At 41.7% G+C, this 106,149-nt stretch overlaps 2 protein-coding genes across 2 annotated transcripts; both read left to right on the top strand.

The window, feature by feature from the left end:
- Positions 1-38,270: 38,270 nt before the first annotated feature.
- tfpia (tissue factor pathway inhibitor a) lies at positions 38,271-74,654 on the top strand. Its single transcript, XM_070975621.1, has 7 exons — positions 38,271-38,437; positions 59,860-60,060; positions 69,276-69,452; positions 70,391-70,468; positions 71,378-71,437; positions 73,582-73,770; positions 73,890-74,654. Exons 1-7 carry the CDS (start codon positions 38,350-38,352, stop codon positions 73,955-73,957), a joined length of 861 nt encoding a protein of 286 aa, XP_070831722.1. The 5' UTR covers positions 38,271-38,349; the 3' UTR covers positions 73,958-74,654.
- A 2,445-nt stretch (positions 74,655-77,099) lies between these two features.
- Positions 77,100-102,704, top strand: LOC139340040 (calcitonin gene-related peptide type 1 receptor). Its single transcript, XM_070975620.1, has 13 exons — positions 77,100-77,271; positions 92,422-92,529; positions 93,227-93,380; positions 93,477-93,587; positions 94,190-94,302; positions 94,895-94,986; positions 95,073-95,199; positions 95,455-95,608; positions 95,952-96,012; positions 96,385-96,451; positions 97,224-97,442; positions 98,066-98,107; positions 98,747-102,704. Exons 2-13 carry the CDS (start codon positions 92,455-92,457, stop codon positions 98,966-98,968), a joined length of 1,437 nt encoding a protein of 478 aa, XP_070831721.1. The 5' UTR covers positions 77,100-77,271; positions 92,422-92,454; the 3' UTR covers positions 98,969-102,704.
- The last annotated feature ends 3,445 nt before the right edge of the window (positions 102,705-106,149 follow it).

The raw sequence follows: 106,149 nt of genomic DNA, 5'->3' as shown, positions 1-106,149 counted from the left end.
TGTGTGTGTGCGCGCGCGCGTGTGTGTCTGTGTGTGTGTGTGTGTGTGTGTGTGTGTGTGTGTGTGTGTGTGTGTGTGTGTGTGTGTGATTATTTCATTTGTAACACACTAAATTAGGAAGGACTTTTGAATGAGGCTTTAGTAATGAGGGTTTTTATTCTGAGAAAGGATAAACAAACCAATCACTGTTACGTATTTACAGTAAACACACAGAATGATTAAAACCTTGTTCTTCTTATTCATTTCGATGATCAAAGGGAAACAGTAATCAATAGTTCATTGTAGAGATTGGCGCATTTGCGAAGGCCAAACATTCTTACGAGGGCAGAAAGGTTAGAAAATTCTCCAGCATGATGTCAGTTAGTGGGCTTCTGTTGAGCTAATGGCAGATAGAAGGGCATTACATGTCAGGAGGTTAGCTGATGGTAACCGGCTGTGTTCAGACCGAGGTGAGCCCTCTATGAAAAGATGCAGCCCTCTCATCTGACAGGAGCTGGTCTGTTGGCTGGGTGCCAACGCAGGGGGCTCCAGCAAAACAGCACCTGGCAAAGTGTTAACCAGGCTGAGCCTCTGCTGCAGCACGGCATCATCTGGCAAGATGTGGGCCAATCAAATGTGCGCAAGGGCACAGTATTTTGCCGGTGTTCTGTTTCCAGCTTGTTTTGCTGTCCTCAAGAGGTCAAATGAATGAGAAAACTTTTTTCAAGTGACTAATTTTCATTTTTTAGATTTTTTTTAGGAAAATCTTAACTTAGAATCTGCAAGGCATCAAGCAAATACGACTTTAACAACTGTGAAAACTAAAACACACAAAAAGCCACACCAGTGCAGAAAATATAAAAACTGATGATGTTCAGGGATGCAGCTCCTTATTTACGCTGCGGTGGTAGTTTGCTGAGCTTCAAGGAGTAAATGACACCAGCCAATTCATCATGATGACCAAATATGTTGCAATGGGATAATGGAAATTGTTGATATAATAAAATCTTGTAAATTAAAGTTATGACATGCAAATTCTGTTTACTACAAGCATTCTCATGCATTAAAACCTTAAATGCATGCATTCATAAGAGAGGTAGATTAGAGAAGTGTGTGTGTGCATGTGTGTTTGCTCATCCATCTTAGGCAAAAATGTCAATTTTCCACAGGCGCATTTGTAAATTTGCTTATATTAGTGTCTGCTGACTGTTAAAGTGAGTAAATATCTGTGTCCGTGTGTTTGTGTTTTGGCTGGTTATACACCATATGCACACATGCATTATGTAAATGAATATGTATGTGTGCATGGGAGGCTGCTGTGAGCCTTAAATCTTTCTCTCAGTGGGCGATGACCAAACGTGTTCACCACACAGGATGGCATCCACAAGCACAGAACACATGCACGTGGAAATCCCATTAAAAATGGGTCAGCTGATAAGAGAGATGAGACCATAGCGCTTCGAGTGATTCCCAATTTCACACCTCAACATTCTTCTCCTTTCAGGGCAAAAGTTGGGGTGCAATTGGAAAGTGAGGAGAGCTGCATACGCAACACAGCAAATCCCATTTAGTCTGAAAACAAACAGCGTGCGCGGAAACTGAGACGACTGCAGAAATATCGCACTAAAATAAAATGCTAAGATTTACCTCCTACCTCCGAGCTGCTGTTTCAGGTCCCTAATCTGCTCAGTGGGAGAGGATTGCAGATGGTTTGTTCCTCCAACCTCATTGTTCACCACAAACTGTCCCAGCCACCCGATCATAGCCAAGGCACAGCGCTGTAGCCATAAATTGCTCTTTGTGGTGCTGTGGGTGATGCTGCCTGCTGTTTGGCTTGTGCTCTATGGAGGAGCTGTGTGCTGCCTTATCTGTGCTTTGAATGCTGGTGATTATTTACTATTTTAATTCCTTGGTTACAAAATTTCTAGGGCATACATGTTCCTCACCTTGGAAATCTGTGTTTCATTTTCCAAGCATCGCAGCTCTGTTCATGCAAAACCAGTTTGCATTCAAGCAGTCAGCATGGTGAACCTTTAATGCCACAAGGTAACTTCAGTAAGAAAAACCCCACAACAGGCTGGACATGACACTCATGTCTGACATATCACAGACTTGTAAAGCTGTTATTTTTCCAGCTAGCAGGCACAGAGCAACACCAGCATTTATTTGGAGTCTTGTTTCCACCCGATGAGTTTAGGTCCAATATTCACTCCCCTTCTTATCTCTATTTTGGTCTCCAGTATAACTCCTGTGCTGCTCCATGCTCCACGATGTTCACCAACTAATCGCTCTCTCTGTCTGTCTGCCTTTGCTGCTGGGCAGGTGGAGTAAAGTGGGTTTATCAGAGCTTTCTCTGTGGAAGCAGTGGCCTGCTGCTGCTGCTGCTGCTTGAAGAAACTCAGGCTGAGTGCTGCAAGACTGAACCTAAACGGTAAAGTTGCATGCATCAAAACCAAAGACACTAAAACACTTGCTTCACAAAAGTTATAATGATGCCATGTTTTCACTAAGGTGAATGTTCAGAGGGCATACGGCACATTTCTGACTAAAAATCAAAAACTTGCATGCTTTTTGGTTTTTTGCTGAGACGTTGCTGAAACAAGAAGCTTGATGCTTTAACGGCACTTTAATAATAACTCAAAAAACAAAAGTTTTTGAGGGGGATACCAAAACCTGTGCTGAAGATTTTCAGTCAAACACAGTAAACAGGTCTGCAGTGGAGAAGGAAAGGACATGCTCCTTTTTTGTTGTGAAACTCTTCTCTTTTAACTGCAGAGCAAATGATGAATGATGCTGCAAGAAAAATGAATTTGTCCACAGCCAAATCAGGAAGTACTGGCCAGGGGGAGCATGCTGTATTGATAAGGATGCCATGGTGAGAGGGGTCTTTAAAGGGTGAATTATGGCTCATCTGTGAGGAGTGAAATTGTTTTCCAGCACATTATTTGGAGTCTCTATTTGGAGACCCTCACTACCCAGGATGCACAGCTGGCAGTGCCAGTGCACACGCTGCTGCAGGCCAATAGGAATTCATTACTTAGCTTAGCCATTGATTTTCCTGCTGCCTAGAAAAAAATATGAACAGCTTTCAAGATAGATTGCCAGCATTCAGAGGGAACTTGAAGGACGTTTTATCATGACAATACTTTGTACTCGGAGTGCAAAGAGAGCTGGTTCTCTCAAACAATGGCGGCCTTAATATGCTGCAGTTATGATCTTAGTTCAAAAAAGCTAAAAGCATGTGATGAATATTTGTGCTTAGATTGCAACAAGTGCAATAAATATCATGATATTTCTTCAAATAAAAGAGTTCATATATCACGTGCTGTTCTGCCCTTGAAGAATCTATCCACATATAGCCAGAAGTGTGAAATTCCAAATACATTACATGTTAATCAGTCAAAACCCAGAGCTTACAGAATTCAGAGGAGCCATATCGTATCAGGGCTCCAGCAGGAGCTCATCTATTTTTATTGTGCTCTCTTTCTAAGTGAAAGGCAATGCAGTCCACATTAAAGCGCATTAACACTATCACGAGCAAGATTTTACAGCAGGATGCCAGCAGATTGGCTCATTAAGAGTAATCACACCGTATAAGACTTCATCAAAACAAAATTTGCACTCAGATCATTAAGATTCCCTCTGGAGGGCGGGAAAGTGCATAAAATCATAAAACAGATTTTCAGTGAACGCTTGGATCTGCTGGTCACCGCCGTTAGGTGTGCTCGATAGAATCAGCATAATAAAATCACATTACATTTCCCACCTGTCACCCAGTTTACGAAGTGTGATGAAGCAGCCAAAATGTTTATTTGATGCATATTAATTCAGGTCAATGAGGATGTGACGCACCAGCACTGTGTGTGTGTGCTGTAATCAATTTACTTGAGCACATTTAAGGCACTGTCAGCAGAAAGAGGAAGGCCACAGTGGAACATGGGAAATTTCCCGTGCCATGTTGAAATATAAGTGCTGGATGGAGAATAACTGATTGGGTGGCTACACGACATACTGGTCAGTCTCAGCTCGGTGATAGCGACAACTCCATGACAGCTCATCAGGCTGTTGGACAACCTACCCAAGCTGTTCATTGTGTGTGGGAATGGCCCGCAGCGACATCACACTGGCCAACAGAAAGTCAGCTTTCGGGGAAATGAAATGACAATAGAGAAGAATGCATCTAGAGATGTTTTTCAGCATATTTCCTCACTGAAGGCCTACGGCTCTGACAGTCAAAAATGGAAAAAGTGATAAACAAACCCAAATAAAAAGGAAAAACACTTATCACAGCTGTCATTCATTCTTTCAGAGTCCTGCTGGATTTGGCCCTCTGCTTACCCACTATTATGCCCTGAGTCCTAATGCATTTTGATTTTTTTTATCAGAAAGCAGAAGCTGAGGCTGGTCAGGTGCCCAAAGGGGAACGGTCGATTCCTGCCTGGTGCAGTAAGCTGCTAAGTGGAGGCTCTGTTGCAGTTACGGAGGTATATCACCATGGCTACCTAATTTTGCAGCTTCACTTAAGGGACCAACAAGGGCAATTTTCTGCGCTATCAACACTTCCTTCATTTTTCAATGTGCTTTGACCGCATCCTTTGGCCTAGGTGTCACAGAGCTGCAAAGACAGACCGAGAGAAAGAGCCCGAGAAAGACTGAGAGGCAGAAGGAGGTAAAGGAGAGGACAAAACAAATGTGTTGACCTGAAACAAAGACGCTAATGTCCAAAAGAATATGCAGGAATGTGGATCAGGGCTTTAATGAATCTTGGCAATCCACCAGCCGGGCATGTCCCCAGTGGAATGACCCACTAACACAACAAAAGAGTGGTGATTTGTCCGTTTCCTTCTCTCCAAAGCCAAGTGGTCCAGTGTGAACCCAGCGCTGAGGCCAACATGGTCCGGGTGAATGAAGCATTCAGGGTTTTAGCGTGGCCCAGCGAACGGCCCCTCTCCACGCCTCAAGTGAAAAGCACAGTGCTTATTATCGGTGTGCACGGCTGGAAACGATGCACAGTGCGAGCATTCTCTGCGAGGCCATGGCGGCCAGCTCCTCGTTAGGGGAGCGACGGAGAGCTGAGATGCATCTCATCGCTTTGCAGGACATGATTAATGTGATTCAAAACGCACATCCGATAATCCTTCTATCATCACACTGCATGATTAAATCAAAGAGTGCTCCTCAGCTCTATCAAATAAGACATTTTTGTTTAATTCTTTTACAATTCATTTTGAAAGATACATAATGTTTAATGATAATCGTGGTGATCAACAAATCCCAAGACCCAAACTCAGAATGAACTAACAAGCATTGTCTGTATATCCAAAGCCTGATACATCTTGACCTCCACTGAACTATTAAAAACACATCATTGACTACCTTTGCATGCACACTAATATGACACTCTAAGACATATGGGACATACAAGAAGCTGGTGAGCAAATGAAAGATGGAGGCTTTGCTAATCAGAGTATGCGCGGCTGCATGTAAACGGAAATATTAGTGGAATGTTAATATTCATCAGCCATGTAAACAGCCTGGCAGAATATAGTCTTTTTTGGAATAAGGGCAAAAACAGAATTTTTTGTGCATGCAAATGCAATCATCGGGCCGCACTGTTGTTTCTTCAATACCATGATAAAGCACACGCTGTAGTTTATTCTGAGTCAACCACACATACAGCCCTGCTGCTGTAAATACTCGCCACCGCTGAAAATAGTCCCCAACAAATGCAGTATTTACTCCTGTCTGAGTGACTGGTGCTGAGTGCTGCAGGCGAGCTCGGAAAGTCAGAAAGTACTGACAGACGGACGACCAAAAGGTCTTTCATGGCATTTGTACAAAAAAAAACCAAAAAAAAACAAAACAAAGAATAGCATATCACCGACCTTATCCTTTAAAGAGAGACTCTAAACTTTGGGTATTTGTTACTGCACTGTCCTTTTTACATTATTTCAATACAACAAAGAAAAAACGAGGGAGTCAATCATACGCCCAGATTTTTGCTGTATTGAGTGCAGAATCAGGATATATCCTGCAGTGGGTATATTCTGGTATATTGAGTGGGTATTTTTGCATTGTAACGAAATCCATCTAAACCCCTGGGCAATAGGAAACCCATGGGTAAATGCATCCATCCTCATATATATATATAAACAATACCTCCCTGCTGCCTGCTTGCAGAGCTGACTGATGCTTGCACGTAGTGCCAGAGCATCTGGTAAGATTTCCATGCCAAGTCTGTTCCTCCCCCCTCTTCAACGTGTGTCTCTATCTTGCCTTGGGCAGCAGGTATGTTGGCGCACTGTACTAAACATGGCAACTGTATGCTGTGACATCGTCTATTGTTGTCTCTTTGACAAGAGTGCATTGTATCCCGAGCTGACACGCAGGCATTGAAATTGCTGTCGGGAGCCACTTGGGGCACACCCTCGTTCCAAACAAATTCTTCAGAGGGAATAAGGTCTGCTTTGTTGTTCCTGGCAAGCTTGAAGACACTGCACTGTTTTTATTTGATTTATGATGAATAAATGTGAGACCTCAAAGACGTATGATGACAGGGCATGACGCTGCCATGCAAAAGCAAAGACAAGTACCTGCAAGTTGTTTGAATAGGCAGATATTCTGACTCAGGTTTGGGTTTAATATTGATCTACAGTGCAGCACAAAGCGAGGCTGAACTGGGACAAACAGCAGAGAAACTGGCCTGTATCAGGATTTAATAATTGAACTAAGTATCTCTGCTGTCTGCATCAAGAGTGCTGATGGTCTGTGCAGACGCACATTCACCCCTTCTGACACAACAACATCAGACCAAACACCAACCGGAGGCAGAGTGCGATGGTCCACCGTTGTGTGCTGCTTTACAGTGCGCTGATGGACTGAAAACCTGGCAGGATATGAGATTATAGCTTTCTAAATAATGAACTAAATCTGCAAAGGTTGCTACAAAAGTGCAGATGAAAGCTGGTGTTTTAAATTAATACATGGTTCTAATAAATGCTGCATCTGTACAACTGAATGTGGAAAAAGAATCAAAATTTCTAACTATGGTACTTCTCAGTGGTCAAAGAAGCCACTGCAGCAGACAGCAGAGCATAGCACCTCAAAAAAAGTCAAATAAAATGCAAAGGATGTCATAATCACGTAAACATTGTGCACCTGGTAGCTTCAGGTAAGTCAGTCCACTGAATTTTTCACCAGCAGGGTGAAAGTTCACAGATGAGACGTTCTCAGTCATCTTTGCTGTGCTTTGAATGGGATGAAAGCTATCGTTTGCAACCTTGAAATGAGCAAGGCTACAAAAAAAAAGATGTCAGACTAATGTGTTTCTGGTCCACGCAAGCTTAAAGGCTGCAGTCAACAGAGCCTGGCAGCAGAAGAGGAGCACTGTGCAATTCAAGGCACATATGAAACATAATATACCATTTAAATGTAAAGACAAAACAAAATGTGCATTAAATTTGGATCACTGGATTTACTGCAGATGCCCAGTGACCTCTCTGAGCTCCACACCCTGATTCATGCTCCTCTCTTACTTACAGCATCTGTTGCCCTGTGTTGGATTTATAGCATTTTTAGGTGCTAAACTGTTATACTGTGTCCATCTTCATGAAATGCAAGAGTGCACGGACTCCTCGGGACATTAATAATCTATGCTGTGTTCTGTCAGAGTCTCATTTGATGCTGTTACAGTGAGTGCAGGCTGCCAGTGGGCCAGTTATTGACGAGCCAGACTCCAGCCAAGCATCCTGCACAAGTCAGAACAGGACAGGCTGAGCTGCACTCACTGTAATGCGTACACAGAAAATGCAAAAAGGCTTATTGTAAAGAACTATTCAAGCTATTAGAAATGTTGAACATGCAGAAAAATAATATGTGGAATATCATCAGCCAACAAGAGTGGATAGATGAGAATATCAACACAACTCTCGTGTTTGTCGAGTGTTGGGAAAGTTAAAAAATTAATCAGCTGCTCATTTACTATTACTTATTGAGAAAGTAATTACATTATTTAGCAGCAAAAGTAATTAGTTACATTATTCATCGGGGTGCATTAGTGTCATTACTCTGTCCAGCTCCATCAAAAACCTTTAAACTCCAAAGTCTCCACACCCACGTGTCATCATCTCACATCATCTCATCTTCTAGTTTAACACATGCACAAGTAGAAAATGAGACCAGCAGCCGGCTACAGATTAGAGGTATTTACCTTGGCTAAGGTTAGTAGCTCAGAGCTCAGACCATGCAGATAAGACAGCTTTGAAGTTACCAACGTGCTCACTTGTCATCAGCAGTGGATGCTAACCGCCGGCAGCCTGTGCACCCAGCTAACACGTTCCACACTGCTCCCTAAAATCACAAATTGACATTTTACATCTGTGTTGTGAACGGAATAAACAAACAAGATACAGCATGTTAATTAGTGAGCTATAGATGTGCTGGTAGGCACCAACTCTGAACGGAGTTTGGCTAGCTGTTCCCCCTGCTTCCAGTCTGGATGTTAAACCAGGCTAATTGCCTCCATCTAACTCTCAAAGTGCATTAATTTACTCCCCAAAATATTGAACTGTGCCTCCAAATAATGTCCTTTAGCTATCCACGAGGACTCCTTTGGAATATCTTGTCATGAACAGCAGGCTTCAGTGTTTTATTGCAGGTGAATCCGGGACTGACCTCCTCCTGAAACACCCTCATCTGAGCTGTTATTCCCACATCTGTGTCAGAGGACCACAGCCTGAGTTTGAACTAAATACACACTCTGTTTCTCCACTGGGTGCAAAGATGCTCGGCTCAGTCCTCATTGAGACACATTAGTGTGAGTGACGCTCGGCTCTCAAGGCTATTTTGAACATGCCCGCCATGTCTGTATAATCCATCAGTTAGAAAACATTCACTGTGTCATAGCAGCCCATGCAAATTTGACCTTTTTTGTGAGTACTGTAATTGAGCAGATAGACATTTCATGTCCTTTATCTTGACCTTAATCTGTTATCACATTTGTCGTTTTTGAAGGTCAAATTGGGAGCAAAGGAGGGAGGGAAGAGAGAGGTAGAGCGAGGGGGAGACTTGTTTCACCAATTAAGCCTCAAATCATGCATCCCGCCTCGAGAATTAAGAGGAATGAGACTCCATCAAGGAAACGAATGAATAAGAATATCAATCAAACAGGAGCATTGAACCTTTTCGGCGAGCCTCCACATCGCTCCCCTCGTCTGATTGGTCGGGTGCATCAAGCTGTGTGTTGTCATTCATGTGCGAAGCTGCAGGGTGAGACAGAGCTGTGGAGACCGCAGGAGGTCTGTGTTTCATTTACATTAACTTCAATTTGACTTCATATTTTACTTTGCTTCTCTCTTTATTGCACTACAAGCTTTGATATCCTTCAGGATGTCTGTACTTGATCCTCACAACTTCTTCTTTATGTCCAGTAATTGTACGTTCCCATAAGGTGAACTAAACACGAGTCATACCACTCCCCCCTCAAAGGGTAAAGCTCATGGTTTGCTGCTGTAAATACTCTATAACACGTCATACATGTATGAATCCACGACTGAAAATAGACACCAACAAAATACTTTTAACCTTTAAAGCCATAATAAACAGCAGTTGAGATAAGGAAAATAGGAACAGGAAAATATTTAGAGTTGAAGAGAAGGCCACAATGTAGTTTCTGGGTATATTTTTCGTGTGATTTTTAACTTTTTGACTTAAATTGGGTCTTTCAGTCAGTTGCAAAAGGAAAATAAATCCAGTTTACTGCAGTAAAGGGGGAATATAAAATGTGCTGGCTGCATTTAGAGTGTCACTCGAGGCATCAACACTGTCAGGCTGTTACTGCTGAGCTACAGCTAGAGCTCGCACATTGCTCTTAATACTAAAGCAAATGAGAAAATACAGTCAAATATGACTCCGCAACAGTGAGAGAAATTCCCCGTGTTGGAGGAGCAAGCTACGAACATGTTCGATGCTAAAAAAAAAAACTAATTAGAGCCATCTGATATGCATTTGTTCTCAATTTCCTCTGCATTCAACCACCATCAGCACTGGTGACTGAAGATTTGATGACAAATCTCTTCTGGGCGCAAAGCGAATGTTTCCCAAGGTCAAAGCACTTGACAGTGTGCACTCGCATTGTCAATGGTTGAGGAGCCTGAGAGAAGCAATTTAGACTTAAGCAGACAGCTATCAGTTCTCTGCCTGCACGGTCTAAATTACCTCAGTGCTTGAAACAGAATGAAGCACGACGGAAACTGAAACACAGGTTTGGGCAGATGAGAGCGAGAGCGAGAGCTAGCAGGTGCTGCCGCCGCTTCCGTCCCTCGAGGGATTGTTAGCAGCGGCACGCAATAAGAACTGACCTGGGGTTTAACACTCAGCGGACCTTGTAAAGCTCACTGGAGCATGGTAGCATGTGGAGTGTATAGGGTATATAATTGGAAAAAGCTTAGACATACTGAAGTAGCAGCTCAAGCTGAGTGGTCAGGCTGGAAATTAAGGGGGTGCTCGGTGCAGATTGGCTGCTGTGGATTTATGTCCCCATCCGTTCCCAGGTTACTCAATAACAAGGAATTTGTCTTGCAGAAGGTGTATGGGTATGGAAAATGTAGGAAGCTAATAACCACTTTTTCAAATTAAATCTGACAAGCGCTTATCATTTTCCTTGAGGCTGAATCATCAGGTCGTCGCATGATTCAAGCGAATGGACGCGAACGATTGACAGCCACAGACACACCTTTGGCTTGTTTATGTGCTGATGCAGCTATTATGTTGCAGCAACACTGCAGCCATCATCAAACTTTGACAAACCCATAGCGAATCTTGCTGCAGCCACACTATAAGCCATAATTGACTTTGAATTTAAAAGCTAAAGCGAAACATTACAAACAGGCAATGCAATTAAAGATCTGTGTGGGGGTGTCAATAGCTCTTTTTTTTTAAGGGTCTCTCACTTGCAAATGCAGCCGTCAGTGCAGAAGTATCGATGAAGTCTGCGTTCAGACTTCAAGTAGTTTCACGACAAACTTCTCCTGGAAGCAGAGTTGGTTGAAAGCCTGGTGCCTCTCATCGAGACACTAGAGGGTATCTTCTGCGTCTTTACGAGACAGCAAAGAGCGTGAATGAGGAAGGTCTGTTTTACTACAATCGCATGCAAAGTGTGGATGCACTCTTGCAAATCAACAGCGCGCTTTCTATTATTTCAGCAGCGCGCTGACATCTGCACTCGCTCAGTTTCTGCTGAAGTGCACAGCTTGGCACTGTCAGCAGCAGTAAAGTTGTTGTCCCTGGTGGAGCGCTGAAGGGAATCTGGCTTTGTCGGCTTCCAGGTGCTCGTCAACTTACATGGGATTTCAAGGAGACTGGAGACATCAATCTAGACAAAGCAGGTTTTTTTTTTTTTTTTGACTGTTCGCTGTTGGCAGTGCTCTCATTCCTAGAGTGCAGAGGCAACCTTAGTCCCTGGAAGGCATATTTTAGATCAACAACGACTGACTACTTAGGTCTCTATTTTATCTCCCTGTTTTATTTCCTGGCTAATAAAAACACCCTGCTTCTCCCAAAGATGAGCTACCAGAAAAAAAGTGGATGATCCCCAGATTTGTGCCCAAGTCTCTGGAAACCAGCAGCGAGGTTCTCCCCTCTTTCCCACTCCCAAGAATGACCAATTAAATCAAAGTTCACCCTCAAAGTTACAGCGTTTGTTTTTCCACCTCAGAATTTAGCTTCAGGCTGAGCTATTTCAAGAGGAACACATTAAAGCTACACCAAACAAAAATTACTTTTCAGCCTTTAGAAAACTGCTGCTATGAGAAGACAGAGATGTTATGTGGGTGTCATCGTGGCCTGGGGGTTTTGCCCTGACCTTGTCATTGCAGGACTGCCAATTTGAGTCAAGCCAAAGATCTTTGTTGCATGTCATTCCCCCTCTGTCCCTCATTACATTAGATTGTATTTGTGTGGAGTTTTGGCTCTCACAGGCTGACTGCAGTCACTTGATTTGCTATAAAATGCATTGTATTTTTTTATATGTCTGAATAATTATTGGAAAATTTAAGGTCTGTTTTCCCACATTGGAACAAAGAACAGGAGTGTGCATGACATGACTTACTGGGAACCACAGCACACTGCACATCTGCCAGTGATGCTGCAAAAAAGATGAGGAGTGTGAGTGCTGAACAAGAGGACCTAAATGTCTTTGAACCACAAGTTTATGTTGCATTTAGCCGCTGGTAGAAAACCTTTGAGTGCATCCATGATGACTGAGCGTGAAGGGTCATGCTCTAAAATAATAAATAGTAATAACACAAGGTCCTCTCACTTTGTGTTTCTGTGGTTTTCAACTATCCCGCGGCCTTCTGCAGGAGATGGAGTTGCATCTCCTTTTCTCCTCCCTCCTCTTCATGTTGTGCTCTGTAAAGGAGGCTGAGACCAAAGTTTCCATAACAGCACCATGAGGAAGGTCAGGTGTTAGTGTCACGTGGTTTCATATGGCTTTCATTTTAGTAGAAGTTCATAAAAAACACAGGGCTTCATTAGGCTGGAAACCAAGCAAAACATGAGTTCACCATACAAAAACTACACATTCTGCTTTTTGTTTTATTTTTCATGTTCTTGTTCATCTTGTTTTTGATCCTTTTAGCTCGCAGCACTGCTTTTAATATCATTCATCTTTGCTACAATAATCTTGCGTTATTGCCTTGTATTATAATAACTTTAGTAAATAAGGTTAGCTCTTATTAATTTTCCCATTTACAGAGTTCAGACCTTTTTCACAGCTTTTTCACTTGTCATAGGAGGAAACTCACAGGTGTAACTAATGACATTAACGATGGCTCTAGTCCATTTAGGTGTGCCTGTAAGCAGTGACAGTGAGCCAGCACAGCAGGACACTTCAACGCTTAATCTGGAGCTCACACAATATTAACGTTATTAGTTACACCTTTTTGACAAGTCAAAATCTCCAAGTATGTACAAGTTCCAAAATTACAGCATTAAGCTGCCTAATGTCTATCCACAAAAACACTGCTTTTACAACAACGGCTTCGAGCTGTCAATTATCTTCGCACAAGTGAAAGACTCTCTGGCAGCTGGATCGCAGCAAAGCTGACGAGCTGCCGGCGTCGTCGCCAGGAGCCAGAATCAGAGTGACGGCAACCTGCGGGAAGAGTTGCCAGTCAACAGGTGAGACTCAGTCGAACAGCCAATCACGCGGTGCTGCCAGCCACACACACAAACACACAAAGACACAGTCCCAAGCAGGTGAGACAGGAACACAGTCCAACCAGCACAGGGCTATAAAGATGCAAAATAAAGATATCAGGCCTTTAACAACTATAAATTGGGCAAATAAATAAAAATAAAACCATCTTAAGTGTTATAAAGTCACAATGAAATAACTATAATTTCAAAAATGGATATTTTGCCCTGAAAAAAGTGCAGCCTGCACATCTTTCTGAATGGAGTCATACATATGGAACAGTAATTTCATGCATACAGATCGTGCTCTCTCCTCGGGGGACAGAATGAGTTCAGGGTAGTGCTGTACATATAGGAAATCAATACGAGTACAGACGCTGCCTCATGCTGATGCGTTAGAAAGGTCTTCATTTCCATCCTGTAAAAAAAAAACTGTGCAGTTCCTCATGTGCACCTTACATCTCATGATGCTGTATTGTATTGTCCACAGCTGAATATTTCTGTGTATTTCTAGATACAGCACAAGGCAGAAAAGAGATTAATATTTTAGATAATGATTAATTAACAAATAGCACCAATTGTGTCTGTTTTGTAATCAATTAAATCATGTAAAACAATGTGTTTTGTTGTAAATACTGGATGAACTTGCACTCATTTTTCCTGTTTGAAGGTCAACCAGTTGCATATCTGTGCTGCTCTTCATTTGCGTGATGCTGTGATGCAACCTTTCCTCACAGATGATTTCAAGAAACTTCACATGCGAGTGTGGCTTGGCCTCAGTTTGAAAGGCCAGAGCAAGCATGCCGTGACCTGGGAGATTTACATAATGGAGAGAAAGTCCTTTCAACAGTTGCCATCAACAATGATATGTATGGCAGGAAGCGAGTGTGTACTTGTTATTCAAAGGAAGAACACTATTGGACACAGATGTGAAACAGCCCTGCATCTGCCTGCCAAATCCAACACTCAGCATGACACTAAAAGCAACAAAGGGGTCTTATTTTATTTACACACTGTCATGTGGTGTTGCAACATGTTTGTGATATTACGAAGCACACAGCTCTGGATTTCCCCATTACAGTAATTCAAGGCTAATGTACTCATGACACAAAACAATGCAAAATCCACCAGTGAGAAAAGATTCAGAGCAAACTGTGCATCGGTTATTTAAGATCTCCTGGAATAACAAGAAGAAACAGAGGGAGCAAACTGCAGGCAAATGAAATTGAATTTCTGTCCAACTTTGATCAAATGTGCTTCTTTAAAGTATTCTGTGTGGGTTTGGATGAGATTATTAGCTCAAAAAAAGGTGAATATATATAGTGTTTTATGTCTGAGTGAGTTCAATCTAATTTACAAGTGGAGACAGTGTGTTTGTGTACCACAGCTGAAGGAATGCAAGATGCTGCGTGCTTTACATTACTGTGCTGACAAAAGGCAAGAAATCCTTTTAATCAAACATCTTTGCACTGGAAACACGTGCACATATTTACTGAAATATTAACAGAGAAAGACTTCGGCCATTAAGATTCCATTAGTGTGTGTCCTCATTAAATACAGGTCCAGGAAGACTTGAAATAGGAGAAGATGCTGGTTCCAAAAATAATAAAAAATATATATATATATTAACGATATCTGAGTGCTTTCAACAAAGAAATATGAAATATCAGCGACCTTGGATTGCCTGCGCTGAAAATGAACAAAACTTTAACTTTCAGTTTTGTTTACCGACCACTTTGTTTTATTTAACGTTTTATTAGGATGTACAGTAATATTATTGACTGGGTATTATTTCTGTTGCTGTCAAAATGTATTGATCATCAAGTCTGGTACAGTCTGGCCATCAGGAAATGAATATATGATAACTTTTTAAAGAGAACACCTCAGTGCAATTAATTAAATGCATGTGCCTCATCCCATAATTCTTATCTAATGAGAGCTTTTGGCTCATCGTGTCATCACTTATTTGGCATCAGACATGCGGCGGTACTATAGATCAGGTCTTTGTGTTCGTGTGTTAATCACATGCATTACCTCTGACGTTCCTGATCAGACTCTGATGGAAGCCATTACACCCGTTAGAGGAGCTCCTTCGGTCATTAGTTGGCTCATGGGTCATTTGCATTCAGACAGACACTTTTGATTGAATTGTAACAGGAGTAAAAAATATGACTCATCCCATCGTCACACTCCAATAGTTTCAGAAATAAAGTGACATTTGACGAGGGATGCCCCAATCAGGAGCTATTGATTCCCAATCGTCTGTGAGCCGTATCGACTGATACGTGGCTGATACCAATCTCTTTTTTTTCATAATGGCAGCTGTGTTGTACTGTGTAGTACTTTTTGTAGTATTGGAGGCCTGTTGTGGCTCGTTTTGATGGTTATGTAACCGCTGATCCTACGGTGACAAGTTTCTATACATTAGTCAACTATAACTGACCACACAATGAGATGTTTAAGAGTGGTTTCTTCATGTTATTCACCTCTAGCTGAAGAGTATTGGCAATACTGTGGAGGTAATGAGTGTGGCATTGAGCAATACAGGCAAATGAACGCACTGAGTTCGCTCTTCATCCTCACTCGCTTCACTGTGATTCACACTACTGAAGGATAAGTCTGGATTTATTTTGTTGCTTTGGCCATCAGTTCTCTCTCTTAAGCTCAGTATCCTTGGAAATGAAGTTGGTTGTTGTGAATTATGACCAATGCTGACGCTCAGCACCGGTGTGGGAAGTTGTGTGTCTTTATATGCAGTGAAGCAGAAAGTACACTCTTGTAAATGTTTGCCTTTTTTGTAAATGTTTGCCTTTTTACTGCAACCACAATCCTCTCTCAAACCTTAACACAGTGAGTGTTTTACTTACCTAACCATAACGCACCTTAACCAGAGTTTATTTTCCATAACTACAGTCTTACCCTGACCTCCAACAAACCATCGCTGACACACACAGATATTGTAGACGGTGTTTTTTTTTGTTTTTTTTTTTAAAAAGCTGAGCTAAGAGCAGAGAGTAATTAAATCAACTATATTTTCATGTTTCAGAGAAGCATTTGTGTTTTTGGCTTTTGTAATTTGCAGAGACACTGGGTGCATTACTGGTTAATGAGATTAAGCTCTGACCCCTTCTTGTATGTTCTTAGCATTCTGGCTAAGATGCAACTTTGCATGGGACACATTCATGTAACAATCAAAAGCAAATCCTTTACAAACAAAAGACAATGCCTGAAAATACGCTGCAGCTGTTGAGGACACAGTGCTTGCGCGCTGAACCCAGCGTGACAGTCCTTGGTAGGTGACATAGCATCGTGCTCCACAGAACAACATGTGCATGTATTCCTCAGAGAGCTATTAGGCTCTTTAAGTGGTCTAGGTTTAATGTGCTGTCAAACACATTAATTACACACAGCCCACAAAATGTTCCACTCCCTTTAGCCTCAGCATCTGGGTAGTAATGTCAGGATGTGAGAGGTGTTGGGAGGTTAACACAGAGGCACTGGCCCTGCATTAATCACTGAAAGGTCAGGCAGGGAAAGGCCACACAGACCAACGTATTCTGGCTGGACTTCAGGTGATCTGAATACCCATGAACTGGAGACACCCATCAATATCAAAATGCAATCAGTGCACAAACGGTTTAATTAATGCATAGCATAACATTGTTCATCCATCTGGTTTAATGATCTGCAGGTGTGCTTCATTATGTCTGAGGGTTTTATGTCGAAAGGAGACTCTCCTCAGCAAACACCATCAGTCATTCAAAGATGACTTTTTATGTCTTCTAATCAAGCGACCTCTTGTGTTCTGACCGCCTGACTAAATTGGTATCAATAACAAGGTGATCTTAAATTACTGCAGAGACTTTCAGCAGCAGCACCTCCATCATATGACACTCGTCAAAACACCCAAACTTATTGTTTTCATCACATTGCATCATCTTGTAATTCATAAAGCAGACAACTGTCAAGTTGTCAGGAAATATTATACTCTTCAATGTCTCACTGTCAATGCACATCAGCTCTCCAGAGACAACCCTGCCTCTTGTAAATTAAGTATTCACAATTAATTTGCAACAGCAAACACACTTAACAAGAATCGTCTGCAGATCATGTTAATTTCAAGGAAACTTTTTTAATGTATGATTCTGCTAAGTTGCACAATATTTATATGTTACGTATCTGTGAAACATTCACAGACTTTTCCCTACAAGATCTGCTCATAGCAATGCAATATCATTCATGCTGACTGAAGCGCGGTTAATATTTTTATGGAAGCTAAGAGACAAACAGATCTTGGTTAAATATTTAAAAAGTAAACGATGGCTTGAAGCATTTCAAGTGTTTTTGTTGGCTAAAACCAACCACAGCGGCACTTAGACATGAACCTTGGTCTCCAGTGTCAAAGTGCTATGCTTTGCACATTCACTCCCTTTGACTTGTGTGAGGTACAACAATGTGGTACACTCTCGGATGAAAAAAACATAGCCAGCTAACTTATACTGGCAGCCATTACATTTCCGAAACAACAAATGAAAACCGTTTAATAGTAACAATAATAATTGTAGACCTGGTTAGATTTTCCAAAGAAGCAAACATTTCATCACGCTCCTCATTTTTTTAACAAACAACTGCAAAATGTCAGTCGCTAACTAGCTAATTAAGCTAACGTTACAGATGTTTGAAGTTCCTTCAACAGCCTGTTGATACTGTGCTAAAAGACTGAGGCTAAAGCTTCATGTGCCTGGCAAAGAAGTCAGCATGCTCTCCAGGTTATGGAGAGCACCCCCCAAAATAATGCAGTTAGGCAGTGATATGCTAACACTTTCAATTAAAGCTTAAGGTTAGGATGTTACTAGCAAGCCTGTTAGCCAGACATGCTAATGTTTGCAGCTCATGTTAATGCAGATTAAAAATACCTCAATCCTTTCTTTATACCTCTGCTCTTGTGTTTTTGTTTTTGGAGAGGAAGACGCTGCCATTTAAACGCTTTAATATAAAGTAGGCTACCTCTCTCATTACAGCTCCATGCACACCAGGTCAGCATGGAGAGAAACCCAAGGCGTGACTGGCCAAGCCTCATTAGCTGCTATGACTGCAAAACCTCTGGTCGGGGTTATGAAAACACTGCTGCACATCAAGTAATGCAACACCATGGGACACAGTGTGCGTTGCACTTTCGGGAAGCGGTTGGGTTTGATGGTCAGGCACACAAAGCTGATTACTTCACAATGAGAGACTCTGGTTTGTGTCCCATCTCCGACCAGCAATCACAGATGCTTTCTTTAATCCTGGGCCTCATTACAGAAAAAAATAATCCAAACTGCTTGTCCTATCTTAATTTAAATTTTGGAGATAGGAAAAATCCCATCTTGCTATTGCAGAAGCAGTTTCTAAACTTCTATCCTATCTCAGATTTTATATCTGAATAAATCCTAACTAGAACTAGAAACTGGATTCTTCTTCAGCACTCATCCTGTAATGCCTGTGTCTATGTTTAGGATGTACACAAGACTGCCCGTATCCTTGATTACAATGTAATTTCAATGGCTGCTTCACTTTTCTTGTCACTGGCTAGCTTGCTATAATGGACAAGGAAAGACGGCCATTGTGCTAATCCATCTTTAACAGATCTAGAAAGAGCAGTCATTGGCACACAAGGTTAAAGTTTGTACTTTCAATCTATTTTCCTGGAAAAAACATCAATCAAACAGCTTTATGAAAATATATAAGACTGCTGAAAAATAACTAAAGGAAATGTTGGGTAAAGCCTTGGTATCTGGTTTATATCTACAAATATCCTGTGGCCAGGACCATCCTAAGCTCAGTATCAGTTTGAGAGGAAGTTTCTGTTTAAAGTTTAACCTAAAAGTGAAAGTACAAGGGAAAAAAACTGCTGTTAATTAGAGAAGCAAGATCATTGACAAAGGAAATGATTCCTCTGGGAAACAGAAGAGATTCGCTGTGTGATTAAATCTCTAAATAAGAAAACTAAAACTGCTTCTTCCCCCGAAAACTATCTTCACTCATGTGACTCCATCGAGCACCAAACCTGAGGTAGAGCACCGTGCAGTCTGCATGAAAAAACAGCTTATGAAACGCACCACATCCTCAGTATTGCATTATTATTTTAAATACCTCATGCAGTGTACTCACACACAATAGTACATTTCATAGGAATAAACACAAAAATCAACATCTCATACAGGAAATGTCTGTATTTAAGATTTAGCTGTTAACTGTTGAACAGAAAGTAGATATTTAACATGGATTTTTCTTCTTTGGCTGGAGCAACAGAAGTCAGTCTACACCAATTCAAATCAAAGGTCCTTTAGAAATTTCTAATCGCAGTTCTTACATATTTATTTCTCATCATTTCTTTTTTGCTCTTGTATCTGTAGAGCTCTTCCTTCCCCAGAGTGCAGGCTGCATGCATCCACATAGGCCTTTGCTCTCCACACTGTCTAATAAGGCTAAGTGCACCTTTATCTTAACATGTGTTTCACAAAACAAAACCCCCACCTGAATTCTCCCCACGTCTCTTTCACACTAAACTGATACAGGAAAGAGGCATCGCTAATCATTCTGGACAGATGATACTATCTCTCTAACTGCCTTCCTGTCTATTTGCGTGTCCTTTTTTTTTAAAGCCTGGATTTAAAATGGCCTCTGACTCTCAGGAAGACGGTAAACAGGAGGCTCAGATGTCAGATGAGACATCCCATTCAGGGAGATAAATGGTTTTCCGCTGCATGGAAGTTTTTCCTGTGCGTTCATATTATAGAATCTGTGATCGGCTCAAGAGCAAATCTTAGAACAAAGTGTGAGCTCAGAATCAGAAAAGAGGATTTCTCCCTGAGGTGACTCCCGTCTGTACTCGAGTCCTTTGCTTCTACTATTAGCTTTACAGCATCCAATAACTGCTGCCCTCTAGAGAAACTGTAATTTTCTTAGAGGTTATTTTTTGGTCTGGTGGGAAGGGCATCTCAAGAAAAGGGGTTTTTATCCTCTTCAAGCCATTTCCACTGCAGATCTCGTCTGCACAGAGATCGCACTGTTGAACACAGTGAGTGACGTCTAAAAACGATCACTTGGGCTGTTAATTGCTTGCCAGTAGTCTCCTATTTTTCCATCACACTATCTCACAAAACAAATGAAAGAATGTAAATACAGTTATACTGGGATATATAATTTACGCATGATACAATCTGATGATATACAATATAATCTACAACAGAACATGAAATCTCAGATTTAGGTTCAGACCTCATTGATGCCTGCAGGGAAATTGGTTTATTGCAGTACAACTTGCTCAATCCGCTGTTAGAAAAGGATGAAATACTTTAAAAGCTAAACAAAACACTAAGAAGCTTCAAAGTTACAAACTACAGTAAAGATAACATAACCAAAAAACTAATAATAATAGTAAAAATGTGCACATACAGATGTGTGCAACTTCATAAATGGATCATAGTAGTCAAAGAAAGCATTAGCGCTAATACAGTGTGTAATATGTATGAAGTGTGACTTTATCAGCATATAATGATAATTCCTAATAATGTACTGATTTAGTTAATGCAACTTGGACCTTAGTAAGCATTTGAAAATGGATAGATAGATTGCCTTTTAAACAGAATTAATTAATTTCTGTTGGTTTAAGTTTTTGGTAGAAATGACCTTTGCCTGTGACGTGATGTTGGCGTTCTTAGCTTGTGTAGCTAGCAGTGGTGACTCCAGAAAAAGGGATTAAACCGTGTTTCCTGCAGCTCAATCAAACTGTGTCGAGGCTAATTTCTTCTGTTTTCCCCTTGTTGGATTCTTTGGTCTGCAGCAACAGATTCTTTGAGGGAATCTTATTTTAATACAATATGATTTCATAAAAAGCACGTGACAGACTCATTTATTCAAGGTTGGTTCAAATTTGTCAACAGTTTTGGTCAAATCTGTTTAGATTCTGACAGGTTTGTGATCTGAATAGCATAGCCCTGAATTAGTGTTTGAATGTCAAAGATTGTAAACGTTTAGTTTGGAAAATGAATGATGAAGAGCTAAATCATCTTTTAATCTCAAAATTCTTTCATACAGTAGCAAAGTCTTATATTTTGAAATACAATTTACTGTTACAGTTGAAAGAATTATGTATACTGTTTGGAAACTGATGAAACTCCCTGTGATAAAGGTTAAATCCACGTGCAGTCTAGCAATGACCTTTTCACCATGCTACCATCCAACAGGGCATGTTGCCCACCTGTCAGTCGGCCCCAAAGCCAAAAAATGTATGCACTCTTGCTGCTTTTAGTCACACTGGGTGGCAGAACCCAGCAACTACATTTTTCAATTTGACTTATGGGAAAAACTCTTAAAAAACATAAATCGTGGGCAGGATTTTTAATGATGCAATCACAAGTTGGGAAAAAATGAAAGCCGGGAGACAGAACAAGCGCTATTTAAAAGCTCCATTTTCCACAGGCTGCCATGCAAAGAACATTTATAAACATAATCCTCATCTCCCTTCATGCTACTTAGTGCTGCTGATGTGTATGAGAGACAGGGCACTGAGAATCTCATTACATCCGCTGTCACTTCCCTCAGGTGTTGTGAGTAACGGCGTCTCACCCACTGACACTGCAGAATCCACTGCTGCCGATTAAAACCGCGCCGACTTGGAAATTGATTCCTCAAGTTTGAGGCCAATCTCGCTTTAATTGAGTTACAGGGTGGCGCATCAGTATCCTGCCTCATGGCGTCCGTGATTCATGAACTCGCCGACTTGTTGAAACTTTCCTCTCCTTCAGCCGAGAGGAGCAGAGAGGGATCACATCAAGGTGAGATGGTTAATAATGTGAGGATGCATTGTTGTGGTTCATATATTAAGAGCCTTCATTATTTTGATGAAAACAGTATTTGATGAAGTTGATGTGCTTGCAGGATTCTTGCAGTTGTTGTACCCACATGGTTGAATGCACTCATTGTAAGTCGATTTGGGTAAAACACATGCAATGCATTTGTTGTAATTTTTATACGATTAATTCACAGAAATAAGATATTGGCTGCATGCCTGTTAATTTGTGTGGGAAGGCAATTATTTCTTAGATAAAGCAAATATAGCTTGACAAATTGAGTTTCCTTGGATCACTTGAAATGTATGATTTTTGGGATTTGACGGTAACATTCAGATGAATTCATCACTTCAAATGAGCTGACTGTCTCTCTTACAGTCTCCTGCACACTGCTTCAGTACTTTGACAAATTCAGACGTCCATGTTGCTTGCTGTGCTGGCTGAGCTACAACTGGGTAAATGTACATTTTCAGTTCTGTCTATGATGGCCGCACTGCTCTGAATCTACAGCCCATTTGTGAGAAGGGAGAAGGAAAAGAGCAAGGACCAGTGCAAGGTCAACATGAAGAAAGATCAACTGACATTAAACTACATGTCAGGCAACAACACAGAACTCCACAAAGAAAGTCCCAAAGTGCTTCAGAGTCCAGAAAATGAAATGTTAACAACGACAAATCAAACATTCAGAAAGCTTTTAAGAGAAAGTAAAATGGCAAATCTTCACAGTGCATGCATAAATATTTGAGTGATATTTGGAAGCTGCTCTTTCCCCCTCAACCAGGTGTCAGCCTTGTTTTGTTTGCTCGCTTGCCGGAGAGCAGCTTGGCTGGGGGAGGCGATGGCAGAGCGGGGGGGGGGGGGGGGAGGGGGGCTTGGGTTAATCCTCTGTGCCACCGGGACAGAGCGAAGCCGGCGTGAGCCAGCTAACTGAAGGCCTGCTGCAGCTCGTCCTGGTTGCCAACCGCTGGCCCCATGAGCAGCATTTCAACTCTGTGCTCCAGCTCGTGCACAGCCGCCGACCTCAGGCGCCGGTCCCACCTGTGAGGCTGTGCGCGAGTAATGAGACAGAGATGGAGAGAATGAAAACTATGGCGTGTTGTGCATGCTCTCTTTGGGGATATCACTGTTAGACAGATGAAAAGAATTCCTTTGCAAATGGGCAACTGCTTCCACATTAAATGTGTTTGCACGAGCTGAGTGATGGAGAAAATATTTTTAAAAAATTCAAATGGAATGTTGCATCATGTTCTCAAGTTGCTGAGAAATGTGAATACATGTGATAATACAGGGAAACCCAGGCAGCTAATTAGCAGGAACAAAAAAAGCTTTGGCAAATGCCACAATTCAATCAACTTCACATTTGCAACGGCTCTTTGATGTTAATACTTGACGGGGCTGGTGTGCTCTCACGTCATCCTATCTGAAATGAAAGTGTGCCTCTTTCATTTTGAACGTGCATTGCTTAAAAGCCTAAATCTGTATGCAAATACAAACAAAGGGATCAGCCACATCCCGAGTGCATAGGAGGTGAAGCCAAAAGTCAAATACAGCTGAAGTGGATATTTTGCTGTCCTTCCTCTGTTCCTACCTTACCCGACTGATTTCACTGTGTGTGAGTTTTGAATAATTAAACAGTTGAAGAGGATGGTGGAGTTTGGAAACTGCAGTCTTTTAGTGTCACAGCATGAAAAAAATGCTTAAATAAATTGGTGCTCTCAAACAATATTTGCTTAAGTCAGACAATATTTATGTAGCTGGATCTCTGACTCTTCTATCAGTTAATCTTTAGACTCCTGGCACTTAGAGAGAAAGCGGGGAAAACAATGTTTTTAATAAGCATATAAATGATTTTATAGTGCGTAAATACATAAAGCAATTCACGATTAATATGTGAAACAATCATAAATGTGCTAAGAAGACAGACTATAATGTCATTTCACGCATCTCCATGCATTCAGTCTTCATAAAGTTTTATACCATCTATAAACAGGAGCCAAGGAGATGCCTCCACCAGCCTCCATCCTTCATCACAAGGTAAACAGCACTGACGCTCCCATTACACTCTGATGCCAAATACATTTATCTAGTGTCTTAAAAGTTTTTGTCTATCTCTTTATTTTTCTCAGTTTGGTGTAAAATTCACTCAGAAATAATTTCTCAATACAGTGTTTTTGTTATACTAAAGTAATCAAAAAATGTAACTATAAGAATAAAGTTCATTTATTTGAATGAATTCTAATAAATGTAGGATGCCAAGTACTGAGGTTTTATCCAGAGGTTTGTACATTTTTTTGCAGCTGATATTATTTTCTGATGAAAGTTGTTGTTGTAGAATCGTGCAGCCGTTGTCAAAGTCACCGTGTCTTCTTGTCCTTGATGGAAAAATACAATGTTCACCTTCAGGGCACACAGATGCCATCTACTTTTAAACTGGTCAAAGTTGTAAATGTGGGCATGTTCGCTCTTTCCGCCTGAACAGGACCACTCTGTCAAATATGTTAAGATCATCTCCCAGTGGTCACATCGCTTCCAACAAGGTCTGTGTGCCGGTCAGCAGGGGGGCTGCAGCCAGGAGGAGGACCCAAACACAGACAGCTGAGAAGACAGGATCAGCTCAGGGATTTAACGACAACTCGAAGGCACTGAATCAAGACAGGCAAGGCTCAAAACCAGGAAGGCAGTCTGGACAGACAAACTCCCCCTGTTAGCCGAGGGATCAGGCAGAGGGTGAAGCAGGTAGAGGTTACAGGTAACAGGGTTACAGGTAACAGGGTACAGGGTATCAGGGGCTGGTTTTTGTCTTGACAGGCTAACAAGTGGAATGCAGAACAGTCGAGCAGGTGAGCAGGGAGAGTCAGGTGACTGGACCCAGTGGAAAAGTCTGAGGGCATCTGGTGGATGGATGGGGAATGGCGAGTCCACAGAGTTTTTGGAAATGCAGGGAGCAGGGGTGAAGAGAGCTGAAGCAGACATTGTGACAAATGTAATAATTGTAAAATAGATGCAACATGTCAGCTTGCAACCGATTGGAGAAACCAATATTCTTCCCATAGCAACTGCATTGATGGGATTTTTTGAGCTGTTTGTCAAATGTGAGCAGAAACCCACTCTGACAAATTGCGATATTTAAACATTTTACCAAGTATTTTGAAAAGTATTGATATGCAGATGTAGTAAGTGAAAGGTGTGAGTGGGCGACATGGTGGCTCAGTGGAGGGCTGGGGTCTTTCTGTGGATGTTCATCTGCTGCTGTGGTTGCCTCCTAAAGACATGCAAGTTATCTGAACTGTTGGCTGAATTGTGGCATCGCCTGTACTGGACATCCATTAATGTTAGTATTTTTAACGCACATCAGATCTCTCATTTTGACTAGCTGATTACTGTTTCTTGAAAATGATCAAAGATTTCCAATGAATCAATAAGTCTGATATGACATGAACGCTTGCTTCATGCTTAAATACTATTTATCCCACGAGTGAGGCGCACTGCATTGATTATGAGAGATATTTTTATATTCTCGCTCGCGCTACTATCCCTTGCTAATGCTTCTTGATGAGGCTTGGCACACGCATTAAGGAAGTGCAACCTCAAAATAGATCTCACAGCAGCTGAACAGCTTTTCATCTAGTTGAAAGGGCAGAGGAGGGGGGACAGAGGGAGCTTAAACGAAGAGGGGGGAGATTTATTTATTTACCTCATTAGTCATGTTGTTGAAGCCTGTGACAGGTAACGACTGAGGCATCGAGCAGAGTATTGACAGCATGCATGGATGAAGTCCCGCCAGGGTCCTTTCAGAGCAGATACAAGGATGAGGATCGCAGCCCCAGACAGATCTTCATGATTCACATTGATAACTTAAGCATTTAATACCATATACTGCAAGCGTTACAAGGACTAAGCAAGCAGTAAGAATTCATACATCAAAGATTTTGCACTGCTAAATTATTTGCTAAGTATTTTTGTCATCCTGTCTCTGTTTACATCATGTCTGCTGTTGTCATTTCCCGAAACTGTCTCATCTCTTGAAAATGTTTGCTCCTCACACTTTGCGTGTTTATTTGTTTTGCGGCTCCCACTGGTATGAACTGTGCCCTGATTCAGTCAGCAGGGAGCCGCAGTTATTATTTGTAGCTTACCAAGAGATTACTCTGTGTAGCGGTGTCATATCAGACTATTGGATGTCATGTTTGATTTAATAAAAGATAGCCCTCACAGGCAAAGTCCACGCTACTGAACCAAGTCATGTGTCTTCCTGACTACTAGCATCCTCTCGAGAAAGGCATTATTTTTATATAACAAGCGCTGCATGTGGGTGCTCTCCATGCAACATGAGATTTTCTTTTTTCAGTACAGTCACAACAAGGCTTGAGAAAGAAATATGATGCTGTTTGATTGATTTGCTTTGTGTGCAGCACCTTTGTCATGACGTAACACAACAGAGAAGTATTGATGAAATGGAGCAATGTGACAGCTTCCAGATGCATTGAAATATCAGCTGTCTCTCCTGCTATCTGTATGTTGTGAAAAACACACTGAAGTTCATCGTTCAATGTCTTGAAATTGACAACTCAAAACTTAAATATAATACCTGCTACAACTGATAAAATACACTTTATTTTAACCAAGGTGCATTTATCAAAACTTTTATATTATTTTTTTTTTTTTTTTTAAAAAAGGTTGTGACAAGGTAAGGTAGTTGCCTTCCCACCCCAGACTGAGTTTTAAAATACTCAAAATGCAGCAAACATGCATACAAATGAACAGGAAACACAAACATGTGCAAAGATTGATGCGCTGCATTAATGATCGTAAAAGTCAATGACAGGCACCAGATAATTTATGGCTTCTTGGCTGATCCCATGTTTCAGCTTGAGTTTAAAATGATCCCAGTTATGATCCATTTTTCAGTTCTGCAGGTAAGGAGTTCTGCATTCTGCAGTCCCCGAACAGAAGAAAGCAGCTGTCCAAATGAAGATTTGCAGAAGTGCACCCTACAGCTCCCCAGGCACACTCTGTATTACTGAACCAGAAACACTGAGAGGCTTCACTGAGCAACCTCGAAGCCTGATTATTTAGGCATGTATGGATGCGCTCAGTATCGACTAATTTGATAAAATGATCAAAATTCAACCTAATATGGCTGTAGTGAAGGTTTGATTAAATGACTGTGTGTAATATGAAAGGCGTTGCATGTAGTGGAAAACCAACAGAGAATCATCCTCCAGTGCTGCAGCTCCCTCAGCCCTATGAAGCGCTTTAGCATCTTTTATCACATTATGTCACTGTTTCCAGCAGTAGCAGCAGCAGGCAAGCTCTGATAAACGCTAATACTCAAACACAGTACCTACCCTGCACCAAAGAGCAGGCAGAATCTGTTCCATCTCTTGAAGATGATCAATTTTGTCATGCCAAGCAATCCTCATAATTAATATTGTGAAAATTCCTCTGTAACATTTCCATAAAAGAGATAAAATTTGTGTTCATTCATTTGCAAAGAACTGTACTGAACAATTTCAGCAGTCTGATACTTAATCAGTCTTAATTCACATTATGTGTCATTGCTGAGCTCGTGTTATCTAAATGAAAGATGATTCGTGTACAGAAGAAACCTTTTACTGTTTTTGCTATCATCATTTTAGCACTCTGCACAACACCTTCTCTGAAAGGTAACTTTTTTTTTTCCAGGAGCACAGAATGATAATAGCATCTGTCATAGTGGGGGGTTGTGTCTTTGAGCTCAGTGGTTCTTCAGCAGTGGGAGAGATTTTGTGCTTCCTCAATTACTTTGCAACCCATACAGTAAGTGGGGAGTTTTGTCTGCACAGAATGTCCAATGGGAACATTTCAGCTGACATTTCAAGACACCTCTGGGTTTGGAGAGCTCTGAGTATGTGATGACAGCACTGTTTGTGGCTTACTGGTCCTAATTGGCAAGGTATGGTGCACGGTTTGCCAGAACCAGAGTTGCAGCTGTCACTGAAGCCATCAATAGTACAAATCTATGCTGTCATAGTAAAGTACTTTACCTAAAAGACTGCCACCAAAGGATATGGTATGCATAATAATATTGGACTTCTCATTTACAGTGTCAATCTATCCAGCAGATGGGTCACAGCCCATTTCATGCCCTAATTTGACCTAACTTGCTGGATCCATGCAGCCAAAGCTTCAATGGTCAAGGAGGAAATGATTAAAACAGGACTAGAGTTGGCTTTGTATTGCATAATGTGATTACATCACCTCAGAAGAAGCCTATTATTTGTGCAGCAGAGCAGAATAGCTTGCAATGGGAAATCACTGGCATTTGACAAAATATGTTGAGAGGTTGGTCTGTAATTTCAGCCTGTAATGTAATTATTTCAGCGTAGCCTTCTCAAAATGTCCCCTCTAACTGAGACAGACTGGTTAATGTTCCCTCTCAGGCATTCACGTGTGAACCAGCTGCATTCATCAATTTTGCCATTTCTGAGATGGTACAAGATTGATGTTGCACTTAAGGAGCTGCTAACAGGGAACTAAGTTCAGCCATCAGAAAAATCAAGGTTTTCGTTTCACTGCATATTCATTTTGACAGAAAATAAGAGTTCTCCTCAAAGAAACACATGTGAATGCATTTCCCAATACATCCTTTTGTGAGCTGTGGATTGAATTGGCAATATACTCCACGATACAGCGAACGAACAGCTGTTGCAGATGCCCACTTCAGGGAGACAATATCACCAAATCCTCTACAAACATAAAAGAAAGCTTAGTGATTTCTAAAGGCACAACCTGTTTTTACTGTTATTTAGCTACCAGATCCAATTAAACAATAATGGTGATAACTGGCTGGTGTCATCATTAAAATATACAGTAAATAAGAATATTATGTTTTTTAACATATAAAGCTTCATAATATTGAACTAATGTGAATGCATTGTAGCGTTAAAGAGTACTTTGCTCCTTTATGCCAGGATTGACTACTTACTTTCCTCTAAACTGGAATCTAATGAACAGCTAGCAAATGAAACCTCAGTCAAATCCCCCAGGGATGATTTGTGTACCAGCCCAGTGGATGTTAATAGAACTTCCACATATTCAACTCCGCTCCGTATGCTGTACCTCAGAGATAAGTTAAAATGCTCAACAGTATAAGGTTTTTCTGTAACCCCTAAAGCTAACAGCTTCACCTGGATGCCCACCTTGAATTAGATGCTCCTGTAACTCTGTGTGAACTCTATAAAGCCCCTGTTAATAGGAACAAAGGGAAGTCACAAGGTCTAGATGGTTTACTGCCTGAGATTTACTTGTCTTTTTGGTCCAAGTTGGGCCAAAGGATTCATCCTGCAGTGAAAAAAGGCTATTTCTCAACTCAAAATAACATAACTCTTGCCTTCCTGCCTCTAACAAAGAGCAACTGTCAGTTCAAACTACTGCCTCTTATCAATTTTGAACACGGATGGAAAGCTTTGCGCCAACATACGAGCTTCTCGACTGGAACCATTTATGACCTCTCTGGTACATGAGGCTTCATCAAAACTCGTAAAACCATATGTCACCTTCTCCATGTTTTGGAGACTTCAGATACTGCTGAAAAATCAAATTCTGTTCTTTGTCTGGAAGCAGAGAAGGCATTGACCTTCTTACTGTTCACAATACCAACCATCATATATTTCTGTATGTAGATGATATACTGCTCTTTAAACAGAACCTCTCTAAGTCTCTTCTTCACCTACAAATTTAGCTGGATCTCTGCATGCAAAATTAATAGGACTGCTTCAATTACAAGAAAGTGTTTGAGGAGGTAAACATTGATCTTGTGCAGTGGCTCTCTGCTCTTATTTCATTCTCATACTTCAGTTATTTAAATGAAAGATCTGTCTGGTCTATGGAAGCGGGACCTGTCATCTAATGACACCAGTCTCAATTGGTCACTAATGTGGCACAACACTCAACTATGTATTGTAAATGTATTGTGTTATAGTCTTCTTTAGTCTAGGTTGTCATTTTCTCAAAGAAAACCCATCACAATGAGACAAAAACAATTTACAACTGATGTTATAACACAGTTTGTCTCTTTCTTGGGTCTTTTTTTATTTTTGTCCTGTTCAGAACCTGCGGACAACTTCTCAGACTCCATTATACCATGATCCACTCAAAGTTGATGGGGCTTATGTTCATCCCTGGACAGCTCAGCGTGGGAAAGCTCTGTTTGTCTGACCCTCTCAAACCAAACCACAGTCGGTGACAAGCACATGTTTGGAAAGAGCAAAAACCAGGTTTCTTTTTGTAATTCACCAAAATTGTGCGCTTTGTGGTTGCAGAAAATTGTCAATAAACCTTCCAACCTGAAACCAGGGTTTTGTTTTGTATTGTTTTTTTGTAATGGGTAAAGAGAAACTTTGTTCATATGAGTAATCAGAACTCTAGAGGATTGTATTTTTCACATTAGCTAAGGGATTTCTTGTCTCTGTTGCAGTGTACTTCATGCTGCAGACCCATAATGATTTGTTGTCCACTTAACAGACCTGGAGTCAAAAGAAAATTAATTTTCTTTGTAGTCCATCGTAATGCACTTGTGGTTAATTATCAGTATTGTGAACAGAGTGCAAGCCAAGTCCAACTCAGTTGAAATAAATTTCATGATCCTGAAATGTTTTGCTTGATGTTTGATTTCAAGGCAGTGTGACGACGAGGCTTCTCAGTCGCTCAGCATAAAAACAGCAGCAGAAGCGTTTTTTTTCTTTCATGAGTAAATAACTGCAAGCAGAAAATATATGTGTGTGTGTGTGTGTGCGTGTGTGTGTGTCCATTCATTTTTGTCTGTGATCCAGCTTGCAATCTTATAACCGACTACGCTTTCGAATGAACAATTTCTTTAAAAGTGAGACTGCTGCGTCATCTGAAAACTCAGAATGAGCGTAAAATTTCCTGACTTTATGAGCCAGTAATAGAGCAAGCCTCATGTCAGATTTTCAATTTTCTACTTTTAGTTTTGCCTGTAACCACAATCAGATACGCATAACTTGGGACAGAACAAGGACTTTAATTGCAGAGCAAAGCCTTTGTACTCCTATTTCTGTATGAAGTAATTGTCTGAGCTGGAAATCCCCTTAGGCTCCTTTGTTTGACATTAGCCTAGTACTTAAATCCATTTTAATCAAGTTCTACTGGACTTTTCCTTTATGAAATCTAACCATGCTGAAAGAGGTATGTTTTAGCAACAAAGCAAAATTATCCCTTGAACTATAGATGCAACAACAGACGCTCATTGCAAAATGTGCACACAGACAAACGATTTATAGGAGCGATTTCCAACCAGGTGTAATTGTTCCACAAGGGAAAGCTCTGCATCTGCCACAAGGCATGAGGAAGATAGTGAAGTAGCCCAGCTAATTGATTTAAACAAAAAAAAAAAACACAAAACAACAACAACAACAAAAAAAAAAAAAAAAAGTACACATATTTGTGCATATACGAGGAAAACAACCCTCTAAATTGCTGTGATTGTGACCAGTATGCTATCAGGCTGACTGCACAGTGTGACTTCTTAGCACCTGGTGTTACAACTGAAAGTTACTGTAGACAGCAAACTATCAGAGCAGATTAAATAAGTAATAGATAAATAGTTTAAATAGTTAGCTTAAAGGAAACAGTAGTTAGCTAAAAGTAATGGATAAACAAAATTGAAGAAGCTAATGGATGAATACAACTATAGTTGTTATGGATAAACATAACTAGCTAAAAGTAGCTAATGGATGAACTAGTTGTAATTGATTAAAAATATCTAACAGTGATGGATAAACATAACAAGGTAAATTTGATTGCTAAACATAACTAGCTAAATGTAATGGACAAATGCTAGCAAAAAGTAGCTAATGGATAAAGATAACTAGCTATAAGTAGCTAATAGGTGAACAGAACTAGTTAGAATGGATAAAAGTAACTGGCTAAAAGTAATTAATGGATAAACATAATTAGCTAAATGAATAAATAGCTAACTGAATATCATAACTAGCCAAAAGTAGCTGATCCTGCTTCAAGAGGCACAACTGCAAACTTGACCAAACTGACTTAAACATGGACAATTTAATAGTGTAAAAACCCACTTTTGTGTGTCAGTTTTGGAACCCGCTAATTTAGAGAAAGGGCAATTTTTTGTTGGTGAATTACTTTACAATAAGCCTCTGCAACCTACTTCAACAGTGCTGCTTAACAAGAGGGTGGCTGCATTAATATGACAGTGAAACTTCATGGCAGTGAGGATGATGTTTGATTTCCTTTGTTTTCACTTGCATAACTTAATGCTAATTGCACAGAGGAAAAGAAAACCCAATTAAAATGCACTTATCCATAAATGCACTTTAATCCATTACGGTCCTAACTGGTGTCATTTAGCTCTGCAAGCAGCGACAGCTTTGTTCTGTATTCAGGACTGTGAAATATAATACTATCTGCTTCCTGATGCAAAATGACTCATCATCTTGTTGAGATGTAAATAAAGCATCTCATATATTTAACTGAGGATAATGAAACCTGGGTTCAGACGGTGCTCAGGGAGCAGCTGTATGAGGCTATAAATAGTAATGAAGAGCGTGATGTTGTGTTATTTCCTCTTAATGTCCACAACAGGGGCTTGTATTTCAGCCCCCAGGTGAGAAAGCTGTGTATCCCTCCGTGTCAAACATATCAGTGGGCTGCCCACAGTGAAAGAATGAACTGTTCGGACTTTTTGTAACACTGTGGTGGGTGATATAAATTGTTTGGACCGTAACTGAGGCACCATTTTACATCAAAGAGAGCTGCTTTTCACTGACCCCGGAGCCCCGAGAAGTTACAGAGATTACATTGAGACAAATAATGAAGTGCACCAGGTGGTTACAGAATCCAGCAGGGGATTTTCACATTAAAGCCAGCAGGTGTTGTAGCTGTGACTTATCCTCTGTACCATGATTTACAAGTGGTCACATATTTCAACCCACACTGCAAGCCTGTACTCAAGAACCAGCTCTCTCATCCAGCAAGACCATCCTTTGTCAAACTATGACTTCTACTGACTCATTAAATTAGCGACTGATCTGAAGGTTAATTCACTGTGGAGTATTATGTAAATTGTTGGCTGCTTTGTTTAGAAGGAGCACCAATTTGAAGTTGAACTTTTATAAATTGTGTGTTATTTGACAAATATTAACACAATAAAGGGCATGTAAAACCCTTGGCTCAAAACAACGAGCTTCATTACTAAAACATTCATTCTGAGTTGTCCCAAAAATGTCATTTGCCTATTTTTAAGCTTCTTTTCATTATAACTTGAGACATGTTTGGCTGAAGCTGAGGATTTCTAATGGAGCTAAAGGACTGCAAGTGTTATCTGAGCCAAACAGGGTATGACAGAATGAAGCAGTCTCGCACAGGGCTTAACCAAGTCTTTTGGGGAGAGCTGCAATAAGACACAGAACGATGGCTTTGAAGAGCTACAAAAAAAAAAAACTACAGACATTCAGCAACTGGGTGCTCTTCTGTTAGGAGTTACATGTATGAATGGAATTGGGACATAAGAAAATTTTTTTGTTTGTTCCTTAGTTGCAAAAACTTGCTTCCAACTCCAAACTTGCTTCCAACAGGCTTTTTAACTTTTTCACTAACTCACAAGCCCACATTAAACATTTAGTAGCCTGCTGATTCTCCACAAGGGTGAGCTGTTTGGTCATTGTCAGAGCAGTTTACATACTAATCTCCACCACCTGATGGAAATTAACATGACAGCAGCAACAGTTTAGACCTCCAGATGAACACATGCTGATGTCACCTCCTACAACATCAATCATTGTGGCTTGTAAGCTTTACTAACCAGGGAATGTCCACCTCTTCACAGATTGCTTATGACTCGAAAACAGCCGACCAAACAGTGACGTTCCCTCTTAGATAGTTTTAGATAGTCTTCAAGGGGCTTGATTGAGGTAGAAACTCACATTCCACAAGAAGAAATAACATACTTTTATGTGGGCGGAATATGTTTTTTTCTTGGTAATCATCTCAGGGCCCCTCAGATTTATCTTGTGTCCCCTTTGGGTGGTTCCCACCCTGGGAAAAACAGCCCTAAAGCTCATGAAAGTACTAGCTGCCACAGCTGTAATAGTTGAAACTCCTGCAGGCAATGGCTGTTACAGCTGCGGTGTGTTCTCTACGCCTGCTTCTTTATGTATATGTTTGTGGTTTTACAATTACCTGTCTGTTAGCTAAAATATGATACCAAAAACTTGCAATACTGTGTCACAAGAGTGAACAAGCAGTAAATATTTAATTTAAAAAAAAATTAGGTTGTTGCTGTAAAACATCAAATATAAGCTTCTGTAAGATAATTTATAATTTATTTCCTTTTCTGAACATCCTGCAGCCCTAAACGATCAATAGATATGTAAAAAAGGTGAATCATTTTCTTTTGCTCTCTGCATTTCTGACAGTTTCTTCCCTGTGAAGTCAAGACCCCCCTTCATCCCATGAAGATATGGGGGGTAAAGTCCTGGAAACCAGAGGACAGACAGTGACATCATTTCATCTGCTGCAAGCCACATGCTGTCAGGAGTCTTCTCCTCCAGCATTGTTTCAAGTGAGAAATATTCAGGTCATTATATCGTGGGAAAATTAGCACACAGGAAATTCCATCAGAGCTTTCCTGCAGATCTGACCATGTGACTTTTACTTTCTCTCACTCTAAGACTTTCCATGCAGAAGGTGGGGGATCGCAGAGGCACAGTTTCCCTGAAAAGCGTGAGTAATAGCACTCCACTGATTAGTCTCAGAGACAGGCACATTCTTGTCCACTGACATCCCACACATGTGCATAAATGTACAACCAGAGCATGCACACACTGACAAAGTGCCAAGGCTGCGGACTGGTGTCTTACAAGTACTGCACTGTCATTGTCAGCCTTCAAGGCTCATTTTTCTCCAAACAGGAACAAATCTGTCAGTGGGATGCAATAATTCAGGTTGCAGTTTCTCTTGCCATAGGAATCTTAAAAGGTAGTATTAGTATCCTGAAACAAGACAGAATTGCATCGACTGTACATTTATTTCAGTTTAAAATAAATTTCATGTTAATCCTTACTATGTATATTCATGCACCACTTAAATTAAATCTGTTTACCATGCATCTATATACTACACTTAAATACAATACAAGGAAAAAATAAAAAAAAATAGTAAAATGCATTTTAGGGGAAACATAACGGTCACTTGTTTCATATCAGACAGGATCATTTTAATATGCTTTTGTGTCGCATCTGCAAAATTACCGCTTTTCTCTGAGTGGTAAGCTGGCAACACAACATTGACATATAATAAATATACAATGTTGTTAGCAGCTAACGTGTTAGCATGCACTTGACACATGACACATCCAGCAGACAGGCACCAACATTAGCATCCATTTTGAACCATGCTTCTGTCCCACTGACAAAGTTAACTCCCTTCATAGCTCTGTTTTGGTCTCCACCAACTCCTGAAAAAAACATCTGGCTGTTTAGCAGCTAAATGCTCCAGCTGCTGAGCAGGTAGTGCACATGCGGACTGTTGGAGCTCATTTGTTGAAAAGTGTTGCCTGTTACCACTGGAAACAGGTTCGATCAGTCATAGTGAACTGAGCAGTAAAACTGTGTCATAAAACCAAAACTATGAGCTGAAAGATATTAAAAACTCCAGAGTGAGGGGACCTGCACAATCTTCTATGAGCAGCACCTTTCACATAACATGTAGACATTCAGTGTATTCTAATATAAAAATAATGATTCAGTCATGTAAATCAATAAAGATATCAGTTATATGATTTTTTAAACCAAGAACTCAGACTTGGGTTGCCAGTGTGGAAAGCAAATGTTTATTTTATCATTTTGAAATTCACACTTCCTCCTGCGCGAGCAATGAACTAAACCACTAAACCCAAATTGCTATTTGGAAATAGTTGCAAATGAGTGTAATTAATAAGAGATAGCTGCTAGTAGGAGCCGTATCTGCACTGTGCTTTAAAGCTATTTGAATACAGTAGGCTGGTCTGACAGTAAAGTTGTTCTTTTTAGTAAAAGCGCCGCTCTTTTCCTTCTCCATGCATCTCGGACGTGGGTGAAGCTTTGCCAGAAATCCCTACTCTGCCTCTGCAACACAGCAGGCAGCGCCTCAGAATGTGAAACCTTTATTATCGATGACACACTATTTCTCAATAAAGGCACTGCTCATTGGGCCATACGAAATGGAGTCATAGTTTACTCAGGGTGGGTTGATGTGATTTAGCTGACTCATACAGATAATAGCATCTCCAGGAGAATCACAGTCAGTTATATTAATGACATTCAGAAAGATCGTTATATTTCCAGACCTTCAGCTGCTAAATGAAGCTAGGCTGAGCATTTTCACTCTTTTCCTCCTCTGCATCACTCTCAGAAAGTTCCACACAGTCACTCCTGGGAGCTGACCAGTATGACCACTGTCCTCTGCTGCTGGCTGTTTATGAGGTTCATGAGAGCAGTTGGGGGTTTGGGAGGCACCTCAGCATCCCTTCAGGGAGAAGGAAACAAATATTAACTTTCCCTGCACAGATTTTCCCAGCTGTTCTGGGGAATTGGACCAGGACCTCGTCTGGAAAGAGAGCTTGTCTTGGCAACTGTGGCACCACCTGAGGACAGCAGAAAAAGTCTGAATGCGGCCTTCAATTCTGGAATAATGTCAAGTCACAACATCTTTGGCTTTCTTTTAATTTCTTTCACTTTCGTTTAATATCTTTCACTTTCTTTGACAGCAGCTGGAGTTAAAACCACTAAACAGGCAACAGGCCTTTAATCAAATCTATGAGTACCTCAACTCAAACAGAATCAACGATGACGTGAATGAAAGAAAATTAATGAAAGAACTTGTTTAGCAAAGTTTTTCACAACTTTCATTTTTAATTTAAAACTGCACTAGCCGAGGTTATAAACAGTGTGGCAAAAGTACATGAACACAACAGCCTGGACTGGAAACAGCTAGCCAGAGGGAACAAAGTCCACCTACTAGCATCTTTAAAGCTGACTAATTAGCATTCTCTATTGCATTTGTTTAATCCACAAAAATAGCGTAAACACAACTATTTGTCTTCTTACAGGGGTTATTTCTGCTATTTCTTAGCCAGGACCAGTGGCTTTCTGGAGTTTCTGCTGGTTGCTGGTTACAATATATGAGCCTGTGAGCTGCTGCATTGTTTGTGTGCAGTTTATCTTTCTATTATTAAGATGCATGTGTTTAAATCTAATGAATAAGCACTGTTGCAGCTGCAGGCTGTGTGGAGTCTCCGGTAAGCGAAGTGGCCCAGTTCACTGAGGCTTTACATCGTTGTCTTTGCTTTCTTCTTAATACCTGTCAAGTAAATTTCAATTAAATATCCCAAAGTCTCAGTTATTTCTCAGAGGGATTTACAATCTATACAGCAGACGACAACCACCTTTAGTCAGCGAAAGCCAGAGTTTTTGTTCTGGGTGACCCCCGACTGCGTATCAAATCTGCAGCCTTGGCAGTCGTGCAGCCATCCGTGTTTAACATTGTGTCTTATTGTACATAAATCCAGAGTGGTATTTAACACAGTGTAATGAATTCAGTCAAGTTCTGAAAATATGGGATACAAAGTGGCTGGCACTATAATTTCAGCACATATATGCCAGATTGAAGCTCAATTACAGCATGTGTCACTAGCAGAGGCCTGAAGGAGCTGAAAGGAGCCTCAAAATCTCTCTCGAGGCCATAACTCAGGTATGAGCTTCTTAAACGAAACAGGCAGCTGTGTGAGGGTAATGGGCTTCAGAAGAGAATTTCTCATCTCTGTGAGATGAACTGCTGTGGACTTAAGTGTTGGAGGGTTGAACGATGCGACCTGGAGCTCCTCTTGCTACAGTTCATCAGCTCCCAGCAGGAAGAGGCAGAGAGAGAGAGAGCCTGTGAGGGCAAAACAGCAGGATCAGGTTTTCTGCTGAAATGCCAAAGTCATGATGCCATGCTCCTTATATGGCAGAAATGATAAGAAATGGTAAGGTGACACAAAATAATGAGAACAATAGAGACAAAATCCCCAGTCATTCCTCGGAAAACGTTATGAGTTCATGGGAATATTTGATTTCCTTGCGTTGACGTGTCCCTCGGGAAATTATTGCCACTCTCAATTTTAAAAAGCCTGCAGACTGGCACGGTGTTATCAAACGGAAGTACGCACCCACCCACACACACACACACACACACACACACTGTGACACACACACTCACAACTTCAGCCCTTCAACTTGATGAAGTTTTCCTCGAAACTTTACATTCAGCTCGGATCAGCCCCCCGCTCAGCAGCATGGCCGTGTGCAACAAGTGGTGGATTTTGTGCGCCGTTTCGCTCTCCTGCGTCGCCCGCTTCGGCTCCTGTAGAAGACACAGAGAAGGTAAGATGACTGAAAAAAAATACTTGAGTGTGAAGAGTGTTATTTTAACCGCGTTCACGGCTCGTCTGGGCAGTTTTACGGACAGCAGAAGGGGACGTTTTGCTCCCGAAAGTTGTGCGTAAAATTGGAGCCGAGTCCGAAGTTAGGATCAACACTGTGATATCACCTAACTTCAGTTTGAGCTTTGCATGTGATGTGTTACCTTGTTGAAGGCTACGTGTTAAGATCGCTGTCATATTATTGTAACGTGTTGTTTTTGTTGTGATATTTGCGTCACAAATTTAAAGCGTAAACTCGTTTTCAAACAGAAAAGCGCGCCGGCGCCTCAGAGTGACTCGTTAAACTGTCTTACACTTATGAAATAACTAATCGGCTATAATATCTTGCTGTTTTCCTCAAGGAGTGATCGGTCACTCCACACTAATAATACACGATCCATAATGGAACCAACGCTTTTACTGAAATCATGCTTGACGCACGGCTGAGTTTGTTTTGTTGTGTTGGAGGCATTGTTAAGTCCGTGTTAGTGAGCTGGGGAGATGTGGCGTCAGGCAGGGCCAAAGTCCACACCGTCGGCAGCTCTCAGAGCGGCCACGACCCACACCTGAACCGCCTGGCACCTCCTCCTGTCCGGTCATGTCGCAACAGCAGCCTCGCAGGCGGTAATGAGGCTGCAGGGATTGGATGTCAGACACTCGGCCGGTTGAGAGAGGAGTGGAGGCAGGTGTGGTCCAAAGTGGAGGAGAAACTGTATTACTCCTCTTGCACTCCTCCATCCCTCAGAGGAGAACACTGAGCTGGCCACACTTCACTTCTGAAGGCTTGCAGTTGAAAGGTCACTCCGAATGTGTAGGTCAGATACTGAAAGTCAGCTCTGCCTTATCTCTCAGCGACATGCAGCCGCTTCAATGCATCATTTCCCGGCGTGGAAGAACATTTATACAGTCCATGAGCAGAATTTAAGCATGAAGGCTGAAAATCCTCTAATTGAAAGAGAATGTGACATTTTGTTCTCTTTTCTCTTACAATTCTTGAAAGCATTGTTCTTAAAATACTCACACTTTGTCACCACCATCAGAGCCTTTTCTTATATTTATGTAAAACCCCTTTGACTTATTACAGGTCATTTTCTAGGAGATTGCACATATAAGTTTGCATTGACATTATATTTTTAAAGGTTAAGTATTTCCAAAGCTCGGGTCGCCCCTCGGGCTTGGTTACATCGTGGTCGCCTTGGCCGGGGCTCGCTAAACCTTCTACTGGGCAAAAGTGAGCTCCCCTGGTTCTCCGGGTGTCATGTTGTGTTTAAGTACCCATCAGGTGCACTGCACACTGCAGACGACACATGGCAGCCTTGTAATATTTTATCTGGAGGCCCAGAAACAAACCACTACTCCTGCAATACTATCTATCATACTATTAATCAAAAGAGTAATTGCCACACTGTGAAGCTGGGACATGCAAGGTCAAAGGTATACTAATGATAATAGTGGTGTATTTCTAGAACACTTTTCAAGCAAGAAGCACAAAGTTAGAGAAATAATGAGGAAGGAGGTCAGCGATATCCTCCAGCCCCAGACATGTGAAGCCTCACATGTGATGAATCGTACTTTCAAATGACGTCTGAAAGAGACTGGGAGTCAGTGAAGATCAGGGTGGTGCAGTGCATGAGGAACACTTTGTTCTGGTCAGTTGTTTGTATTCTCAACAATGTTCAGACAACTAAATTAGGAATTTCAGTAACCATGCTGGAAAGATTTAAAAGCATGCGTAATTTTCTTCAAAGCGAAACATTTGATCTAATTTTGAAGTTATTCATCGGCTGGAAACACGCCTGGAGTAACTTCTTTATGTTTTGTGTCAGACTCAGGCCACCGTCCAGACACACCCACATTTTTGGGGGTTGACGTTATGTTAGGACCAAGAAGTGGCTTTATTTTGTTTGAAATACTTTCAGGGCCAGTGATCAGGACAAAGTGACATTTTAAAAAGTTACGGGATGTTCAGTCTTTCATTATCGTCATTTACACAGCTATGCAGTGAAGCCAGGTTGCCAATGTCAGCAGGTTTGGGATGGGAGTGCTATAAAAAGAAATGTAGTACTTCAGAGTGTGAACTTTGTGTTGAATATAAGCAGGAGTTTAAATCGGAGCAGTGCATGTTGCATGAAAAAAAAAAAGAAAAAATATCAGACAGGCTAGGTAACTTTTGGGTCACCAAAATCACCCAGGTTACTGTAAAATATAGTTAATATAAAGGTTTGAAGAGGAAGCAGAGCATCTGTGATCTTTTTGTTGACAACCATCTGGGAAAAAAGTGTTATATTTTTATTTAATAAGGAAAAAAAGTACAATTTAAGCCATTTTATCCATGTTGAAAGGAAGCGCATCCAACCTTTGCTCAACAGCGACCCCTCTGGCATCAACTGGTAATTTAAGCAGCAATTTCTATTTATGCATGAATGCATTTTATTACCAAAAAATTCATGATTTCTTCTTTCAAACGTTACACACTTTTGCTTTATATTAAAAAACCTAAACCTCTGATCAAGTTGCGATTCGTACCTGCTGGGTGACATTGTGTTGTCATTATTATATGAGACTGATGACAAATGATGCATGATGTTTGAACTCCACACCATGTTAACTTTGTCTTGAGCAAAACAAATAAATCCTAAATATCTGATAATGATTTAATGGAATATTTCTGTAATGCAGTTTCTTGTTACTTATCAGACAACACAGTGCACACAGATACAGAATAAGCAAATATTAGCTCCATTGAGAAGAGTCATTACTTATAATCTGAGATAAAAGTCAGATTTTGATTAGATCTCCTGAATTTTGAAGAATTTTTGATCGGTATGCTCATTTAACGTCCTCAAAATCTGATCACGACGAGATTAGTGTCAGCTTTGAAATAATGCTAATGGTGCAATGTTGCAAGAGCAAGCATCCCATTGTTTGCATAATACATTGTGTCTTATCTGAATATATTTGAATTCGAATTCGAGGATGAATATTTTCATGTCTTTTTTCCTTTTTTTCTTAATCAAGCATTTAATAGACTTTGCGTTTAAGAGTTTCCCACGAGCCATCAGCTGACATTTATCGATTGTTAACATTTGCAAACAACACACGTTTAGCATTCTAACCTCAAAGCACATGAGGGCAAATGTGCTGAGTGTTTAAATATTCTAAAACAAAAACTGAGCCTCCAGGCAGTATTAAAGGAACACATTACCATATGGCAATTATACTTTGCATCCATCAGAGAAATGAGAATACAACTCAGGTAGATGCAGAGAGGCAATCTGAGCTACTTACATTACAGCGGCCTTCAACAAGGTTTTGTTCATAGAGGAACATTAGCTTTTACTATTTGCATATCATTTAGGTGCTCTTGAGAGGTGAAACAATAAAGGACTCACTGAGCCCCTTCGCAGCTAAACATCAGTATCATTGGCACACACTCGTGGTGGCTTCACTAATCTTCTCACGGAGGCGTAAACATTGTGTCTCATTAATTTGTGGAGAAATTTAATTAGATGCTCACTTGCTGTTTGAAGTGGTCCTTTTATTAGGGAGCCTCAGGCCATAGACAGAGAGGAAACTGTGTAGCATGTGCCGTCTTAATTAGCGTTTGCAATAAGAAGTAGACTTCAGAAAAGTACTCACCTAAACTGTCAGTGAAAACTGTCCGAGTCCATTAGATGAATACACCTATAACTGGAAAGTGCCTTGCCAATTAGGTGTTATGTAATGTTTTCTGCACTCACCAGCAAGCAGGCCTTTATTTTTTGTAATGAGAAGAAGTCTGTTTTGTCTCACCATGAATCTCACCCGAGCAATTTCCCTGCAGCAAAAGCAGCGGTTGCTTCTGGGGGCGACTCCGGCATCTCGCTACAGACTATTAATGACTAAAAATCGCAGTTTTCTCCAAATGATGCACTTGACTGCTGTCTGTTCTGTATGTGCGCTAACAGGCAGTCATGACCACTTTCTGTTTGAGTTCAGCCTCTTTCCAGTTTTAATTTATAGTTTTACAGATTTGAGTTTTTGCTTGTCATGCCAACTCATTTCATTATCTCCAGTTTGTTTTTTTTATGGTGGACTACCACAATCGTTGGTGTCCTCAAGTAATCCATCCAAGTGTTTACATTTAATTAGAGATGTAGACATGAGACGTGGACACGAGTCGGAGGGGAGTTAGAAAATGAAGGCTTGCAGCTCGCCTTGGACTCCTCTGCTGTGAGGCTGGATGTGCTCGAGACTTCCTGAAGTTTCGACTTGAGACTTGAAGCAAAAAGCTGAGGAGTCTGGAAATGGTGACCCATAAATATTGAAAAATGCTCTGCTGTTCTTAGTTTTGCCTTTTGGAAACCTGCCAAACTGCCATCAATAATTAATGACATAACGGGATCTTTGTAACCTCACTCAAATTTGCAGTTGTTGCAGGTTACACAAAATAAAAGTCTAAATTCGGATTGGAGAATGGACAGTACTCTGTAGTACACTACACTGAAATACCTGGCTGTTTCAACATGAAAGATGAGTAACCATGCAACAGCCAGATGTACCGTAGAACAAACAAGTTCAGCTAACAGTGAACATAAACAGCTGTTTATTTTAAGCTAATGCTATTGAAATTGCTGTATGACATATTGATAGCCTGGAAAAAGTTTGTCTTAGAGAGTTAAGACTTGACTAAATAGTTGAGACTTGGTTTTTGTCAAGACTTGGACTTGAAGGCTCGAATGGAGCATGTCGCCTTGTGTTATGCACTGATGATCGAGCATGCCTTGTTTTTTGTGGTGATACTGCATGGATTCAATAGTAACCGGCAGGAAAAGGAGTTGCGTGAGTCACAATGACAGTAACAAATACAGTCTTTGCTTTAATAAAGCAGTTTTTGTCCCCTTTATTAACGGCCCTCAAAATGACTTTCCAGTCTTTCTCAGGTAAAGATCATTACTGCATTACGTGCCACCAAGAATCTCAATATGTGGTATTGTTTGAAATGGAAAAGCAGACTTGATTGAATCCCACTGGTGCGTCTGTCCTAGTACTGACATTCCCAACTCGCTCCCAATGCAGCATCAGTGTAGGTTACTGTAGGCAAAGGGTGCAATTACGCTGGAGGTGACGCCTCCAGCAAGTACAGTGTTAGTGTAGTTATCATGTGTTTGGTATCTCTGTCTTTGCCTCTGTCTCAGTAAATGACACTGTACAGCATATACTCCCATGCAGTCAATATATAGTACACGCACTGCTACTGTACATGAATACATAAGCTGAGTGGCAGTCTTGAACTCATGAAAGCACTTATGTTATGTAATCTAATTGACTGGGAATAACTTGTAGTACTGTTCAACTTCTACAACTATTGAGTGCAACAGAGCAGAATTCAAAAGTCCTTGCTGATTCATCTGCCGCAGAATATAAGATAAAGGACACCTTTGTGTAAAACCTGACAGCAGGAATGCTAGTTGACTGCGTTTTCTGGGCATGAGTGGGTGTAATGAGACAAATGCAGGAACACAAAGGAGAGACAATGTCTCCTGAGTTAGTCATTGAACTCCAAGCAATTTTCTGAACAATGCACAGTAAACAATAGACTGTAACACAACATTTCCACATGTGATTTATCATATGTGGAACACAGACCAAAAGACTTTGCCCCAGGGAAGTTGGTTCAGAGCATCAAACCTTTGAGTCACTGTTAATAAAAGGCTGGCTACGTCGCAGTGTGGTGAAGATATGTCTGCCTTGTGAGAAAATACCTGTCAACTCGAGGTTAACACAGCAGCACAGATGACAAATGCACTCGGAGGAGCATGAGCCACGGGTTAATGTGTGTGTCCTGTGCACCTCGCCTGTGGACATTGGCAAAGGACAATTGCTTGGCTCTATATTTAGAGAGAATACACCATCGCCTCAGCCATTTTCCCACTAACTTGAGAAGACGGTTACGTTAGCCTTTTCTTTCGCATTAACAGCAGCGTAGCCTCAGTCTGATGGCAGAAGACTCGTTTCCAGAACTGACAGCTGAGAAATCTGTGTGCCATCTTATTTACTGACTAGCAGGAGGAGATAGCACAGCCTCCAGGCAGTCAGCTGATAGTGAAATACCAGAACAAATGGATAAAAATGAGTTTTAGAATGTAATTTGAATGTTGGAGTCATGTGGTGGGTAGAAACTTTCATTTGTAGCAGCATTGAAATTTGGCTGTTTTGTAATCTGAGGTGTGTTTTACAGTTTAAAGTGGAAAGTTACACATGGCAGGTTTTCATAGAGACTCATGCTGTGTCTCCGAAACTCCTTCCCTGCTCACTGTTATCAGGTATTTCCCACATAAAACGCTCATTAGTTAGCTGTTAGGTGACATAACCTGATGTGAACATAATGTGATATGAACCTCGTGTCATCAGGACTGGACATAAAATGAATTTAACCAGAAACAGTTTTGATAAAAGATTAGTCTTTAACTGTCATTTAACAAATTTGGTGCTTTTCTTTGCTTTATCTCTCAGTCAACCTGCTGTGAACACTACATTTTTTGGACTGTGGAAGTAGGACACTATTAGCACACTCGGATTCATTTTCTGAAACTCTGAATTGGAAACACTCCACAAGTCAAAGGGGCAGTTTTATCCCGGCGTTAATGAAAACTCTATAAATAAAGGTCGAATTGTTTGGACTTGTTCAGTTATGACAGGACTTGAACAGATGATACATCTTGATACTCTGTTGATAATGTTTTAAACTACACTAACTGACCTGATGGGGGCGCTGCAGTTGAAGGATAATACATAGAAGCTGCTGTTCCACTGCTGCTGAAAAATGAGCTCATTTGGTGCCTTCATAACGTGGCTCATTTTGGTTTTAGTGATTTTGCTTAATTACTGGAGAAGGAAAAACAGACATAAGTGAGCCTTCTGTTCAAATGTCCCTTCATCTGTTTGCATGCACACGGTGTTGTATTTTGGGACATCATGTGAACAACAATGCTGCAGCTGGGAACACATGATTACTGTCTCTCTAGCTCACAGGAAGCTTTAATTTCTTGCACGTTGACACATTATTGGACACATATTTTAGATTTTGCACAGGAGGTGAATGACACCGAGGATACGAAGCAGGATGCTAATTGGAGATGGAGTGCTGCTCGACTCACGCCTCCATGACTCACTCACTTTGGTTTGTTTCAAAAGATAGCGCTATCTTCTCTGAGCCTGGAAAAGTTTTCACAGCAGAGTTCAACAGACGGATCAGGCTATGCTAGCGTTTCCTGTGTGAGTCGCACTGACAACAACTGTAAGTTTTATTTAAGGGACATAGTTTCAGGAAATGATGTGTCTTACAGGATATCGAACTTGTGGGAGATAACAATTATATAAGTCAGCTGGAAAAGTACATGTACAGATGCTAAAAATATAAATGGAACCCTTACATACTGATCATGTTCTATATCTACACTGCAAGTCAGCTTTGTCCTAGCCTGAAAATCCTGTTATAACCTATTATATATAACCTATTATAACAAGTGTCTGTACCAAATGTTGAGCCACAGATCTACTCAGAATGAGTTAACAACCTGTCTGATGTTCATAAATGGGTGATTAATCCTTAATTAGCGTTTCAGAGAGCAGGGAGAGTGTATTTTTTTAGGTTTTACACCACTCGTTTTCAAAGAAAAAACATCTACTACCACACAGTATTGTTCCTATCTACTTAACCCAAGACACAGAATCATAACTAATTTGAATATATTTTATAAAAAGTGGTAATAGAAAAAACATTTTGGGAACTGTGGGGTTTATTATATGACAGTTTATAACATTACAAACATCAAAGACTGTCCACGCTGCTGTATCATAAATAAATCCTTATTTAAGCTATTAACTATTAATTCAACTCACCTTTCACAAACAAAACAAACACGTATTTGCCAGTTGTAAACTAGTCTCTGCATTCAGAGCAGTGGCGGGAAAATGTGCAAATGTGGTGGGAATGCAGGCAGTTCAAGGTCCTCCATAAAGAATATACACTGACATGTACAGTTTCACTGTTTCAGGATTCCCTAAAACCACCATTTTCTGCTGGATCTGAAATCCATTTCAGTAGATACGGGTCAAATTTGACTGTGAAGTCAGTCCAATTTTAGGATAGCAGAATGACATGTAGGTCTTTTTTACTGCTTTTAAATGTGAAAAAGGCTCAAATTTAACCTGAACAGTATGTGATGGGTCAATGTGGCTCGAGATATTTTCAGGTGTTCGATTGCTTCTTAAATTTTCTACTATTATTTCGAATGTTGTGCAGCAACTAAGAAATTACAACCCAAATTTCAAGGTCAGCAAAAAGCTACGTGTAGTCGTGCTGACACAAAAATTCAGCTACCTGGTGTGCAGACTAATTGTAAGCTTTGCACTCAACCCCCCTAACTCGTGTCAGTAAAGTGTACCAAAGGTTTAAGGAATAAAAGAAAGAGGCGAACTAAGTCTGAACTTGTTGGAGGAGCACTCACAGAAAATGCGATGAAAGAGTGATCACCTCATCGTCACTCTGCCAGTTCAGACAAGGTGGGAGTGGACGACGGCTCCTTGTTTTGGACTGCTCGATGGTGGAGTTGAGATTTCTTCACTTTTGCACCTCAAAGCTGCTCACAGTCAGTGTACAGTATCTGCTGAAAGTGACTGCGTAAAGGAATGAAGTGTAATGTGAACAGTGGTTGAGGTTGAATTAGCATCAAGCTGCGTGTAGTTGGACGCTGTCAGGTTCAGTGCAGGTCCATCAATGTTGCACAACTCCTCTCTGGTACACCACGCTTTCCTCTCTCCATGTTTTCAGCTATCAAGCCTTCATCAGGGTGGGACTATGTCATACAAGACCTTTAAACACATAAACGTGACCAAGTCTCAACAAAGCCTAAGATAACAGGAAAAATGTCATGTCAACAAGCTTTTCCCTTCAAGGATTTCCGGCATTTGCAGATCAAAATGGTGCCACTGGCTGATGTTTTCAGAGCAGAATTTAATGTGTGCAATTGTTTGACTCACCACATTTGTACAGTTTAGAAAGAAAATCAACATTTTATCATTTGAAATTTGGAATTTGTACACTGAGATTTGTGAATTCAAGTTAAAAGAATAATAATAATGGTGATAATAACAGTAGTATTTGGGCATGTCTTAAACTTAAATACTGGACATAAATGGACTTAAATATAACTAAAGCTTAAATATACTTAAAGCAGTTAGTTAAATATAACTAAAGCATATGATACAAATTATATCTCCCACAGCGTCATTCTCAGTGCTGCTTTGAGTCTGTGTTTATTTTATACACCACAGAAATAGCATATTCTACACAAAGGTCTCACGACTTCCCCGTCAGCCTCCGAGCATCTTAATGTCATTTGTGGTGGTAACTTAGCATCTAATAGCGTGTTTTCATTGATTTTGTATGCTGAAATTCACTTTGTGTCCTGTCTGACTTCACAATAAATCTTTTTGAAACGGTAAATCACAAAGAATACTCTCCAGGCTTGAAATAATTGTGATGATTGAATATGATTTTTGTCTGCGTCAAACTGGTGACATCTGAGAGGAATGCAGGTATGTTATGATGAATTCTGAAAGCTTTTCTGTTCAGTCTACACAATAATGACAGGAGGACAGACTGTATCAGAGAGGGGAGAAACAGACGCTGCTGATCTGGAAAAAATGGAGATAAAAACAGAAAGAAAGTGGAATCTATTTTCATGTACAATAATTTGCTCTTTAGACGAGACCCGAGCAGCAGGATCAATCCCTCTCAGGAAACCACGATTTCAAACTAAACTCTCACTAAAGCTCCCCGATTGCCAATAGACAATTGTTTGAATGATAACCTGCAATGCAGAAAAGGACCGCCGTATCGATCCCCTCCTCTAATCAAGAGTGCATCTACAGTACAACCAGTCGAGGATGACATTTGCACAGAGGGGGAATGAGCCTCTTGCTCTCGCTTTCTGTCCGTCCCATTGATTCAGCTGTGTAATCACATCCACATCAAAGGAGAGGAGGCACAAAACACTCGTGGCTGCAGCCTGTAGCGTCCTTGAGGGTCCATTCGACGTTTGACAGATGACGGCTTTATTGTATGTGGAGTATTGACGATGCATTTAGAAATAATGGAGTTTTAGACTTTACGGCTTTAACAGGTCGTTCTATTCATGTTGTGTTGGCTCTTAGTGGTTGTTCAGACTCCTGCCGTGTGGTCACACCCTTTGGGAGTGATCGACTCGCTAAAGTGTCGTCCTTTTCTGCTTCTCTGACAGCAAATAATGTTTCCTTGCAGCAAACAGCACCCTCTGAACACACATCAGAATGGTGTGATACAGCCGTATAAACAGGGAACAGGCTTATATTTAATTCATGTTCAATTTATGATCTTGCAATGAGGTAACACAGGATCACAGTATTGTGCTGGCTGCAATATGGAGATTTTAAAATTCATGTTTTTAAATGAATAAAATAATGAGATTTCACACACCAGTGACACTAATACCACACCTTCCAAAGACATAATGTCTGCTGTGGGTCAAACTTACTTTAGTGATATGAATGTTGGCTGAGGGCGGATTGTGTAGGAGTGTGAAGAGCCGAGACTTTAAACCTTTGGCAGACTTTGGGTTTTGGGTTGGAAATGTATGCCAGCTAGTCGCTAACTGCTAACCTCTGTTTATTGTTTGGTGGAAAGCAGGTAGTGTACAGTGGGTTTTTAGAGCTTTTTTGGCTGGAAATATCTACTACTGTGGCCAAAAATGACACAAGAGAGTGAGCCAAACCTGAAAAGGTACAGACCAGACAGCTAGACCTCACCACAAAGCTCCATACCAGCTGTTGAAGGTACATTGAGATATCGCATAATATTGTCTCTGTAATTTATATCTAAGTGGTCATCTGGTGCAGCATTGAACATTATAACAGTCAAGAATGATCCACCTCTTTAAGTGCTCTACTGTACCACCAGTGTGTACTTGGCTTTTAAGGCCTCTTCAGTTTAAATTAAGCCGCTATAAACGTTCATATACACCTGTGACAGTCAAGCTACATTAGATCTAAAGATAATATGCTGTTGGCCTCAGGGTTGTGCAATTATGTCTTTAATGCCACTTGAGAATGCTCTTGTGTTTGGGATCAGAGGAGAGAGATGTGATTGCATAGTGTGCAGATGTATGCGTGTCCTGGAATTTGTTAATGTTGTGTATTTACTTTTTCTAATTAGAGCTCATCTACAGTTACACAAGGCTCAATATAAGTTTTCCTCAAGGGGAAAGTAAATAATAGAATCAGAGTGATAAAGCACACTGTGTGTGCATTGAGGTAACAAGGCTTCGCTGTCTGACAGGCTCGTATTACTGCAGCAGCTGGAATGAAAATAAGCCCCGACTCACATTTATTTACATTAAACATACGCGAGGTGAGATGTGGCTTGTTGCCACAGAGCAAATTACTTTGTTTGAACTGTACCCTCTGTGCCGCCTGGTTAACACGTCTTGTTCCCACCTCTGCATCTGATCTCTTGGAGAGTCAGAGGGCATGACCACTCTGGTCGCTCCCCGTGGCACAACAGCACCATGATGCATGGAGGTGGCCGGTCCGCCATCATGCAGGGCTGCGGGTTAGATAAATGGGACGATAGGCCGGATGCCAGCTCATATTTCCCTCCGCTTTATGCTGCAATTACATGCAGAAAATCAACAAGTGAGATTTTCTTTGCATCTCTGGTTTAGATGATCTAAACTCAGCTCTTTAAATTTACAAGGAGCTTAGTGTGGATTAAGTCTTACATGTAAAAGATCTGAGACGAGGAATCATTTGGTACGTGAGCTGGGTGAAGAAACCGGAGCGGCAGCCAGAATGTAATTAAACGTCCCAATATGTTTTCCAGCAGATAATTCTGGGAAGCTCCGTGAACCTCGGATGAAAATACAAGTAGAACATTTTAGAAGCTGTCGTAGATTTTGCCACCTGTGTGTTTAAATCCGGCTGTGGCTTCTGTCTTTGCTGTTGCTCCTCGTAGTGTCACTTGAAATCGTTCTTGCTTTTTCGGGACCAGCCATATGATAATACATTATAGCGACCCACACTGGCTCACAAATAAGCAGCTGCTCACAAATTGTTACTTTCCGTTTGCGTGAGATTAAAATTATGTACCGTGTATATAGGCCGCACCTGTCTATAAGCCACAGGTGCCCACGTTGTAACATGAGATATTTACACAGAAAATAAATGTTTTTTTCCAAGCAGTGTCTGTAACACGGCAGTAAAACGACTGTAAAAGTGCAGTAACACGGCAGTAAAACAACAGTTAAAGTGCAGTAACACGGCTGGTTAAAAAACATAACCAGCCTAGCAGCCTTAGCCTGTTAGCCTACCAGAAAACACAATCAAACTAGCGGCCTCCTCGGTGCATTATCTCTTCCACCCGTCTGTCTTGCTCTTGTGTTTCCTGCTAGAGCGCCCCCTTGGAGGCTGTTAGCCCGTAAAAATCTATAGATTAGCCGCTTCGTTTTTTAAGCTGCAGGGTTCAAGGCGTGTGAAAAAAGTAGCGGCTTATAGTCCAGAAATTACGGTAGTTAGCTTTTATGCAACATTAGAATTTTCTTTCACTTCAGGCAATTACTGAAGGTTTAATCTAATCACATTCTAGATGCTCTTTTGATTTTTTCCACCCATGAACATCTTCTGTCACTGGTTTGAACACCGGTATTCTTGAAGTTGTTTGGTCGTTATTGCAAGTGATGTCATGCATAATTCACTGAGTGTTTTGTAATTGGGACCTTCTCAGTTTGGCAGATGGTTCATTGGTGCTTTCTCCCCTACAGGCTTGTGCAACTTATGGCAAACGTATGCCTCCATCATTGTTTGCCATATGCTCCTTCTGGACTGAAAAGTTGCCACCTTCTGTCAACTGAAAGGGCTGGGCACTGATTTGCTCCTACAGATGCTTGTTTGATTTCCTGCAAAGGCATGACTGCTTTGAGGATATGTGTCACCAAACTGCAGTACAGCTAATCATGTACACCCCCATTAGAGTACAGCCCAGGAAACGCACTTTGTCCAATTGATTGGCTGAGAAGCAGCCGAGACAAACTCTAATTGGCATTGAGTGGGATTATTCGGTTTGGCAGCGCTCAGACTTTGCAAATGTCAGAGCCCGGATTTGGCCGAATCAGTGAAGCGAGAGGGATTTCTGGTTCCCACTATTGTTTTGTTATCCAGACCAAGTGGGAAACAGGTAGGGGCTCAGCTTAGATATTGCGAGGAGAAAATAATGCCATTGCAGAGGCAGAGCACAGAGATCTCCACCACTGAGCTGACATTGGAGAAAAGTCAGTTGATAAAAACAGCTCTTCAAGTTTGCAGCTGATAGAGATAGGGAAGAGAGGCAAAGCCGTGAAAAGGCAGACAGAAAGTTTGATTTTTTTTTTTATCTGTGCAGAGTCTTCTGTTTGAAAGAGGAAGCCAAAAACGTTGTTGGTCGAAAAGAAAAACTGAGGGGAATGTTAAAGCTGGACAAACAGGTCTACAAAAGCTATCGAGTTGTGAGGTGACAATTAATTCCCTCAGTGCATCCCTCCTCCCTCTCCACCTGCCATACCAACACGCAGACTGATTAAAAATGCACAAGCCTTTTAGATAATTAAGTTTTGCCTGCAGTGCTACTAGTTAGAGCAAATGAGAAAGCAAAACGAGATAAAACACATACACTCAGGGCCTGCACAGAGATCTGAAGGTTAGCTTTGTGGAAGAAGATATTATACATATTATCTTATTACCGAACCGTGAGGGCAAAGTTTTTCCACCTGGATGTCTGCAGCAACAATCAAACCACCAATCTTGGCAGAGTTTGTCACGCTCTATGAGCTGAGCCATACAGGACCAGGCCTGTTGCTGCCCAAACACGGTCGGAGGCTCACTGCTCACTCAGTCTTCAGGGTAGCCCCCGGTCTGTTTCCCGACCACACAATGTGAGCTCTCAAAGCTCTAATTGTTCGTAGAAATGGCAACAGATTTCTGCCGGAGGCACGAATGTGTCCGTGTTTCCTGGGGATCCCTTTGATGTGCTGTAGATTGTGCTTTGGAAGGTGCTTGAAGCCCACTTTGATCTCAACACGAAGCGCCATAAGAAGCGTTCTCCGTTTGCAAGGTTGCTGCAGGAATGAGGTCATCTCTCGACAGCTGCTTAACAGCCAAAATCTATTACCTTAATGAGCTGAATTTGAAATGATCTGCAGGATCCTTGTCATTGTTTCTTTCTAGTTTCTCAGATTCACGATAATTGAGCTGATCCACCCCTTATTTTGCCGCTGGTAGCCTGGGAGTCATGCACACTCAGTATCTTATCTTCACACTCGATTGAAGTGTTGTGAATGGAGCTCTGCTCTTCTTGCATTTCATCCGATTTGGCAGAGCCTCTTATCATCAAGACAAAAGTGAAACCAGTGTGTTTCACAAAAGCGAAATTAATAAGAATTTTTAAAATCTTCCAGCAGTGACCCACCACACTCACCAGTTTGATTCCTCTCAACAGTCCCAGTTTGTGGTGTTTAACCAGTAACCAGTTTATTAGTATGACATCATTTGGCGTTCTCTGTGAATGGGGATGCATGACAAGCACATGGAGTTAATGGGACTTTTAAGGCTGTTAGATAAATTTATACATAGAAAAAATGAATGAACACAATTTTCAATTAGGGATCAAAAGAAGGTGGGCAGATATTTCAGATTCGATTTTGTGTGAAAGTATTACAAAAAAGTAGTATAAAAAGAAAAAAAGTTTTTCATTTTCACCAACTTTTTTAAATTATGACTTATGGACATAATTAACTGTTTTAAAAAGCTGTAGCAAATCGAAGTCAAAACAAACAAGTGAGTTGATTTTATTGGCTTTATTTGATTTGATTTCTCCAGCAAATTTACTCTGCAGTTGCTGATTAGCATTGATTTTGTGAGTTGCAAAACAAAAAGAACTGATTGGATTATGCCTGGTTAATATGCTGTCTGCATGCTGGTGTCTGGACTGTTCAGACTTACCGAAGATAGTTTTGTTGATGAAGAAGCATCACATCTCTCACTTTGATGTTTGAAAAATGAGCAGTGGGACCAGCAGAGTGGTGGTGAGTTGATTGAAACTCCCAGCGAAGCTTCTAAACACAACATAACCTTGTTTTAATATTATCATCGTAAGATGTGAATTGTGACTTCAGGATTCAGACAGTTGGTCCTGTCGGCCTGTGAAGATAACAATAGCTTTAACAAATTCAGGGCACAGCAGTCGAACTGCAGTTAAGTGGGAAACCATGTAGCTGCTTCTAAACGTGATGATTATGTTTGAATATTATTCAGTAATCGCAAGTATACAAATCTGCAACAGCTTCTTTTTTTTGCCACTTGGGGGCAGCAGACACAAGTTGTGAACACATCATGGACGCGTCACCTTTTAATATGGCATTGTGGCAATTGCTTTATTACACATTCAGCAATTAAAGAACCACGTTCTCACTCATTTGGAGTCATGTTTGTGTCCACTTGGCAAATCTAAGTCTAATATTTACTCTTTTGGCTCTGTTCTCATTACTATCATATATTTTGAGATATTATACAGATCACAAAGAGCGTTTAGATTGATTTATATGAAATAATCACATTTTAAATCGCAATCTCAAAAAGAATAAACCCTACGTATTGGTGGGTTCAGCTGTTTGGTAATTTCCAAATGAACATAAATATTCATCCAAGCTTCATCCAAATATATTCATCAAGTGAAGTGTTAAGTAAGAATTCCCAGGCTTCATTCAGTTTTTTCAGTCGTATACTCAGCACACTCTTCTGTCGCATTGTTGAGGTGAGGAGATATTTTCTCTGACAGTTAACATTTCTCAGACTTCCTTTGTGGCCTTGCCATCTTCTAACATGAAATACAGTGACACCGTACAACTTGGACGCTTGACAGGTGACTGAATCCAGCAGATATCTGCAGTATAGTTAGTTACTATGTTAGGAGACACTTTCCTCTTTTTAGGAAGCTACTTGTTTCTTACACTGGAACACGAACCAGCAGAAAGTTGGACTCACTGGCCACTTCTTGTACTGACTAAACGTGCAGTAGTAGCATCATTAATGCTATAAGTAACCAGGGTTAGGGTTAGGGTCAGGGTCAGGGTTAGGGTTAGGGTTAGGGTTAGGGCAGGGTTAGGGTTAGGGTGATGCAGCACTCTTTTATGGTAGGTTCACTCAATAGCACAGGAGCTTGGAACTTTCAAGCAAAACAACAAAAAAAGTTGTGTTCTTAAGGCCAGTACAGCAGTCCATGTGGAGCTTTTTCTGTGTTGGCGAGGACAGAACAATACTCTTGAATTTCATGTGAAAAGACGCACACAGAAACACAAATGCATATAATGAGTTCTGCTGTAAAATCTTGGGACAGAGTGTGACTCACCTTCAGCCCTTTGACCGCTCTCCTCAGGGCACGGCTCTGATAAAAACTGACATCAGTTGCAGACCTATCTACTCTGACACTGCTGATGCACCAATTTGGTTTCTTCACCAAAGCATACACGTGCTGCTCTGACCAAATGTTGCAATGCAACCATTATATGATGGACTTTGTATTCTTTGTTTCATGAACCATTTAACAAAGTGAGTCACCAAATGAATGATTGTTCTTAAAGTGGTGACTAATTTGACCAACTGATATACTGTATTTCCTCAATTAAAAACGTAGTCAAGTATAAGTCACGTCTTGAATGATGGCCGAGGGCGTGGTCGAAACAAACAAATAAAAACTGGCTCTGAGATACAGGTCAGAAGAAAGCAGATAAACTCCTGGCGGCTGTGATATTATGTGCATGCCAACAAGGCATAATTGTACTAAATTATTGCCATTTACACTTTTCAAAAGAGGGAATAAGGTTTTAAGGCCAGCCTCTAATACAAGCCTCCTTCAAATAAAGGCCAGGTATCTTGAGGTAAATAAAGACCCCAGTCACTGTTTGTGGAAATGTTGTTCTGTGAGGAGTTGGAGCAAAATTCTTTTCTCTTGGATTTACTTGGACCAACGCATATACATATTGTGCACAAACTGGCCACACCATTCTGCATAATATTGCTCCATTTTGACATTTTTACAAGCACTTTTTTAGCAGGTGGACTTGAAGTATATCTAAAAAAGCTTTATTAATACAATCACAAATTAATTTCTATTTTATTTAAAGCCTTTGTTCAAAGAGTGTCAGTACTGTGTTGGCTTGGGACCTTTTTTTTTAATAGAAACTTCAGGATTCCTGCTCCACTATTTTTGTAATTATTTATTATTAAGTATATTAACACCTTATCAGACACAATAAATACATCAGAGCTGGAGGGAGGCATGTTTGAATTACTGATTTAGGTCATAAGGATTTTGGTTTGTACCAGTAAGGAGTCCACATTAGCATGCATTGTTGTTCTTGCATGTTTTCTTCTCACTCCACCCTGTTGACATTGTTTTCTTTTCATTGTTTCTGTTGTTACAAGGGCCTCTTTATTTTTTGCAATCATTCAGCTTAGACAGAAAATGATTTTATGGATACACTTTACCTTTTGTTTACTGTTTTCTCAATTACACAGCATGTGAAAATGTGGAGAAAGATGCTCTTAAGAGAGCATAGAAACGATCATCTCAAGCAGTCACACACAGTATTTAAGTCTGCAGATGACAAAACTACTGAGAGCTGTTGAGACTTTGGCAATGCTCTGCTCTTTTCCTCTGTTTCTGTCTACATCTGTCTCCCTGTCTCGTACTGGTTTATTAGTGCATCATACTTTACTGTCATCCTGATAACGGCGTGTGCTCTGTGGTGTTGGTGTTGACTCATCAATAATGGGCTGCTTTTTAGTGTTTGCTCCATGGCTTCTGTGCAGTTAGTGCTTAAGCCCCCTTTGCTAAAAGACCTAGAAATTGAGATGCAGGATAATCTTCTGGTACACTGAACAAGCTGGGACGGGGCCTCAAACCGACTCAACCTGCCCATATGTGGAATTATAGAGGTGCTTGGCACAGTGCACATGTTGAGCAACTCAGATCTTTATCCAAATGGGTGAGTGTGTGTGCAAATCTTGGCCAAGCTGAGCCTGTCAGCAATACTCAGGAGACTAGCTGCCAATGGAAATTTGACGCATCTAAAATCTGTTTCCCTATTCAGCATGGTCCATATTTCAAGGAGCTGGCTGATTTGTTGGTTGGCTTCCAAGGGTTTTGCTGATGCATTGTGTGAGTAGGACTATATTTATTTGCCGTCTGTTCAACAGCATGGAAGATTCCTGATGACAGATTTCAAGCTTTGGATGGATTGCACTGAAAGGCTGTTTGCATTCAGTCAGTGGTGTGAAAATCTGCTTTTTTGATGATTGTTTTTTGATAAGCCAGTTTACTTCAAAGATTAGTTTCTAGCCTTATTTTATTTACTAAAAAACCTGCTTCTAAAAGTCTTCTGACAAATGTCAGCCTGCAAGAATGCTACTGGTTTCTAGTTATATACATTACATTGTCATATAAATGGCTGAGCCTCAAATAATAGCCTGGGTGTGGCCAGCAAAAGCACATTCAGGTCAATGCTAAATGAAGCCACCTGTAGCCTACCACAACATCTGATATTGTAAATTACATTTTTTTTTAATAAAAGTGTACAGATAAAGACAAGGCTGCAAGACCATTGAGTTTCCTTCATGGTAGCTCAGCATTATTTGTGGAACAGAAGGTACATGAAGGTACATAACACCTTTCTGTCTCCATATTTCATTTAATTAAAACTGTCTCATTGTATCAATGTATCATATAAATGAGTGAATATGTCACCACATGACACTCCTGAGTGGTCACAACCTACAAGGGGCTTAAGGGGTTAAAGTTAAGCTCCAAGTTAAAACAACATTGCTCTTCATAGCATGCTTCCCTCCATAGGTGCCTACAATTGCCCAGGGATGCCTGAGCTTCTGATCGCCCTTGGACTCAGCACCTATGTGCTGTACTGTGGTCCATGCGATGGAATAAAGTGTCATGGGCCTGCTGTTAAACATCTACCCCAAGTTGTAGTCTGTGCTTTTAAAAAAATGTCTTTAAAAGATTTGCTATGCAGGCATGCGTCTGTGTGTTCTCCAAGGCTGTGGTTGTGTTTCTTTCTGACAGCTTCGCAATACCTCTGTCTGGACATTGGACACGAGTGTTTGTTAAACACGCTGCTTATTGTGCTTCAGATCTGTCTGAGACAAGATCAGCAGAAATCAATAGGAAGAGCACGTTTTCTTACCTCTCCTAGGGAGGCCAAAATATGTCTTATTGAACAGTCTTCTTTACAGGCTTTGCATTAGACCAGTCTGAGCCACATTTGTGCTTTTGCTCCCCAAAAGTAATAATTCTGTTGCAGCCATGGTAGCTTGAGGCATCCGTTGAGAGCAAACAATCTCATTATTTCTGTGTGAAGTTTGTTCAGTGAGATTCAGCCATGAGGTGTGTTTGCATAGCCAACATGGAGAAGGGTACTAGACAGAGATCCACATTTCCTGTGTCGCTGTGTAATTTTTCCCCTGCTAGATGACTCAATCTTGCACTGCTTATCAGACATGACAAGAAGAACGCAAATAAAAGTCTCTGCAGGGAAGCCCCACTGTCCTCACCCCACCCCCCACATGCAATAGCAATACCACAGGTCAGATGGAAGCAAGGATACAGGGAGTATTTGATTGGTGTCCCCAATTCCTGGTTGCAAGTTAGAATTGGATGGGTGAAGAAGGAAGGCAGGTTGGATTGGTGAGCGGTTGCCCTCATTACCTCGCCTGGCAGAGTGTGTTGACTGCTGTGCTGATAGGACAGGGCAGGGTGTTTCCCTTTAGAGGATGTGCTTTGATAGAACTTTGGATCTTACAGCAAAGGGAATTTAATGTTTGTCTTCCAAGCTTTCCAGCCACAGCTGGAAAAAAAGGATTTAATGGTGATTATACTCTATATGAACTACATAATTTTAGCACTTTATCAAAAAACATTCGTGCCAAATCTCATGGCAATCCATTTAATAGTTGTTGAGATATTTCAGTCTGAACTAAAGTGGCAGACCAATTGATCAGCAGACCAACATTGCAGTCCAGTGGGACAAACCCTTAGCATGGCTAAAAACCTCACATTCACGTTCCAGCTGGTAGGTTGTTTTTTCAACCTTCACCTGTTTTCCTCCTTTTATTTCACTCTCCACTCTGTGTTTACATGGTGAAAAATGCAGTGGAAGTCGAACTTTGAAGCGTTCCATGGGAGATCACAAAACATCAAGGTTATTGAATATTAACATGTGCAATGCAGAAAGACATTTTTAGACACTGTCAGTCAAGCCTCGGCCATCTGAAAATCCCTTTGGGCGCAGATCCGTCTCTTTTCAGTGCGTTTTGAAGTAACTGCGCAGCTACAAGCGGGCATAACAGAGACCTGACCTAAAAACAGCAGGGATGAGGGCAGAGAGAGCCATTTCCCAGCAACACACTGAGATAGTGATTTAACATTCGCAACAGTGGTTCGCAGAGCTCAAAGTGTTTTATGCCACCTCTTTCCTGGATCTGACAAAGCCAGCTTCTATGAATGATAATGACAGCAAAGAAGTGTGTCTATGCAGGGCTAATTCACTGCCCACAACCCTGACAACTGTGAGTAATGTGACCTATGTCCTCGTCCAGCAGTTATATTACATACATACATTGATCAAACATGTTCTCCACAGCAGGACAAATCATTTAAAAGACACTCTGTTCATCCAGTGTCTCGGTCTGTGCAACACACTGCCCGGTGCGCTGCAGTGCAAACTACTGCTGTGTGCTGCATTCGGTGACATTTCTGCAGCTTTCACTCACCCTTCTCCTGCTCGCTGCCACCAGCCTGGATCTGCTTCTGTTTACTGGGAGATTTAGGTGCTCCCTGATGGCTTCTTATTCTCAGTGCAAGTGCAGAAAGTACATCCCAAAAAACACCTTTAGGCTTGTGACTAAATCAGATGTTGTACTTTAAAAAATAGAAAATAATGTCAGAGGCTTTCCTGATTTTGCATATTTGTAATTATTCCGTCTAAATGTTCAGTCATGTCCCACAGGTCACCACGCTTTGCCATTCACAAATCCATCACAGTGTCCCTCTGCAACAGAGTATTTAAAGACAGTGGGCTGTCAAACCACACACTGAAGTCTTTTAGACATGATAGTAGCATGCGACTTTGCCTTATCTCAAAGCCCAGGGTTAGAGTTTGATGCTGTGACCTAATTTCTTCCCCCACACACACAAAAAAAAACCTTTTCACAGAGTGCCACAAGAAGCAGAATCCTAAAAGTTGTCTTTCTATCCCACCTTGGCAGATGGAGCGCAGCCCGAGCTCTTCATCTTCAATGAGCTGTGCGCCCTGAAGGACGATATAGGGCCTTGCAAAGCCATTAAGGACCGATTCTTCTTCAGTGTTGACACAGGTCGCTGTGAGCTCTTTGAGTATGGAGGCTGCGGTGGAAATGCCAACAATTTTGAGAGCTTGGAAGCTTGTGAGGAAACCTGCGTGGTGTCAGGTGAGTCCGACACTTACAGCTACATTAAAAACCAGTTTTTGACACGTTTCCAAATATTCACCTTGATAAGCGGTGAGCACATTTCACTATCTCCACTTAAAGTCGACAGCGACACAGACCCCATCATCAGTGATACAAAGGGTGTTTTGTATCACTTCTGTGTTGTTAGCAAATGATCAGTTTGGTTTTTCAAGGACTGTTGTTCCTCATTAGACTTTATTGCCACCTTGGGCATAAAATCCTATTACAAAGTCATTTTGTTGGTATGCAGCTAAAATGGAGCATTGCCAGCACATTAATTCTCAACAGTTTTCCTGGAGGCATCTGATTAATGAGAAATATGGGCTCTTTTAAGAGAGATGGCCAGCATTGTATTATTCATGAGTCGCACATACTACGCTGATGACAGATTGAATTTGAATCTGACATTCTTAATGAAACAAAGCACCCCGTAACAAATGCTGAATGTGTGCGGCCCTGATGAAACCGTTATCTGATAATCATCAACAATGCGAAAGAGGAAAGAGACGCTCTGTCGGCCTGACAGCGAGGCTCACGCCGTGGGTTCAGGATGGAAAAGTTTCTTTAATGAGGCCAACCGCTTCCACCATCAACAGCCATTTGTCCAGTCGATTGTCAATAATACACCCACCCATTAAATGAAGGAGGACAAGCAGCCCATGGCCTCGTGTTGGCTACTTGTCTCAACTTTCCGATGTTCAATGAAAGCAGTAAAACAATGAGATTTCTTGAAAACAGCATTCAGTTCTGTTGTTTCCATATTAACCACGCGGGCCTAATGCAGGGGACGCAGTATTTATGAAGGCCATTTTTGCCATTGGACCATTTTTTTGTGTTGCTGTTGAATTCTATCACAGTTGTATTTTTCTGTTAAATAAGGAAAACAGGTGTAAGAATATGTCATTTCTTGACAATTTAAATTATTTAGTTTATTTATTAGACTTCCAACAAAGCAAACACGCTGCTTGCATACATCTGAAACTACAGTGAGTTACATGTATACTATGGCCTGTTGAGTTACAAAGGAGTATTACGAGACCGGGTGCAGCTAGCTGGTAGATACATATATAGATATATCTGCAACACAATGCTAGACGTCTTTGACATACTATCACAACTGTGACTTCTTCACATTCTGTTGATAATGTTATTGGAGTTTGTGGAAATAAATAGCTGCATCAGTCAAATACAAAGTAAAAAAAGCAATAAATCTCATTAAGTCTTGTTTTTATAGTTCGATTAGAGCGAAATGTAAAATGCAGCTAAAAACACTGCTGGATTCTGAATGGATGTGGAGAAGAGTGTTATATGATATGATATATTTATATCAGGGATTCAGTTATTTTCTCCCACGTCATCCTGAAATATTGTGGGTGATGTTCCTGCCACACATGGATCGGATTGTAATTGGAAGACGCGTCTATCAGTTATAATTCTTTCGACGATATTTATGTCGTTTTAGGATGTTACAGCATTAATATCGTCAAGACCTGACTCAAGATTAAAGTCAGCTGCCTTTTCTGCATAATCAATTTTACTCTTGTCAGAGGCCAATTGCTTCTGAAGAGGCAGATATATGATATTAAATGCATCATATTCAATGCCCTCCATACAGGACACAGTTATGTGTCACCGTCACTGATCTTTGCTGGGTCTTCTTTAATCAGATGTTGTTAAGAGCATGCTGATGCCTGCTGTGTCGCCTGCTACGGGATATCAGTAACGTAATACTGCTGCTCTTGACAAGCAATCAAAGTTAGAGCAATTAGACGCTTCACTCCAGGGAGATGAATTTATCCCCAGTAAGATGAGCTGCTCTGTGCTGGTTGGTTCAAAGCACTTCAGGTGAATGGAGATACGTGTGTGAATAACACCGTACGTCCACAAAAGGAAACTGGAGAACGGCGGAGGAACACCTTTCACTCAGGCGTAACAGCTGCATACAGTGTGGAATTGTATCAGTAATCTAGAGCATGAAAAACAATACATTTTTAATACTCAAAAGCTTGTCTGATCAATGTGAAATATGCCCTCGCATGCATAGCATAAACACATCTATCAAAGTGTTTACATGACGTGTACTCTGTGGTGTGACGAAGTGCTTTCTCCCACTGGCAAAAAATAACCTTCAAATCCTTATTGCATGCTATGGGATGCATTATGCAGTCAGACAGAAGGATTGTGAATGAATCTGTATCCTGAGGGCCTTTACATATGGAGAAGATGCTCCATTTCACTGCGCTGTAAAGATGAATCTGGTGTCGAGCTTCTCCGGCCGATGCAAAGGTGACCTTAAATAAAACAGTAACATGTCAACACAGTCTCAGGTGTTAAAGCTGCTCTGTGTGTATGGTCTTACTCATGAGTAAGAGGCATCATGAGTAAGCTGTAAAACTTACACATTTGTAAGATGGCATTCAAAGGGCGTTTTCAAGACTGTTTTTATTGGTTAAAAAAATCAGCTTGTTGCATAACACATAGTTGTGGTTCCTTTTATCTACGTTGACCCACACTTCCATGTGTGTTTCCATACTGGATGGCCACTAAGTCAAAACTAGAGTGGAAAGAAATAAACCCAGTTTTGTCCGAACTCTGAGCACGTTTTGGCTTTGTGTTATATTCAAGTCTATCGTGTTCACACTGAAAAAGTGACAGAACTAAAGCTACCGTGTGGAGTTTTTGGCTTGCAGCTGTCGGGATTATCAGGTGGCACGCAACAGTCCAGAAAAGTATTATTCCACAATCATTGGAAAAGGAGTGGCTGCGAAACACGAATGCGTTTTTCCATAAACACCTCAAAATGACTCACAGCTGGCCAGGTGAGAAGAGGACTGCAAAGACTCCACCCAGGAAAGGCTGCAGGCCAGGACGCCATGAGGTGCGGCAGGTGAGTCCTGCAGGACATCCTCACCCTGAGCCTCAGACTCAGAAATGTCCCCTTATGCTGCGGAAGACGTCACGGCTGGTCGTCATTAGACCTGTGACGTGACGTCCCACGTGATGAAGACCCGTGAGTGACTGATACTATCCCACCAGCACTGGAGCTTCTGCACTTCTTCTTCTGTCTACCAGGGGAAATTTGCAGTCGATGATGGCATCATCTAGCTGCTACAGCAGGCTTATTCCCACCAGCACAAGGCTGGGGGCACAGAGAGGATCATGTTCTTTGATTTCTCCAGTGCTTTTAACAAAATGCAGCCTCTATTGTTTGGAGACGAGCTCCGGGCCATGCAGGTGGACTCTCCACTTGTTTCCTGGATAATGGATTTCCTGTCCGGCAGGCCACGGTTTGTAAGACTGCATGTCAGGAAGCGTAGTAAGCAACACGGGTGCCCCCCAGGGGACTGTCCTCTCCCCCTTCCTGTTTACTCTCTACAGCTCAGACTTCAGCAACAACTAGGAGTCGACCTAGCTCTAGCTCTATGGACAAACTGCCTGGAGAGCGCTTTTCATAAGAAAGGTGCGCCATCTTTGAACGTGACATCCACTTCTGCTAAATGCAGAAAGATTCTGGGAAATAATAAAAACAAACAAACAAAATCTTATCATTGCCTGTTAGTGTTAAATATAGAGTATGTTCATTTCTTGGATATTTACTGCAAGCACAGTACGCTACAAAGACTAGTCTGAAGTCTGTAGTGTATATAATCAGTATGGAATTGGAGCACAGCGGTGTTTATGAACAACTGACATGAGTGTGATTGCTGTAAACAAATGAAGCCATTAGTGAGAAAATTGGGTAGCCTTGAGCTCCACTGCAGTAAAACTAATGATCATGTCGGGCTTATTAAGTCTGATGCATTTGTAAATTCAAATTGAAATTAAACCAAATTAACAGAAGTCTTTTAATTTTCATTGACCGTTACCACCCACTAATATTAGCCTGTTTTCCTGAACAATATGATGTTGACTGTTTCTTTGTATACAGTTAATACGTGAAATAAATTCTAACCTCTGTGACTCAGTGAACACGAAGATGAAGCAAGCATTTCCAAGAAGGATTTTATTTAACAGCTAGACATTTGAAAATGTCACCTCGTTTGTAACTTAGAGAAAGCAGATCTCGAGGGCGAGCGTCTTCTGCTGCGGGGCTGTTATCATCAAATCAGTGACATTTTAATTCCCACATAGAGCACACACTACAAGAACAGCTAGTTGACGCACTTAAGATGTGTTATTGCACCCATCAGTTAGTTAAACCTTCTGTTGTGTCTGTGTTTCTTACACGTGACGACACGGTCGCAGACATCTTAACAAGAATTTTCATGTAAAGGTCACAAACCAACAATGTGAGGAGTGTTTCTGTGTGAGAAACTACTTTTATCTCTGGCGAAGGCTTTTTCTCTCCAGTCCAGATGTTTGACTGAAACCCCAATGAGTCATAATCATTGTGCCCCCAACTCTTCCCTTTGGTCTGATGTCCCTTTTACAGAGGTCACAGACACAAACACAGTGTTTCTTCCTGGATTAAGGCCTCGGCCCGGTCTGTGAACACAGACATTGTTAAAAAAAACAAAGTAGGCAAAGGAAAGAGGTGCAGAAAAGCCAGCAGCACAGACAGTGTGTTGCTGGAGGTGGCAGAACTGGGTTGATTGTTGAAATCTGGGGTCTCATTTATAAAACTGTGTGCAGGATCCATACTCTGTACACGTGCACAAAAGCTGAAAGTCGCGTCACCAAAAGAAACAGAGAACTGTGAATGCACACCTGCAGGTAATGTTCCCTTTATAAATCACAGTCCGCCTGGAAGTGTGCACACATGGATCTGCACGCCCACATTCAGCCCTGAATGGTCCACGCAAAGCACCTTATGAATGGAAATAAATGAATACAAATGAGCCGGCTGATCAGTGGTTCATTACTGTGAAACGTGACAACAAACCGAGAGGAAGACCAAGAAAAGGTGGTTTTCTGAGATAGAAATTGAAGTGCTTGTGAATGAGCTGGAGGTCAGGCAGCACGTGCTGTTTGATGGCCGCGGCTAAAGATATTATTCTGCAGTTCTTTAATGCTATTTGATCTAATCTTGGATTTCTACAACTGATGATTTCGTCAGTTCGTTACTATCCTGTCAGGCCTCCCGTCGGCGCTCTGGAGGTTTGAGAATGTGGTGAATAAACACTGATGAAATACTGAGAGCACGGTAAGATTTGAGTTGGTTTATATCTTTTTAAACTTAAGGTGCTTGAAGAATAGTTGCTCCAAGTACAAATAATATTGCTGGTTTGAATGCTTATGATCACCTGGATCTATAATCAACATCTGATATTAAGTGAAATTACATGCGTGAGAGGCCTCATTATAAAATCTGGCTTAAATTCAACACCTCACCACCTGTGACGCCAATATCCCCCGACTCGAAAGTGTTCGTAGGCATGGTTTCAGCTTTACGCGCAGGTGTGCACATTCTCCCATCAGGTTTTTAGAAATCACCATTTGTGCACGGGAAGTGCCGTACGCCTCTTTCAGCCTCATTTTGTACAAACACAGTGGATGTAAACAAGATCCCTGGACTGGAAAATTGTGAGCTGACTTTGCAGAGTTGAAACAAACTTGTGTTTTCCTGTTTTTCATCGCCTAATGTTTAGTAAATCATGGCAGTTTTGGGCTGTTAATGGGACAAAATGCTTAATAGGTAACACTCATGTTTCTCTCTGACAGCAAACGTTGAGCTCTTCAATATTCTGGCTTCAATCCCACCAGATTTATGTCATCTTTCAATATGCAAACAGTAACAAGGTTATGAAAAACCGCCTTTTATGGGCTGTGGATTGGCTGATACAGCTGCTGAGGTCAGTGTATTTCTGTGTTATTGGATTACGTCTGTCTCCATCCAGAGTTTGAGTGCATTTATTTGCTAAATTTCTATTCTATTAGAGATCAATTGTCTCTTTTTTCCAGAGGAGGCCAGGCCACCTTAGAGGCAGAACAACGATCAGACTATGTTGAAATATATCGAAGAAAACTGAAGGAAAGAAGTTAATTGAACAAGTGAAGAGATAAGAGAAGGATGATGCAGAGTTTCTGGAAACGCTGGAAGGTTTCAGTACATTGATTTGACAATGTCTAAAAATCTCATTTTCTGAGGGCCAAAATATGAAAATATAAAATATGTGTTAAGCAAACGAGGCTTCCCCTCGCTGCAGATGGTCTTAAATGTTGAAGAGTTTCCCTGAAACATTGAGGTTCTCTTTGGCGAGAAGCCAAAACTCTCTGGAATGACGGACCGTATGATTCACACCCGGCACTTGTAGAAAGAGCTGACCGATAATTCTCCTTAAAACACAAATCACCTCTTCCACCTTCACAGCTTTAATGGAGAATTGTGTTTCTGAATTATTCATCGCTGCATGGCTCTGGAGAGCGTGCTAGACGACCCTCTGACACATCGCTCTGCCCATGCTTTTAAGTCAAAGTCACCTCATAAAGTGTATTTAGATGTTACAGTGATAGCCTCTTAATCATGGTCACCCTTCAGCAGAGTGTGGTTATTCAAAGACTGAACATAAAAACCAAACTGAGCCTGATTAGTTGGTGTCAGACATCCTCATCTGTTGGGAAAATGCAACAGGTGAGAAGTCAGACGTCTCAACTGAATTCTAAATTAGCTTCTAACAACTTTTGTTTTTTGTGCTTGTTAGCTGGTGAAGCACTCTGTCTGTCCATGATGGCTGCCAGCTTTAGGAGGTTCCACTCTCACATCTGTCCATTAAACATAAGGCTACAGCTAACAGCTGGTTAGCTTAGCTTAGCACAAAGACTGGAAACAGCTGGCCTAAGAAAATCTGCGTGCTAGCACCTGCCTGTTTTAACTTGTTTGTTTAATCCATCCACCCTGGGTGCACCAGACTAATTCTTGGCAAGGAGCTGTAACTGGCTGGAGTCTCCTCTTGGTCCCAGTATACATTTTCAGGAGCTGGAAGGCTTTTGTTACCTTCAACTGAACTGGGTTCGCTGTTTCCCCATTTTCCAGTCTTTGTGCTAAGCTAAGCTGGCTCAACCTACATATTTAGCCAACAGACATGAGAGTGGTATCAATCATGTCGAAGTATATTTCCTGAGAGTTGAGCGATTCCTTTGACACGGTGTCTTTTCTAAATTAGGCTACAGGCTAATTAATAAAGCCAGAAATCAGCTGTTTAATTGGGTTTACGTATGTTACAGCTTATGAATGCTGGAAATTCAGGAAATTCATTCTTATTTAATAACAATGCAGAAAGTTCTTTTTATGCAATGATTTAACACTGTTTTAATGACACTGGTTATCTTAGCTTGAGATGATTTTATAATGGTGCGGTCTATTCACATTTTAACACCTTACCATCCACATTTCCCCTTTTATTTCCCAGTTAAAGCTGTTAAAATCTTAATGTTGCACTGCATGTTTTAATAGTTGCACCAGTCCATGAAATGAAAACATTGTGTATGCAGCCGGAATCACTTCAGACACATCTTCCCAAAATACAGGCAGCGTGTTTTTGAAACTTGGGGATCTCCGCTGTATCTTCAAATAAAGTTTTGTGGGTGTGATCAAAGTTCACAGCGAGTTTGCACTGACTAATCCACTGGTGGGTCACTGAGGTTTAATTGGCTTGCTTATTATTGCTTATTTCACTCCCTTAACAGTCTTTTGAAGACGCTTTGAAAGAGTAAGATGCCTCATCATTGTCATTTTAAGTGTGACGACGCCTCATTTATGTAATCAAACTTTCCACATTATACACATTTCAAGAATCTTATCAGTTAGTTTTTGATGAAATCATTCGGGATCCATCTGTGTGGTGGATCAGCCCAGTACACCTGCCATGATTGGATGCTCCCTCTCCGCTCTGCTGTTGAGAAATGTTGATCAGCCAGTCATGGCTTGTCAGGCTGCACCTGTCTGGGCTGACGATGCCAATAAAGTCTGTTAGAAACCGAGCCAGTCCAACGCAACTGATGCCTCTCACACCACGGCACACTCAAGTGAAGCATGGGCCCGTCACCGGCTCATAAATGATTTAGCTTTGGTGACGGCTTATTCAAATAAACAACAGGGTTCATGACAGCCCCCCACAGCCCCTCTGCTATCTTTACTGTTGAGTGCTCCTTGCTGCAGATGGAAACAACAGTTAAACATACAGATTTCAGATTAAAGAGAATCTGAGTGCAGTTTGTACCACGAATGTGAAGTACAAATAAACCCTAACTTTTAAATTTCCCCTTTTTAAAAGCATAAAGGTCAGATTGGCAGATGAAGAACTGCCATCAAGGAAAAGGAGGAGAAACAGGAAACAAAACTGTACAATTACAGCAACCTTACACAACCTTACACAATGAAAGATGCAGAATTTAGGTGAACATCAGACTTTAGCTTCAAGCTGTAGTACCCTGATCCCCGTACTCCAAAACCCGGGGGTGATGATATATGCAACGAGCGCTCAGAAATGAAACATGGGAACTGAGGTAAGAGATATAACAGAAAAGAGAGCAGAGAAGGAAGACATGGCAGAGGAGGTTCACTGGGGACGAGGGGAGGTAAGAACGTTCCTCCTGGAAGTGTTGACTTTTCAGCTCGCAGAGAATGAGCGAATGTGAAACCTGACTGGAGTGGAAATGTCACCGCGCGAGGAGACAGGAAGTGCTCTGGCTGTGTCCGTGGCCTGCACTTCATTTATTGGACCTTTAACTCTGCACAGGCTCTGAGTACCTCTGTCTTTGCTGTCTTTATCATTGTGTCCTTGCCACGGTCTTCCCATGCTCTGGTTCTCTCTTCAAGACTTATTTGCTGAACTGACCTCAGTGTTCTTTTTCAGGTGTCTTATTCACTGCTCGAAGGCCTGCACCATACCTGTTCTGTATAAGCAAAACCTATCACCGGCTTTGTTGTGAGATACTGAAAAGCAATTTACCAATCAGTACAATTGAGATGCTTTCAAAGCAAAGCTGAAAGCTCAATCGAGGCAGTGGAGCATGATGTGTTAAAGCTTCTGTTTTGGTCAGAATTGTTGAAGCTCTACTCAGAACAAGAATGATGATACTGTATAACAGAATGTACTTTCTGTCTTTGTCAATCAAACCATAAAAGAAAGTTACATCTCAGGAGCAAAAGTCATAAATGTTAGCCAAAACTGTAAAGTCACGTAGCAACAGAGTCAGTATTAAAGAGCTGTAATGGAGTCGTCATTTAATTGCTCTTCCTCTCCTCTTCCTAGACGACAAGAACCCGTGTCATTTACCCGAAGCTCCTGGTCCTTGTCGGGGGCTGGTGACGCGCTACTTCTTTGACAGCAAGAGTCAGCAGTGCAAGCAGTTCTTTTACGGCGGCTGCTTCGGCAATGCCAACAATTTCAGGAGCATGGCGGAGTGCCAGGCGAAATGTCAGAACCCAGGTGGGCCAGGTTGAACTTTTGTCCTTTTACAGTAAAGACTGACACCCGGGCTGCCCACACAGCAGCTCCGTGAGCTTCAATTCCAAACCACAAATTAGGTCTGGTTGGGTATTGTGCTCTGCAGCAGCGAATGCTCCGAAGATGCTGTCATCTGGTGGAAAATGGAGTGTATCTTTAAAAAAAAAAAAGGTGTCTGTGTAAGACCACAAAGGCCATTTAGGAGTCAATGCATCTACACCACAGCCGTCCAAATAATAAGATTTGTAATTGTGGTCCGTCCCATTTCTGTCTTGTTGTCAGCGTTTTAATTTGGCCAAACGGAAACAATTACTTTTCCTGTCTTTACCTCAAAGAAGCATGCTAAGTGTCATTTACATACCTCTGGGTTCATAGACGGCCGCGGCGCAGCTGATTGCAGCTGCCGCACAGCGAATGAAAACACATTTCAGAGCGGTGACACAATCAAAACAGTCCCACTGCAGAAAATGAACTTTCTGATGAATTTTAGCTGACCATGAAATCACATCCCACCTTGATTTAGCATTTAAATCGTTTTTAAGTGGCCAAAGCACACTCAATTACACTAGACTTAGGCACGACTTACAAGTCATTTAGATATTGAAAATGTCAAAGAAAATAACGAGGAAGTCGCTCAACTGTGTCCAATTTCGCCGACGGCCTATGTTGTGCTGGAAATCAATTTGAAAAGCCTTTTTTTTTTTAATGGATAACAATTTCAGATAGATGGCTTTGGTTTCATTAGGAGATCATATCTGTTTGTAGACCAACACCCTTTATAGTCTGATGCTAATTAAATGAAACTGGAAATTAATTATGATTGATTACTGGGATTTAATGGGATCTGTTCTAAATATAGAAAATCCTGGTTCAGAATCTGTGATTCATGTTTTTTTTTGTTTTTTTTTTGGTCAATTTAGCAAAACCCACTAAGGCTCCTGAAGTCCAAACACAGTCTGCTAGAAAGTCTGATGTTGTGCTGCCCACCATATTAACTGGTAAGACTGCATGCACACCACACTCTACTTCAAGTCTAATGTGTTAATGTTCTGTGGCTTGTTTAACAAAAACACTGTACTTTCATGCAGAATGTGCAAAATAACATTAAATTTCTCTGTGATGCAACATTTTGGGAAATATATTATCTCTTGGAGGGAGAGGGAGATGAGAAGATTGGCACCACTGTCTTGTTTGTGTGTTAGGTGGGGTGCAAGAGCCAGGAGGTGCTTAGCCTAGCTTAGAGGCACTGGCAGGGGGAACAGATACCCTGATGCTGTCCAAAAACACAAGTTCCCAGAATGTTCCTGTTACTGTGAGATTGCTAAGAAAGCCAGTGGAGATGGTGCAGAGAAGCACTGGGAGGAGATAAACTGGAGTTCATCAGCAAACAGTTCAAGTCAAGTCAAATTTTATTTATACAGCCCGAAATCATAAATCACAATTTTCCTCAGGGGGCTTTACAACAACACCCTCAGTCCATAGACCCCAGATTCTGGTTTGGAAACTCTCCCCCGCCCCACCCCCCCAAAAAAACAACATTTAACAAGGACACAGAGGAGGATCGTCCTCCCAGGACGGACAGACACGCAACAGATGACTGAGAACAGACCAGCAAAATCTGAGCATGTACAACAACAATTCTAAAACAAATGAATGAGACACATCATGTTGATTAATGAGCGCTACAGACAGATTTTTGAACCCGAAGAGCCAAACTTCTCCCTGCTGCCTGTTTTTAAGATAATCTAAGCTAAGTTAAGCACCTCCTGGTTCCAGTTCTACACTTAACGCACAGAAATGAGAGTGGTATTGATCTTTTTTCACTCTGGGAAAGATGCATATTTCCCAGAATGCTGAGCTATTCTTCATCATAACTAATCCCTTGACGTTTGTGTTTGCTTTGCTAGGGGAACTGACTGCACCTGAGCCTCAGGTGCAAATGAACAACACCAATCGAGAGCCAGGAGGTAAGAAAGGATGACTAGAGGTGTGTTCAGACAGAGCCGAGGGGTAATTGCATGTGCAGTAAAATCAATGGAAAGAAGCAAAATAAACATATTTTTCTGCTGCAAAATGAGGCGGAGACACTTTTTGCTTATCGCAGTTCTTTGTGAATCTACAACAGGAAAAGAGAGAAAGAGGAACAGCAGAAAGAAGTGAAGTTCTTGCTGAGTTTTGAGATCAGTCAGAGTCTGAGCTGCAGCACCGACCACACGCACACGGCTGGCTGGGACGTTGCTGCCTGTCTTGCAGCTAACACCTGCACAGGTGGAGCATTAGCTAATAAGACACGGACTGCACAAACGGTCCTGCATTATGATTCAAGGCAAAAATTAGCTTTGCTTTCCATCTGAATGCACCATAACAAGGAACATTTTCAGTCTGAGTAACATCAGATTAGCCTGCTGTGTGGCTGATTACAGTTTTTAGTTCAGCATCAGTGAGGAGCTCGAGAAAAATCGGGGGGCAGGAAGGCACAAAGCCAGAAGAAGTTAATTCATTGCAAACATGACGGAGCAGCAGACATTCGGGATAGATTAACTGTTGTAAGGCATAATTAAATCAATCACCCTGTCCTCAGAGTAGCAACCGATCTCTGCTGAATTCTGAATTCTTGAGCCCTGAAACCGGTGCAAGCTGCCAGTAATGCAACTGTGCAAACGCCAAGGTGAAGTAATGCACTGATGGTAGGCAGCCTGCAAAATGCCGCCTGTTGTGCAAAGCAAAGGGCAGAAACCGTGCATCAGTGTCTCCTTCCCGAAGCCCATTTGTCACATATACCCACTAACTAATTTTCTGTGTTAGGAGCGAGGGGGCATATATCACGGTCGTCGTGTTCCAAGGCTCCTCTGTGCCGCAGCAGGAGACCCTGGCATGCTTCCCTCAACTCATTCAAGGAGTTATAATTTTAAGAATTCAATTTCACTCTTGTCAGAAAACAGAGAGGCAAAGATTCAGGATGACTTATCCTCAAAGGTACTGCCTCCCAATCAGACTGCTTTTTTTTTTTTTGCTTGTATTTCTGCGATTAGATCTCCAGCATGTGACAAAAATGTCTCTGAGGAAGAAAGCCGGCATGAAAGGAAAACTCCTCAGAGTGTCGGTGAATTATTCAGATCTTAAATTAGACAGATCTAGAGGGTAATATATGCTAATGATTCACGATTCAAATATCAGGTGACACTTGTTTTTCACATCTGAGCTGAAATGGGGCGTTTGAAAAGTCACAAAAGCTGGAAAATGAGCGTGACAGAACTGGCATGCATCCTGAGTGTCCTTCCACCGAGCGGATGCTGCAGTGAAACCAAAGAGTGACATCTTGTGGTCATACGGTGATCTGCACCTACAGTGTCACAGGGAGGAGCTGGAACGTAAATACAGAGAAATAAACCAGCTCACATAGTAAAGCAGCCAGACATTAAATATATTATGTTATATAGGATTAACAAATGATCACATTCTGTTTATGTTATGTTAGTTCCCTCATTTAATGATTTTTAATCTGAAGAAAAAAACATATTTTAGGGGATTTCTTACGGTATCCCATCTGTAAAATCATAATGTCTAATGCTTTGTTAATATTGATGTCAATAATATTAAAATGATCAGTATTTATTGACAACTTGGTGACAATGAATCCATCGCTCTGTTCCAAACGACCCCAGCAAGTGAAGTAACAGAGGTAAACATTGGCTGCAGAAGTCGGAGCGTTTACCTGTGAAAGTCAAGGCGGGAAAGAGCGCTCATGACTGCTAACAAGCTTCCCTACAACTCGACTGCAGCTGCTTCTGAAGAAACCCCCAGAATAAATGAAAGAGGAGAGCTTACAGAGCCCTTTGGGAGGCCGCGATAACAACTCTCACTCCTTCAAATCTGGCAGTTTAAGTCTGAAAGCCTGCAGACGCTGGACCAAATCTATTCCACAGTCAGACTGAAGCGTAATGTGTGAGGATGTGAGCCCGTGTGGAGTTAAAAGCTAAGACGAGGGGCTAACAGGCTTTAGGACCATGCATCCTCCACCGGGCCCAGACTAATTGCTGCTGGCTGATAATAGAAATTGTAAGTTGCTTGCTGATCTAAAGCTTTGATTGTTCCTTGCTGTGTTTCACAGAGTTTCGGCCTTCAGAGCTGTGCTTCAGTCCTGTGGACCGAGGGACGTGCCACGGTTCAGAGAGGAGGTTTGCATACAACCCCAAGACCAAGAGATGCCAGATGTTTAACTACAGTGGCTGCGGGGGAAACGAGAACAACTTCACATACCGGAAAGGCTGCATTATGAAGTGCATTCGAAGCAGAAAGGGTGTGTGAAGAGGTTATTTCCAAAAAGAACAAGAAACAAATGAAGCTTTGCTCAGTCATAGAAAGTACAATGCGTAAAAGTCTAATCATTTCTAACTTTGTTGCTCTGTTCTGCTGCAGCTCACGGGATGAAGATGATCCGAATAAGGAAGAAGAACATCGAGAATATTCTTCATCGCTCCGGCTGAACTCTCTGCATCAGATCTGTGGAGCCTCGTGTATTTATGTCCATATTTTATTTTGTAGCTTTACTCATATCTGTTGTATAAAAATCACTTAAGTGTACCTGAATGAGCAGTGCAGTGACTGCAGTTAGCGTCATTATCAGTATATCTCACAGACAAAGAACACATTCGTTTTGCTGATGTCTGACACAGCAGCTCTCTGCACTGATGCTCTGCATGTCCACTTTTCTATGAACACTATCTTTTAAAATTTCAAAGTTCCTGTTCTGATCACACTGCAGCGAGTGATGCTTTCCTTTCTCCTCTGCTGTTAATCAATGTGAACAGCAGCATTAGCAGATTAAACTGGTGGACAGTCTTTATTGTAGGATCAACGACAGCGATGTCTCCATCGGACACATTAATCAAGATGACGTGTCCTCACAGCTGTAAATCAATGAGAACAAGGTCACGACTTTGTCACATTAAACATCAACTTTTCTTCCCTCTTTTTAATCAATGTTATCCAAGTTGGTAAATCAGTATTGCAGTTCCACCAAGGAGCCAGAAGGTGTCAGTGTTGTGTAAAGTATGTTTTCACAGAGGTGGTGGGCACTGATCCTTCTCTGCACAGTGTGTGCTTCACTGTCTTCTTTTATAACCACGGTTATAATGTATTGGACTGTAAGATTTCATATAATAAAGTTCAACAATCATCTTCTTTTTCCTTCAGTTTATCTGTTTAGGTTCCCATCGGCCTCTTTGTACCAACAAGTTCAATGTTTTCACAGTAAAAAAAGCTGAAATAAAACAGGTAAACAGTCAAACACATTCAAATAATATGATAGCAGAGATCTCATAGTTTCCATAGGCCTTACAAATTATTTAAGGCTCTTCCATTACTTATTCATCACAAAAGAACCAGTGATCAGCACATCGAGCACCCCACCTCCATCCACGGCCAGACAGCTGAGCAGGTGAGCAATTCAAATCCCATGGACACATTAGAAACACAGCAAACAACAGACTCCATGTCATCTGTAACCTCAGACCCTTTCCTGTTTCAGTTCATTCAGTTCTTCCTGCTTTTTCGCTGTGTTCACCTTCTCCAGCAAAAACAAACCTGCATCGCACTCACTGGTTCCAGTATCATCTGCCCTGCTACAGCCAGTTCTCTCAAACATGAACCACAGAGCAAATGACCCTGATGACCCCCCAACACCTCACTCCACCTCCACCTGGTCGAGACTTTAAAGTGGAAAAGAGCTGAACTGAGCTGGAGTTGTGCTAATTTAGCAACTTACACTTCAAATATATTCAAGACTGCTTGAGTACACTTAAGTATACTTGAAGCTGACAAAAACAGGACAAAGTGGACTCAGTACATTCTTTAAAAGTATAATTCAAGTGTATTTTTCCATCTGGGACTGCCATGAGAAGCGATGTATGAACGTGAACAAGAAGATTTTACAGATCATCAATATCTCGTTCTGTGTCGTTCTGGCTGGAAACAAATCTCCCTCTGGGACGATAAATCCAGTCCTCACAGGAGACCACAGCGTACGAAAGTCTCTCCAATGTGTGCTGCAAAAGCAACGTAAACGTGGGTTTTTGTTGATTATTCATCTGTTTAAAAAAAACAATGATTGTTATCCTTCAAAATAAGGCACTAAAAGCAGTTTTAAAGTCTCTAAATGAAACACATCTGTGGACACGTTTTAGCACATTCTGCAGTTAACACTGGGTTTACAGCTTCTAGGCTGATTCCAGCTATTTTTATGTGTACTGAAATTTGAGTTACTTTTTTTAACATAAATAAATGAAGTAAATGATTCAGTATCATTAATTCCTGGCAGTGCGGAGAATGATGCAACAGGAGCAGTATTTTTCTATGAACTTCAGTGACCACGTGCAGTGTGAAAGGTGTCCCTCATAGTGACAAACCCACAGAGAATTATCACCCGACTCCGCAGTTCCCCTCAGCTCGACCGAGTGGGCTCTTCAAAGGTCTCTCAGCTCACTGTTTTACTCTTTAATGTGATTAAACTGCTCTGATCAGCAGGTTTTCCAGCAGCTACAGGAAGCTTCTTTCAGTGAAGGAGCTCTGATAAACTGTGCACTGACCTTCTGGCCTGGCACCAAGCGACGAGTTAGCATAGTAGAGATTTTAGCAGCTAAGGAGCCAAACACTTCCCTCAGGAGTTGGCGGAGAACAAAGCAGAGCTAAAAGGAGAGTGAGAATGAGACTTACATTCATCAGTTTGACCCCAGATCAATGGTAATGTTGCTCTGTATCTGCAGGATGTTGCAATGTTCTGTTCCTGCACTTCCTGGACTCTGGACGCCGTCGAGGAGGAAGTGGACAAGAGGAGGACAGCAGGCAAGCTGACATCAATCGTGGACAACCCCTCTCACCCCCTGCATGAGACGCTAGGCAGCTTAAGCAGACTGTAGCATAATGTAGTTAATTTTATTTTGTATCTTTTATCTATTGTTAATTTTATTTTGTGTCTTTTTATTGTTGATTTGTTCTACTTGTTCTGTTTTCTACCTTTTCTCTTTATTTTGCTGTTGTCACAAGAGAATTTCCCTGGCGTTGGATCACTGAAGTCTTATCTAGTTTTTTTAGTTTTACTTTCAGTATTTTGGGCACATCGCCCTCAGCTTTCATTACAGACACACAAAAAAGATTTAAAAAAAAATCAAAATGGCTAGAAGTCTATTAGCTATTTATATTGTAAGGGTGTGTTTGTAAGGGTGTGTGTGTGTGTGTGTGTGTGGGGGGGGGGGGGGGCTCTAAAAGTCTGGCTACGGCCCTGACTTTCTTCATCACTCATTCCAGGACTACAAATGTGGGCCAGTGGCTGAACGTCATAAACTGGATAAATGACAAGATGCTAACTGAATGTACCCTCTGACTTGCCCATGACTCTGACTTCCAGCTGCATGGAGGCTGTGCAGGTTGTGCGGGTGCTGCTGGAAGGGGGGATTAGGGGGGATGACAAAACGAATCTGACTGCATGAACCGCATTTGAACAACACTAAATGTTCTTACAAGCGCGTACTGGAGTGTGGGAGTGGAGTGGCAAACCATCCTGCGCTGTGAAGAACTCCCCGCAGCTCGCAGGTCCTCAGCTGTGGGCTCCGCTGTGGTGATGTAACAGGAAGTAGTGGGTTGCCTTCCAACGTCAACCTGACAGCCGCCTCAGCTGCGCTCATTGAGAGCCGGAGATCCGCCGTGTCTGGAGCTCTGCGCCGGAGCCGGAGCCTCTTCAGGGATCGCCGTGACAGCGTGTTCCAGCTCAGACCCCTGCGCCGCTGCTGGATTGTATCCTCGGGTAGGACGCGCCGACGCGCTGTGTGAACTGTGTGCGCCGCGCTGTGTTGCTTCCATGTTTTCTGAGCTGCGGTAACGTCGAGTAGAATGAATGTGGAGCCGACAATGCGTTTGGGTTCATCGCTGTGTGTTTATCGAGGTCATTTCTACCGTATCTGCGTGGATTAGAGATGTGCATTAACAGAATGTCCTCAATCCGTCAGAAACGTCGGAACACCGGGGTGGGCATCCGTGAGAAGGTCCAGATTATCTGGATGTGGAAAATCTGGATGTGACAGAAGGATATGGTGGAAGCAGGAGTCCTTTGTGGGGTTTGGACACCGTTAGGCCATCCAAGCGCGTCGTGCTTGAACATTTATAGCATTCTAAATATACAGCCTACATTTACTACATAGTTTTCGTGAGATATTCGGACTCACCTCTATCAGCTCTACGTGATTCACGATGTGACAGACTGTACGTCGAGTGTAGCCTTTATATTCATGCTTTACGGCAATGCGTAAAAGCTTTAACACCGAATAAAACCGCGCAGCGTTCGTTAAACGCACATTACATGGACATTGTTGATTAATTAAACTCCAATGATCAGTGTTAGCGTCGGGTTGCACGCATGGCTGATTCAGCTGTGGTTTCCTGTGCAGCCACGGATTGCTCCATCTACCAGACATCCACTCTGTAGATTAAATGATCACATTAAAGAATATAAAGCGATGGGATGCGCGCAGCGGCGGTAAATCAGCTCCATTCAGCGCTGAGGCTTTGATGGTCACTGCTTGCTAAATCATCTGCATGGTTACATAAGAGGCTGATTTGGACATGCTGGAAGTTTGTGGGCTGGACAGTTAAAACGAAAAGAATGATGATGGTGAGTGAGGGTGATGATGATGCGTAGGAGGAGGGTATGATAACCGTGGTCACCATTGGCAGAGGATACAGATGCGCAGAGTCATTTGGAGAGGGGTGGCGGAGCAGATCGGTGTTGCGTTGCCAAGTTTGTGGACTTTTCTGTCACCACGTCAGATTTGATAGAATCCTGCTGCGAGCTGTGCTGCAGATGTCTAGATGTTCCCAGCCTATTATGTGCATCACAGTAACTACAGTTTAATTTGGCCCTGTCATGTTGATGAATGTGAAAGCAGAGCAATTATCAGGGATCTCATTGTGTAGAAAGGCAGCAGATTTCTTTGTGCTGTTTTTATATGCTGCTGTGCCTCTAAACTTTGTTCTGAAGTGTTTTACACAATGAAAACCCAATTTTTAAAAAGTAAAAAAAGACAGTATTTAAGGAACTAAAGCCAGTTACATTAAGAAAGATTGTGTTCTTTGTAAAATATTGATAGAGAAAACAGAAACAATTGGACCATTAAAACCTGTCAAAACATCACAGGTTAAAGCTCCTGCAAACATGATTTAAAAAATTAAACTTGAAATCAAACAAGCAGAAAACGTTATTAGGTCAACACAGCAAACGGCCCCACGGCTGTGATCACATTCACATGTCAAACACGTGAGACGAAAACGACGTAAACACAAATACAGAAATCCTTAACGTGAAATAACTGAAGTCTGTACTAACTGTGTGTCACCAGCTGCGTATCCTCTATGTGAATGGGCTTTGAGCAGTTTTTATTTAAGATTGAACAGGTCAAATTATTCAGAAATTTACAAGAAAAGAAGTCTGAGGTTTTTTCTGCTCTCATAATCTGTTGATCGTCATGACCCCTCAGATTTATCTTCACACTTCTACTTAAATATGAACCATTTAATTGATCATAATTTGCAAATCGCCACAAATATTGGTAAAAGTGGCTTTTTACTGCTCTGTTCATGCATGCCAGCAATCAGGACACCGTGGACAGTGAACGTGTCAAAGCTGCCAGTTGGCAGCGCCGTCAGATGAGTCCGTGAGGCCTTTTCTCTCTGACATCTTCCAAAGGCCCGGCATTACGCTAAATGCACGAGCTGATTGTGCAGCGGGAAGTGCCGTGCGAGCCATCAGATGCAACCCACAAGCTTATCATGCTGAGCGTTTACTGCCCGAGTCCAGAAAACAGCTATTAAATGTGGGTGAGACAAAGGTCTTGGCAGCATAGCTCCCAAAGCCCTCTCCATCTCCATGGAGTGGTGGATCTGTTCCTAAAGCAGTGGCATTTAGACGGTTGTGCCAGTGGAATCTCATTCACACTGTAGCCGTCGCACAGGAGCTCTGCGGTGCATCGGGGATTGGATTTAGGATCTTTGTAATGAAGGGGTGATTTTCTGTCTCCCTTCCATTGAGGAGCCGTTGTGGTATTAAAATGGCCGTGTGGACACTGTATGGAAGTTTTGCAGTGACTGCATGTGTGTTTAGCTGATCCGCCGTCCTCCAAGCTCCGCTGGCAACCAACTCTGATGAGTGCAAAGGCCGCGAGATTCACAGTCTCAAGAGTAATGATGATGATTCTCATGAAACTTCGGCCCTCATAAATCATCGAGGCACACTGGGCTTCTGCAGCCGGCTGCTTATTGATTTACCTCCTGTGTTCCTGGTCCTGCTGTGGACAATTTCATACTCTTCCAGCATCTTGTACTGTCCTTCAAACTCATTCAAGTTGAACCTTCATTATGTTTCAGCTGGAATCAAATCAGCAACAGCAGTATACATTATGTGTTTTTTCCCGTCTGCTTACCCCAGGCTGTTATCATATTACACAAAAGCACAGTGATGCACATATGTGCCGGTCTCAAAGCGCTCCCCTCAGGTTCTGGATTCAGTTTCGGGGACGTGAGACCTTTTGAGGTAATTTTTCCGCTCATACATTATGGAGGGTCATTTTTCTTCCTCTCCAGTTTAATTTCAGCACGCAAGGTGTCGGGCGAAACCTGTCATGGGCTGATGTGTTCAGAGGCAGCATCAGGGGAGCTTTGTCTGTGTGCTGCAGATAGAGGACAGTGGAAAGAGGCTGTGCGGTTTCTAAGGGTGTTCCATGTTTGTGTGAGCTAAACAAACCGTCAGTGACACAGGCTTCCTGATTTACTGTGTGGGAGGGGGCTCCTGGCGTACAGAATAGAGAAAATTGTCCCTGGGAAGCTCGGTGCATCTGTTTGCTTTCCAAAGGTGAACCTGCACTACCTCTTTTTAATTCTTGTGACACAAATACATTGAACCCCTCACATGCCAAGTCGCTGTTGAAAGACTCCCTTTCCTGCCAGTATACGCTGCTTTGGACCATCCCTCCACCCTGCGTTATCTGCTGCTGTGAGCAAATGACTGCAGCAGACATTTCTGCTCAATCTCCAATTAGCTAACCTACTCTACTGTGAAAATGTGACTGTTATTATCAAGCTCAGGCTGCCATAAGCTGTGCCAAACACTTCTCCATATTATTACAGTTCATTGGTTTCCAAGGTTAATAACAAATCACTTAAAAAAAACAACTGGATTTTATTGGCCATGCTCTTCGAATTGGTCATGATCTCAACTCATTTTGCAGCAGGTTATTTTTGCAAATTTATGAGCTTGCAGCACATAATATCTTGTTTTTGTAGTTGTACCCCTTGCAACGTTACATTATTTATGAGGGAAGGAAAGGGTCTCTGTCAGCTTTTTAAAATGAAAGTTAAATGTTAAAATCCAACTGAAATTGCATGTTTAATTTCTGCTGCTGTGTAGATATCTGCTCTCTAAATCACATGGTCTGCTCTCTCCTGAGAGGATGTCGACCCTAAAGATAGAAATTTATGTTATATATTTCTGGCCTTCATGATGGCATCCTCTGTCTTTGCATTAAAAATAGGGCTCTTATTCTTCAAGGTTGAATTTTTTTTAGTGTAAATAAGGGTTATATAATGGAAAGCCATTATTTTTCTTTGTGCTGCAGACTGTTTTTCAGCTTGTATTTCACTCTAGTGTCACACTATGCACGCGATAAATGCAACCTGAAGTTTTTTTTTTATTTTTTTTGTGCTTCAAATCTTTATTTTTTGCCTTTTTATGTGCACAATTACATTGATTGTTTGTTAGACGCTGAGTGCTGCTAAACCACCGCTGACCTGCCTTCACCCGAATGCTAATGCGGTCAACACTGCTAACGTGCTGCTTTCTCTATAGACAGATGGAGCCACATTAGCTCTCCTGCTAATGTCTCCCTTTTGTCTAACTAGCAAACATGATCAGGTCTTGTCCTGCACCTTCGCTTGTTGTTGCTAGCCGCTAATGCCAGTTTGCATGCTAGTTAGCTAATTGCCAGTGCACTGTAGCATGCTAAGCAGTGTTATTTTCCTTAATTCATATCGACTCGCAAGCTTTGCCTTACAATTAGCTTTGTTCAGTTGGCGCCAAAGGAGCCTGCTGCTGTATGCCAGCATCGGGGTTTGTTACCAACAGTTTTCCCAGTGCAGATTTTATAAAGTTTTTCATCCTCAAGATCTGTCTTCTCTATTTTCATGGTGGCACCCTCAAGTAAGCGGTTAAATGTTTTCGTCACACGAGCCCAAGGCATACAGAGAAACTTGAGAGCCTGTTAGTAATGACGTGAATAGCTCCCTTGGAGGTCAAGTCTAGGGCCCGCAGCGAGCACATGGAGGAGATTCCTTGGCTTCCTGGAGGCTGTTTTAAAAGTGAATTTGACCGAGCTCCATGGTTATTTTTGTCGTGACAAGACCGGTAGGGAACCACCCTGTTCACTGTTGATCTGTTCAAACTCTGATAAACGCTGAAACAAGTGGAATCAGATCTTGAGGAAGAGCCTCTAAGATCCTTATCTGACAGCTTTTCAGTGGATGGCTCTCTAAATATCTGAGTGCTCCTATGGTGTTTTTTTTGTTGTTGTCTCTCAATCTAAAGCGTGTCACATTGGGAATTTGAGAATTCCTATTACTGCCACAGAATATGAGTGCGGTATGGAGCTTTGGAAATGTCCGGATGGATAGAATGACAGTGAACATAAGGAGGATTAGTGTGTGGTGCTTGACGAGCTTTCAGAGAGGTCCCAAAGGGCATATGTCCGGGTTTATAATGTTTCCACATCCAGAAACGAAATAGCTGATAATTGAGCTGAAGCGTCACTGATGAAACCCTGATATGAAGAAGCGTTTCCCTCTCCCCAAATAAAATCTGTAAGAACATGTCGACGCCCGTTTAAACTCTCGGGGCAGTTTTTGCCCTGATAATCGCCTTGCAGCTGTGTGCCAGGTTAATGACGACTAATCTCTGCAGCAAATACGACCATGAAACTAAAATCTGTGAAAAGCTGCAGCCAGTTAGGAAGCATAACTCTCACACCGAAAGGAACAAAAACCCTGCAGGAAAAGCTTGAGCCATTGTGTGAAGCTGTCAGCGTGTCAGTGCACTTGATGCACTTGACAAGGAAAATCAAGTGACCTGTGAAAATGTGGTTCCATGTAATGGAAAGAATTGGCGAAATTAGCCGCACTTTCCCACCAGACTGTGCTGTGAGCCTCAGGTTAAGCAGCGAGCACATACCCAGCAGGTTAGGCTATTTAAAATGCAGCCCAGAAGCTATAGCTACATCAAAACATTTACATTAACACCAAGGAGAATGACTAGCAGCTATGCAGGTGCATCAGACGGAGGAGGCTGGTTTATTTTTACCCAGTGTATTTTTATCGAGGTATTTATGCTATTTTTTCCTTTGCGTAGACCAGAGGCCTCTGGAATAGGCTCCTTTTTCAATGGTAAGACCTCTTGTACTCTTAACCTCCTTTAGGAGTAACTGAAGACAGCCGTGGTGTTTGTGATGTTTGAATAATGATGCCATGGTATTGAAACCAATGCTGCTTCAGTTTCAGAGGGGAAATGATGACATGTCTGTTGTCAAACAGCAGCATGGTCATATCTGTTGGACATTTTGAGAAATACACTTGTTGCCCAGAGTTAGAGGAGAAGGTTGGTAGCACTCTCATGTCTGTGTGGTAAATACATCCCTACAGCCAGGAGAGCGTTAGCTTAGCATAGTATTAAGACTGGAAACAGGGGGAAACAGCTAGCCTGGCTCTGTCCAAAGGTAAAGCAACACAATCCACCAAGCAGCACCTCTAAAGCTCACTAATTAACACGTTAAATCTCGTTAATCTGTACAAAAACCTAAGTGTAACAGCAACAAGTTGTGGCTTTCTGGAGAGATACTTCCTGGACATGCTGGTCGTTTTTGCACTTTGGCTTCAAATGGATTTAACAGCTAGACGCTGTTTTAATTAGTGTGCTTTAGAGGTGCTGGTGGGAAATTTTGTGACCTTTGATCAGAACTGGGCAGTCCTGAAAGAAGTATTGAGTTCCTTTCGTACAAATACCACAATGTGAAAATCCTTCATTGCATGTAAAAGTTCTGCATTTTAAATTTAAGTCAAAGAACAAAAGTATTATCAGCCAAGTGCACTTCAAAAGTACAGGCGCTTATTCTGCAGAAAATGTGATTGATTTAGAAAATTGCTGATGAACCGCTGCAGCTTGTCGAAGTGGAGCTGGTTTCTGTAGTTTAGTGCAGTGAGTCCAAACCAGGGGGGTCCCCCCCCCCCGACGGCTTACAGAATACATCTGAGGGGCCATGAGATGATTAATTCGGCCTCAAACTGTTATTTTAACAAAATCATCTGAGAAGTTTAAATGTAAATGTAGTGGTGCAAACACATCACTCTGGAATCTAAGTATCAAGTAGCATAATATGGAAATACTCAAGTGAAGTACGAGTACCTCAAAACTGTACGTGAGCAAGTTTATGCAGTTACAGGAACCATTCGAATATGAGTGCAGTCTCATGTGTGTCACATCCTTATTACCACATACAGTATGTTCAAGAGGAACAATAACATGATGAAACTGGGCTTTCAAGCATCCATAAAAAAGCAGAACACAGGTGAGTCATACTGTTCTGAATGTCAAGGACGTGTTCGCTTTAAAAAACGTCTGCCAGTTTAATGCGAGTTTTGAAAACATTATGAAGCAGCTAACAAATTCCCAATGATGCCAAATATTCAGTGCCTGAACTCCACAGTCACTGCATGAGTCACACAGCAATTTCATGTACCGAGGGGAGAATGAAAAACAGCCAAACACGGCAGCGTTACCAAAGAGGAGCAGTGGGCAGCAGTCACAGCTCCCTGGTGGAAATACTGTAGATACACTGCTGCTGTATCAGGACTGCTTCACATCACAAAACTACGCCCTCAAAACTGAACGCAGAATTAAATGAACACCTGCTGTGAGTGCTGTGGCCTCATGATTGTCCCTGCTTCCAAAATGCTAAAAAGGGCCTTTGTAAAAGTAAAATTATGAGCTCATTCTGTCTGTTTTTCTTCATTTTTGTCCAGCTTCCAACCAAAGAATGCAACCATTTGTAAATGAGCTCACAAAGTGTTCCCAAGTCCATGTAGTAATATCCTTTATCCATTCATGTGTTCACAAAGTGGTGGACCTCTCTTCATCCTGAACGACTGAGCCTTTGCACAATGCCGATATTCGTACCCAATCATGATACACATTGTTTGAAACATGAAACCTAATAATGCAGCTTTAAAGTTAAAGTCAAATGCAGCCACACTGATCCAAAGTCAGCCAATGTCAGACGGAGCATTTGTATATGATGATACTGCAAAACCCCAGATTGCATGCACTTACTGTAAATTATGATATCTACAGTACAGTACCTGCACATGGCAGCCAGAGTAAGGTTACTGCGGGTACTGTTCAAACAACAATGCTTGATGAGTAGTTGATAAAGGCACAAGAGCTCCATCAGCCCATCCGCCAACCCAGCCCCCACATGTTCACTCTGCCTTGCCGTAAACAGGGCACACTATGTTCTGAGCTGTCACTGAACGTTGGCATGGGAAGAAGATCGTGTGCGACAGAATCTTTCAATATTCATAAGTCCTTGAGATGCTGCGCTGCGTCATCCGCCTCGAAGGCTTCAATGACCACCGTGCATGGTCGTACATCTGATATCTGACACCGTCAAACAATATTTAGAACCAGTGTGAGCCTCCCCTTTCTAATTTCCCCATGAGCTCCATTAACATCAGAATGAAGTCTTTTCCCCATTTCAGCACCGTGGTTGTAAGTAGATCCATGTGCTCACCCCGAGAACACTGGCATGCTGGCAACGAGGGCGTGAATGCAGTGACATGAAGGCTTCGGCATCTGGGTCGTTGTCTGTGCTGCGACCGCTCGAACACAACCTCCCTCTCACCAATAATGTTAATGCAAAGAATATTGCGTGCATCAGCGAGGGCGGGCGGACTGAGAGTCGAGGAGGTCCGTTCATGCAACAAAGAGGACTCCTCCCTCACATCTGTGTGGGATTGTTATTGTTTTCCCTGACATCTGGTGGTGCCCTTGGCAACTTGGAGGCTCGCATGAGGTCTGCTCTCATGTCCTGGTGTTGGTAAAATCAACGGCTGAGATGTTAGTCTAATTCAGACATTTTTCCAGTCACATGGGAGAGATTATCTAAATGCACAGCTGAGCCCATGGGAAGTGTCCACAAGCTATATTTGGCATTGCTGATTGAGAGAGGAAGCTCTGACCGTGTTTCCACGTCGTCCTGACAAGCTTCTCCTCCTCCTGTTTCTTGTATGCACAAGCCCAGCATCTCTTGCAGACAACTGTAGGAGAATTTCCTGTTTTATAGACTCCCCTCTATCCACGCTCTTCAATCATCAGCTCTCATTGTGCTCAGAAAATGACAGAAAACAGCGGGAGGCCGAGCCGGCTGGAAAACTGAACCTGTTCCTTCCTCCCTGTCCACATCAACACTTCCTTGTCAGAATCACTTACATTTCTTTTCTAAAATAGGAGATGATGTACAACTCGAACTTTTACAATAATTAGTAATACAGGCAAGAAAATACAGAGAAAAAGAAGCATCACAAGGTGCTTGAAAGTTAACAGTTTGACAGAATCAAAGCGAGGCTATAAATAGTTTTCTATGGTCTTCGTTGATGTGACTTTAACAGCAAACATATGTAAGCGCAGACAGTTCAGCTGGATGCAGGATGCCGCCGCGCTCATTAGTTTGGGGTGAAGCGCTGCACCAACACCTGCAGTCCTCAAGCTGTTTCCCAACAGGCGTCTCTGTTAAAGTAACGTAAGCCTGGCTGAGAAAGCCACGGACCCGGGACACGTGTCGCACGTGCTGCACGTAAAGCGAAACTGCCCTCGTCGGTTTCGAGTAAACGTGTCAGGATGCAGAGTGCGGTGAGAAAGAGCGAGCTGGTGTCACATTTAATCATTTACTTATCACAGCCTGGATTTTTCCCATGATGGGACGCAGCGCACATATGCAGAGAATGTTGAAATATCTCAGTGGGAGCGGATCACGCTGCCAGAGGGGTGGTGTGCATTCTGACATCAGCGCATTTATCCAGTTGTTCATAGCTTCTTTCTGACATACAAACAGTTTTATTTTTTTCCCCCAAAACTCGTCATGTAGCTGAAACCAAGATAATATCACCCCCCCAACACACACACACACACACACACACACACACACACCGCCCCTCCCCCGCTCCATTCACCAGCTGTAGACCTTAGGTGCTGGACAGTTTCCCAGCTACTGAACAATTCAGTGTGAGGCCTGTCACTGCTTTTTACAGCCAAACCAACGCTGTATTTTTAGGCCAATACTAATATTAATATGTGGGAGTTTCAAAAATCAACTGATAGTAATAAGACACATATTGAGCAGAATATTTGAGAGTTGTTGAATTAATTTGTCAGTGCTCTCTGGTGGACAAACAGAAACCCACACAATGTGTCTTCAGTAAAGATATGTGGACTGACTCTGCAATATTTAATTGCTAATTTCACATTTGTTGTTGTTATATATGCTTCCATAAATCTAAGAGTGCTTGCAACATGACCCTGAACCAGAGGCTCCTGCTGTTTTTGGACACAATAACACTGTAAGGCTGCAGGTCTTTTAAATCCAGATCCACAACTGCGTTACTTCCTTGCAGGGTGTTTTCTTGTCTCTTGTTTGTACTTACACCAGTGACCAGTTCTGCGTTTGGCTTTAACTGCTGACAGCGGAAACATGCCAACGTTGCAGTTCAACAGTTTGTTTTTTGCTTTCTCACCAGAAGCTGCTTGATGCACCAGAAATGTAAATGTTCAGGAATGAGTCTTGACAGCATTAACAATAATAACAGACAAAAACAGCACATAGTTTGCATGTTGATGGTCAGTGCTTCTGCATGCACTGACTCTGGCTGCTCTCCTGCAGTTTAGCCTGTGTGTTGCTATGTAATGGGGCAGTAACACAGTTACACGCCCTCACCCGTCTAATAGACATCCAAATGCCACTGAACTTGGAGCACGGGGCGCCAAACTTCCTGTTAGGACAGAAGGATGTTTACAGCACGGCATCTCCGCAGGGACGGTGGGAGTTAAGTACAGGCTGAGCTCTGGCGCTAACAGCTGTTCTGCACAGGCTGTTTTTCCAGGTATCTTTCTCCGCGCTGGCGGACGTAATGAGTGATGTCAGCTCTTGTGCAAAGTGTACATGACTAACCACTTCTGTGAAACCCTCTGAGGCACTACAGATAACAGTGGACCACCCACAGATCGCACTAATTTGTGGTTGGATGAAGTTGACCCAAACAGACCAATAATCAAGTGTTGTGCCTCTGTAGAGGCTGCCCTCACCATCATTTATGACTTGGACTCCATCACACTGCCTACATCTGTGTAGAGGTAGGAGAAAGTTATGGTGACATTTTGATAGCTTGACATGATACACAACCTGAAACACTCAAACAGTCTTCAGACTGCTGTAGAGAATAACTGTCGATCACAGAGCAGAAAACGAGTCTCATTCCCAAAGATCTGATCTGCAGCCAGTCAGGAGAGAGCAGGCGAGGCATTCGCTGTGAGGATTCCTGCATCGCTTCCAGGAGGCTGTGGACAGTAAAGCCAACAGATAGCTTCTTATTGGTTGTGTGTTTCAATGATGTCTGACAACTTCATTATTTCTTAAAAAGACAAGACTGGTGTTTTTTGCAATAAGTGGAATTTAAATAGTCGCACTTATATTTTCTGAAGATACATTATGCAAAGATATTTTTCTCACCTCTGCATGCACGACACGTCCGACTGAGCTAATCGCTGCCATTCAATCAGTGCGTGCATCAAGCGGCGCGGCGTGGAGCAGATCGTGCGAGACAGGAAGTCAGACACTGGAACGACGTGGTGAATCTGGTACATTTTCACAATAAAACACCCTGTGAAGACCCTGAGCATGCATCAACAATAACAGTAATTAAAACAGACAAAAAAGGAAACCATCTAACTGCGAATCCTACTTACCCGTGATAGAAGAGCAAATATGAAGGAAAAATTACCAAAATAGCAAAATCTGAGCAAGATAGCAAAACGCTCTGCTTCTGAAGCACTTCCAGTGGGGTTTGCAGCTGCATGGAAGATGGATCAAATATGCATTGCAGACGCAATGCTATGGAGACCCATGGAGACCAAATCGGAGCAAAAAGTCCAGATAATATTGAACTTATTGAAATATTGAAGATTTGTGTGCTAGCCAGGAACAGAGCTCCAGATGACAGTGTGACGTAGACAGTTTGCAAAATAATTCAACACAGCTTTAAGGTCAGGAAACATGTTCATGGTTGACTACAGTGTGTTCAAGGTTGAGCCGGCACATAAACAGTGAGCATTAATATTATTATAAATGAGTTGCATGCTCTGGGACAAGAGGAGACGGGGTTGGTTCAGGACAACTTAAATTAAAACCATATTCTCTGAGTTGTGCTTGGTGTCATTTGCTTTGAATAAGGAATAGCTATTTGAAACAAAGTTTCTAAGACAAATGAAAAAACTAATGTGTCTTTGATTGGGAAGAAGATATTTAAGATCAGCCGCTCTTCACTCTCTGATCGCATTCATCACCCGGAGCCATCATTAAAGAAGAGCTGGCCTGCTGGTGTTCAGTGTCAGCCCTAATCAGCATGAAGCTGCAGAGTGTTGTGGTGTTTGCCAGTGTCAGTAACATCGACTGTTTCCATCATAAACAAGGTATTTATGGCCGAAAAATAGGGTTGAGAAACAAATCACAGCTCGCTATAAGCAGCATCCAAGCAGCTATCGGGAAAGCATTCTGTAGCATCTGTTCAGTGTCGCCATCAGGCCAGATGTGTCCTCTGTAACGAAGCAGTGAGGGGGGCGCAGTGTGTGCATCTATCTGTGTGCGTTTCTGGGTGTTTGCATCTGTGACAGAGCAGCTGATCTTTCCCTGGCTGTTTCTAATTTGCACATCGCCATAATGTTTTACAATCCCACTTTCAGTAAGCCCCTCCTCTCCCCAGTGTAATACAGATTTAACTCTGAGCAGACTGGAGGAGGCATGGGGCCAGTGCCGCCCCCCCCAGTGATACAGCTACAGGCAGACTTTGACTGGGTCACATCTCTCACTGATGTACTGACTGATGCCCCCCACGTTGCCTTCTTTTCCTCCTCTTTCAGTGTGTTGTAAGACGTTCTTGTCCCTGAAAATGGTTTGTTGTGGCAACAGAACAATGATCATCGAGCTCTGAGCAAAGTGAAGCTGTGTGCAGATAAATATGTCTTTATAAACGATTCATACAAAGAAAGATATATGAACATTTTTCTTTTGGTTTTTACTTGAAATGTAAATAAGCTCCAAACACAAATGTTTGAGGTGGCAGAATTCACATTGCCATGATGCCATGAGAGCTTATATGGACATTTTAAATAACATTTTAGTGAGAAATGACTTATGTCTGTGTCCCTGACTGTCAACAGGTAGAATGGGTTTAAGAGCACAGAAACCTAGTTTACTATATTAGCATGTATGCTGTTTGCCTGCATGAGTTAAGAGCACTGACGCCGCTTACGCTGAATATTAATAACTTAGCATGTATAAAATAAATTCATCATCCAAGATATATTTTTCTGTTTACAAAAATGAGCGTAACAACATGATGCATTTTCCATCCAAAGCCATCATCCTGCACCTCTATCAGCTGCCTCTGAAATCCCACACAGAATCTGACCAAACTTTCCATCACTTTATTAAAATTCAGAGCTCTGATCGCTGCATGCTGTGCACTCTGAGCTGAAGGAGAGCTTTATTTTCTTGGCATATTGAATATTTTCCACCTGCGGCCTTCATGCTTTTCATTCATTCCTGCAGATTATGGCACAGAAACAGTTCATCGTCTTCATCTCCTCATAAATTACTGTTTTGTTTTTTTCTAATCCTTGTGCAGGCACATCTCATGGGGACGACACATGGAGGTTTCTTCTAAGCTACAATAAACAGTATAAACCTGTAGCTAAAAAAACAACAACCTGGTAATGTTAACATAAGCAGCCTTAAAACATTGCATTTACATACGCTGCATACTTTCTGTCAGTTTATCCTTAGTGACAGAAAATGGGCCATTTGTCTCTTGAGCTCGTTGCTTTAGCTGCTCCATTCCACCAAATTTAATTAGACGTGAGATACAAGTGGTGGCCTAGTTCCTTCGGGTATGAAAGATGTTATTAAGTTCCGCTTGTGAATGAGATGTAATCCACTCCTGAATGCCATGTATGTCACTGGGTTCAGGTTCTCCCTCCCTGCCTCTCGCATCCTTTCCATCTCTTTTTGTTCCTCAGCTGCAGGGAGTAAAAATGCTTGTAACATAGTTTCGCGCTGAAAGCAGTGCTGCTAAAAGAACCCAGCCTTGTGATTTGGAGCAGGTATTCAAACAACCTGTTTCTGGTTACCTTGGCTGGCAGGATGGAACTATTGGCTCGTGTTGTGGTTCATTTACGGCAAAAATAAGAAATATAAAAAAGCAGGAAGTACGGTATAAGACAAGAGAGGAAGCCACAACTATGGGCTTCAAACACAAAGCAACAGGTGGCTTTAAGTGGCGCACAGAACCTCCAGAGTCTGAAGAAGAAGAAGCGGAGCAGATTCAGACATGCCGCTCTTTGATAGTTGAACGCCAGCTGTAGCAGGCAGGCTTCAGCTATCTAAAGCTACGCGAGCATTCGTTCACCCACCGCTTTGCACAGCAGATTTGTACAACCTGGGGGATATGTCTCCATTTGAATCTTGTCTCATCTGCTATGCAGCAGCAGCGACATGAAGTCCCAGCGGCCTGCAGCTTTGCCGCAAACAACTCTGTGTGCTTCCGCCTTGATGAGACACCGGCATCACCTTTTAAAATGAAGTGCGCAACACACCCGCTAACTGATTTAAACCTGCTGTCGCATTTCAGAATTCATGACAGAGCGCGAAGGAAATGTGCCTCACAAATCCCACAGCAGCAGCGCGAGCATGAGGCATTAAGACCCAGCTGTGCTGACGTGACTTCATGTCAGGGAGCCGGAACTTTGTTAGATCGATGGGTTTTTGCAGGGCTGGTTCCAGCTGTGTGTTTTGTCAGCTGTGTGCATTAAACTCTTGTTGACTCCATTAAGATTATTTTGAGTATGTTTGACTTTGAGAGTCTGGTCAAAAAAGGTCACTGCACTCTTACACAGTTCATGAAACGGTAACACGACTGCATTTACAGAGCTCCTTTCTAGTCTGCTCACTACTCAACTCACCATTCAGTGATGGCAGAGGCTGCAAGATGCCAAGCTGCTCATCAGGACTGCGCTTTCCATGCAACGCGTCCCACGATGCTTCTGTGTCAGGGAACATTTTGGGGTTCAGTATCTTGTCTGGAGACACTTGAACATGCAGAATGGAGGGGCTAGGGATCGACACACCGACCTTTGATTGGTTACCCACATTTTTATCTGCCATTTCATCCAACTTGTCCTCACTTTAATAAACCATATTAGTGTTTCAGCATTTTGATATTCATTAATCTTCTGCCTACAAATCATCTTCAGTCATGTTTTTCATCTTATGTTCCTCTTCTGCTCAAAAGATCTGTTTATGTCATTAGAAATGCTTCTTAATGTGTGGACTGGTTAGTCTAGGTTTCAGCAATCTTGGGGTCTGTTCCCAGTTTAATTGGCTGTGACAGCGAATTCAGAGGCAACATTTCAGCCGATAAGAGCCAGTGGGCGAAACATTTATCTACAGAGGGAGAGATGAGGAGCGCCGTGAAGTGGCCTTCATGAGCCGATTTTATTTCGCTTTGATGACAGGGCTTAATTGTTCACTCTCCATTCCAGATCTGCAGCTGGTAATCATCAGCCAGCTCTGACATGGCCAAAAGGAAGATGGACGGCATCGGGCGGAGCGGGGTGGTGGCGCTCATACTGCTGTGTAATCTGACAAAGGTAATCTGACGAGCGAATACTGAAGACACACTCACATGAAATACAAGTTTACATGTGCAAAGAAGTCAGATTTGTCTGTATCTGGTTGTAGAAACCTCAGATTGTGTAATTTATGTTAATTATGTGTGAGAATAAGTTTACATGCGATATGCTTCATGACTGTGCAGCCTGCGGAGGCTTTTGTCTGTTTGATTTATAACGCAGAGACAGAAGAAGCCACAAGGTTTGCATCTAACTTTTAGAAATACTCCTCTTCACTATTCAGCTGTGACTTCATTTGTCTTATGGAGCCTGATGTCAGTCTGTTTACGTTGGAGATTGTCTGAAGGATTAAAAAGCTGCTTCAGGTTGGGATCTGCTGTGCAACGAATCATCTGGACGTATCTTGCTGGCAGCATTTCTGCATAGATTTCATATTTTCCGTGGAGCACAAATGGATTTAATGGATGCTTGTGTATGTTAGACCTCCTTTCCTGTCGTTCTAATAGGCTATAATGGCTGTCTTACTTGAATACATCTCCATAGTCACAAAGAGCACTCAGACGAAATTGGGTCCAGACACATGCTCGCACACAGACGCTTTTTCTGAAATGAAGCTCAGCGTCTGCTCGTTGTCCTTTTTAAGGTCTAAATAGATCAGTTTGACTTATAACAAGAACTGAGAGGATTTATTCACCCTTTCTGTCCCTCCTGGCAGATTTTTGTGAAGGCGAGCCTGGAGGTCAACGAAACCCAGCAGCAGCACCCAAACAACGTCTACCATGACATGGGACTCACCCGCAACAAGATAGTGACAGCACAGTTTGAGTGCTATCAGAAGATAATGAAGGACGTTCCTCAAAGCAGAGAAGGTAGCGTGATGCGTTTCATGTTTCTGAGCAGTGCTCAAACACACCACATTATTAAACATCTGAAAATCCTCACTGACACCTTCTCTGTGGTTTTAGAGCCCATGTGTAATCGCACTTGGGATGGCTGGCTGTGTTGGGACGACACCAGGTCAGGCGTTATCTCAGAGCAGCACTGCCCGGACTACTTCCAGGATTTTGATCCTTCAGGTAAGATCTGACAGCTGCCGTAGCTCTAAAGGTGCATTCGCACCAATACATGTATGAAGTGGTCACGATCAGAGCGGCAGAGGCAGGGATATCCTGACTTGAAATGCTGGCTCCTGCACTTCCCATAATGCAACATCTTCCCACATCCCATGTTTGTAATGCAGGCTTGTGATAGCAGTTTATTAGTTAAACTCTGCATGACAAATAAGCCGATCTTCATTGGCGGAGTGTCCCTTTAAATTTCGCTCTTTGTGTTTACGACACAGGCTTTGTGTGGTCCTTAATTCACTGTGTTTCCCTGTTCGCTGTGGTGTACATGCATGATATGTTTATGGCAGTACATTAGTTTTAATTGCTTGAAGATTCTGAGCCAAAGCTTAAGTACAACACATCCTTCGACAGGATATGCATAATTGGATTCAGTCCCTCTCATGGCTGCTGTCAGTAGTTTCATGTGTCTTAATGTGCTTGTTTGTTTCTTGGAGTCTCAGAATATGATTTTAGCTTCATGAGGCTACCGGGGACGACTGTTAAACCCTAAGATTCAGTCTACAGCACTGAAGTATTCTTAAAAAACACATATCTGTAATTTTTTCCTGCAGAGATGGTCACAAAGATTTGCACCGACAGCGGCCATTGGTTCCTGCACCCGGAGAGCAACCGGACATGGACCAACTACACCCGCTGCAATGAGCACACCAATGAAGGCAGAGTGGTGGGTCACTTTAGGAAATGGCACCTTGAATGGAAAGAAATGAGTCATGGCTCACGCTGACCTTTTAGCAAATGTCTGGGCAGTTATGATCAAGTGATGAGAGAAGAGTAAACTAATGTGCATACTACATGCATCATTTTGTGGCAGCAGTAAACAGATATTTCTTAGACATGTATTTAAGTAAATAACACAATTATACACAGAGGTGATGCTCCTGTGGTTCTGCTGTGGGGCTAAAAATGAATTTTGGCGGTGCTAACAGAAAGGTCAGGGGATTGAAACATTAGAAATCATCGTCTGGCGATTCTAATTATCCACAGCAAATAGAAATGCGGCCATGGCAGCATAAAGGACCAAAGTGTGGATCAATGAGAATCTTTACATTACAGTGTTCTCCGGGAACCGTGAATAAAATGAAAATTACTCATTTCCTGTCCAGAATAATTACATTAACATGTATGTTAACATTAACAGTTGATGGACTTAATAAACTTTTACATGATTCCAGTGTCATTGTTCCGTAAATTCATTTACTGCAGAGTGTTTTCTCACAACATGAGTGGTCTCATTTGTGTGTGTTTTTTCCTTCCAGACTGCAATGAATCTTTTTTATTTAGCTCTCATCGGACACGGACTCTCTCTGACCTCCCTCTTCATCTCCCTCGGAATATTCTTCCATTTCAAGTGAGTCAGCCCTCCTCGTCTGGTGCTTCTGATTCTCTGTGTGGACTAACATCACCTGATTTCACGTGGCCTTTCTCTTCTTGCAGGAGTTTAAGTTGCCAAAGGATCACCCTCCACAAAAACCTCTTCTTTTCTTTTGTTCTGAACTCTGTGATCACCATCATTTGGTTGACCGCAGTGGCGAACAACCAGGAGCTGGTGCAGAGGAATCCAGTGAGTTTCTCTGTTTATTTCTAGGTTTTTATTATTGTTCATTTGAATGTTTACACTCATTTTGTAATGCAAATGTCAGCATTTAAACAGAAATCAGAGTAGGAGCTGCCCTAAAGGCTGCACTTTTGGGGTGAATGCTTTAATTGATTTTTCAGTTCTATAATAACATAAACTTACTGCACAAGGAAATAACAGAAGCAGAGGACAACATATGTGTCACCATCCACATTCGATATGTGTATTTTTCTCCCTCAGACGAGCTGCAAAGTGTCTCAGTTCATTCATCTCTACCTGTTCGGCTGCAATTACTTCTGGATGCTGTGTGAGGGAATTTACCTGCACACTCTCATCGTGGTGGCTGTGTTCGCTGAGAAGCAGCACCTGATGTGGTACTACCTGTTGGGCTGGGGTACGTCAGTGGCCACATGACTGTTGTCTTGTTTTGTTGCCGCATAAACTCAATGACAAACACAATGCATTTCCCGTGATTTCTTCATAATAAAAGACGATTCATTTTTCGCCTCTTAAATGCTTATAATGTGAGGCTGCAGCAGCAGAAAATGTAATAACTTAACACAGCTTTTTTTGCAGTAACGTTTAAAATATAGAAAATATAATAAAAATGTGTCTCAGTCATCATTGTGTTAACTCATTCAGCGATAGATGGTGACTTAATAAACATTTATTTGATTGAAAATGTGTGATATTACGACTTCAAACTGCAAATTATTATTATAATTTTTCGTTTGCAGGCTTTCCTCTCATTCCGGCTTCCATACATGCCATTGCTCGAAGTTACTACTACAACGACAAGTAAGCGTTCAAGTGCATGCTCTGTAACAGTTAATATTACAGCTTGTAGTAATATAAGTAGGAACAGAAACTGCTGCCGAACAAGAAAATAAAAATATTGGTGGATTGTGTGGATAAAAGTCCAATTAAAAAGATTAAAATAGCTGATTTGGCCACCATAAAAAATAAATGTTGCTGCTGTTTGTTTGTCTGCTTCTAAAGTTCGACATGTCATCCATCTCTGGCTGGTAGCTTCTCTTATCAATCCCTCCGCTGAACTGCCTATGCTAATTAATTCCTCAGAAGAGCCATCGATCTGTGTCTTGGCTCAGCTGTCACGTGATGCACTGATACTGCTGTGTAAACGTTTCTCTTTTGTCTCCTCTGCTGTAGCTGTTGGATTAGCTCCAAAACATCGCTGCTCTACATCATCCACGGCCCCATCTGTGCTGCTCTCTTGGTGAGAAGCTTCACTCTTTTTCTTGACACCGATCAATTACAGCTAAGGAAATCTCCACGATGCCTGTTTACTGAACTGATTTCTTCCATATTTCTCTTGGCTGACTGTTGTTATTGTGCAATGAGCAAAAAAAAAGTCTCCTTTTGCCTTCTTCTGAGTGGACGCTGTGGGGGGCCTGAAAGCAGGGCAGAGTTTCGTAGCATGCATTACTACGTTTATCTTGTGAAATCGATGCATCTGCCCCTCTGAGGATCCACCCACTGGTCCCCAGACTCATGCTGCATTCGAGGAATTCACCTAATCAGCAAAGCTGGGCACGTTTCAGAGAAAAGTGGTCCCTTAAGACTCTGGCTGGACTAAATGTTCAGCACTCAGACAACCTTTTATAATGATTTCTTCAGGTTTCAGGCCCAAAAAAGATCTTCTTGTTGTTTTGTTCATAAGAGATTTTTTGTTTAATCCTTCCTCACACTGGAAAATTTAAGAATTAAATTATGTAACAAGTGAGTTTTTGTTTTAGCAAACAGTAAAACATTTGTATTGTTTTTACAGACCATCGTAGATATGATTTCCAACCTGTAACCATCATAAAATACTAACCTGTTCTTTATACCTTTGGCTTTATTTGGTTTTATTCACTGCAGCATATTTTTAAGGTATTAGAAGGATGAATTTTCAACTCATCCACAGAAAGTCTTTGACCAGCTGTCAGCGGCTAATAGCCAGAGCATTGTGCTGATTCACTGATGTCCTCTCTGCTGCTACCCCACAGGTCAATTTGTTCTTCCTCCTAAACATTGTCCGAGTGCTCATCACCAAACTGAAGGTGACCCATCAAGCCGAGTCTAGTCTCTACATGAAAGCGGTGCGAGCCACCCTCATCCTGGTGCCTCTTCTGGGAATTCAGTACGTCCTGCTTCCCTACAAGCCGCAGGGACGCGTCTCCTCTGAAATATACGACTACATCATGCACATACTGATGCATTACCAGGTGAGACGATGGTCAGGGTGAAGGTTTGAGCTGCATGGTATTTTGTCAGCAGCTTGATCATGTGGTTGAAAACGTGTTTTAGCGGTGGCTTAGCAACGTCCTGGAACATTTCCACGTAAAACAGAATACATAAATAGCTGTACGTTATGTCATATCCTGGGTATATTTTTAGATTGCTATTCAAGGTTTGCAGTCTGTTGCATGCACTGCACACACAGTCCTATTGTTCCTGTACAGTTTCTCAGTATGCACGCTTATCTTACTAAAATGAACTGTTGCCGGGATATAAACCTCATTATTCTCTCAGTTCTTCGGTAAAACCAGTCCCATCGGCCTCTGGCTTTGTTTATGGAGCGCAGGGAAGAACAGCAGGAAGGAAGGCATGAATTATCTGAGATGAAAGGGGGCTGAAATCAGTTGGACGTTAGCGAGGCGTTATCTGATCATCCTGAGCTGTCCCAGCTTGGGCAGAGCAGGGAGAACGTCTCGAGCAACAGGCCGAATCAGCTCACAAAATGTGTCCAGTCTCTCTGCTTCACAGCACCTTAGACCTTCACCTGCAAACCAGTTACTTAAACATGTGTCGTCTCTCATTTTCACATGTTTCACTTTGTGAATTTCAGGGTCTGCTGGTGGCCACCATCTTCTGCTTTTTCAATGGAGAAGTAAGACAGGGTTATGCCCTTTTACTGTATTTTTTTTAGACCTGCATGCACACACTCATCCACACTTCCCCTTCGTGATCAGCGACAGAGAAGGCAATTTCCTCTGCGTGACCCTCTGAGCAGGATGGTGAACAAGGGGAATGTCTTGACAGACTCAGCCCTCCAGGGTTTTGCTGAGGATTAAAGATTATTTACTTTTAGCAAGCAGCCATGGCCTGCACACTGATTGCTATCAGTAATGCAGGTGATTGACCTGCATACAAAAAATGTGATTCCCTGAAGTGAGTCTGAAGAGTCCAAAAGCTTCAAATGTATTTACAGTACAGGCACATTGTTTTAAAAAGCACACAGGTTTCTCTTCCCAAAAGTGATCTGCATTGCAAAACACTACATGCAAGAGTAGACAATTTATAAAGAGAGCAAACACTTTTGTGTTTCTGCTTTTGTTTTATGCTAAGCTAGGCTAATCATACCCTGGGTGTAGCTCCATGTTGAACTGAAATAAATGTATGTCCCAAAATGTTAAACTCTTACTTAAAATGCATGAAGCATAGTTGTGTGCTTATGATTCATTAGCAGTTCCATTAAAAAAGGAAAACTGAACTTGAATATTAACACATGAAATGTTTCTCGGGTTAGGTCCAAGCAGTTCTGAGGAGGCACTGGAACCAGTATCATATCCAGTTTGGCAGCAGCGTAGGAAACCACTCGGATGCCTTGCGTTCAGCCTCCTACACGGCCTCCTCCATCACCGAGGTGCAGGGCTGCTACAGCATCGACTGCCACACAGAACACATGAACGGCAAAGGCTGCCACGACGCAGACGCCTCGATCTTAAAGTCAGACAGCCCCTTCGCCTGACAGCAGCACCCCCCAAGCCCGCTCGCCCCGCCACCCCCTTAAAAACTGCAGCATGTTTGGAGCTCGGTGGCAACCAGGGAAACTTGCCTCTTCCTATAGATACAATGTTGGAAGCAGTGAGTTTGGAAAAGGATTTTACACCCAGGCACTCACCCACCTGAAGGAAACCGTCACCTGTCCGTCACAGGGACACCGGCCCTTTAACAGTACTGTACGGTGAGCTCGATACAACTATTCCTGCGCTGTGTTTTGCTATTCGCAACCGAACTGCTTCTCCTGGACGAAGATGCATTCTGATAATCACAATCTTGTTGCGATCTTTCCGCCTGACACAATTGTTTGAAAATGGATGAATATTAACTGCTTGACTGTCCTTTTTTGGGGTCATGTTGTGCACAAAAGCCTTTGGTTACACTGTAAATTCGTTTGACATGGTTAGTGCCAAAACCAAGAAACCCTTGCCTGCCTCATTTATTTTTTATATTCAGTACAGAACCAGAACGAAGATAGGATGTCTAACAGGTGCATAATAATATATAAAAGCTATATTATATCTTTCATATGTTAAACTTAATTTATCTGAACATATTCTCTTGTTTATTAAATGAAATTGAAATAAATACCATACAGTATTTATTACAGTTGACATTTTTGAATCAATATGACTTGTTGCCAGCTTCACCTAAATTTTCAATGTATTTCTTGTTTCAGTGTTTGTTTCTGTGTGTACAGTTAATGTGTGCAGATGATTTGCAGAGTCATACCGTTAGCTTGCAGATTTCATCATGCTAATGTTTGAGCGTGTTTAAGTGATCCTTACTGACATCCTGTAAACCACATGGTTGGTTGTAATGTAACATTTTGATACAGGATTATCACCGAAAAGCCATCGTGAAATCACATGTGTTCCAGTCTCTGCTCATTATACTCGAATGTAACTGAAGTTTGAAGATCTGGCTCTGAACATACATGCATCACATTCCCATTCACTGCTGTCTGTAGCCTTACTCTTCTCAAATTACTCAGCTATAATAAATATTTAAGCATTTCCATGTGTTCAGACTGAAAACAGCACTGTGTTAAAATGCAGGCAGCTCCTTTGGAGAAAATGAAATATGATTCAGAAAAGCTAGTTTGAGAGATGCATCCATGACTCTTAACAGATCTGTTTGGAGACTCCATGTTAATGCAGTGCAAACCGGTGGCTGCAATAATTCCTCCCTTTGTTGTGCAGCAGCATTGCAAAATCCACAGGTGCAGAAATGCATTTTAAACTAAATCTGTTATATTTAGACAAATCAAGTGACTATCTTTGTGCTGGCTGGTTGTGGGAAGGTTGATGACTGTTAGTTTTTTTTTCTGGGAAAACAAAAAAGGGGGAATTTCCTAATAACAGGGCCATAGCTGAAGAGGATACCCCGTCTCATTGGCTAACTCACACAGCTGAAGCCTCGTTAGCTTTTGCACAAGAATTGTGTGAAAGGTCCAGTGTGTGCAATTAAGGTGGATTTAGGGCAGAAATGGAAACTAATATTCATATAAGTATGTTTTAGTTAGTGTATTTTAACCTGAATATCAGAATTGTTCTGCGCTCATGACCTCTTTATATGTACAAAGGGAGCAGGTCCTCTTGGTCCACCATGTTGCATGTTTCTACAGTAGAAACAGACAAACCAGCGCTGAGTCTAAACAAGCCTTTCTCGTGCACGCTTGGAAGGAAAGGGGGTGGGGAGGGGTATTCAGTCGGTCACAATCTGCAGCCGTCGATGCCTCTAAATCCTGGTCCTTTAAGACAGATGTGAAAAAATACAAACCAATGCAATGAATAGTGACGATGGTGGAAATCGTCTTATATTCTTTCTCAGCGATTGTTAGGTGGAATGTCGACGTTGTCACAAAAGAATCTGCACTTGCACATTTTTGCTCAGCTGGAGCATTGAGTTCCAGATGATGCTGGATTGCATTGTGGGAAAAGTTGAGGCGAGACTTTTTTGCAGGACGACCCTGAAAAAGCCGGGTCCTCAAAAGCTCATTGAAATGAATGAGTGGGCTGCCTTCTTTCACGCAGGGCTATCGTCAGTCTGAACACAGCCTTATTCAGAAGTATGTGCGATGATATTGTCATGTCTCATGGAAGCTGTGCAAAGAAATTGTGCAAAAAAAACAAAAAAAAACATTGTGAAGCATTTAGCTACAGCAGCCTGGTCAGAAATCATTGCACTTACTTACAGTCATGCTGTCATTTCACCCACCCGAACCCAAAACCTCCATTCACTCCTTTACTCTCACACATCATCCACAGTGCTGGGAACAGAAGTCACCATCAGCTGGTGTAAATATTTTTTGTAAATTTTGCGTTTCTGAAAAGAGGATAAGTTGAATGTGTGTGTGTGTGTGTGTGTGTGTGTGTGTGTGTGTGTGTGTGTGTGTGTGTGTGTGTGTGTGTGTGTGTGTGTGTGTGTGTGTGCATGATTTATATTTACAGTATTTATGAGTACGTTATACTCTGGATCATTCAACCATGAAGCAGCCGTCTTATGTGACAGTGTGCGGGGCGTCGATAAAGAAGTCGTTTGCTCCTCTTCCATGTTTCACAAAGGGGGTGGGTGGTGGGGGGTTATTAACTGGGAGCTTGCAACAAGCTGCTGTACCTGTCGGCTCGTATTAGCATCATTGTGTCGCCTGTATTTTGGACATGAAGAAAGAAGTACCACTTCTTTCTTTGTAATCTGTCCAGGCCGTATCAGCACAGCAGACATAAACACGTGTCCTGTCTACAGAAGCGTGATGTGAACACTCACGTTCAGCATTTTCTTTACTATTTCATTGAAGAGCAGTGAAAACAAAAACATACATCCTCCCTCACAATTGTGCGTGTTGGTTATTTTGCTTTGTTTTGGATGCAGTAACTCCGAGAATGAGATGGGTAACCTGTTCAGATACACAGTGCAAAAATACCACCTTCCAACAAAACATCAGTGCATCAGTTTAAGGCGGATGAGTCATCCGTCACATCGCTTGCTATTCATTTGTTATGATATTTGTGGAATATCTCCAATATTTTCTCATCAGTGTCTCATACAACTGTGATGATTTCCATCGTTTGTGAAAAAGTGCTGTTGGCTGCCGATGTTTGAGGTGAAGGGTGACTTTCAGGCTCAGGAACATGCTCACAGTGTTCTCAGCAGCAGGTATCATGCACGCAGCTTTTTTATGTCAGATCTGCAGGACAGTTTCTCCATTTAGTCATAATCCATACAGCCTACATTTATGGGGTCGCAGTACTGATTTACAGCAAGTGATTCATGTACGTGACAGCATAATGAAGTAAACCACGTCATTTACTGTGGAGTGATGCATCATAATCGTTTACGCAGTAATTTCATCACAGCGGTGGAAAAGCCTCTTGGCAGATGTTGTAACTCCTCTTTTAGGTTTTGTATTTATGAGTGAAATGTTTTCATACGACTCTCCTAAAGGTTTGTGAAGTCCCCAGTGACAAAAGCATTATGGACAATGTCTGTAGTTTTTGTTGATACTGTACTGTATTTAACTTTGGTAGTCTTGACACATTGACTCCACACTACTGTTTGAATGTAACTGGTTGTGTTTTATTCTCTGGATGTGAAAAACATATATATGTATGTTTTTTTTATTATTATTTTACTGAATTAGACAATGTTGCTTTCTTGTGTGTATCTGCATACTAATACAGTATAGCACAGCACCAGCCATCAACTGTAGTACTTTAATTTCTTTGTCTTAATTGTGAAACTACTGCACAATATTGCTACACACACGCTGTAACACATGTCGGTCTGTTCTTCCTTTGGACCGTGTATGAAGGCTGGTCCAGCCCAGGTCTTCTGAAGTGCTAGTGGTTGGTGTTAAAGATGTGTTTTCAGAGCAATCTTAACTGCATTAGAGACCTGCAGTAAATGCGCCAGTGAACGAAGAGCACAACTCTGTTTAGATGAGTTAGTGATCAGCAAAAGCAAATCCATTGAGCAGAATGTTCAAGACATTACAAATGTTTGATATCATTCGCGTTCGTCTCATTGACTGTGCACAATGCGGGCGCTGTAATGAGAAACATCTGCTGCGCTGGTAGAGTTCCCACAGTAACTGTCAAACAGAACAAACACACTTTCAGGTCCCCGATCCCCCAATTGTGGTGATTACAGGCTATTATGACCTGAATTACCTAATTTGCTGTGAGGAGAAATGTTCAGTACATCGGCCCATTTTAAGCGGAGATATAGATGATGGCTCGACAGCTGATAAAGTCTGCAGAACGTTCAAATAGTTGATTGCATGGGAGTTATGAGCTCCTGTCTACCTGTGAGCCCGCGCCTCACTAGAATAGATTTTTTTTTAGTACATATTTAACCTTTATTTCTAAGATATTTATATTTACTGCACACTGACCTTACAGAATTTCAGAAAGGTCACTACACAAGTTGTGAATAATACTTTAAAAGAACCAATCAAAGCTCAAGTCAACATCGCATCCATGGCAGGATTTTCATACTATTCCACACGTTAGAATAACAGTGACTAACAGAGGGAGAGGATTTCTTCATCACACAAGAGTATGTATATACTGTAAGTTGACTATAGTGTGATATTTGTTTAGTGGTTATGTGTCGCTGATGCTCATTTATTGTCCCGTTTAAGGGGCTCAAAGCAAATATTACTCCATATATTTGTATCAGTTCTCATGTGGCTCATATGGTTTACTGCTCACATGTCTAAATGAATAAATGAAGTCAAACTAGACTGATATTCTGTCATAGCAAGAGATTAATAACAAAGGCCTAGATTTTGTTTTCAAGTGAAACAGGCAAAAAACCATTTTATAGAAGTTTTTACATTTTTCATGTGGTTTCTGAACACTTTGCTTCATATTGCAATGTTATGAAATATGTGTTGATCTTCACATCGGCCACCTTTACAATATCATTCTCACACTCGTAACACCTCATTAAATTTCCTCGTGCTATGTGTTAAGCTCTAAACAATCATTTATAATAATAATAAGAATAAATCATACATTTCAAAGCGTGACAGTGTAGGCCTTAATATTTAAAATGCAAACACTGTTACTGTAATGAATCAAATGCTGTTCTGAGTGAGTCATGGAATATTTAATGATGAAATATGATTTATAAAAATGTTTAATGCAGGACTGCTAGATTATGTACCAATACCATATTCTGTTATTGCAGATATTACCACACTCCATCCACATGCTGCAGAAACTCTGCTTTGGCATATGTGCACAGTCACAAAGAGATCCTAATGATTTGTTGTGATTGCCTATTTTTCCAGTATCTGCTTTAAAACAAAGGAGTCCACCAGCTCAGGGACAGCAGAGCTCCTTTTTAATGTTGAGTCTCCATGAGAATGCATTCACACTGTTGTTTCAGAAGCGGCTCTCAGATGAGTTCATAAGTTCATTCTTCACTCTCTAACTGTAGTCTGCAGAATAACATAGGGCTGAAGAAGCCCCCCCTCTGTATCCCATTTTGTCCAATTATAACTCCCTGTAGCAGTCATTTACTGCCGCTCCACTGCCTCCAACCAGCCTGAGCTGACATGCGGAATTTCTTATGACCCTCGTCCAGCTTTTCAGCATAGCAGCTTAGATCTAAGTCACAACATTCAACAGTCACTTCAGCAAAAATTGTAAAAAGATTTTCACTCAGCGGTGAAAATGTTTGGGGCGCACGTTTCCTGCAGTGAGCAGACATTTTGTGCTGGTGGCTTGTCTCCCTCTTACATGACCTGAATACGTAAGGCTGCACACCACTGACGAGGAGAGGCTGCTGTAGGGCGCTGTCGCCTGCACTTAGCCTCAAAAGCAGCAATACGGTACATTTGTACTCTGCACAAAGTGCATCACAGGGGTATGATATTCACTCTCATTTACAATTTTTGGAGTGATATTTTTTGCAATGCAGAGATATAAATATATTCTACAACTGCAACTGAAAAAAGTTGGCACACTGTGTAAATGAAATGTAAATGAAACAGAATGCAAAAAAAGCTAAGGTTTTGGATGTACTTCAACAGGTGGCCAGAAACACAAATGCAAATGAATGACAGTGTTGCTCTGTAAGTACTGAATGTGCAAATATGAAGCTGCTTGCTAACAGGTTGCCATATGAACTCAGTCACAAAGGTCAATGCCCTTATAGTTTTAAGGATTTGTGACTTGCAAAGATGACATTAGGCGCCAAAGAACTCCTCCTGTAGACAGTGTTAAGCTATAACAAAATATCAGACATCAAAATATATCTCACATTAAAATGAGCCATCATTTAAAGTGCAATGTGGACTCTGGTGTTGGATGTTTTGACTGTGGATCCAGCATATTATATCTGTTTTGTTGTTGCTCTATGCATCACAGCAGACACAGACTGATCAATGACTCTGAAATGTATCACTGCTGCAGTGCAGAGCAGCATTCCTTACATTAAACCATGTAGCTTGTTTTATTTGATCCTCTGTCACTGGAACTGGAGATACAGTAAAGATCAGCAGGTTTCCTCAGGCCTTTGTCTTTGCTACCAGAGGGTCTAGTTTGATATCTAAAACAGGCTGTAAGCATCACAGTAGGCTAGTAGACATGATCTTTTACTGATGGATGTTTATTTGGCTAACTGAACTCTGTTGACTGAAATCATCAATGAACCAAGCAGATCAAGGCTGAGAAAATACTTCAGTGACTGGCTCGGACAAATTAGCGGGAACTGCATTCCAGACAAGGAAAAAGAACAAATTTTCAACTGCCAACACCTCATTAGGCCAAAATGCCGTGCAGCCGCAAGAGAGGTTGCATTCCTCACAGTGTTACAATATTAGCACATGAGCTTCCCATTGAGGAAAAAGGGTTTCCCTGTTACTCGGGAGTACAATAGTAAGACAAGTTTGACTCATTTCCAAGCAACAATGGTGACTGAAGTCTTCGCTGCAGCACCGAAACAGCTCCACAGGATGATAAGGAGCCAGTGAGTGTGCTTGTCGCTATCTAATCACCCCCATCCGGCACCCCTCCATAACAGCAGAGGAAATGGGGGCGAAGGGAGGCCTTTAGCTTAGTGAAAACATTTACCCTGCCTTGTACTGATAGCTGCTGTTGTGTATATGTAGGAAAAGAGCCAACTTCACTGAGATAC

The sequence above is a fragment of the Chaetodon trifascialis genome, chromosome 12 (assembly GCF_039877785.1).
Source record: "Chaetodon trifascialis isolate fChaTrf1 chromosome 12, fChaTrf1.hap1, whole genome shotgun sequence".
Classification (NCBI taxonomy): domain Eukaryota; kingdom Metazoa; phylum Chordata; class Actinopteri; order Chaetodontiformes; family Chaetodontidae; genus Chaetodon; species Chaetodon trifascialis.
Note: the sequence above shows the minus strand (reverse complement) of the source record. Positions and strands in the feature narration are given on the sequence as shown.

Excerpts from the sequence above, each read along its gene's own strand:
- tfpia (XM_070975621.1), top strand. The coding sequence starts at position 38,350 with ATGGCCGTGTGCAACAAGTGGTGGATTTTGTGCGCCGTTTCGCTCTCC. Across the intron at positions 69,453-70,390 it reads GGCGAAATGTCAGAACCCAG|CAAAACCCACTAAGGCTCCT; the intron begins GTGGGCCAGGTT and ends TGGTCAATTTAG. Across the intron at positions 70,469-71,377 it reads GCTGCCCACCATATTAACTG|GGGAACTGACTGCACCTGAG; the intron begins GTAAGACTGCAT and ends TTGCTTTGCTAG.
- LOC139340040 (XM_070975620.1), top strand. The coding sequence starts at position 92,455 with ATGGCCAAAAGGAAGATGGACGGCATCGGGCGGAGCGGGGTGGTGGCG. Across the intron at positions 93,381-93,476 it reads CGTTCCTCAAAGCAGAGAAG|AGCCCATGTGTAATCGCACT; the intron begins GTAGCGTGATGC and ends CTGTGGTTTTAG. Across the intron at positions 94,987-95,072 it reads GGAATATTCTTCCATTTCAA|GAGTTTAAGTTGCCAAAGGA; the intron begins GTGAGTCAGCCC and ends CTCTTCTTGCAG.